We start from the raw sequence: 115,239 nt of genomic DNA on the forward strand, positions 1-115,239 counted from the left end.
TTAATAAAATGATAACATTTAGACGAAAGACAACTAGCATTAATTCACTTAAGTTTAAATAACTGTTTGATTTTATATAATATGTAATCAAATAATTATATAATAAAAACTGGTGATTTACAATAATTATTATTAGATACCTACCTATAGCTATTGACTTTTATCACTTCCTTTAATTTAATTAACTCACTGATTTTCTACCTCACAATAGTCGCATTATTCTATTTGAGTAGCTATTTATAATTATAGTCAATACGACAATACGTCTTCAGGTATTGGGTATAAATGTATAAATTATAATATAAATAAGGTATAAGTATATATTATTGCAATATAATATATAGGTAGATACTTACGCACAAACATCACTGTTTAATATTTTTCATTTTTCCTTGTTTTAAATTGTGTACATAAAAACATAAATAATTACTATAGTACTATTTAAGTTAGTTTTAAATGTGTATCATATAATATGTATATATATTAGTAAGTTTAGGTATTAAACTTAGTGTACATTATAACTACACTATACAGTCTGCACCCTTGAAAAAAAACTACAATTGTCCATCATTTTTTTGTATCGATCTAAAATAAACAAACTAGTTTTACAATTGTAACTACGATTGTCAAATTTATAAAATGTCATCTAGGAATGATAAAATCATATTTAGCTTTAATGTATAGACAATTTTATGTAAAAAAGAGCAAATTAACTGTGATTTTATTTTATATTGACTAATACATATGAGTATAATATGTTTATGTATTAGAGAAAAACAAATATTATAATACAAATTCTTGAACGTTATTGTGAAACGCTGAAACGTCGAATTGGATTTATGCTGAATGATGTGACCTTGAACGTAAAAATCTTGAACTGTTCATTCCTTGAACGTAAAAACTAAAATTACCTATTACAACAAAATGTATTTGAATGAAATAACCTTGAACCTTATAATTAATTATTACAGTAATTACACATTGTGTAAGTCTTAAAAAACTCTTAAAATAATTTGCAAGAAAAACGCGAAGTATATTATATATAGTGTAGCCGTGTAGATACCTCATTCTTTAATCTTTAGTAGGTCACTGTAATGGATCTGTTAGAACTTAAATTTGAATTCTTAAGGGCCATTGTAAGTGGATAGCTTTTATGCTCTTAATTTTTAGGTTTTGAGCGGAGTGAAAGAAAGTATTGCATTTTCAATAATGTGTTTTTTTTCTATCTGTCATCAATATTGGGGTACTACAAATACTCCGATTTTCGACATCAGCATCTATTTTGATATAAAATGGAATCTAGTTGGTTCTTTTGAGAGTTCAAAATAGAAAATTATAAGTAGTTTAAGAAAGCGTCATGAAAAACAAAAAAACTGGTAATTTTTACGCATAACCATCGACCATCTAACCGTAGACACTTGAAATTTTCACCAAATATTTGTATTAAAATTGTCCATATATGTGGTAACATTTTCGAAATATTTTTATTATTTTTGAGCTAGTTATAGCCTTGAGAATTGTTTTGAATTTTGTAATTTTATTTTAAATGATTTTCGATAAAAATATTTTTTATTGGTGAAAAAGCTTGAAAATGTAATGCAATGTTCCATATAAGTTATCAGTTATAAGTTTCATTAATGTTCAAATTTCAAAAATATTAAAGACACGATTAGGCACGATATTAGGTTTCGACTCATAATCATTTTTCTTACATGCAATGATTTATGAAATTCAATTGAATTCAAAATTCAAATATAACACATTAACTCATCCATTACAACGACATGCTCGTCGCTCGACTTCACCTTTTACACATAGTTTTTATTCATATACGAAAACGATTCTGAGCGAAGGAGACGGGTGGATCAGCATCTATTCTAAAGATATTTTATCTTATAAACTAAATATTTTCAATAATACATTCTAGAAAGAAAATATTAATATACTGCATAATGTATCATAATGTATTTTATTGTATTATAGTATTAATATACAATATAATGTCTAACAGTTTCAAGTCCCAACGATTAATAAAGATAAATCTATCTCCATTTAATTACCTACAACTAAATAACTAAAATTGATTGAGGATAAATGTATGTTTAAATATAAAATTATCAACTTCAAGTACTTATAAAATTGTTTATTAAATTATTTAAATTCTAAATATCTGTAAATATACTTCAAAACAAAGTGAATCTATTTTGAAAATTATACTATGTCTAATTTCAAGTAACCATTCTTCTTCAATCAAAATATTGATCAACAACCAAAAATAAAACACATTATTCTAAAATGTGCGTGTAAAATTTAAATATTCCATTTCCTTACCAACTATATTCTCTTCGGGATAAGAGAACACAAGTTCAAGCATGCATAAATGATGGGTGGGTTGTAGAGAGGCAGTGCCAGCTGCAAGTAGTAGGAATTCATGCGTGCACCCGACGTGTTTTTGTCAGCCACCTGGTGTTGTCTTATTCTGAATAGATTAGGTACCTACAGATCAAGGTATCAGAAACCACCATTGATATTGTAGACTAAAGCATATTTTCTGCTCCAAAACGCGATAAAGAATACAAAAATAAAAATACATTACTTGTTGAACCACTTAGAAACTAAATTTAAAAAAAAGGTGGGTAAGTGGATGTCGCTCAGCTGTACAGTAGGTTACAAGTGGGTCACTGTATAATGGATGGTATTCAATTCAATGATATAATATTTTAATATCATTGTATACGAAAAACGATTCTGAGCGGAGACGGTTTGTCAGTGTGGATATTTTATATATTATATTTATATTGCTACTATACTTATTATTAATACGATAGCCGGTAAGTTGAATTGATATTATAAAATAACAATAAAATAACTAAAATCGTTATTCTTGGTTATTTGATATGTAATTTCGTGCAAATTTGAACAAAAAATGACAATGAAAATGAGTGAGTGTTTTTGTATTTTTGGGATTTTTTGGTTACAGAATTACCTACTTACGTGGAACCTTGTTTTAAATTTTCAATCCTTAACTATAAAAGTTGAAAATTTTATAAATTGAATTACAAGAAAAATATACAATGATTTTCTAACTAGGTACACAAAAAACTAGGTATTTACCTAAATATTTTAACATAGATATGTTTTTGGGCTGGGTAAAGCTTTTTTATTCTAATCGATTTTTGAGAGGCTGATTTTCGTAAAGTTTTGTTTATTGCAAATCAACAATAAAAACAAAAATAAATAAATAAAATTCCTAACAAAATGTAATGACTAGATATTTTTCCACTGCACTATACGTCTATACCTAAAAACGACAAAAACATCTATATGATCCATCAATTTTTCTTGCAGAGGAAAAATATCTAGTAGCATGCTACTTATATAATATATACGGACGAAATGTTTAAATTTTAAAATACAACTACCACTTTTATATGCCATCCGGCAATCGTCAATACGTATTAAATCAATGTTAATTAATAGTTAATGCATTAATAAGAAGTTAATCCAGGCGTTAGGTGCATATAAACGCCCTTTTAATTATTATAAGTTTCTAACTTATTATAAGTTAGTAGTTAGTTACTAGTACTTACTAGTTACTAAGTATATTATATACTAGGTATCTGGTATATATATATACTATTTATATTTTATACAATATATTCTATATAAATATATTATAATATAGTACCTACCTATATATAAACACAATCGAATATACAGTAGGTATATTCAATATTGTTATATATATATATAGTAACAATTTATTATATTATATATTATATATTATTTATTTATAGTTAGTTTCTCTGTGTCAGTAGTCACTAGTAGTCACTTACCAGTAATAGTTGGCACTATACAGTATACGTAGGTACCTACGCATTATTTAGTATGTAGGACGTAGGTATAATTGTTTGTTTGTTTGTCAATCGATTAATACAAATGTATATAAAGTATACCAACAATAGTAAAATTATACTCTCAAGAATTTTGATTATTTGTATTACTTATAAAAGTATTTATTGGTTATATATACAATTTTCATTTTTGCGTGCATAAAAAAGTATTTTATTTTGAAATGCCTTATTTATTAATTATTAATTTACTTGTACTGTCGTCAGTCAAACAGATAGTTGTAGGTATTTTGTAATCTACCTATAACTTTTTTTGTGCTAACTTTTTTCGCACCTTCTCACTATTCAATAATTAATTATGTCAATTAAATATTTTTTACTCATACTATACAATAAAAGTATGCATCCAAAAATTAAATACACCGTCCTATATATGGCAACAAGTTTTTTCTGAGAAATTATGTTTATCAACAATATTTTGTCAAAATATCACAAAGCTCTAGTATTTAATATTCTAGTATACAGCATATGACTAAATATTAACTATATTCAATAACTCTTTAATTTGCAATGTGAAGATAAATTTGATATGATATGGAAAAAAGCTAATGCTATAAGAAAAGATAATTAAATATTTTCCCCTATACTAACTATGAATAAAAAAAAATCTTGAAGGAGGTTTAAAACAAAATAAAAATCTAAATGTTATAGATCATTATAAAATAAATATATTCTTTCAAGTTTTTGATACTAAAATAAATTCTACGAAAGAAAGATTTAAAAAAAAAGACATATATAATATTTTAAGCTGTCTGCAAGATATAATAGTAAATTAACCTATAAAGTTCACTTCAATGAACTCAAGTAGTCAAGTCTGAAACAAAAATATTCAACAGGATGTATACTTGAATACTGAAAATGAGGTCAGGCGATAATGTTGTTGGGTTTCCAACATTGGCAAAATTACATAAGACTTTTCTAACTATTCCATCAAATTCAGCATCATGTGAAAGAAGTTTTTCTTGTCTTCGACGTTTAAAACCTACTTGAGAAGTACTATGGGATAATCCAGATTAAATCAACTAGAAGTTTTACAAATATAACATGAAAGATCGTAAATATTAATAACGATGAAGTCATAAAACAATTTGACCCATCTACAATACCACGTGGTTTAAAGCCAACTATAACTTATAAACATTTAAAATGCAATAATTTTTAATAACATATACCTATATACATAAGAAGAATTATATAGATATTTTATAATGTATTTTATATTAATAGAATATAATAATATGATTATATTAAAACATTGCATGTTTTTATAATATTGGGGGTGTGAGAGCCCCCACGGGTTTATGATTCCTAAGTAGTTTTACATCCCCTGATATTTTGCCGAAATTAAGCCACTGTGGCAACTTCTATATAGAAATTATGTTCTACATATATATCATATATGTATATACTATGTACCTATACAGAGTTTTCAAAAACTTTGGACTTATTAGACTACATAATATATTAGACTAATTAGGACCAATAAACGATAATATGATAAATTAATGAGTTGATCAGAAATATTATACCTAATATAAATGTGTAGAAGTGTCAACTGTTTTATATATATACATATTGTGTATATAAATATGCAAACAGTATTTAGGAGTTTCCACATTTTTGAACACCTTGTATAAGAACTATGAATGTAATAGTATGTGGAAAACTGGACATGTTGTATAATTATAATAAATATGGGTACCTATACTAAACATATAGCAGCGCATAATGGTACCAAAACATTATTTTTCTAGAGTGGCAAAGTTCCAAATTTACATATTATACCATGTACCGACCACACCCATGGCCATTGGACGATATATGGGTAGAGATACATTATTTTCTTGTTATCGTTAGATTTGTGAAGATTTGTGCCTAACGATGCAGCCAACGCGTAATATAGGTAGGTACTCCTATTTCCTCTGGCGGGTGGTGTGTATACTGGATATATGATGCGTAAAAAATGTATACATATAATGGTCCACGGTTGCGTTTATCACAATTATTATTACCATGATGGCTAATTTTTAACCGCGGCCGCCGCGTAAATCACGGTCCATATTATTGTTTTATTCATATACGGTAGGTTTAGACTTTAGTAGGTATATAGGTACTCGCTAGCGAGTAACCGCGATGTCGCGCGGTAGTTCTAAGTCCTCGCCTTGGCCGCCGACCATTATTTTCTCTACATCCGTCGTGCTAATAATTCTCGATTAAACAATTTTCGCATCGCCGCCGCCGTCGTCCACGAGTACGTTTAATATAGGTAGTTTTATAGTGGAGTATTGTACCGGTGTACAGACTGCAGGGCAACGACATTCCAGCGAAACAAGTATTGTACATTTGTACATAGCCACATAGATAGGTATATATAGATATATTTGCGAGCCAGTCTGATTATTTCCAGTTAGACGAAACGCATCGCCCGTTCTTCAAGAGCGACGCGTCAACGTAGGATAAGAACGACATATACACATTAAGACGCACTTAATGGCACATCATGGTGGGCACTCATATTATATTCTTCGCGAGTTCCTTAAATGGTTTTGTAAAATCTAAGTAAAACCTTGTTCTATAATGGTCGCGGTCATATAGGCGCAAATAGCGTTTGGGATTTGGCGGGGACTAAAGCCTTACGTTGATAATATTGAATAATCCTTAAACAAAATGCAGGAAATGTTTGGGGGGCTTAGCCTCCATAGCCCCCCCCCCCTATTTGTGCCTATGGTCATGGTGTTTACTATCAGATTTATTCAGGAGCAGATTTTTAGTATAAACGTATAAATATGAATATAATATAATATGATATATACATATAGAGTCACTTTGTATTATTCTTATATACGATATATCTAGATGGCTAGATCCTAATATAAAAAATAGCACTTTAACAAAATTTGTAAACTGTAAACTACAGCAGTATCACGACATAAATGGGTAGTACGTGAATAAGGATTCGTCGGGGTGAAATATAAAAGACCTGCATAAAGAAATTCTTGTCAATATTTTTTCAAAGATATTTATCGTGTTTGCCCATTTACGGTATGTCGGTGTAGATGTGAAAAACTATACGTTTATGCCTAAATATCGTTTATACAGATTCAGTGACCAGAGGTTTAACTTATTTAAAGGTATATCTGCAGGAATACCGAACAAATTAAGTATATATTCTGATGAGTGAAATTATTGTACATGAATAGCTTGACGGAAGAAGCTTTTAGTATTTAGTGACACTATCTATTTGATTTTTTTATTCAGTTAATCTACCTATACAGTTAGGTCTTTGGTATAGGTACCTACATGATGTATTTACGTAGTTTGCGAATGGTTGTGTGTACGAATTTAACGTTTTCTCTTTGGCTTCGGATAAATCGTCTATGAGTTGTTTGTTCTCAATGTAGTGTGGTGTAATATTTATAATAATATGTATTTATAGACTTTTAGTTTTCTCAATAATCTATTAAATCATACAGTGTTGAAATATTTGATAGTCTAGTTTTAAAGTTTTAAATTTTTAAATATTAAATAAATTGTGAGCATAATAGTATATTGTGTGGCAACTGGCAAGGGCGGGAATGAACTATTACAGTCACGGGTGACGTCTGCGGCACGAGCTGCAGACGAGAGCCGCATTTCGCCCAAGACTGAAATTTCCTTCCCGCACGAGCCACACATACTATTTGTTGTCACGCCTAAGCATTCATCGATCAGCTAGTGTCTGGTTGTACAGGGGGTACGCCAAGCACTTTTGGTGATTTCAATTTTACCGCCTGGCAGTTTTTGGCATTTACATTTTACCGCCCGGCACTAGGAATCCAACTTTACCGCCGGACGAAAAAAAGATCGCTTTCCAACGCTTCAACCGTCATCGAAAACCAAACTTTCGGTGTAGGCGTTACAAAAAAATAATTGATTCTATATAGTTTATAAGTCACTGCCACCGCAACAGTATAGGTACCTAGAACTAACAACATCAATAACCGTATGTCAGTAGCATATGAGGAAGAAGTTATTTGCTGAACGAGATGACATGTTTTTTTTAATAATAATAAGTAATAACTAATATAGTATAATGTTTATAAAATATCATAGTAGGTAAGTCCTTTCTTTCCTTATGAGCTGCTAACATGGGAAGACCTAGGGAGAACTGCGTTAGAATTATGTCCAATGACCTAGTATACAATTTATATCTCGTGGTTTTAACTCAACAAACAGGGATACTAGAAAATCAGTTATGCGGATTCAAAATCAATTTGATGTCTGAAGCTCTGAACCATTCTAAAATCTAAATTCCAAAACATCAACAAAATATTGATAACTAAAACCAAAAGTAAACTTCACATGACAAGAGTTTTAAAAATAATGTGAATAAGTATGGTTTTCACGTGCGTGTCCATATAGACCGTAGGCGCAACTAAGGTCAACATTATATTGGGTGGAGCCGTGGAGGGATCCGGGAGGGCTATAATATATTAGTGCAAAACACCCGACAGTAACGAATGCAAGCAATGTAGAAATTGACAATTTAATGTACATTTATAATAGTAAAATTTCCCTTCAAAACTTTTAAAAGTCGAGGAAGGCATTACCTCCTATCCTACCCCTCCCCCCCACAAATTTCCCCAATTCGTGTGTTAGTTTATATACACGTATGTTATCGTACCGCGGCGCATTAAAATATTTTAATACGATATAATAATTTATACGGTCTGTGCGGCGGCGGCGTTATCGATGACCGGTGTCGCGCACGCCGAGTTCGCGTAAATAAAATAATAGGCGTTGTCGGGCGTTGTACGGGCTTGTAAAGTGTGTATAGGTAGAATTTTCGGTATACGCGACTACACGCCGCCGCGCATTTCCCTCTCGATCGGCCACGACGACGAGGCCTATTTAATATATTATTATTATTGTTATTACTATTATATTATGTACCACTCGCCGTCCCCTCGCCGCACCACCGTTGTCGGAATGCCATTCATTCGCAGATCCGGCAAAACGAACAGCGGCAAGCGCGGGCAGACGTCGTTGCAACTACCGCTCTCGGCACTCGGCGGCGGCGGCGGCGGCGGCGCGCGCGCGCGCATACGTCATAATAATATTATCTCGCGCACAAACACACACACGAGCGCGAGCACACGCACTCACACACACTTGTGCGCGCGCGCACGCGTGTTAACCGGCCTCTGCGAACGCGATCGCCGTCGCATTCCACAGCATCCGGCGGACGGCTGTCGACGCCGCCGCCGCCGCCGCCGCAACCGCAATCACCGCTCTTCCCAAAGTATAAACGCCGCCGCGCGTCCCGCGACTGTGTCGTCGTGTGCGTGCGTATATTGTATATAATAATAATATTATATACGTAGACGAGCGTGCGTACATATTATATACGCCATGCCATGCCGCCGTTGCGCGAATCGACCCGCGGAATACGCCCTACAGACGACTTCGTCTAGACGTCTTGTTATACGGATGCGACGACGACCTACACGAATAACGAAAATAGATTATTAAAAGGTGTCTCATCTCTCTATACATCGTTCTGTACGAATACGATGTCTTAAACCACCGAGGCTCGCACTCATAATAATAATATACACATTATTATTGAATACAATATGTTACAAGAATATATTACACCAGCTAATGATACGATCTTTAGCGAGTACAATATAATATATACCTATAGGTAAAAATGAGCGTTTATGATTTACTCGAGGAAGAGTACATTTTTCTAAAAAATTACAACGATTTTAGCAGTATTATAATATTATTCATTACCATCGTATAGTTTTATATTTCTGTCCCCTCGCCCCCTCCTCCTCCTCCTCCAAAAAAATCAGTTACTACTTTGATAGTTTATAAGTTATAAAATATTCATAATAGGTACCTACTTATGATACAGAGATACGTAATGTACGTAATGTATAATACGTATAGCAAGCGTGCGCGCGTCCAACACCTGCAGACAGCAGTTGCTGTACATGTTATTCACTTATATTATTCGCAATCCACCGACTATACCGTTATGTTATAGTATTATGTATATAAATATAATACAGCAGGTATATACTCTCGGTCTTAGATCATTTACTTATATCGTTTCACGTACGATATGGTTAATAATGGTATTATTATACTTATATTATACATTATATAGGTACTAGTTTATAATTAACTGTATAGATTATAGAGGATTCTATAGTTTCCCACGTTTTTATTTATTTGTTTGTACAGCACTTTGAGTAAAAATGTAACCGCGATGCAGGGGTATTACTATACGGACGTTCGGTGCGTGTGCCTACAACTGTGCAAACGAAACGAAACGAACACCGGACGGACGCTCGTTTCCGTTATTTTATTAACGGAGAGGCGGCGCCACAGAGATAAATGATAACATCGTAAACTATATAATATAATATAATATTATTATCGCGCACAGCATTCCGTTAAACGTTAAAATCGAGCCGCACACTAGCTAAAATGTCGCACCGCACCACATATTTAGTGTCGTGCACCATATATGTAGTGTACACGCTACAAACATGCATGCACGGTATATTTATTGTATAAATATAGATCTATACGAGTGTATAAACGCGCGCGCTCTCGATTACACATACCTATAGATACGTCATACGATCGTTATTTACCGCGGAGAAAGAGGTACCTATATATATATGACGTGCGCATACCTACAGAGTCTACGCACAGCGTACGCGTACAGTGTTAGAGTACATATTATACACGCACGACACGCTCGCCATGGCTGTAAAAGTGTGCAAAAAATAATAAATTGTGTCCGTCTGGTATTATATAGTCGTCCAAAGCCGATTTCCTCAGACAAGACGATAGTCTGCGCGAATGTAATATGTATATAGGTACACAATAAATCTACCTTTAAACGACCGAAATAAGTCTATAAATTAAATGAGCTCAACGTAGTAATTATTATAACAATGTTCCCTGTTATACATTTAGATACGTGATCGTCTTATACAATTATTTATCAGCTCAACGCGTAGACTATATTTAATTATTGTCATTGATATTATAAAAAAAAGTTCCAATATATTTTGTAAAATATACACCCGGGATAGAGTGACGTTATAATCGTGATGACGTTATTCTGTGTGGAAATATTTGCATAATATAATATATATATATACATCTGTATAATACAAATACCTATTGGCTATTATACATTTTTAAATGTAGGTACTTATACTTAATAATAATAAGCCACTTATTCATAGGTGTAATTTGGGGGGGGGGGTGCTTGGGGGTGCTTAGCACCCCCAAAATTCATACTATAACACCACCAAATTTTTGATACCATCATCGAATTTCTATTGACTATAAGATTATGCCATAGGTATTTGGATACTTGTATTTCTAAGACCTTATCATTTTCATAATAATAATAATACATAGAGGTACCTATCAGAATAATAATATAGATTTATGTAAGTTTTATATTAAGATTAATGCAAAGGTGTTTGAAATTATGTTGTATGAATGGAGGGGGTGTGTGGGGCAAAGCTTATCCCACTGATCACTTTAGTCGATATAATATAAATTTAGCACCCACACACATTTAACTCAAATTGCGCCTATGCACTTATTATATCCACATAGTAAGCTTGTATAATATTTTTGAACTTGAATTCCAAGACATTACTATATAGTATATTTACATATTTTATACAAGTATGGAGTATAATATAATAATTAATACGATAACACGTCATAGCTTATACGTTATAAGGTCTGGTTCATACAAATATTGTAAATTTATGAATAAATAATGGGTTGATGGTTGATACCACGCCGTAAAGTGATTAATGAAGCAAATATAAAGTAAAACTCTTTACACTAAATTTGAATGATAATTTATAGATACCGATGTAATTACTAGTTTGGCCAAGAAAACAAATTTTTTTATTAACAGCAAGTTCAAACTTAATACAGTACCTACGTATTTATCAACTTGATACCATTCGCATTAGAATTATAAGTGCAATTTTATTGAAATTGTGACAGTGGTAATTTCACACTGATACTAGGTATATGCATACTGCAGTTTATACAGTATACACTAAACATATATCTACGTTCACGCTCGAACTATACTACTATATCTAAAAGATCTATTTTTGGAATTAGGGGCATCACAATTATATTAGGGGCCCCGTAAATTTTAGCGCCGGCTCCGAGTGCCTCAGGTATGTATGACGGCATTTGATGTTAATAGTTCCTATTAACAGCACGTTTAATTATAAATATTCCTTTATGATTTTCCGTAAATCCCTATTTAAACTGTGATTTCCGAATATATTCAAGACTCTTGACTCTTGAGAATCATGATTAACTGAATCCTACTAGCAGTTATACTTTTCATCCATGAGTACATAACTGAGCTATGGATATACTTGACACTTGCATACCAGTATGGCAGTATACCACAATTCTCAAGGTATGATAATTAAATTCTATATTATTAGGACTACCTGTGCTCAGACTGCGGGTTCACCAAAGATGGTGTAGTAAATATTTTAGTATGCTAAGGATTATCATGTATTATTATTTATTTAAAATAATACAATGATTTTATTTAAAATTAACATTGTATATAGACACAAAATAAATTGAATACATAAATATAAATTAATTTAATTTGATTCGTAGTAAATGTAGCTTCTATATAGATAAGTATTAAGTGGGAATTTGTTTTATTATTTTACTTTATTACCTATTTGGCTATGTGGCTATGTGCAGGCTATGTCTATTCATTTAATTGCTATTAATATTAACAGGATATTAAAAGTATAACTCGTACTTCAGTACCTAATTAGTGGTCGGTGTATGTTTTTGACACAGATATAAAATATCTGTATAATAATTTTATATCTGTGGTTTTTGAAGTAATTTGTTATTACAAATAAGTAATAAGTTAATTCTGCATGATATTATAATAAATATTAAAATAGGTATCATACTCTTAATCTTAGCCCTTAGGAGTGACTTACTCTATGACGAGGTACACTCAACACATACAGTAAAGCAGTTTTTAAATTCTGGACGGAGCAAAACAAATACACGTATTTCTATTTATTTTTATTTTTTTTGTGTCTATATGTACACTATAAGAAGTCAAAATAATGCTTCGATTTTCAACATCAGTATCTTGTTCGATGGGAAAGTGAATCAAGTTAGTGCACTGGGGAGTTCAAAAGGAAAACCGGGAATGTTTACGCAAAATCGTTTTTCGTCAAAATCGATTTTCGTTTTTGGTGTAAAGTAAAGTATAACTCTGAAACAAACGACCGTTGGATACATGAAACTTTCGCTGTATGTTTATATTATAATGTTCTATATACCATAAAATTTTCAAAATATTTTGACTTGGTTTTTTTATTTTTTTTCTATAAATGTCAATAAAATTATTAGTTGGGTCAAAAAGCGTGAAAATTTAATACAAGCTCCTGATATATTGTTAGTATTTGTTATAATAGTAGTTGAAAAATATTGAAAATACATATGCACAAATTTTGTTTATATAAGTATTTAAAGTTAAATTTTCAAGTCAAATTTAAAATTTAAAAATGATTTTGTACCTAGTTAAAAATTTATAAAATGTTCAAATTTTATTAAGGATTGAAAATGTAAAACAAAGTTCCACGTAAGTAGTTTATTCTGTAACCAAAAAATCTCAAAAGTATAAAAACACAGTTTTTTTTTTATTGTTACTTTATGTTCAAATTTGGACGAAATTACATATTAAATAACCAAGAATAACGATTTTAGTTATTTTGTTGTAATTTTATAATATTATATTCAACTTACCGGCTACCGTAATAATAAGTAGTAACAATATAAATATATCATATAAAATATCCACATTGACAAACCGTCTCCGCTCAGAATCGTTTTTCGTATACAATGATAATATAATATTGAATTCAAATTTAATATCATCCATTATACGGTGACTCACTTGTAACCTACTGTACAGCTGAGCGACATCCACTTATCCACCTTTTTTAAGTTTTTAAGTGGTTCAACAAGTAATGTGTTTTTATTTTTGTATTCAGTTTTATATATAGTATACCAGTTTTGGTGCAGAAAATATGCTTCAGTCTACAATATCGAGGGTAATTTCTGATGCCAAATTTGATCTATAGGTACCCATATATTCTATTCAGAATAAGACAAAACCCGGTTTTTTAATTTGAATTGCCTCCGGAGTCCGATTGCTTTCGGAGGCAATAATTTATTTTAGTGTGCCCATCTAAATATTCTGAATAGTATATAATAGGTAGAGGTAGGGGAAGAATGGACACACTCTAATGGGTTTGATGATTTTTTTTACACTTTTAATCAAAAAAAAAAAAAACAGAAAAAGAATATTCAATATACAAATAGCAACTATACAACCTCTTAAATTTTATATGCTCCCTTTTTTTTTTTGATTATAATATGGGAATGTTCGGTATACAGTTAAACTAGAAAGTGGCCACTTTATCCACAGTGGTCGGGTAAAATATCCAGTCCCTATAAATATATTATTAGGCCTATACAGTCTGATTCAAATTACATATTACAATATTATAATACCCATTTGGTTTACCAAAAATGGTTTGATTATATTTAATTATGCACAGTGAAGAGAAAAATCTTTGTCGGACAAAGTGGCCACGTTGCTCAGAGCGACGTCAATAAAAAAACTATAGTCTAGGATCTAATTTACAAAACCAAACATCAGTGGCACCGAACTAAAATTAAATTATTTGGGGGAGCAAAAATTATTTCTCATTACCCATCATATTTTGCACCATACATGATGGTTACATACCTTTTATATTTATGTTGATAAATACCTAAGTATTTATTTTATAGGGTCGGGATGATACCTAGAGTTGGGTGGGTACGCACGGACTCTCCACACAGCGAAAAAGAGGGTGAACAATCGTCCCCCTCGGGTTATAGATTCGGCGCTACGGCCAAGCATATTCAAACAAAATACAAACAACGTTATAAAGTTTAAAAGGCTCAATCAATACTAGACCGAATAAATAAAATCCTAATAATTATTTATCTATAATCAACAGTATTCATAGTTTCATCGCTCAATCGCTGTGGCATCCCAAAAATCAACCATGCAAAAAATCGAAAAATAATAATAAAACGGGAACACGTGTAACTATAGCCAAAAATAATGTGACTGATAGAGTGATAACAGAGTGAAAACATCAGTTGCAATGATTGCTATGATAGTGCACAACCACGCCCGATTCCACATGATTTCACTGCATAAATATAATAATAATATAATTAAATATAATAAAATATTATATGGGTAGAGGTACATAATAATACATATAATAATATTATATCGGAGAAAATTCATATGTCCACTTTACCCACACCAGTACACCCCAGAACCATCAGACCTCAGAGGTTATAGCTATATGAGATAGGTACAGGATTTAGAATTTCCTGCATAAGTACTTACCGGCCTATCGCCGTAAATTTAAATATCACCTTTAAGGACAGTAAAAGTGCTTGGATTTTCTTCAACAGTATCTTTTCTGATAGGAATGTGTATCTAGTTGGTGCCTTGGGGGTTCCCAGTAGTTTTCAAAAGCGCCGTGAAAAACAAAAGAAAAATTTAGGAAAAACGGGAATTTTTACCCAAAATTTGTTTTCGAGAAAATCGATTTTGGTTTTTGGTGCAACTCTTAAACAAATGACCGTATAGGTACATGACATTTTGACTGAATGTTTATATTATCATTTTCTATATACCATAACATTTTCCAAATATTTTGAGCTGTTTACGGACATTTTCAGTTTCCATTTTTTTTATTTTTTTTTCTATTAATATCAATAACATTATACTTGTTGGTTAAAAAGCTTGAAAATTGAATAGAAGGCTCATAATATAGTAATATACTGTTTCAAAGGCAGATGAAAAAAGTTAAAAATCTATAGTCACATTTTTTTTATAAGCATTTAAAGTTTAAATATTGACAAAATACGTAAAAATGACGAAAATTTGTAAATTATTTTGAGTTAAAAATTCATCAAAAATTTTCTTTTTAAATCTAAGATTTGAAAATGTAATACAAAATTCCTCATAAGTTTGTCTACCTTAATCAAAAAAAAAGTTTCTAGAAGAGTCAAATTAAATTTTTATGAGCGTTTGAAGTTCATATTTTTATAATATTGGATATTCACTCGATTTCTAATTTAGCGGTTTTGTTATTTTATTGTTATTCATAAACGAATAATTGTAGTTACATGAAAATTTTACTGAATGTTTATATTTTCATTTTATATATACCATACAATTTTGAAACATTTTGACTCTTTTTGAGCTGTTTACGTACATTGTCGGTTTTCAATTTTTTAGTTTTTTTTCTATAAATATCAATAAAATTTTATTTGTTGGGTAAAAAAGCGTGACAATTTAATGCAAGGCTCCTGATATACTGTTTTTCAATAGCAGTTGAAAAATATTAAAAATGCATAGGCACAATTTTTTTTTATAAGCATTTAAAGTTAAATTTTGACAAAATTTAATAATTATTTTGTAGTTAAAAATTTATAAAATGTTCAGATTTTATAGCTAAGGATTGAAAATTTAAAACAAGGTTCCACGAAAATAGGTTATATATAAATTACGTTATTCACAATAAAATCATCATAGGCTGACTGACCGTTTTCGCTCAGAATCGTTTTTCTTATACTATGATATTTATCATTGAATTCAAATTTAACACCATCTATTACAGGGACCCACTTGTCCACTTGTAACCTACTGTACAGCAGAGCGACATCCACTTGCCCACCTTTTTATATGTAAGTTACTATTCACAAATCATAACATTTTGTTTTGTATGATTATCATTCAGAAATAAGTTGAAATATTATTAATGTAATAGCCAATTTAGCCAATAGGTGTAACCTATTGATTATTTATAGATGTTATTTTTGGCTTACGTAAGAATACAGGGTGTCCCACGAGGATTTATCCATTGCGATATCTCCTGAGATAATAAATATATCATAAATCTGTTTTTTATTAGACTCACAGAGACAAGGACTACACATATTTATTTTTTTATAAAAAAAAATTAGAGTTGAAAATGATCATTTTAGATAGTTTATTTTTGTGAAAATGTTGAAAAGTCAACATTTTATTTTCATTAATCTCATGTTTTTAATAATTTTTTTAGTTTGTAGGTAAAACGTCAAAAAACTGGTTTTTTTCCGCGTGGCAAGTCCCCCTCTACGGCTAATGGGGATATTCTCACGGAACACCCTGTATAACATATTTTATAGTTTTATTCGAAATATTATGAAAATTGTGTAACTTGTGAAGTTTAAAATAATTCCAGATTAGATGAGTACATTTTATCAACAATATATAGATTATAAACAGGTAACTTATCTATTTCCTGTTGATGTTTTTTATACTATAATTGAAGCTGATTATCTGCGTTTTCAGTATAGAATACAGGTTCATTTAATCATATACTTATATCATAATTCATTAGTACCATAATATTAAATAAAAGTTATTTTAGTTATTAATGTATCAAATAAATCACCATTTACTATTTAGTAGTAATATTCTAACAGTCAGCCAATCAGGTAATACTATCTATAATAATATACCATAACTACCTACTATAGGTAATACTTTAATATTATAAATAATTATTTTTAGCCCAATATCATAGTAAAAAACATAGTCCAAAAGGGGGGGGGGTTGGGTGGACGATCGCCCCTTTGTATTCGCCACTGCTATAATTTGTATCATACTACCTACTTTAATTATAGTTTAAAGCACACTGCTTACAGTTGCACACTTATACCACTGTTTATTCTGTGGTTGAATTTTGATTTATAGTTTTAAATTATATCCGAGATATTGGATATTGAACTATAATAAAAAATTAACCTAATTTTGTACTTTTGTGTAAGTAATAATATGTAACAATATTTTTATTGATTAACCATTAACATAATGACTCATAAATATAACTATATAATATTTAATATTTATTATATACAAAATAATATCTATTTTTTCTAGATAGGTACCCATTATAATATATCTGAATACACTACACGCTGCCACACTATTTTTATAGCATTTAGTTATTTATTTAATAACAAATTTTCATAATTTCTTTATTTTACTCATTGTGTAAGTATAGACTATAGAGTATAAATTGTAAGGTTCCATTTTCTTTCATTACATTTTTTTGGTATTTATCATTTTACCATAATAATTATGTATGTTCACCAATTTATAAAACTAAAAGTTAAAACACTTAAGAGATGACTTTATTTATGTGTGTGTTGTCATTTGTCTCTGTTTTATTAATGTAACATAACGTACCTACAGTGTTGGGTAGTAACGTAATAAAATTACTTTTGCAGTAACGCTGTAGTAATTTCATTATATTTTATTTAGATTAATGCAATTGTAACAAAATTACTTTTTACAAGTAATATCTATGGAGTAACGTGTTATTTTCCACGTTATTCAAATAAGTGAATGTAGAAATAAATGTAAAATGTATGACTAAAACTAGAGAGTAGGATATTTGAAAAAAATTAAAAATCAATACAAATTATTTACAATTCAGATAGTTTTTATAATAAATAATAATCAACAATATTATTAAAGTTCCCAGGAATTAATACTTATACTTTTTGTTCATGTATAACATTAGGTCATTAACAATGTATCTACTACTTGTTATGGGCTGATTTTGTAATTCATTTTTTAAAAAACTAATTTTATTTTAACGTTCTCCACTTTTTGAATGTAATATTAAAGTAACGTGATAAAAATAGTATTGGGTAACGCGAATGTAATTTAAATAAAAATATTGAATGTAACAAATAACGTAATTGTATTACTTTTTTAAAGTTATTTACCCAATACTGCATACCTACCAAATTGTACGTTCATAATAATCAATTTTACCCTGTAATTTTTAATATTTGAGTGACAACCTATTATAAAATTTAAAAGGGAGAATTTTATCTATAAGGCCCTATGTAGATTTTTTTTATATTTTTATTTTGAAACAAATAATTGAGTAATCAAAAAATTAAAAACTTTTGACATACTCTTAATTTATTAGTTTGTGTATGTTGTAGTGGTGGATTTATGGGGATAGGGGCAGAATTACAATGGAAAATATGATAAACAGCAAGATTTAAAAATAATAATTTTTGAATTAATTTGTAGATATTCGAAAGATTGCCCATCTAATTTTTACAGGGATATTTAAATTTTAAATGGATGGATTTTTATTATTTTCCGAACATGTGTCAATATTTACTAATGTTATAGACGTGTTACAAAATTATATATACTGAACTGGTACAGCATCCACAATTTAAAGAGTTAAATTTAGATGTGATTATAAGGAGGAGCCAATATTAAATCAGATTTATAAACCTTTCTTTGGTACACTAAAAACTATGTGTACTCATAATATATAAACTGTTTTACCCCAAATTATTTTTATTTTTAAATGCAAGTACAATATTATAACATTTAATTTAATTAAGTGGTTTGATGTATATGCTATATTGCTGTTTAACAATTATAATTTCTGATAAAAACACGTTCATATGGGTAGGAAATGTTAAGACAATGTTTATAATATAATACTGCAACTATTATAATATCACTAATATAAGTTACTAACACAAACACATATTCCACTATTTATAGCAGCTTATTTAATATATCCTTAATAATACTACTTTTTAGCCTTTAGGTACAAATATTATAACACATATTACTGTATTATTATTATTATTATTTTATTGTTATTACTTTATTTTATTATAATCCATAAACGCATAGATATATTATTATAGTTAATATTAATTAGATATCCACTTAAGTATCAGAATAATAATAACAATACTGATAAGTAAAATCCCAATTATGTTTCTATCATAAATATAATTAAATATTATGTGACTAGTAGCATTTTGATATAAGCATTAAGCATATATAATTCATTAATTTATAAGTACCTATGTTTCTAAATAAATATAAAAATGAATTATACGAATAACATAATATGGTTTATAAACATTGAATGTATCATTTAGTAAATAGTTTAAAATTAATCAAAATAAAGGACAACAAATAATAAAATTTTACTCTTGGTTGTTGAAAAATATTATATATATTACTATTTACCAATATGAATAATGAAATCAAATCAAATAATTATTTACAGGTAATAAGCAAAATAAAACAATAACAATAGATTTATGAAATTTTTTTTTTTCTATTATTAACTATTAATACTTCTTTGAATTTTGCTCGTAAAACTACTTGTATTAATAAATCAGTATGATATTATTTGCTGATATACCTAATTTTAGGGTTTTTCATACATATTCTTAAATGCAAACAGGATTTGAGCTGTTTTGTGATTTGATTGAAAGTGGGCAGACTAGAGTTACGAGCAGTAGTTAATTAGTGATGGGTGAATCTTAATAAGATCTAATCATAGGTGGCACTGATTTCACTTCTTTATCATCCAATGTGTGATCAATTACAGGTCTATAAGTTAATTTAATCTAAAAAAAAAAAAAAAATTTAATTTATATTTTAAAAGAAAATTCAAATTTTACTAACCTCTCCAGAGTCTGGATTGATACATGCAAGTGTATGCTTCCTCCAGTGATTTTCAATTGGTACTTGGGTTTGTCCTTCCAATGGTTTTTTGTAATCAAATTCATCAACGCGATCCTAAGAAAAAAATGGATTTGAAAAATAATAGAAAATATAATAATTATAATATCATACTTTGAAATCATCTCGTGCATGTGCCCCTCTGGATTCTTTTCGTTCAGCAGCAGATACAATTGTTTGCTGTGCAGTAGTCATTAAGTTTTGTAATTCTAATGATTCCACTAAATCTGAATTCCAAACCATTGATCGATCATTTATCTATGAAAATATAGGTTTTTTTTATTTTGATAATACAGTGAAACTCCCATATAACGAAGTCGAATAAGCAGCAAAAAAAATGAATTCGTTAAATAGAATTACGTATTTTTTTCAACTTTTTTTTTATTATTTTTTTATTATGTATATTGTATGTATGTAAAAACAACATCAAACATCATATTACAGTTTAATTTAATTTTTAACCTTAAATATAATTTAAAAGAAATAATCAGTAAGTTTTGTTTGCTTATTATTTTTGAAAATTGTCCTTCTTTCGTAAAAAGTTTCTATATCGTCAAGTTTTGGTGTCTTATCTTTATCGGGTACATTGTTCATGTACAATTTTAGAACTATGACATAAACTATCAATTTGATAGTGACAACATTTACAAAAACTGGTTTTTATCGAATAATTATTTTGTTATATAGAAACATCAGATTTGTTATTTGGAGATAAATTTACGTGTAATTAACAATGAAGGTCATAGTTCTTAAAAATATTTCGTTAAACAGAAAATGTCGTTAAATGGAAGTTTCACTGTAATATTAAAATTTGATAAACAATTTTCTTTAATTATTCTAAAAAATACAATTTTAATTATTTATGTGGGAAATTACAACATTGGTCACTAAATGTACTTGATAATTGTGTTATCTTTAATCATATAACTAACTGGAAAAATTGGGGTTTCAGCACCCATAGATTTTTAATTTGAATTGTTTTCCTGAGTGAACAATGCTATTTATGTCATTTTTGACCATAAATCTTTGAAATTAACATCAAACAATTGGCTGGTAAAAGACAATATTTCTAGCACAAAATAAGTCTTATAACACAAATTCCCTACATAATTAGCTAATTTTGGGTACTGAGGACATTTCTCATACAATTACATCCTTTTACATCATCATCTAAGGATATAAAATATTATAAAATATAAATAAAAGATGTATATTTATAGATTTTATGATACGGTTAAATTCTAATAACAAATATAGACAATATCTACATGTTTTAAACAAGCCATGGAGTAAGTAAAAAATGTACCAATGTTTTTTTACTTTAAAAAGAACTTTAAAATAAATGTTTTTTCATATGAGATTACTTATTAGATGCAACTTTATTTTAGTTGTTAAAATGTTCTTAAGATTGAGTTTATGGATAATTTTACATTCAATTTGGCTAATTGATAACATTTATAACAACTGTAAACATATGAATGCAATACAATAATTAACCATTTTTAATCTTATGTTATGGTTAGTAAAACAATTAAAAATAATATTCTTTTACCCTTTTAAAAAGAGTTGATATTTCAATATTAATTAAGTTATTTACTGAAAATTTAACAAGTATAATTACATAAACTTTCATAAAGCCATTCTGTCCGATTTCTGAACATGTAAAGATCTATATAAAATGTTGAAACAATTATTTATAGTATAAATGTCTTTCATATGAGATAAAACCATTTATAAATTATATATAAGTTATAGATAATTATCTTAGTAAGTATAATTTAAAGCTTTATTTTGTGTGGCAAAGTACATTACAATAGTAAAGTAGCTTCCTTATTATTGAAGTATATTAAAAAGAACAATAATAATGTTAATTATAATCAAAATGTATCTTTTTAGGATTAATCTAATATTATTAAATTTATTTAAATAATGAAATAACTAATCATACCTTAATATCCTTAAGCTTTGAATAAATGGCTTGCATTTTATTGCGGCCTTCATCAAGTGTAGATCCAGTTCTAAACACAGCGGCATAAAGTTGCATAGTTTTTTGCATGTCTAAACGTAAGTCTGCTGTAGGTATTGTTCCACTATTAAAACGTAATTTGTCAATGTTATTAATGGATTCTTCGCCAGCATTCTATAATACAAATGTGCCAATTATTTTCTTAGTTTAAATATATAGTAATATATCTTAAATTCAATATTTTCCAAGTATTTACATCACTAATTTGTGGTATTTTATCTCCAGGTTTGTTACATTTAGCAATGTCTAAAGCACAAGAACGTCCAAATACCACCAACTCGAGTAATGAATTAGCACCAAGACGATTAGCTCCATGAACAGAAGTACATGCAGCTTCACCACAAGCATACAATCCAGGTACTACTTTATCTTCTCCATTTTCAGGATTAATAACCTATATAAAATAATTAACAATAAGGTAAAAGTGAGTAATTGATATGACATAATCAAAGATTTAAATCATTACTAATTTACTAATCATCTTAATTATTATACAACATTGCATTATTACATAACAATTAACATAGTGTTTAAGGGTTCACAATAGCTATTTTAATATTGGAATTTGATATGTTTTGATAACCTTATTGAGTACTAATGACTTAAAATAAATAATTATATTAAGATAGCACTCAGTGCACTGTTTGTTTTTCTCGCTGACCCACAGACAACATACCAAATGTGCGTTCAGCAGATCCAATTAGAGGTTTTGATATTAGAGTGAATTGACCTGTCACTAAATTTAAAGGTAAGATATATTCTAACTTACTATTTAACAAAAATATAAAAAAATTATCAAATTTGGTTGATTTTACAGAACAATATCATTATTTCCGTAATGCGTATTTTTGTGTACACAATTACATTGGTATCAGGCGCCTTAAAGTTATCACGATTGATTTAATATTGTAATTCATTATTAATACATTATTTATTAACCTGTCCTCTATAGTTTGTTGGTATTCCACCCATGTTATAATGGACTGTTGGCAACACAGGTATAGGCTCTTTAGTAACATCAACCCCAGCAAATATCATGGCAGTTTCTGAAATACCCGGTAATCTGGCGTGAAGCTGTTCAGCCGGCAAATGATATAGTTGAAGATAAACATGATCTTTTTCTGGACCACATCCTCTAAAACAATATTCACTTGATTAGTTAACAGATAGGTTCAACATTTTTTCATTAATCTAAATAATATCGAAAATTATACAACCCTTGCCTTCCACCAACGAGTAATCAAGTAACACAATAATCATATATTTAATGTAAGACTTGAAATGTATTCTTTTTATATATTGATACATTTTACAAGGAATTAAGTTTTATGAAAATTTGAATTACATTATTTCTAGCGTATTTTAAATATTTGAGATTTTAAGACTATTAGAGGATATTTTCTTTAAATTTTCTTATTCAAGATCATTTTTTTTTTTTTTTTTGAAAGATGATATATTGATATCTATGTATGTTACCTTTACATTAACTTTTATTACCAAAGACATTGTCACTGTCTGTTGTTTTTATGTAAATAAAAAATACTACATACTACTTTTGATCATCTTTAAACATAGACCACTTTGAACTTTTGATTTTATCACATACAGTTATATAAATAACTGAGGATGTTTCTTGTTTTTATTTTATTCTATAACTGTATTTAGCTATTCATTTTTCATTCTAACAAAATATATTAAAAAAATTAATATCTACCTTCCTTCCATGATTTCAATAGTCATTGACCTAGATACAACATCTCTAGATGCAAGTTCTTTAGCATTAGGTGCATATTTCTCCATAAATCTTTCACCTAAACCATTGATTAAATATCCTCCTTCACCACGACAACCCTCTGTCATTAAACAGCCAGCGCCATATATACCAGTAGGATGGAATTGTACAAATTCCATATCTTGCATTGGAATACCAGCCCTTGATGCTAAAGCTTGGCCATCGCCTGTACAAGTATGAGCAGCTGTACATGAAAAGTAAGCTCTAGCATAACCACCAGTAGCTAAAACCTATAAAGAATAAAATTCATAATTATTAAATAAATAAATAAATAAATAAGTAAAATAAAATATTATTTGCAAGAAGAAAAAAAAATACTAACTGTATTCTTAGCTCTAAAGCGATGAATAGTACCATCTTCCAAGCATAAAGCAATAACTCCAACACATTGTCCTTTATCCATAATTAAATCCAAAGCAAAATATTCCACAAAGTAATTGCAATTAAATTTTAATGAATATCCATATAAAGTATGTAAGAGGGAGTGACCCGTTCTGTCAGCTACACAACAAGTACGATGAGCCTGACCACCTTTTCCATATTGTAAGCTCTGACCACCAAATGCACGTTGATATATTTTACCTTCATCAGTACGACTAAAAGGCATACCTATAAAATTGTATAAATTATCATGATTTATAATTTCAAAGAAACTTATAAGTAATAGTTATATATTTAGTAATAAATAAAATCATTCTATAAATAATAGTTGTTAATAATTTAATAGTGCATTATAATTTTTTTTCTCGTATATAAAATGTAATTAATTATTTTATTTAGTAGTGAGCTTCAAATAGCTTTACCATAATTTTCTAACTCAATGACAGCTGCAGGTGCCTCTCTAGTTAAATAATGTATAGCATCCTGATCCCCTAACCAATCTGAACCTTTAACAGTATCAAACCTAAAATATAAATAAAATAAATTTTAAACAACATATTTCATAAATACAATTTTTTTTTTAAATTAAAATCTTTTAAAGTCATCACTTATCATATATATATATATATAGGTAAGGTATAGTGAAACCTGTATATTATAATGGACAGTCAGGGCCCACTTTTCCCATCAAAAGTGTCTGTTATAGACAGGCACATTGGAATACCAATCTTTTTGCTGGAACATATCTATCATACTATCGTCCGGGAGAGGTGTCCGTTAAAACAGGTTTCACTGTACTCCAAATAAAATGTTTCAGCATGTTTTCATACATTAATATATTAACCTAGCTAAAATTTGCCTGTTATAACAACTTTATGCTTGTAGGTAAGACCACTATCAAATTTTGATTTTTATATTTCAAAATCTGATACTGAATATTCTGTTTTAAATATTTTGGCATAAAAACCCAACAAAATTTTAAACGAAAATTAAATAATAAAAATCAAATAAATTCAGTTAATAATTTTTTTATAGAAGAAAGAAGAAAGTATTGTCTTAATATCTATGAGAATTATAGAAAATGGTTAGTATGCTAAGTTTTGTCGCCAAAGAAATTCAGTCAGGTATGAATCTAGATGATGGGGAGCTGTTCCGCTCTGCTTTTTGTTTTGCCATTTTGCCGATCCCCAAAGGCGTTCAATTGTTTGGGTGTGTGCTCCCACGGTTGTGTTCAAAAAATGATAAGTATGATTTACTGTATAGTGATCAAAGCCTGATAATATTAATAATTCTGTGTTATAAGTACGTCAACGAATTGTGGTACTTTCCTGAATGTTTCTTGATCGCCATAAGAAGACTGTATATTTTTCTATCTGGAACTTTCATTAAAAATGCCTCTTTTATCTCACGACAAATTCCTCTAAATATCCAGTGTTCGGGAAGCACCCTCCCAACATGATTTATTTTTTTTCATAAATAAACTTTCATCAATCTGATGAAGATTGTGATAATTCGGATGATTAAACCAGTTAGGTTTGGAAATATTTGGGTAATCAAGATAACCCAGAAGAACAAAAAAAAAAAATTACAATTTACATACATATGCCATCGCCAATCATCATCTTCCATATTCCCTAATGCAGCATTAATTCCCCCTTGTGCAGCAACCGTATGAGATCTTGTTGGAAATAGTTTAGTAATAACTGCTGTTTTAAATCCTTCTTGTACTAGGCCAAAAGCGGCACGGAGACCAGCTCCTCCAGCACCAACTACGACAGCATCGTATTCATGATCAATTACTGAATATGCATTTGTTCCCTAGAAATAATTTTAAAGTAATTAAGTAAACTGTACAAAATAATATTTTTATAATTGATAAAAGAAAATAATACTTAGCAAAACAATACATATAAAACATTTAAATTAATTTATTAGAATTATTTAACATTAAATATAAAATATAAATTATTCTTATCATATAATTTTAACCCTTTCACACTATTATCTACTACAACCTGTATGAGCTATATAAAATCAAATTTTTTTTTCATTTTTTAAATGTTGGGATCCACATGATCTAATTATTTAAGTATAAAATAATGAGAGACAAGCTTTCATAAACTTGTACGGTTACCGGCATATGAGAATATTATAAAATATATGGACGTAATAGTATGTCTGGAGCAGTGAAAGGGTTAAGTAAAAATAAATTTAAGTGGTTTAATTTGTTCAATTTTGGATAAGCAATTAAAATAGTTTTTATTTTAATGCTTTGATTGTTTAAAAACCTTAAATCTGGTAGGGAATTGCTTTGAAGATATACTTACTGCTGTACTCTGTTTAGCTGAATAATATTGAGATTGATGTAAGTTTCTTGTGCAAATTAATGGACGGTTCCAATTATTCTAAAAAAAAATACGCATATAAATTTAGTTAACTAATGCTACTTGAATACAGTGAAGTTATTCTAGTTTGTAATAGGATGGGGCAAAAGTCTGACTAGCCCATATAACTGAACCAAAAAAAAAAAAACAAATTGCTTCGCTTGCTAGCTAATTTTCACTTACATTTTTATCTCGATACAATTCCCATCCTACTTAACTTTATATGTGTCTGAGCAAAACTATCTTCATTTTAAAGCTAAAAAGATATGAGGAGTTAAATAATTGTACCTATCCAGTTGCATCATTTTTCTTGAGGGGTCATACAAATTAAATTACAATATAAAACATCACTGCTAAAATATAATTAAAAAATCGAAAAATTTTAAATATGTCTTTTCAAAATCATCCTAGTATCAGCGTCTATATGTATATATGAACTAAAAAACTATAAATATTAATTATTATTATTGTAACAATAGTTTTCTAATGCTTACACAATATTAGATAAAATTATAGTTATTTTATTCCCCCCAACAACATGCCCAACAATTGGACTGCTTTTAATATCAGACAGGGGAAAATATCCACTTGCTCTTCCCCTTTAAATTATGGCATTGCTTGAATATAAACATAATATTATTTTATTAATAAAAAATAATTGTTTATATTATGTAGGTATTAAGATTTTTTTTCATATTTTTAAGTTAATTCTAAAATCTATATAGGTATTCAAAAAATGTTCAGTAATTAATTATGTAAAAATGTATAAAAAAAAAAACATGTAATTAAGAGGAAAAAGTAAATATCATTTCAAAAAAATAAATAAATGTTTTTTATTTCTTTAACACATTTAATTATTTGATTAATTTATAAAACAAATATTTACTAAATTGTTGCAACATATTACGTAATATTAGTAATAACTGAAACTAAGCTTGAGTAACAAAAATAGGTAATACAAATTATATAGTTCTTAGAAAACAATTTAATTTAATTTATTCGTAGGGTCGTAAGTTTAATAAATAACTATTATAATTTATTAGAAATAATATATAAAAATTATTTCATGAAAAAACAATTATTTTTACTCATGAATTTAATACCTATTATTATTTAACTATAGATAATAATATACCTAAGTTATATTGACATTATTTAAAATATAAATATTTTTTTAATTACATAATAATTAATTCTTAATGTTTTATTAAAACAGATAAATTTCATAGTAAGTGCCAAGAACTTTATATCCACCAATGCATTTCGTTCATAAGATTCAAGATTGTTATAAATTCTTCAACTTTAATTAAATCATCTTGCTTTTTTTTAATGTTATGGACAAAACTGTACCAAATAATCTTTTTCCTTGGATTAGTTTGCAATCATAAATTAATAGTAATTTATGGGAACCTAACTGGTTTACCAATTTATTTAAATTGAGAACAAATACTTACAATTTTTGAATAAGTACTTCGTGATATTGGATTGACAATTTTTAATAAGCCAATCATTTTCATAATATTGTAAAAGTATTTTAATTTCTCAGCAAAATATAACGAACCAATTTAGGATGAACGAAAATGTCAAATGTCATGAACTCGGGAAGACGAGAACTGGAAAGTGTACTCCGTAATAATATGTCTTATAATAAATAATTTTCTAATCAGCTGAAAAATAAGAATAGTAGAGATACTATTCAACAGTAAACATTGCTGTTAGTGATGGTAGTTCATGGTAAGTTATTAATTTTAGGTATATATGTATATACATTTATATGTAGATAAATTATTACAATAGATAAGCAGAATGAAAGGTTAAGCGGTATCTGGTACTGTCACCTTGGTTCATATCTTGGAAAAATCAATCAACAAAATAATCAATTCAACAGTCATGGATGATAAAAAACATGACCTTCCGGCGTCCCCACCCAATAGACTTACAACATAATTCGCAATCCGGGCCATCGGCAATCCTGTGACTGGGTTAGTTCCTATTCCTTAACCAATACGATTGTCTCGTTCTTTTCACATTCATTTCTGTGTTGACAGGTCGTGCGTTCCCGCCCTTCTGCTCATTCATAAATCGTAAGTACTTATTCCAATTTCCTGAATATATTTCGCGTTTACCGATGTTTTCTCAAAAAAACAAAATTGTTTTATTTTGCAATTAATTTTTTTATATGCCATTTACTTGTAACAATTCGATTTTTTTTTTTTTGAGGTTTTACTCTGAGTCACGTTTTTGATTTTTTAAATTTTTTCAGATATATTTAATTTTCAAATACCTAATTAACAAAAATGGGTGACGTAGAAAAAGGAGCCAAAGTAAGTATTTTCAGGTACATCTATTATTTAAACAAAATAAATATTAAATGTTAATGTAATTTCAAGGTATTCCAAACTAAATGCTCTCAATGCCACACTGTTGAAGCGGGAGGCAAACACAAAGTTGGACCCAACTTGCATGGTTTATTCGGACGTAAAACCGGCCAAGCTGCTGGTTATTCTTATACTGATGCCAATAAACAAAAGGGTAAATATGTTTTTATTATATACCTAACTAATTTATGTAACAGTTATTATTTGGAAATAATTTTGATTTTGGTTTTTGTTAACTGTAGATTTATATTTTATGCTTTCAGCTTATATCATTTTTACCAGTATTTTTTTAATTTCTGTTACCATTAATACATTATTTATAATTGTTTAAAGATCAAACTGATCAATATACTTACATTTTATAAAAATTGAACTTTATGAAAATCTAAAACCATTTGAATATTTAAGAGCCGATATTAAAACTCAGTTTTTGAAATGTTAATGATGAAATTATGTTTAGTTTAACTTTGTATAACCTTATATCATTTTTTCATTATTTATATTTGATTATAGGTATCACATGGAATGAAACAACATTATTCGAGTACTTAGAAAACCCCAAAAAATATATACCTGGCACTAAAATGGTGTTTGCTGGCATTAAGAAAGTAGATGAAAGAAACAACGTTATTGCTTATTTGAAAAAAGCTACCGCGTAATGTCAGTATTTGTGACAATACTTTAATAATAGATTAAATTATGAGTATAAAAACGTTGTTATTTTTTTGTTATTATTGTTCCCAGTGATTATACCTAGTAATTATTGTACACGTACACTTTTTAAATTAAGTTATTTCTTGTTTAAATTTATTTGTTGTACAGTGTTATAGAGTCAAATATTAAATGTTTTAGAATAAATGCCTTGTGCAATTTATGTTGAAGGTCAAGGTTTTTAACATTATTGATAAAGCTTTACAACTTGAATTTAAAATACTAATAGTTATAGATAAAATATGACATTGACCTTAAAAGTACTATAATTATTATTCATTGACAAATAGTACTTATTAAATTGAGTAATATTTGATAATGGTATTCAAAATAGAATTTGGCACTAAGTTTGAACTATATTTCAACATTATTTTAAGAACTAGGTCAAGTTATTGGCACCTTAATTTAAATATAAGATGTATTTAAAAGTGAACAGTTAATATTATAAAATCAAGTTTTATATTTACAATTTGAGGTTTATATTTCCATTTTAGTAATGGTGGTCAACAATATCAATAGTTCAATACAATATCCAGAAATAGTTTTTTTTTCTTATCTTCAATTAGCTAGGTAAAGCATATTTTAGAATTAAAAATTATTAATTCAATATCTATAAATAATATTTACTTATTTATTTATAATATTAATCCTAGTAAGGATAAGTAATTAGTAAAGTATACAGTGGCACCGAACCTATAACCTAAGAGGGGCCACCGCCCACCCTTTTTTTCGGGGTAGGGTCATGGGGGTCCGTGGGTACCCCAACAAACTATTTATGAATTATGTTCCTAACTCCTAAGCTATTAATGTAAACATATGCAGCAAAATTTTGTAAACAGGGGTGGTGGTCCGTATAACTTTTTACTTGCCCCCCTTTTAAAATATAGTTCGGCGCCACTGAAAGTATACAATCGTGATACAAAATCGGAAAAGTCCAAACGATATTGATTCACAAAATTATACCGTTGCCCGTCACTACATATTAGCATTTGGTAGCATATACAACAGCCATACAGGGTCACAGGCCATAGGCGGTCAAATTAAAGTTTTTGATGAGCTAATATAATTTTTAAATATATATACATCCGCCAGTAATAATTATCGTGTATAGAAAATATAAACATTCGGTGAAAATGTCATGTACATAATATTATAGTCATTCGTTTTAGAGTTACACCGGAAACAAAAATCGATTTTGCGTAAATTTCCAGTCTTCTTTAGTACGTGCAGCTCTCTCTATAGCAGTAATCTGTTGATATTAAAATTTAAAACTACCAACTATGGACATTTTTAAAGTAAGATGCATTTGACATTTCAATATGGTTGGCAGCACTGTACTACCATTTATCCACAGCACGATGTAGGTAAAATCACGTCCTACATCGTGATCCACGGAATATATCTATATAGAATTATAAGATACCGATTCCCGCCATGAATTGAAACTTCAAGGTCGGTTGGCAATTGTATGGTATTTTATATAGCAAATAAGATTAATTGTGATTTATTTTGTATTGTATTAAAACAAATAAAGCCCTAATTAGTCTGATAAATCAGGGCTTAATATATAATTGAGTCTTGAGGACTCAATAAGAATATAATATACCAATATCAGTGTCTGCCTATTGTCATACATAACAATGTTTGGATGCTGGCCTTTTATATAAGATGTTAGCTATTTTAAAATGACAAAGATTGGAAAACTTATTAGTTGGTGGCTAACGTCAATGCTCTGGAGGAGAACAGACCCTATACTACCATATCACATAAGCTTTTAAAATCAAGAATTATTATAAATAATCCGTTATTTCTAGAGAAATAAAATGGAATAGGAAAGGAAAATCTACAGATACCCTATACCGTGTGTCCGCGGAAACAGGGTACACTTTACCACTCATTACCCTGTACATATTTTTCAATTCTGTTTGCGGGACATTAAACTAGACTAATGTATCGTAAATTTCTATGATTTACAATGTTTTTAACTCGTGTATCTTGCGCATGCGCAATAAAACTTACATTTTTTTAAATGGCAACCTGTAATTTAAATACCATATTCGGGTTCACCGATTTTTTTCAAGCCATTTTGATGTATCAACTTGTGTCCTAATCCCAAGATTGACTAAACTAGAGCTAAGTAGAATTAAAAAAATTTAAAAATTTAATTTAATTAATTTTTTTTTCTAACTGTATGTACTTATTTTTTTATTCTAAACACCATGAAACAAACAATCAAAATTATTATTATTAAACTAATTAACTATTTGCTATTGACACATGACTCTGATAATGAGTTCCATAATACCTAATATAAAAATAGCTAATGACATTTTAATAGTTATAGGTAGATAACAAAACTAGAAACACCAATGCTCTTTATTATTTTAATAGATGGGTACTTAATTATAATTCTGATGGAAACAAAAATACACTTCTTCTCTTTTGGTTTCAGCCAATTAAGACCATAATATGCAGTTTCATAATGTGTAATAATAAAATAAGATAAATAGTAAATAGTTAATTAGTTTAATAATAATAATTTTGATTGTTTGTTTCATGGTGTTTAGAATAAAAAAATAAGTACATACAGTTAGAAAAAAAAATTAATTAAATTAAATTTTTTAATTTTTTAATTCTACTTAGCTCTAGAGTTTAGTCAATTTTGGGTTTAAGACACAAGTTGATACATCAAAATGGCTTGAAAAAAATCGATGAACCCGAATATGGTATTTAAATTACAGGTTGCCATTTAAAAAAATGTAAGTTTTATTGCGCATGCGCAAGATACATGAGTTAAAAACATTGTAAGTCATAGAAATATACGATCCATTAGTCTAGTTTAATGTCCCGAAAACAGAATTGAAAAATATGTACAGGGTAATGAGTGGTAAAGTGTACCCTGTTTCCGCGGACACACGGTATATATATAGTAGATCAAAAACAAGTATAATATCAGATAGTTTCAGTTTTTATTTATTAAAATTGTCTTATGATATATTGAATTATAATTAAAAATAAAAAAATTAATTTTAATTTTAATAATTATTAAAATTTTTTTTATAATATTTATACTTCAATATTTAACTGTAATTTAATATTGATTGCAGCAAGTTCAGAACATAAATATCGAAATACATTAGGTATTCCAATTTCTTGTACTTGAGTAGAGTCACAAGTTCTGCATTTAGCAATTTTACTTGAATAACTGTCTTCTTTGAAGTGAATTAATGAAGTTAGTATTGTATGGCATTTCAAACACAACAGAGCCTAAAAATAAACAATAGTGTAGTTATAAATTAAGAATTTAGTACAATATATTTTTAAAGATAACAGTTATAAGCCAAATACTTAAGTTTTAAAAGTTAAATGTTTATTAAGAGGATGCCTCTGGTGAATGTGATCTTACAAACATACAACATAGCAAATAGTACATTTAAAATAATCTCTTTTATTCTGTTCTTTTTAAACTTATTGAGGTCCCCACAAACTACAGCGGTAAAATGCAGCCACAAAATTTACCACAACTGCTAATAGGATTTTACCACCACCGCTGCAGTTATACAATTTAAAGGTAAGATTATTATCCAGGGCATCGTTGAGGCTTGATATTTTAATTACAAAGCAAGTTATGAGCATTTTAAAATTGTAAATACTAACTGTTGATTTATCTGAACAATCCATAAATCGATCTTGCATTAAAAATGGAGTACCGTGTGATATTAATGCATCTCTTTCCATTTCACCAACACGACCACCACCACCTCTTTTACGGCCTTTCACAGGTTGTTTTGTAACAGCATCAACTGGGCCAGTACTTCGTACCTAGCATACAATTAGACATTAGTCAACTATTTTGTTTTTAGTAACACTGTTTTATGATATAATTACCTGCCACTTATCCGAAACCATATGCCTCAATCGCTGATAATGAACAACACCAAAAAAAATAGATGCCTTCATTGCTCGGCCATCTACACCACTATACATTTGTTCAGTTCCAAAATAATTGTATCCACCTAAGTATTTATAATAATAAATTTCATTAAATTTATACAATTTTACATTTTGGAAATAACCAAATATATCAGTGACTTGTTAAAAAACATACTTTTAAGAGACTAAATACATAATTTTTTCAACAAAATATAGATGTCTTACCTGCTTCTAAGAGTTTTCCAAAGAAATCAATTGCAGTATCTTCTTCACTATACTTAAAAGGTGTAGCATCGTGTACTACACCATGTACTGCTGCAGATTTACCTGCCATACACTCTATCATCATAGCTAAAGATAAACATTTAAATTAGTTTATAGAAAAGTTTAAAATTATTAATGTAGAAAAATATTCACCGATAGTCATTCTTGAAGGAAAACCATGAGGATTGAAAACAATATCTGGAACCATTCCACTTTCTGTAAATGGCAAGTCCTCTGCAGGCCAGCCTTTACTAAATATCCCCTTCTGTCCAGCACGACTAGCAAATTTATCTCCAACTGTTGGGTTTCTCTAATAATAAAAATAAAATGTAACAAAAACAATACAATTTTTGAATTTAATATATTTTAATCAAATGCACATACTTGAACTCTCACGGTAATTGTAGCTTTATTTGGTATTTTTCGGCCAGTTGTAAAATCCCCACATTGACGAACTGAATCAACGATAACTTCTTCGTTGCTTAAATACTTAGCTATTATGAATCCTTGTATTTGTTCATCAAAATAACTTAAATAAATTATATTTTAATATCATAGAATGACTTTTAAAGTAAAAATATTTATTAGTTATAGTTACCTATAGTATGGTGTTCCCCTAGACAGTTTTAAGCCGATATGTGGAAGACCATCTACACCCAAAGAATCTGAAAGATTTTCTTTAAATGGGTCACGCATAAAATAAGTATGTGGCTAAATAAAACAGTTAAGTTAGTTTAGGTTTAATAATTAACATTTAAAATTACTAATATACTTTTGTTTCAATTAGTTCAGTTTTGAATATAGAACCATGAGCAAATCCTCGATCTAATGCCATTTTATTAATAATCATAGCATCTTCCATATCGTAACCCTAAAAACAATTTATTCATTGTTAACTTTTCTATAGTATATTAACTGATATTTTATTTTATTTTACTGTGTATGATATGACAGCTATAACAGCATTTGTACCCATTGGAAAATCATCCATTGATAATGCATCATAATGAACAGGTCTGAACAACGGTGTTGCGGGTGATTGTATCCTATACAATTTTGTTTCCGACTGTAAATGCCAATTATGACAAGCAGTTCCCATTGTTTGTTTCCCCATCTATTATTAGATAAAAACAAATAAATATAGATATTGATATAAAGATTATTTATTATAATTTATTTTAAAATGTATATATATATAGTTACTTGGCACTGATACATATTACGAGGACTTTGGTTGTAGTCTGGCAAAGGGATTAAACATGCTAAATGACTAAGAAAATCTGTTTTTGTAATTTCTCTATATGAAGTTATCTAAATTATGAGAACAATACATATTATATTTAAATAGTTTTAAATTTTTAAATTTTAGTGTTTACATACATTAGGTCTAATTTCATCTTCTGAAATACTTATATCTAAGTAAACTTGTTCAAAAGTTCCAATTAGCTCTATTTGTTCTAAATCTAAATTAAAAACTGGTCTCATCATTCTTGCATTTCCAGTAAACAAAAAAAGACCGGGAAATTGACCCAAAATATTTTCTTCTTTCTTTTGAAGCCATACAATTTCAGTAGTCTCTGGTATCTAAAGAATTCAGTTATAATTTTTAAATTAAGTAATATTATTTATTGGGAATTTTATTCAAGATTATAGAATTTGGCTGAGAAACTTAATAAAACTATTTTATTAGGAACACTGGTATGTGTTTGTATGTAAATAGTAATTTACTTGTTTTCCTTTCACTTTCAGGGTACGAAGCTTTTTAATAAATAATGCTGTCAATGTTTCTGGTACATATCCAATTATACGACCATCAAGAATTACATTATACACAAATCCAATATTGATATCTTGAGGTTTGTATGATGCTTCACACATACCCAGGGATACTAATACCTTTGGAATTTCACGTAATATTTTTCTACTGATTGATTTAGTGACCTAAATAAATATGTATTTAATATTATCAATAAAAGTTTTAATTAATTAATTTTAATTTTAGAGTTGTTACTCACTATACAAGATTTGGTTAAATGGTTAAGAAGTCCACAAGGAGTTCCATCAGGAGTATGAACAGGACATATAAAACCCCAAGCATCTGGCAACAACCTTCGGGGTTCAGTGGTTCTCATAGACTCGAAAATAGCACCACGGTGAACTGCACGGAAATGAGCCATATATCGCATTCGACTTATGTTTTCAACCAAAATTGTAAGTCCTTTTGTTAAAGAAATTTAAAAAGATGACATTTTATAAATTTGAATTCAATAGGGCACACATGTTGTAAGCTTCTACCATCGATTTATCGGTGTCATATGCTATATACATTTAACACTCAATAATAAAACCTACTTTCTCTGCCACAACCATATATCAAAATTATTTTGAATCTTAATGAAAAAATTAAAAGGATTTGGACTGTACTTTCAACTTGTATGGGTGTATGTGTTCAGCACTAATTGAACAATTTTAACGATTTTTCATCATGATTGATTGGTTGAATGAAGAAACTTTAAAAAATAGTTGTCTTTAAAACAAAATATTTGTGATACCATACATGTCAACCAACACATTGTTTATATCCTATCATTACTTGCATGGACAAAAATAAGAAAATTAATGGTGGATTAAGCTTATGTAAAATATTTGAACTTGTTTGCTACTGGGTTTGAGAATTAGTATAAAATATCTCCAACTGAAAAAATTACTGGTAAAACATGAAAAAAATGGCTAAAAGGATCTATTGTTCAGATTGATGAGTCCTTTTTCATTGGAAAAAGAAAGTATAAAATATAATAAAAGAAGACAATGTCTCAGAACTTGTTAAGTTGTTGGTGATGAAGATGACACAAACAATTCACATAGAAAATCAAAATTATTTAATTTGAGTTTAAGGACTGTCTGAGATGTTAATTATTTGATAGATAATATTAAAGGAGATCAAGAAAAGTTTTAGTAATAATAATTCAAGAAATAAAACCAGAAATAAATATTTACTTAGATGACTGGAGAGTCTAAAATACGCTAAAAAGTCAAGGTTTTCTTCACCAAACTGTTAATCATAGCAAGTACTTCTACTAGGACCCACATACAAATGCTCTAACTCAAACAGTTGGTCGTTTATGGAAAAACATTTAACTAAAATATGGAATAAGGTAACGTGGAGCTACCAACCTAAGCAAAAGACAGTTACAGGAATACTGGAGCGATCATTCAATCTGACCAATGTATTTAAAAGTTGTTTAATAGAATGCCACACGGACATTTGTTGTCTCCGTTTTACAAGAGCGTGACATAGAAAATGTATGTTCAGCAGATCACGTTTAGTTTATTTAGATTAAAAATTAGGGTGAATCGACCTATTATGATACCAAACCTATAATAACATTGATATGTGTTTGATGACAAGAACTGTTTATATGTGTTTTTTTTTTACGATAATTCAGTTTTTAAGTGAGTTGTGAGCATATTATTACGCCATATCATAGCGTAAACTTACTAAAAATTGAACTATCGCAACAAAAAAAAAACCCACATACAAACACAGATAATGTTCTAACTATAAAGTTTCATAACAGATCGTTTTACTCTAAATTTTAAGCAAAATTAAACGTGATCTGCTGAACGTAAATTTGCTATGTTACGCACTTATAAGACGGAGACAACAATTAAATATATATTAAAAAATATTTTTACACTACGATTATATTTTAGTCACATACTTTAATGAAATAATGACAATTTTTTAAACTACAGACTTAAATTAAATAAAAGTGAATATATGTATAAATGTTTTTTTGTAGATAGCATATTATGGAGTGCTGTGTCCTTAGGCTGGATTGCATAAATAACAGTATACATTTGTTACCGGCTTTGTAATTTACCGGCCCTGTAAGGTTTTAATGATTGTGTAAAGTATGCTAGTGTTGCATAAAGAAATATTAAATTATTGATACCATGGTTACCAAATAAATTAAACAGTGTTAAAATGTGTTTTTCTTATCTAATAATATTATATTATTTTAACCGATCTGTAGTTTACAGGTCCGGTAGCCGATAATTTACAGAGCCGGTAACTTTACCGAGCGTTCAAGCAACACCTAATTTTATTTACAAAGCCGTTAACGCACTTACAGATCTGTAAGTCGTTACAGAACGTTTATGCAACCCGGCCTTAATGATAATGATATAAATCATGAATTAATTATAGAATAATTTAAAAATAAAGTACCTTTATCTTGCTGCATTCCTAGACCAGATTGACTATTGAGATTACCAGTAGCAAAAAAATTTGTCATTGAGTGTTCAATTAAATCACATCTTCTCAATGCAGTCATCATATCACCAATAGATGGTTGACCACCTTGGTCAACTTTAAGTAGGTTGATTTTAACTAAATTTAACCATGTTTGTAACTTTTCTTTGAGGATCTGAAAAATATTAATTTTTTAATTCTATTGTTTAGATAACTGTAAATTATTTACAGTGTTGGGTAAGTTACTTTTGAAAAGTAATTAAGTTACTTTACTCATTACTAAAAGATAAATGTAATTAAGTTACTTTCCACGTCACTAAAATAAAATTGTAACAAAATTACTTTACATTTCAAATAGAAAAGTAACTCATTACTTTCTCGTTACAAAAAAAAAAAATTTTAATTTCTTGGCAATTATCTTCTGCAGTTAAATTGAACCAAATTCTTTATAAAACCTGAATAGTTAATAGGATCGTATAAAACTTAGTCTTCCACACAAGCTATTCATAGAAAACCTACTTGAAGGAATCAAATTAAATAATAAATTTAATAAACTGTTTCGGGATTTAGATGCAATTCGACATGTCAAATGTCAAAACCATCAAAAACTGAAATGTGACGAGTTAAAATTAGATGTATATAAATATCAGATTGGTAAACATAATATAGTAGGTACTTAATAATTTGAAACTTTAAACGCGTTATTCTATAGAAATTACTTTTCAAAATTAATTTACATTACATTTGTTACTTGGAAATAATTCTAATACGTAACGCGTTACTTTCGTTACGTTACTACCCAACACTGATTATTTATCTCTATTACTTTCAGATAAAGATGACCACCAAGCATTAATTCCTGCATCATAATTCCATCAGCACCTTCAATTAAACATTTATTTTGAGCCACTGAAAACAACTTTTGCAACATAAAAACTAAAAGTTTTAGTTTATCGAAATCAGTGTTTAAATGTATTAAAACATAACTCCTAGAACAAATTGAAAATTATAGTATTTAACTACAGCATTTATGACAATTAAATCTCAAACCTGAGCATATAATCGCAAACTTCTTTATTAGTTTTCCATTCAGGCAATTCATAAAATCTAGGTCTGAACAGAATGCCAACATATTCCTTAGCATCTTCTTGACAATGTATATTACTTTCATGCAAGGAACGCATCATTTCCATTACAGAACTTCAAAAAAATGTTTTAATGTTTTTGTTTTTGAGAAAAAGAATGTTTAACAATTAAGTATGTAATGTATTATAAACTTATAAATTATTGATATTGACCAACTTACCTAATGAAATATAAATCATCTTCATGTCCTTTAATAATGTGTCTAAATATAAATTCATCTGAACTGTTAGTTAGACACTTCATTATTAAAAATATGGGTGCATAAAATACCCTCTTCTTAATTGGGATCATTAATTTGGCCGTACCATTTGTTAAATAATGTAAATTATTTGTCTAAAAACCAATTATTTAAAAAAAATAAAAATAGTTTTTTAAATAAACATTTAAAATTTATAATATAAAACTTACAACAGTTGTTAAATCATCTTTAACACATCTAATCAAAATACCAATATCTGAAAAATATTGATCTTTATTTTTCCAAGTATTTCTTTGGACAGCAGTTGGAAAATTCCTTCTCGTTCCTAACAACAGCCGTACTAAACGTTCCTTTCCTTTAACTATAAAATATCCACCCCATTCATCTTGATGTTCTCCTAGCTTAACTAATTGTTTTGGAGACATTTTTTCCAAATGACACAATTTAGACTAAAAAAAAAATTAATTAGTACGAAAAAATATAATTCACATTTGTAATTACACTTTTTGTATTAGCTTACTATTCATCATTAAAAAAAAATATGTCTCTTAAATAATATATCATAAAACAATAGTAGTAATAATAATAATGAAAAAATACCTTTAACATTATTGGCACTTGGCCGATATCTCTGTCAATTATCATTTGTTCAACATCATTAATTCGCCAACTGAGTTTTATTTCAAGTCTTCCAGAATAAGTACCATGACGTTGTCGACATTCTAATGGATATATACTATGTGATTTAACACCAAGTGATCCTGTAGGTACTCGAGGTTGATGAATGGTTGCTTCCTAAAAATATACATAGATTTTATCAACAAAATTAAATAAAGTATCTTATTAGTCATTTATAATATAGCAGTTAAAAAATTGATAAATATATTAAATGTAATTTATAATTCCAATAAAGTTACATAATTTAATACTTATACATACAAATGTTAACAAATTATAAAAGTATATTAATTACCAGTAAGGTGAGTTTCACACGATATTTTCCTTTTGTATCAAATTCAACTGGTAACAAATCAGAGATCGCTAAATTCAATCCTTCTTCAATCATATAGTTAAAGGAGTCTATGTGCGGAGTACCCAATTCTTGAAGAATCTAAGAAGTAATTTTCCAATTTTAAATATTAACAATTAATGTTCATAAATAATGAAAATCCTTTTAATAACTTACTTGATTTTGGCTATCGGGAGGTTTACCATAATCGACATTTGTTAAATTTTTAAGTGTTGGCTCATACATTTTTATTTTATTTTAAATGTATAGAATATAAATTAGTAATAACTATTGACTAATTAAGACCATACTCTATAATAAGTAAAGGGTAAACTGTTGTTAAATACTTAAATAATAATAGGTATCTATATAAAAATGAAACTATAGGTATAGTTGTAAGTCTAGAGTTTAAAAAACACGTGTATAATTCAAATTGTATATTTTCAATATTGTTTAATATAAGATAACAGTTTAAACGTTATCACTTATCACATGAAACACGGACTCTGTGGTATTGATAATATTGTGATAAGTGACAACATTTCAAGTTTCAAAGTCATAGTCCATAGATATTAGATAATAATACTTATTACTTACATACTGTCGATATGGCAATATTATTGCCAATGTCTTATGCCAACACTCTTATGCAGTTATAAATTATATTATAATCTGGGTTATGCCATGAATATGCCAATATGCCATTATTATTTTATAAATTATACTAAATATTGTACGTTTAATAATTAGTTTGCTCAATAAATTTCTATTTTAACCTTCAATATAAAATACAATTTAGAATTTCGTTAACTTGAAGAAATTCATACTTTGACTTATTGCTCAATTATATTGTTTTGATGTTCATAATTGTTATGTTATGTTTAAAGATTAATTATAATAATAATAATAGGCAGGTAGTACAAATAGTAAGTTATCCTTTCTTAAGTGCAAATTATTGAATGTATGACTGCATACATTCAATAATTTATCTATATATTATGTATGTTAATACCAAACATGTGGAATGAGGATACAACTATACTATAACAATTTCTTTAAAAATGTATCGTATTTTTTACTTTATTAAAATTAAATAAAAAAAGAAACATCTTTACACCAAAGTAATTAACTTATTTTACAAATATTATAATGCAGTCTCTACGATTGATAAGTTTTTCAAAACTTTCAAGATTATTATCAAATACTTCATCCAGATATGTACATTTTAATTCTCATGATATATTTTCCAAAGACAACTCTTTAAAATCTGTGAAATGTTTTAAGTCATTATGTCCTGAACTGAATACTGATGGTAAACGTCAAGCTGCTGTTCTTATTCCATTATGTATTGTTAAAGACGAAATATCATTATTGTATACATTAAGGACAAATAATTTAAAAAGAAATAGTGGTCAAGTATCGTTTCCTGGTGGAATGCGTGAAACAGATGAACAACTACAGGATACAGCACTGAGAGAATCTTGCGAAGAACTTGGAATAAGCAAAACTGGTATTGATATTTGGGGAAGTGGTAGATTTATTGTTTCTAAAGATATAGCAATTATGCCATTTTTAGGAAATATTGGTGTTATAGAACCAGAGAATTTAAATATTTCCAGTGAAGAAGTACAATATGCATTTGCTGTTCCCATTAGGCATTTTTGCGAACCGGCTAATTGCAAACATACATATTTTAGACAACAGTCAAACAGATTAATGATGATACCAGTATACACAAATGACTATAAAAGAATATGGGGCATGACTGCTTATATGACTTGGTTGGTATTAAAATCCATTATACCAGAGAAGTTTAATCAAAAACTTTCTTCCTCATTATATGGAAGAAATTAAAATGCATGATAATTGTATTGTCTATTATAGTTACCATTTTAAGTCTTTTATTAACCTAGTACCTAATAAGTAATGAGTGAAAATAATGTATTAAAATATATATGACAGGGGCTGACTGGGAATGAGAATTAGCCCCCCCAAAACAGACAATTTAGCCAATATTTGGGCTGATAAAAAAATATTTATAAGTTGCCAGTCTGCCCCTGGTATATAATATACCATTATCATTATATTCACTATTTTTAGTATGTGAAATAAATACTTGATGTTTGTAGTTATAATTATAATTCAATCTTTAAGTAATTAAATTGTGATACAACATTTTAAAATGTACCATAGCACTATTCAATATATTTGTTATACATTTATACTACATAAATTAAATGAATTATATTTTGTTTCTAATTATTATAAATGTAATAGTAATAATAATACACAATTTATACGTCTGTAATTATCATTTTATTTTATTATTGTTATAAATCTAAAATGTACCTATTATGTATTACCTTCTTAATAAGCGTTAATCGTTATTTAAATATTAAAAAATGTATTCTGTGTCAATACAATTTTTAATTGTGAAAAACAACTATAGACTAATTACTCCATGATACTATAAATTTCATCTATTCTGTGATTTAAACATGTTAATGCCTTAATGGGTTAAATCACAATGTAGATAATAAAGAAAACACACATTTTGAAAAAAAATTTTTAAAATTAATTTGGTGACTAAACTGTAGCTATGCCAAATTTAAATCTGTATTTTTGGATGTAAATTCCGATATTTTTGTGTACCTATTTAGAAATGTTATTAGATCTATAAACTGCAATAAAGATTATTTAATTAACATATTTATTGCAATAATTGTTTATCAATGTGCTATACTGCCGTCTGCCATTACTAACTTATTTGTTATACTCATACCCTGAACAAATTGACATGGACACATATGGTCATAGTACATTGACTAACAATTATTGTAATTAATATGATTCATAAATCACCTTAATTACAGTTTATAGATCTGGCATTTCTGAGTAGGTATCAATATATCATCATTAAATCATGAAAATAATTTCATATAATCTGTGCCTATTCTATATAGTATAATACCAATGCTGCATAAAATTATTTAAATAATCGGCCTTTTAGCGCTCGTGGCGGATAATTTCCGCTTTAAATGCCGTCAAAATACGACCGAAAAATTTCGACTCAAACATAGGACGTGACCACGGATGGGATCGTGTCTTAGTCCGTGGATGTGACTACACTGTGGGTTAAGCATAGCACTTTAGGGTTTAGCATTTCTATTATGTATATGGAATTAAGTCACGAATTAAGATTTATTTGTTTACATTTTGGTTTATCATAAAATATTTTAACGTCTCATTTGTGGCCACACTGGTTATGTGAAGAAAGTTCTCGATTTTACTAGGCTTTTACAATTTACTTTTATTATTAGTAGGTTTATTAAACATCAATTAGTAAATACTAATAGTAACTGGTACCGAGTACTGATATTATATTTTGTTGGAAAAACCAGAAATCACAATAATTGTCAATCTGTATTCGCTGGACGCTAAACTGTGTTTGTTCCTTTACTAGGTAATCAATAATCATCATATGATTCTGTAATTTCAATTTCTAATACACGTTTTATCTTGTGAATGCAGTATTGTGCGATCGTAATAATTTCCAGCTGTCGTGTGCGTAGAAATTAGAATATCAACAATTGTGTTATTTATCGCGTTTCGTCGTACACCCAAAATCGGAATACCTAGTGCACCACTTTGAATTTCTACAGTAAACTTCTCAATACTTGCCGAAGTCGATTTTTACTAGAACGCATCTATAAAAAAAAAAATCATATAACATGTTTCCCAATGCATTGACGACCACCGACATGTTTGGAAACGATAATCCATACAGGTATGTGTAATGCATGACATTTATTATCATGTGTGCTGTGAATTATATCTGTTAGGCAACAAATGTATGATATTTTTTTTAAATTGGAGATATATTTAGGAGATAGGCCTTGCTTTCCATCTATAGGGTTTTTTTATTCTACATTTGTCTATTTACAATTTGTATAAGGGTACAATACAAGTAAAAGTTATGTTAGAGTTAGTATAATTAATATGTGTTTGTTTGAGATGGTGTAAACCTAATGAGTGTTCAGTCCATCGTCTTTTGGTAAGTCCCTATCCATCGAGATCTAGGTATATTATTTTGTGACTCAAAATTAACTAACAGTTCATTTTTAAAAATATACAGGCTGATTCATTTAGCGTAAAACACTCATTACCTTAATAAGTATAAATGTTGATGAAAATAATTTTTTACACGGTTAAAAAACAAAGTTTTTTGTTAAAAAATCATATTTTTTTAAGTTTTTTACTTTTTTTGAAAGACAACATAGTTTTAATTTAATTTTCCAAAGTAGAATATTTTTCTAAATATTTTGATGCATATAAATCGAATTTAGGACGAATAGTTTATGTAAGTTAATAAGTATTTAAAGTTTAGACAAGCGGAGTAGTGGCCAAATATTTGGGGGGTAACCCCATACCACTCCATTCCGCCCATCTAAACTTTAAATACTAATAACTCATAAACTACTCGCCCTAAATTCGATTTTTATGAAATAAAATAAGTTATTAGAAAAATATTCTGCTTTGGAAAATTAAATTAAAACTATCCTGTCATTCAAATAAGTAAATTACTTAAAAAATTATAAAGATAAAAAATATTTGAAATTATAATTTTTTAATATAGGTAAACATCTTTTTAACAACTTGAAACTATGTAAAAAAATATTTTCAAAAACATTTATACTTTTTTAAGATTATAAGTGTTTTACGCTTAATGAATCACATTTCTCAGTTCTCAGTTTTTCACACAGTGGCATATTCAGATTCTTCTTTTTGTAGATAGTCCCAAAAAAAAATAAAAGGTTATGTGTATTCAAAGTAGGTTTCTACATGGTTACATATATTTATAATGAATACCTTATATGAATTATTTTGTATACAATATGTTTTAATGTATACATTAAGTTCGATATTATGTAGTATGGCATAATTTCTTTGTCCAAAAATGAAGGAAAACCTAAAGTTTGAATGCATTGCTGATACTGATTGGATACAATTATAAAACACTTAATATGTATACTTATACAAAGATATTTTTGTATTTTACTGTTGAAAAATGGGGGATTAGGACATGGGGCTAATTTGAGAGTAAAAGTGGTAATCTATTTTAAATTTACTCAAATCCGTCATTTTCTAAATCAGTCTTCCATATTAAAACTCTGACACTATACAAAGTGTATCGCTCTGTACTTAAAATGTATTATTATCATTATATAGCTCATACATTTGTTCTTTAATTTCATGTTATGTTATAAAATGTATTTATCTCATATTTATGATAGCATAAAGGTTATATGACTTATGTTCGGTTGCACAAACAATCACTAAAAAGGTGGATAAGTAGATGTCGCTCTGCTGTACAGTATATTTGATGATATTATTGTGAATAATGTAATTTATATATAACCTATTTACGTGAAGCCTTGTTTTCAATTTTCAATCCTTAGCTATAGAAGTTGAACATCTTATACATTTTTAACTACAAAATAATTAATAAATTATAAATTTGATAAATGTTGTCAAAATTTGAACTTTAAATGCTTATAAAAAAAAATTGTGCCCATGTATTTTTGATATTTTTCAACTGCTATTAGAACAATATATCAGGAGCCTTATATTAAATTTTCACGCTTTTTAACCCAACAAATTACATTTTATTGATATTTATAGAAAAAAAAACTAAAAAAATTTAAAACTGACAATGTCCGTAAACAGCTCAAAAAGAGTCAAAATATTTTCAAAATGTTATGGTGTATAGAAAATGCTAATATCAACATTCAGTGAAATTTTCAAGTATCTACAGTCATTCGTTTTTTAATTATAATAAAATAAGAAAATTGTTACATGAGAAATCGAGTGAATATCAAATGTTGTAAAAATATAAATTTCAGACGCTTATAAAAATTTAGTTTAAGTTTCTTGTAGTCATTTTTTTTTTGATAAAGGTAGACAAACTTATGAGTAATCTTATATTACATTTTCAAATCTTAGATTTAAAAAAAAAAATTTTATAAATTCTCAACTCAATATAATTTGCTAATTTTCGTGATTTTTCCGTATTTTGTCAAAATTTGAACTTTAAATGCTTATAAATAAAAACTGTGACTAAGGATTTTTAATTTTTTTCATCTGCCTTTGAAACAATCCCCTAGGAGCCTTCTATTAAATTTTCAAGCTATTTTATTCAACAGATAAAATTTCATTGATATTTATAGAAAAAAAGACTAAAAAAAATGGAAATTGACAATGTCCGTAAACAGCTCAAAATAAGTCAAAATATTTGGAAAATGTTATGGTGTATAGGAAATGCAATTATAAACATTCAGTCAAAATTTCATGTCCCTACGGTCATTTGTTTTAGAGTTACACCAAAAACCAAAATCGATTTTCTCAAAAACAGATTTTGCGTAAAAATTCCTGTTTTTCCTTAATTTTTCTTTTGTTTTTCACATCGCTTTTGAAAACTACTGGGAAATTTTTACTTTTAACCCCACAAAGTACAAACTAGATTCACTTTCCTATCAGAAAAGTTACTGTTGAAGAAATTCCAAGCACTTTTACTGTCCTAAAAGGTGATGACAGACACAAAAAGAAAAAAAAAACATATTGTAAAATTAATACATTCATCGCTTCGCTCAGAATCTAAAATTTAATGAATCTAGAGTAAACTAATGGTAAGAACCAAACATGAATATTAGTAGCACATGACTGGTCCATTCAATTTTAGACTTAAGTGAACTTTTTTAATTTATTCATTTTAATGCAATAAATCATAAAGCATGGAAACTATAGTTAAAAAAAAAAAAAATTATCAAATAAAATAAATAATTGGTTTTTGTGCGAAGTTTCTATAACAATATTATGATGTTAAATATCAACACTATGATCATATTACATTATACTCCATGGTACAATTCAAAAATAATTAAATATTGACATACATTTTAATAAATAATTTTAATTAACTATTTTAATTGACTATTTTATTTTATTCAGAAATTCAATGCGCCAAATGGACCAAATGATGAATTCATTTTTTGGTGGGTTTCCTGATCCAATGGCTGGCATGATGATGCCATTTGGCGGTGGAATGTTTGGAAATTTTGGTTCCATGATGGGTATGAATAATATGAATAATCCTATGAATATGATGATCAGTGGTAATCATCCAGGCCAATCATTCAGCAGCAGCAGCAGTACATTTATGTCATATTCTTCAAATGGACCAAATGGACAACCACAAGTACTTCATTATTATAAATTATGTTAAAGGTATTTTATTAATTTGTTTTTGTATAAAATATTTCTTAGGTATATAAAGCTTCCACTTCTACACGTACCGGTCCAGGAGGAGTAAAAGAGACCAAAAAAGCAGTTAGTGATTCAAGGACAGGTGTTAAGAAGTTGGCTATTGGGCATCATATCGGAGACCGTGCACACATTGTTGAACGTCAACAAAATTTATATTCTGGAGACCAAGAAGAAAACCAAGAATATATTAATTTGGATGATGGTTAGTATAGTTTAAAACAAAATAAAAGATAATCAACTAAGTATAACTGATAATATTACCCATCTACACAGGCGCAATAGCTCAAATTATTTTGGGAGAGAAACTAAAGCTGCTCCCACCCAATAATTTTTTTTTATAAATTATGCATGCTTAATACTAAATACTAACTTTTGAATTGGGGGTCATATTATGTTGATTACATTCAACATTGTATAATTACAAAACAATTTCAATTTGATTTAAATTAAAGTATTAATTAGATTTTTGTTTATCCATTTTAATGACTACCAATTATTTTGTGTTATAGCAGTTGTTAATACAACTAACACATTGTCTCTTAATAACATTTATGAGGTTGCTCTCACCTATCTATTGGTTTTACAAAAGATTTGGAAAAAACATTGGATTCCTCATTAACTAGTTACTTAAACTGTAAATAAAGAAAGAAGAAAAATATATAAACATTTTTAACCTAATTGTTTAGAATTTATTGTCACAATTTATTATTCAAAATTCTGTTGAATTATTTCTATAAAATACCTTTACTTTTCTTGAATATTGAAATTCCACTGAACATCATTGTCTCCCTTTATTATTATTTTATTGAATTATTAGGCAGTACTCCTTGTAATTCTTACTTTATTAAAGCTAATTTTTGCCCTGATCTATAGTTTAAAATGTTTAAGTGTTGTTATTTGATGTATTAAAATGAAAACGCAATCAAAAAGGTATAGAAAACTGAAAAAAAAAACTATAGTTAATGCTGTACCTATAAATTATTTATTTCAGACGTCTGCATTTGTGATCTATATTATTTACTTTTCATAATAACTAATGCTATTATTTTACATAAATATCATGTTTTTAAAATGAATGACGACTTAACAATTTTAATTTTTAGATGAAGCTGAAGAGTTCAACAACGAATGGCGCAAAAAAGCTCAAAACATTAATTCACATCGTAGTCGTTACTTGCCCTACACTCATAGGTATATATAATATTTTTTTATTTTTTATTATCTATTAAATAAATATTTTAGGTTAGTGGATATTATTAGTTTTAAATGGATTTGGTAAAAAAAAAAGCTCATGATTAGATAATATAGTTTTAATACACACAGTAAAATCCACATAACATTTACACTAGTAAGTATTTTAGTTATATTAGATAAATAAATAATAAATGGACAAACGTCTGAATGAACTAAATTCACTATCACAAATTTTCATTTTTAATTGATTAATATTCAAGTATAAAATAGCTCACAAAACCATAATTTAATATTTTTAAAAAGTGTTTTAAAGTTAATTTGCATTATGCACCTTAGTATTTCTAATAACTAAGAAATCTTCTATTTAAATAAAACTACAGCCTCATATCTCAAAATATTTCCAAAAATGTATTTATAATACATTTTAGATTCTAGATGGAGTGAAATTAATTAAATAAAATTATTTATGGACATTTAAAGATAATATTTTCTAGATAAGATATAAGGTAATCAATATAATACTGACATTTTGTGCTATTTGTGTATATATTTGACTTTTTAAACTTTTTTATTTTTCTCAATTTATTTTGATAAAATGATTATTGTTGATAAATGATTACATTTTTGCTTGTGAATAACAAAGCTTGTAAATTAATTGCAAGGTTCCTAATATTATGTTCTTCTTCCGTAGTTAAAAAATATTAAAAATTCATATTCACAATTTTTTTTATAATTGTTTGAATTTCAATTGTTTTACTACATTTTTCATAATCATTAAAATAAGTTTTATTTTCATTACATTTTTAATCTTCACACTTATACCTATTAACCTAGTAATCTGGTATATTATGAAATTTTCAAATTGTTAAGAGGATGCCACACCCGTATGTGTGGTCTCCATCTTACAAGTGCTTAACATGAAAAATTTATGCTCAGCAGATCATGTTTAGCTCTGTTAGTTAACACATTAAATTGAATCGACCTGTTATGAAACTTGATGTAAAGAATATTATTTGTGTTTGTATGTTGGTTATTTACGATTATTCAGTTTTTAAGTGAGTTATGATCATTTTCAATTTACGCTATATTATATGCACATAACTTGCTAATAAAATTAACTATCATAAAAAACTAACATACGAACACAGGTAATATTCCTTACCGTCAAGTTTCGTAATAGGTCGATTCATTCTAATTTTTAAACTAACGGAGCTAAACGTGATCTGCTGAGCATAAATTTGCTATGTTACGCATTTTAACACAGTGACAACACATGTGTGGCATCATCTTATGATTAATTTAAAGCTATTGATATCATAAACCTATTTTTAACGGTATATACACCGATATATAGTATGTCATTAACTTATAATCTAATAACATTTAGTAATATTATATGAAATAATATAAAAATAATGTCAAAACATTATCATAATATATTGTCTTGTTTTTGGGAACTATTAGTTCATCCCACCAGTGGTGGCGCCAGGAATTTTATCTTGGGGGACCCATTGGTAGCCTTTGAAAATTTGGGAGGGCCAAAAAAGTCCCAATCCGTGGTCTTTTTTCCATTCATAGGCTCAATATAGGGTAGGGGCTTACACACTATCTACTGTAAAGACTGTGTTGCATATACTAAGTTTTCACATAATTATTGGTTTTCATTTTAATTGATAATAAATATCGTATAGGTATATTATTTAATATTTACATACTTAAACATTAGATATCATTTTCAACAAACTTACATAAACAATGAGTACTTTATAATAATATAGGTAATATACAAATTACATTTGTTTTTGAGTTAAAACATTTATAGTAAAATAAAAAAATCTCTTCTTGCTTTTTTGTGACAAAATTGAATGAGAATCATTAGCTTGTTTTTTATTTATTACTGATACAAAAAAGTAATTTATTTTTTGTTTGGTCATTATTAAGTTAAAAAATTATAAAACGTTTAAGATGATATCCATTACGAGTATGTAAGTATAATGATGATCTTCGTTGTTTAACTACGCGTCTTTTAAATTGTATTATTATTGGGTTTTTTTCGTTTTTCATATTCAACATGGTATAGATAACATTAAACCAATTAAACAATATTATGCACTGTAAAATTTAAACGTAAAACGTAGACAAACAGAATAATACACATTGTCAATAAAATATTAAATTGTTGACATTATGTCACAGATAGGCACGGCTCACGGATACATATAGCCGTGCAGACGGGCATCGTACGGTCTTATAATAATTATAATTTATAACCACAATTATTCGATATTTTGATTTAATAACATAATTTTGTGAATTGTGAGGATCATGATCATAATTATTCATAATTCAAAAAAATGTTGCCATATAGTCTTAGGACTTAGAGAAGTATAGAATTTCAATTTTATAATCTGTTCTTTTAAAGAATTTTTTTTTTCTCTTGTGGTTAGGCGGTCAAGGGGGGCTAAGGGGTGGCCAAGACAAATTTAGAGGGGGCCGTGGCCCGCCCTGGTGCCGCCACTGCATCCCACCATATTACTAATCGGTAAATAAATTATCTATGCTATAATAAATAATAAATAAAGTAAAGACTGGCAAACTCATCTCCACTAAAAATTGATTTTCTTTCTATTTATCATTCAATTTAAATTTAACACTGCACAACTTGATAATGAGGTACACTGTATACTCAACACCTAATATACAGCACAGGGACTTCCCTTTTTTTAAAATTTGATTTACAAATTTAAGCATGTTTAGAAGCTTTATTTTAATGTGTAATTGATCATTGAGAGACATTTTTTTTAATGTAAATTAAGTTTGATCTATGTTTATGTTAAAATTATATCACTGCACTATTATTTAATTTTGCTTATTATATATTTAGATGTTTAGACCTCTATATACTTTTACACTTCATAATATTTTCAGTTGATTTTATGTTTGTACACACTGGTATTATTTTTTTTTGATTTTATGTTTTATTAGAGTTCAAAATACTTCAGTTCCTTTAAAAAGGAATCTCAAGGCATTAGCTCCTCCTCCTCCTTCAACAGCACGTATCAGGTATGTGTAGTAATTATAAACTAATCATTAATTATTATTATTTTTTATAAAATGTTTAGGGGATGAATGTGTTTTTTACTATGAATTGTGTTAGTTGGCTTTTAATACATCAATGATTACATATTATAATGTTATTAATATTAAATATATAGTTTGCTTAGTTTAAACTTTTATATTTCTTCTTAAAAAGTTATTGCTGTATATTATATAATAAAAATTAAATTATAGTATTCAGCGGTGTGCTGAAGAATGTTTTTTCGAGGCAATGATCTCGAGTTTAACATAGGTTTTGCGTTTGATTCATTTAAATATTAAAAAATACAAAATTATATAATTATATAATATAATATGACAATATTTTTTTGTTATAAAGAATATTTTTGATAAGTGCATACTTTAGTGTTTGTATTGCTTCAAGTTTAATAATTGTTCAGTATGTCTCTGGTAGTATTAGAAATCATAGGACAGTTTTGTCTGGTGATTTAAAATTTAAAGCATGCTAAACACGTTTAAATATTGTATTTTTAACCTATGCCCATAGGTTATAAATTATTCTTTATTTATTTGAAAAATTCAATTAAATATTGATGTGATCAATTTGTGTCACATTAATAAGGGACAACAGCTGCATAAATTAAGGTATAAAGTAAATTGGTTTGAATATAATAAATGTATGTATTATCATTGATTATAAATGGTATAGATTGCTCACTGGCCAGTTTTTCTATTGCATAAAATAATTACTCCTGGTAGATGGCGAGGTGACGTGACTTCTAGTGACTACAACATTACTCGACATTACTAATCCGGGCGGCCATGTTATTGGATGCTGGCTTGTGGTTATTAATGTCTGGTAACGTTGTAATCACTATTAGTCACGTCACCTCGTCTGGTTTCAATATTTCGTGCCACCGATTAACCGGCCAGTGAGCAAGCAATCTATAGTATTTATAACCATTGGTATTATGAACAGTATACGCAAAGAAATATTAGATATTATGTTAAAATATAAAAATATTCAATTACTGATGTCAATGTCAGGAATGCTCTTTAGTATCGTATAATAATGTAAACTATACAAATGTAAAATGTATAACTATTCTAAACTTAAAGAATATGACACTCGCTTGGTCACAATAAGAATGTATCATTAAATTTGGACAAATGATAAAATTATTTGATTATAATCAATTCTAAGTACCTACTAGGCTCAGTATTGGTATTTAAAAGATCATGAAATTTCTTCATATAAGAAAAATATATTAATAGAAAAATTGTAAAACTCGGTATTCGGAACTAATGAACTCGTTCACATTGAGTCCTTAAAAAAGGAACGTGTTCACGTTCGTGTTTTTTTTTCAAACAAACGCGTTCACGTTCTCTTAAAAAATGAACGCGTTAATTTAATTTTTTATGAATCGTTAGCCTGCAGTCAATATAAATATTAAAAACCCATAAACATATACAACCCAACCAAAAAATAAAAATACAATTTAGACTTTAGAGCATATACAATTTATAAAGTATCTGAATTAATTTTTAATATCTGATACGTTATTTGAGTTACATTTTGATAAAGATGTTCTAGTGATAAAATTAAGCAAATATTAGGGTATTTATTAGAAATTCGTGGAAATCATAATAATGTTGTTGTATGTCTAGCCGGGGACACTGGAATTTCACGTATTTAATTTATATATTTTACAATCAAACAAATATTATAGGAATTATAATGGGAAAAATGAAAATATTATTATTATTATATAATTAATTAATATATTTTATACATATAATATTTATTAAATGGTAAATAAATTGAACGTCTTAAAAATCAATCAAATTCATTAAAAATATAAACGTCGTTCACATTCTATTTGCAAAAAACGAGTGACGTTCACTATATATTAACGTGAACGACGTTCTTTCCAAACACTGGTAAAACTATATGCCCAGAATCATTTATGGTAAGGATAAAAATTAAAGCCTTGGATAAATATATGTATATATAACTAAATTTTATAAATCATTAATTAATATAATTGTTTTCAGCTAAAATATTTAAATTGACAATATTAAAGTATATTATAATATTAAATCACTTTATAAAAAAATATGAACTTGCTATGTGTCTTTCAGCCATAAATGTGCGCAGTCCATTTTAACAGTGGGTCAAGCCATTGATACTTGAAAAACAATTAATTTACAATTTATATCGATATAATAATCTACTTTAATTTACCCACCGGTCATCACTTACTACTTAAGACATAAAAACAAATACTTTTTGCTGAGCTATAATGGGAGTAACAATTTATTACAGGGGTAAATCTTTGGGTTTAAATCTATAGTAAAAAGACCAGCTCCACAATTATAGGTAATATTATCTATAATATATATATATGTAACTATTTAATTTTTCTAGATATTTCATCAGGTAGTTATAAATAAAAATTATAAAATTATATTTCATGATATAAAAAAAATGAAAATCACAGAATAATACGACCTATACTCTGTTCATCGAGAGACCACGCCGCGCACCGACAAAAACTGGTTCCCTCACGCAACACCCTGCCATTGGGAAACCAGTTTTGATAGCATGGTGATGCTCAAAATCGACATGCTTTCGCTGAATAGAGTATACTATGTATATGATTTAAGTAGCAATCTTTAAGAAATATGGTACAGCTTGCATGGTGGTGAGCCATGGCCCATATCTATTGGTATAGCATATATTTTGTATCTCTTAAACTATTTTTAATCCAAATGGATTATAAACCAATTATGCAATATTTAATTGCTTACATTTATTACTATATATGTTATAGTTTGCTATACAATATTAAAAATGGTAATTTTCTGATTGTATAACATGTTCTGTTTGGGTCACATTCTTTAAAAATAGTCTTGAATTTGTATATGAATACTTTTCATGTTTCCTCAACATTTTCAATTTATATCAATACATTTTAAAAGTGTTCAAGTTGTAGATCAATAACTGCCATGAATATTGTGTATACTTAGCAAGTTGTGACAATATCTTGTCATGTTATTATGTTAATTTTTATATAAATTAAGATGGTCAATTTTTTTTATATTATTAAGTATTCAAATTTATTTAATACTTAAACATAAATATATTTGGTTTTTGCAGTGAGGTGTTGGCTGTAGAAGGTCATCAAGATCAAGGAAGAAAACGTGCAGCTAAGCAGCGGACCCCTAAAAAGATCGAACAATATCCTGTAAATGATGCCTAAGTTAAGCTAGCAAGTTAATTTTTTTTTATTCTCCATTAATTATATAATATAGAATTTTACACTTTCATTGTATTCACAAATTATATTTCAAACTGTGTTCCATAAAATAATGTTAAGGAAAGGGTGTGAAAGAGTATGACATTAAAATAGGATATGTTTAATATTGTAATATTAATTATTTTATAAGAATTTTGATTTGAAAAGGATTAGATCATTCTTAATGTTCGGTAATTATTTTTATTTTGTATACGTAATATGTGAGTGATTAATTGATTTTATAGAATTCAATTTGCAATTCTTGCTGGTAAAGCTTAGCTTATAGTTAATACTTATAATTATAATAAACATATAAATTAAAAAACAAATGATTTGTTCAAACAAAAAAAAATATTTATTTTCACATCAAATTTTTATCCATGTCCGTAAGTACAACTAAAATGTCTAGTTCTTAAATAATAATATAATGAAAAAAAAAATTACTGTATAATATTTAACTAGAAAATATTCTATCTAATAACACTTATGAAAATTATAATTTAGTAAAATATTTAAAAGAAAAAAATTTTTTTATATAATTGTGAATGCTAAATTAACCGGATAAATTATAATTATTAGCGCCTTCATTATTGTTATTTTCATCAACTCCCAGTTTGTATATATCATCGTTAATTTTGCACATTTGATCGAGAAAATCTTTGTCTTCTAATATTTTTGCTAGTGCAGATAATACATTACAAAACTGAACCTTAGTCATCTTAAGATGTTTACTACATGTATCTAATATCTTCTCGACATCGTTGTCAACTTCCTAAAAAAATATTAAAATTTAAATAAAAATAATACAATTTAACAACAAATTTAGTTTTCTTTACATTTAAAGTAATAAATTTAGCAGATGGAACTTTAATTCGGTGTTTAATTGTTGAATCCTGGTCATCATCGCAAAACAATGTGAATGTGGACTGTAGTGCTGCTTTAAAATAGACACCAGCCAACAAGTGACCTTTTCTATCGGTGGCCAATAAGCTTCTAAAGTTGTAAACTAAATTTCGACGTTCGGTGACAGACACCGGTGAATGATAAGACGCCCCTATATATACCAGGTTGGTTTCTGGTTTTGGTGATCCATTCCATACAGACCATTGCACATACTTTTCACCAACCATTGTTTGATAACAGTACTCTTTTTGCGGACAAGATGACGGCACAAAACGACCTAATAAATAAAACATGATATAAGTTAAAATAAATAATAGATATTATTTATGAAAATATTTACCAGTATGAGGATATTGTTGATCAATCATTACAGTTATGACTCTACCAATTTGATAACCTGGATCCAGCAATATCACACCACCACGACCGTTGATTTCAATTTGCATAGCAACCATAACATGTTCTTTATCACTTACCCATGGGTCTGGGTAGTCATTACTTATGTATCCCTCATGACTCTAAAAATTAGAAAAAAAAAATGTAAGTTTTTTAGAAGAAATGTATATATTTACAATTAGCACCAAGTGAAACTAACCTCTATAGATTCCTCACAAGATACTAAATAAAGACTATTTTTAACACCAGGAAATTTGTTTTCCAACAATGCTAATTTCCCAATCAATAATAAACCAAGTCCAACACAGGTATTTGCATTTTTAGTTAATGGTGGTTTATATTCCCTAAAGAAGTTCTCCAAGGAATCACATTTTCCATTTTTGTATTCATTATAAAATCTAAAATATAAGTATAATTAAAGTTCTGATATTGTAAGTACATTATGTTTATATTTTATTTACTTGATGAAGTTTGTTGTTGAATCATAATTATATGCCTGAAGTAAAATCTGTACTTCATTTTCAAATTGTCTGGTCAGCTCTTCATATTCCTCAATCGAGCTGACCGTAAGAGGTGGCCTTGAACTACCCCATTTCGGCAAGGGCACGGGCTGACCAATTGGCCAGTCGGCCGCCTTCTGGCCATAGTTCAGCCAAAATGTATACTCGTCGTCATTGTTGTGGTTGTCAGGAGAAGGCCGGGTTTCGAGTCAACTCGGCCATTCGTTTCCCCATCTACCGACTGTTGGTATGTAGCTGGATTCATCCCTGTAGCAGCTGTCTTCTGCAGCGCCAACAGGCCCTTCTACTTCTAGTAATTTTTTCTCACGCTCTTTAAACATAAATAAAATAAATGTTAAGATGCACACAGAATTTAAGTTACTAACCTAATTAAATTATCAATATAATTTATATGAATGTATTTTTAGAAATTAATAGTGAAACAAACTAACGCCTGAACTATTCTAACCTGTCTATATATCATAGGAATAAAAGAATAATAATAATGCTCAAAATTTGGATTAAAAAATAGTATAAAAGTGAACAACAATAGTAGTATAGATATTTTTGTATTCATAAAACTGTCTTACATTGTTTGTTACCTACATAACACTCAATAATACTTCCAATAATTAAATTATTTTGACTTCGTAAATATTAAATGTTTAATAAAAACATTTATAAAAAATAATACGTATTATGTAATTAATTATATAAATTATTATTGCATCTATATTTTATAATTTTTATATAATACCTACAATAAATTAAATTCAAATAATAAATTGAATATAGAAAATCAATAAATTGTTTTTCACATTTAACAGTGTTGCCTATAGTACGATGCATATTATTATACATTTTAGTTAAAAAAAATGCTTTGTAAACAGAATATAATGAAACGAGGAGTACAATGTAATGACGTAATGCTAAATCAGCAGAACAAAAAAATGAATTTCAGAAACATAATTTGTTCACGTCTGAACCAGATACGTAATAACGTAATTATAATGAATAAATTATAGTTAACAATTAACAAATAATCGAGATTAACTGAAAATGTATGGGAACCACTCATAAATCTATTAATAACGTGTGATTCATTAAAATATTAAACAAAGTTATATACATAATATACCTATTATTGTTCACTTATAAATGATTATGTATTAAAAACTGAAATTTTTGTTAATATTTCTTTCGTACAAAATAAAGACGGCAATAACCTCTGTTATGGCGATATCTCTATAAAAAAAATTCAAGACGAAACGCGATTAAATTCCAACTACAACTCAAGACGATAACAAATCTCCATAGACTAATGAAATTTAATACTCTGACCGATATTTCTTTTTATGATAATTTATTCATAATACACCAATGATGCGTAATATCATTGATAAGTATACTTGAATCGAGTTAAATCAACGGTGATGACTACACGAAGCGTATAATACACGATTGATAGTAAATAATTAGTAATAGAAAATCGTAAACGTAATAAATTGTTTCTTTTATCACATAATCGTTTTGACACACCACAGTTTCGAAACCAGCAGCTCGGGATAAGTTGGTAATTACCAACTGGAAATTGCAGCAATGATCCTATAATACCGTCGGTGGTGTGGGCACTGGTCGAATTCAATGAAATAAAATCGATAAACTCGGCGATTTGACACGACGATGCGTCATTATTATAATATAAATTAATAAAATCGAAAGGCGTGCACACAAGAATCGATCGGGACGGTGTAGTTGTAGTGGACACCGGGGACGGCACTGGAAAGTACGAGATCGCGATTTAAGAATAATATCGTGGCCAAAGATTGAAACATATTATATTATAATAACTGGGCCAAGGAATTTCGAACTCACTCTTCCACAGTCCCATCGTCGTTCCGCGGATGAAATACGGGTGGGAACATTCACACAGCCCAGTATGTACGTCCGTGACCGCGATACGTTAATGCATAATATTCATTGTACCTACAATATGTCTATCGTAATAGTTGTTGGGTATAATATTATCACGAATATTAATATTTTTACACACGGTCACTGGAATAGGTCGGTACCGAAACGGGACGGACGAGCTGGTATCGGTGCGAGTAGTAGGACGTGGTAAAAACGTACGGAAATAATAAAACCACTTGGCGCCTACGCGATTCAATGCGAGTGTGTGACTCTATAGTCTAGTGTCTGTACACACGCAGGTCGGTAATGAGGTATGTCATTACACGTATTTATATAGTCATCACGGTGGTCAACGTCGTACAGTACCAAATGTTATCATAATATTATTTCGGTATGCCGAGCACGGCGAAACCATAACAATTATAATTTTACAAACGACGCGTCGCACCGTCACGTCTTGAGCGTATTATTAGCCGTAGACGTATAACGTAATACGTCTATGGTGGTATTGGGCTACAAATATTGTACAACATAATATATGATATACCTAATTAATTATTATTATTATTAAAGTGGTAGACACTCACCCATACAACGAAAACACACAACTTGAAGAATACCTTTACACTCGTTGTCGTTTGCGACTATGAACAACCGTCGACTGACACTGGTGCCCGTTCGCCGACGAGCGGAAATATTTATACGGTTTTACGCGACCGAACGCGGTGTGGACGGGGGGGCTGTGCGTGCGATTCGGGCGGACTGGTTGCGCGTAGTTCCCCACTGCCTACGACTTACGTGGGACTGCGAACAATAAATACGAAATAAACAAAACAAACGAACGGCACGGCGGAAGGGAAAACGAACGCGTTACGCGTGAACACTTAATTAATAGCGATTATTAGAGGCTGTTATTTATTGCGCACTGCGGCAATCGTCGATTACGCGAACCCGGGCGGCCGCCGCGTGTCGGTGTTGTTAACAACAATAACAACAATCACCAATTAAACACGCGTTTGAAACGGGACGACACGACGTCCGAAGTCCAACAGTAACAATTGTACTGCAGTATGACGATCGCTACACGTTTATCGTGTAGGGATATCGTCATCGTTGTCGTTAATCGGGCGAGAAATGAAACAACACGCTCGGGAATTAATGGTATTTCAATAAAAAATACCGTGGCCGATAAACTGAGACAACTGCGGAGTGGTAAAAAACTTGGATCGGCCCCGACGAGTGACGTACTCGGCACTGACGTCCTTTTATTAATTAAAATTAGGTACCTATTGTTAATTCGATCGCTTTCCGTGCCACCGATTGATGATAAGCGTGATAAGAAGGGCGAAAAATGACGTAAGCCTGGAACGGCGACAGTGTAGGCAGCCGAAAATAAAATATTCCGCCAAACGTTGGGTCAAAAAAAATCCGCGACGGCGGGATTAGGTTTTATCATTGTTCTATGGTTTTATTTACCGACTTTATTCCTCTATAATAAACTTTCATAAAGTTTCATGTAATATGTTAATATATTATTTACATATCAGTATATTACTCACTTACCAGTCACAATTAACTAAAAAATTACAGAAAAAAACCAACGTATTTAGTTTCAGTCGTGGTTGTACACCATTATGAGGAACGACGAGACTTTAGTAGCAACGTCTAGGTACGGGACACGTCATTTAAAATCAAGTAAATTATAATAATTAATATATTTAAATATTTAATAATAATAAATATTATACGGCACACATCAAAGGTCAGACGCTTGTCAATGCCGCAGTGGATTCGATTCAAAACGTATTTCCGTTTACCTGTTACAATTAATGTATTAAATTGACGATAATTTAAAAATATTTAGATACCTACCACAAATATATACATTAGGTCATTATTAAATTAATAATTTACCCTACTGTTACCGTATTTCCTATGCTTGGTCAATAATATTAACCATGGCATTAAATACGACCGTACGTAGTACCTTTTAACTGTTATAATTATAATATGTATATTAAATATCATATGTTCGTCTAACCAAGTGTCCTTACAATATGTATATACAGTGGCGGCTTGAACTTTTTTTTTCTCGACTCACATTTAATATTTTTACACCAACCACCCTAAAAAATTTTTCACTGCTCTCCAAAAGGTGAATTCGTAGTTTTTTAGCGGATAAGTTATGCCTGCCAGTTATAGGTATTTAATTGGTATACACAGTAAATATTATATAACCCTGTATCACCCCTGAACCATATAATAATTGTACTTGTATTACATATCAATATATTAATTATATTCCATTCCTTACACATCCGGGTACCGGGATTAACCGCTTAACCTAATGTTGGCTGTTACTGTAAGACTTACGCTGATACACGTGTAGTCCATATAGAGCTGAACATTATATTTCTAATTGAATTACCAACTTTTAAAACGTCTTCAAACTAACTTTCCCAACCACAGGACACCCACCCACCCACCCATCAATATTTCTATGAATCACATGATTCAAATATACCTCCTTCGAGCCGCCACTGTGTGTATATGTATATATTTAAGTATTATAGCCTTTAGGCGTATAAAATACAAATATTATTCTGGATGATATGTCGTGAAAATTATTTCAATATAATTCGTTTGTATGTTTATATTATGATGTATTATGCATTTATGCCGATTTTCAAATCACAATATGATACAAATGTTTATTGGGATTCTTCAAATAATAATGAAAATAATGAGCCCGTAGATATAATGAGATAGATAAATCAAAAACTATACACGGTAATTCGATTTTGTGCGAGTCGGTACATATATATTTAGTGCCTACCCATACTCATTAGTCTTTTTATATCGATAAACAATATCATTTGCATTCCAGGATATTTCCATTACATTTTAATGAGCAGTTATATTTATCAAATAATTACGAAACATTATCGCGTTTGAATTATGGTATAATACAAATCACAATCGGGATTTCTATCATAAATTAATTCTAATTACCTTTATTCGATAAAAATTATTACGAATAAGTTGATGATTCATGCGTGTATCCCATTGCTGCCGTAATACAAAGTTATATATGATATGTAATTATTAGTATTACCAGCTATTATTTATTACAGTCTGCAGCGAACTATATTTTATGAATATTATTATAAATGTACAATAGTTATTATATAGTTGATTTACTTGAAACTTAATAGGTAATGGTTTAATACTACCTACCACTCTACTATAGCTTATGTATATATTCAGTACTATTAATATTTAGGGTAATATTTACTCATACAGTACCAATGAATAAGAAATTATAAGAATTAAAAACGATAAATTAAAATTTCACTAATTTTAAAATGTAAAAAGCCTTTAGACGTAAAAAAAATTTAATTTCCACTACAGTATAATGTTCGGTTACACTATCAATAGATTATAATCTATATATAAACCATATTTTCATGTTGATATTATTTTAAACTTAGGTACTGCAGTCTTGAACTTTTATTGTAAAGTTTATAAAACTTAATTTAATGGATTTTAAATCCCTTCTGATCGGCCCCACGCCTCTACGGTAAACCACTAAACCTACCTAAATCATTTGGTGAGTTTAAAGTTTTTCTAATTAAATATTCTGTACATTTTCAAGAATTGAGTTTTTGCAATTAGCTGTGAATTAACTTTTAAGAGTTTTTAATACTTTACACAAGTCTATTGGTATATAATACAATGGTATCTGGTATGTGATAAACCTATAACTTAAAATTTTTCTATAACTATGAGATACATAAGATATATTAATTTGTTTAATCAATTATTCAAAATAAAATGTTCTTGACAATACTACATTACTACATCTTTGATAAATATATTGCAGTATTGTCTATCTAAAATTAATCTGCACGTAAATGACCCATTCAAACATATCATACTACATAAATTATTTTGTAATTGTAAAATACATTAATGATAAAAAAAAGACGGGTAAATCATCAAACTATTTGATATTCTGCAGTTGTATAGAAACAATTCATGTTCATCGACTGTATTTACCGTAATGTTTGCAAAAGCTAAAGAAATTCCTATAGAACTTGCGTATAATATCTAGATCCAGGCATATCTTTGTTACAAAAGATCGTTTTACTAAAACTCACAATCAATCTCTAATGGATCTCACAGTGGCGTATTTATGGGGCGATATGAGGGGTCATACGCCCCACCCCTCGGACTCTGGAGACCAAATTTTGTACTCAGTACAACATGTATACAATATGTATGAATATTTGTGTATACCTATACATACGGCTATACGGCTATAGTGAATATGTCTATTAAAATCTTTATATCCCCCCCTCTTGAAAAAATCCTCGATACGGTACTGGATCTTCATCACTATATTATATGCTACGAAAAACTTGAGTTAAGAACAGTTATTTGCTATTTGCATACCAAATGAAATATTGTAAAATTAGATGGAAACATTTTGTCATAAAATTTTGTAACTGAAGTTACATATTGATATTATGGTATGAAATGTTGAAAAACGATATAAAACCATTATAGATTTTATTGAATACTTTGATTTGAGCGGACTCTCAAAAGATTTTTGTACAACTGTGGCCGACGCAATCAAGGTCAGAGCAACTGACCTAACAACAACCAGGAGTATTGAACCTTCATTTAGTACCTACTTTAAGGCGAGTGACGAGTTAAGAAACAGAAACAGAGCAAGTATAGGAGATGACTGATGACCGACTGTACGGATAATGTATGATGAGTGTATTAAGAAGAGGATACTAAAATCATTAAAAATGTGCAATCAAGGATTTGGAAAAAAACCTATACGCGTCAGTTATTATTTAAAAAATAAGTACCTATAGTTCGCGTTGATTATTATGTAAAATAAAATATTTCCAATATCACTAATTTTTTTAAAAATTGTTTTATTCTTTTGAAAAACCAGGGGGTGCAAGTGCACCCTCTTGCACCCCGCTCTTTGCGCTTACTTTAAGTGAGTATTACTCTGCTGTACATTACCAGGTATCGTCATGATCACTGTAATGGGTATCTGTTAAATTTGAATTCAATGATATTATATCACGAAAAATGATTCTGGACGAAGACTGTCGTCTATATCACTAAATACGATATTTTATGATATATTTGTAATGCTATTTATTCGGTTTTGCGTAAGCATTTCCTGTTTTTCTTTAATTAATTTTAGTTTTTCCTGATTATTTTGAAAAATACTGGGAATTTTCACCTCTTAAAAGGGCCAATATTAGAACCGCAATTTGCTATCAGAAACCACCCTGAAAGTTGAAGATTAAGTATTTTTTCAACTTATTTTCATTTTTTGTGAATAGACACAAAAATAAACCAATACAAAAATCAATACATTAATTTGATTCTCTGTTCGGTTAGGTTAGGTTTCGTATAAAAATGGAATAACTGATATTTTTACATAAAATTCATTATTCGATAAAATAAAGTTTGTGTTAATTGAATAACTAATAAATGAAAAATTCAAGCATCGTCTGATATTTATTTTTGAGTTATACCAAAAAACCAAAATCGATATTGTCACAAACTGGTTTATTGGTTTAGTGTTAATAAATGTTCTTCTGTATATTGTGTAAACAGAAACACAAAAAAATAACAAACACATCCATGTAAAATCAATACATTCATCGCTTCGCTCAGATTATAAAATAATGTCTGTTATTTCAAAAGGAAATAGTATAGATTATAACTTGTTATACCTATATTAATTACATATTATCTATTGCGCATTTCCATAGTTTCAATTATTAGTACTTGAATGATAAAACTATTGTGATGGATGTAACAAACGTTCTTTGTGATGTTTATGTTTATTATTCTATCCTTTTATTAAACTAGAAATTATGTATTATGTATATAATTTAAAAAGGAATTGCACCATTTCATGGCATGCCATGTGCATGATATTCTGTTAACACAGGCGTGCGCATAATTTAATATTAAGTGCAGTATAGTATGATCAGTACAATCTAATAACTAGGCCTTGACCTACCATCATTAGGTTTTTTCATTTCTATAATGAAATATTTATTCTGCAAAGTAGATATTAACAATTTTCGATAACATATAGGGTTTCGTATTTTCTATAGTAATATTGATTTTTTATGCAAAAGTTATAAACAAATAGGTATAACCTAACCTATAGGTACGAGGTATATTTTTTTAAATTTTTTTTTTGTGTCTGACATCACTTTTTAAGACAGTAAAAGTGCTTGGATTTTCTTCAACAGTAACTTTTATGATAGGAAAGTGAATCTAGTTGGTACTTTGGTTTCCTAGTAGTTTTCAAAAGCGACGTGAAAAACAAAAGAAAAATTAAGGAAAAACGGGAATTTTTACGCAAAATCTGTTTTCGAGAAAATAGATTTTGGTTTTTGGTGTAACTCTAAAATAAATTATTGTAGGGACATGAAATTTTGACTGAATGTTTATAATTGCATTTCCTATACATCATAACATTTTCCAAACATTTTGACTTATTTTGAGCTGTTTACGAACATTGTCAATATCCATTTTTTTAAATTTTTTTTTCTATAAATATCAATAAAATTTTATCTGTTGAGTAAAAAAGCTTGAAAATTTAATGGAAGGTTCCTAGGTTATTGTTTCAGAGGCAGATGAAAAAAATTAAAAATCCTTAGTCACAGTTTTTATTTATAAGCATTTAAAGTTCAAATTTTGACAAAATACGGAAAAATCACGAAAAATAGCAAATTATTTTGAGTTGAGAATTCATAAAAATTTTTCTTTTTAAATCTAAGATTTGAAAATGTAATATAAGATTACTCATAAGTTTGTCTACCTTTATCAAAAAAAAAATGTCTAGAAGAAACTTAAATTAAATTTTTATGAGCGTCTGAAATTTATATTTTTACAACATTTGATATTTACTCGATTTCTCATGTAACAATTTTCTTATTTTATTGTAATTAAAAAACGAATGACTGTAGATACTTGAAAATTTCACTGAATGTTGATATTAGCATTTTCTATACACCACAAAATTTTGAAAATAATTTGACTCTTTTTGAGCTGTTTACGGACATTGTCATTTCTCAATTTTTTTAGTTTTTTTTTCTATAAATATCAATAAAATTTTATTTGTTGGGTAGAAAAGCGTGAAAATTTAATGCAAGGCTCCTGATATATTTTTACAATAGCAGTTGAAGAATATCAAAAATACATAGGCACAATATTTTTTTATAAGCATTTAAAGTTCAAATTTTGACAACATTTATAAAGTTTCAAATTTAATAATTATTTTGTAGTTAAAAATGTATAAAATGTTCAACTTTTATAGCTAAGGATTAAAAATTGAAAACAAGGCTCCACGTAAATAGGTTATATATATAAATTACTTTATTTACAATAATATCATCAAATATACTTGGTAATATCATAGGCTGACTGACCGTTTTCGCTCAGAATCGTTTTTCTTATACAATGATATTATAGCATTGAATTCAAATTTAACCTGATCTATTATAGTGACCCTTTTGTAACCTAATATACAACAGAGCGACACTCATTTGACCATCTTTTAGATTCTGAGCGGAGCGAGGAATGTAATGGTTTTACAATGATGTTTATTTCTTTTTTATTCTGTAAACACTTTTTCTCCCTCAAAACTTGCTCAAAAGTATCAAGTATAGCATCTTTTCTGAAAGGTAATGTTCTTGACCTGGTACTTTAAAGAGGTCATTTTTCGATTTTCGAAACGCTACTCGAAATAAAAGCAGTTAAAGGAGAAAAAAACGTACTATTTCACGATGTTTTAATATTAAATAATTACGGACGACGTTTTCTACCAGAAATATTGCTTCAAATTAAAAATGACAAGAGATATTTTTTGTTTTATTTTGAATTTTCTTCCTTACGGTTTAAAGTTCTGAAAATTTTAGCCATTTCTGAGCTATTTTTAGACATTTTAATTTTGGGATTTTTTTTATTGTAATTTGGTTAAAAACATTCGTAGAAACTTGAAATTTGGGTTGTTTACCTATATTAGCCTTACCTAGACATGGTAAAATTTTCAAAATATTTGAGCGACTTATGAGCTTTTTCTTTTCTTTTATATATTTTTTTTTTAATTTTTATGATATTTCCTAATTATAAATTATAATTATAATTATATAAACTACCTATTTATATAAATCGTTCTTAAACTGTTCTTAAAACGCTTTGTTTATCACCATAGAAACGAATAAAATTAAATAAAAAAGATTCCCTCGTCCGCTCAGAATCGTTTTTTATCGAATGCAATCATTTCATTCAAATCGAATACAGTAAAATAAAATTACACTATCCTGTCCGAGGCCTGAAATGCGCTGACCTACTTTTTATATTCAATTTTAATAATATTTTGACAAAATTAGTAAAAAATTAAAATAACAGAAATTTGCAAATTATTTTTCATTTATAAATTTATATAAGAAAATGTATTTTTTCATCTAATTTTTCGAGATTTAATACAAGTTTTCCTCATATATTTTTTGTCTTTAACAAAAAATAAGTTTACCGGAAAAAAAAAATTTATGAGCGTTTGAAGAAATTTTTATGACGTTGCGGATATAATAATATATTATATTATACAATCGTAAATTAACGATTTTCTGATTGTATTGTAACTGTTGATAAGTACCTACCTACCTACTTAAAATGTTTCTCCAAATGTTTATTTTATCATTTTCTGTACATTGTTAAATTTTCAAAATATTTTAACGAATTATATAGTATTTTAATAGTAATATTAAATTAGTATTATTGGTTACTCGGGCAGTTGAGGTAAAAGCGTGCATCAAATTGTCTCTTTATGGCCCTGATTAAATAAATGATATCTTAAAACAAAGTATATGAAAGTTGAATGTATGTATGTTTGGAGCTGATATTCTCAAAAACTACTTGAACAATTTTGTGAAAATTATAAATTGTTCTTAATGATATCAGGAAATTTTAGAGAGTAGTTTGGATCATTTTCGATTTATACAATCTCTATATCCAATCTGCCACAGCCCAAATGCGAATATCGTTCATCTTAGTCGAACTATAGTTCACAAAGCGAGGTACACCGATGCTTACTTAACCGTGAACCGAAGTACACTAAAATAAAAATACACCAATATGATAATGTAGTATATTTTATATATTTTCATTTTTTCATTGGCAAAGTCTGGTGACTAGTTAAACGCAGCTAAAAATGGATTTTGAAGTTAAAACTACTGGACCCCTCTCAATAAAAATTATAGTAATAGATTACCTTAGACTCTGAGGGTATTTTTTTCAACCCCTATGCGTAGTAGCTAAATAGTAGCTCATACTTGTCACACATATAAAGTTGTTTTCAGCTCACAATAAAAGAATATTTTTTTGTTAATTTAAATAGTTGCCATTGGTTACATATTATAATATATTAGTATATTACTATTATTACATTAGTGTAAACATGTGACATAATAAGATATATACATTTTTTACAAATATACGTATAATCTTCATGCCTAACGAAACAGCTATAGTAGGCAGGCTTATGTGATCCACGAATAAATTATCATCCAATCTTTATCATATTAAAATATAAAACCGATAACAGAACATCAATAACGTTTCTCATATGTTTATTTATCGCTCTCCTACTGAGGTACACTAAAAAAAGTAATGTTAAGTTGATAACCTCGTTAGTTGTTACAATATGTATATTTTGTTTTTCTATATAATGTAAACTTTATCAACGCACTACGCAGTAAACTATAAACATCAAGGTGGCTTAATTTCTTTTAATGATTATAATCCATTATTAATGAAGTATACTAATATCTAATTCAGTATTTCTGTTTAATTATTAATTGGCATGCGTTAACTCATTTTTGTACCACGAGTCCATGTATCATGTGGTAATAACTATTATGAATATTTTGCACGTGATTATTATTTACGCATAACACCTGTCATTTATTTAACAACGCATTTGAAAGTAAATAGCCACGGGTCCATGTAATGTTTACAAATACGAGATTGTAAAATCATAATATTTACCTATCAGCTATCACGTGCTTACGCATCAAAGGTACTTTCAAGTTGAAGTTTAAACTGTTAAATTTGCAATTTAAAAAATCACGCAAAAAACAAAATTATAGATTATATCAGTAGATAATATAGTAGAAACATAATAGGTACCAAAAACATTAAAACTGATAGGTAATCTAAATATTGAACAAAAATTATAAACAAAATTACATTTTCAACAAACTATAAAGCTACGCATTTATATTTTAACAGCAATATAGTCAGTGATAATTATACAGTTAATATACGGAAACGGATACATTCATCGCTCCGCTCAGAATTTAAAACGAATCTATTGAAATCTATCTATTTTTGTAATAAGTTATGTGATTGATGCACAATAATTATTATCAATTAATAAATTTAATATTTTTTTTTAAAAAAAGCACCAATTACTATTTAAATGGGTACCTGATATAATTGTAAATTTATAATTATTTTAATCAGTTATTTTGGTCAAAATGAATTAAATACAAATTGTTTAAATGTTTAAAAAAACCAATAAGTAATTATAGTACAATTACAATATATATGTCAAATAGGGTATATAATATATAGGTATTAACTGTTAAGTATTATACTTTTATTTATATTCTTTCCTATTATATTTTGACATATTTACTCAGTTAAGTAGTCTACTAGTATATTACTCTATGCTTTAAGTATATGTGCTATTTTATATTGTAATACTAAATAAAAATAATATATTAAAGAAAATATACTATATTAAAGGTTATACCTACTATTAAAATATCATTGTAGGGGCATAAAATGTAGTCATCGTCGTCGTCACTCATCATAAATATTTATTATACTTGCATGGGCATATAACAATATCGTTATTTACGCTCAACTAAATATTAAGTATTGAGATCACGGTGCATTGCATTATTTTAATAAAATTAATAAAGGCAACACAATATAACAAATAACAATAGACCGTGTATATTGGCAAGAGGGGAATTAATAACTTCAAGCGTGATGCTGCCATATTATATCTATTCTGTGATACTGCTGTATAGAAATCATTTAGCTATGGTAACAAACAAGTGAACGGCTAACATTATTTATATGCATAAATATTAAAATATTAATATTAATACTGGAATATGTAGTTTTGATTCGATTTTGTTTTAGAATTTAAAACGTTTACGGGATCACCCAGAAGTTAGGTACCTAAATGAAATATGTTTAACATACAATATAAACAAAATAATACTCGTACGTATCTAAGTTATATTATATAGGTATCTAATTATATAGGTACGACTTTATATTATGACTTTTAATTTGTATCATTAATATTCTAAAATATTTTGAAACTCAATGAGAATTAGTAGTCCTGCAGTTTCAATCATTTTTATGTGTATAATATTATCCATTATTCCATAAAAAACATATGAGGGGGATACTGTACACTTGATCTAGAAACATTGTATGAAAAGGATACAGCAGATGCTACTGGAGTCAACTAAGGGTGTAATGCTAATCGTATATCATAACACGCGGTTAAACGGAGGGCGACAGTGTTATTGAACAAATCAAAATATGTAGGGAGGCTTAGCGCGAATACCCTCATTTAGCAAAATATTTATTAAATTTGACATGCGTTTCGACACACGACTGATGCCGTAACAAATTAAATAATTTTCTAGCGCTTAATATATTATTATTTCATACATAAATATATATATATATATGTATATAATATATATATATTATATTTCTATATATACAGAGTTCAAAGAAGGATTTGTATATTATATAACTCATATACGTCATAAATCATCCTAATATCTACTGCTGTCGTAATAAATGAAATTACATTTTTTGCCAAAATATATCGATAAGTTTCATTGTTTTTGTAGTCCAGAAATGTTCAACGTCTATACCTTAATAATTCATTGTTCATTATGTAGGTATGTCCAAAATATTCAGATGTATACAAATCATATAACTTTCAAAAAACTTATAGAATCTAACGTGCTTATAGGTAGGTACAAATGTACAATGTTTCACAGCACTTTTTTTTGTAAACTTTTTAATTATTAGGCTCAGCTCCGAGTCTGTGAATCATATTATTTATTATAGGTACCTATATAGGTAATCCACTAATATATATATATATATATATATATATATATAATGTATACGGTATGTAGGTATAACTACAAAGTATATAATTATAACAGCGTAAAGCATCAATATATCAAAGTTTTAAATTCTTGTTAATGTTTTAGGAATTATGTAAAAACATTTTTGTTATATAGTCTCTGAATTCGTTATAAAATAACAGTTTAAAAAAAATTATATTTTTACCATTTTTTTATTGTTATAATTTTTAAGTGTTTTTACTTCTTTCAATAACTCTCACCTCTCCCCTCTTGTTCTTCGTATTAAATCTCTTGTTTTCAACCTCAATCAATCAAACTACATTATTCACTTCCTTTGGATTCCCAGTCACAGTGGTATACGTTGTAACGAGATTGCCGATAATTTGGCTTAATCCATCTCCCGTCAAATTCGTCCCTCTCTTACACATCTACCACAATCTGACTTTATTCCATTTTTAAAACGCTACCTATTTAGTCTATGGTCTTCCTATTGGCATAACTTACCGGCTGAGTTCGCTTCGAGATATAGACATACAACACCTGATATCAAAAAAAAACCTGGTTTAACAACCTAAATTTACAAATATCACATATAGTTCAATTTAATCGTTTACGTATAGGACATTCCTTATTACCTAGTCACTCTTTCAAACATGGACTAAACGACTCGCCGTTTTGTACACTTCATACAAATAAGTGTATCTGTGACCTTCCTCATATTTTATTTAACTATCCTGCCCTCCGGCTTAAAAGACTAATTCTATTTAACAATCTTATATCTCTAAATATTCCTCTCAATCTTTACTCCATCTTAAACACCAAATCTGAAATAGCTATTGAAAAGATAATCGCTTTTATACTGGAGGCTGGCTTCATTATATAGTATATAAGAATTTAATATGATGTTAACCCTAATTTTGTATTGTTTTGTTTTTATTATGTAATTGTCAAGATATCATAGTTTATACTAGAGGCTTTAAATAAAAATAAAAAAAAGTGTTTTTACTTTTTTGAATGACGAACATTTTTATTTTTGTATGCAATATTGATTTAACCTACCATTCATTTTTATAAAATATAAATTTCTTATATCGTGTAATAATTAATATTTTAGTTTTTTTCTTAGTGTTGGAAAAAAGCATGACAATTTAAAACAAGATTCCTTACAAGTTTTAACTATAAATTATTGGATTATATCAAATATACGAAAGCACATCATTTTTTATAAGCGTTTTTGAAGTTCAAATATTGACAAAATTCGTTAAAATCACCAAAATTCCATTAAGTATTTTACCGTATAAAATGTATTTAATTTTCAATTTTAATAGTTAGGTAGGGCTTGACAATTTAATACATGGTTCTTCAAAAGTATTGGTCTTGTACCATAAAAATAAAATTCTTGCATAATTCTTTTGTAGATGTAGACACTTGAAGTTCTGATAATTGTTTTTTAAACACAATGGTATTTTCAAAATATTTAGACTAATTTTAATGTTATGCAATGACTTATCGTAGCAGCATTCAAATGTATAATACATCCATTACAGTGACCTACTCAATGACAATATATACACTCGAAATCTACTATACAGCAGAGTGAATTCTCGTGTTTTTAATATTAATTAAATGTATACATTTAATTAATAGTATACATTTAATTAATATGATTAATTTATAAAGGTAATTTAAGTATGTTTAAATATTTATAGATATATATACAGTAAAATCATATAGAAACTGTCGATACCTATACCAAATGTTTTTTTTTTAATTTTAAATATATTTCCATTGAAGCTGCGGACGGTGGTAAAAAATTACGATTTTTCCAATGGATCTTTATTATTTTATCTTTATAAATATCAAACAAAAGATATGTGTAGGTAATGTATAGGTATTATAAAAATATATTTTTCAAAATTGCAAAAGACTTCCGTATTTATATTTTATAGGTACAGTATACCTAGGTACCGCTACTAAAATACACTAAAAACGTAACATAGTTCTTATTTTTTTTTTATTTTTGATTATCAACAGTTCAAGTAATGAATTTAGTTGGATATTTTTATGATTTTTACAGAACTACAAAATAATATTTCAAGACAGCAGGAGGGTTGAAACGGACCAACACCTGCTTGCATCACCATTGGCTGATATGATGGACCAATATCAAGCTTTTACAAAAAGGGAAATACGCCCCCGGTAAACTCGCTGTACTTGCTCTCACATTCTGAAGCACTGCACAACGATGAGCAACGGATTCGCAACTACGGGTCATACACCCACTTGGGATTCGAGTTTGACGAATACAGTAAGTAGACAGTTTTTAACAAATATCTAGAATAATTAATAGTTGTTAATGTGAAAAAAATATTTTTATAACTTTTCCAGTTAAATTGCTTTGTATACAATTTTAACAAGGACCGCTGCTAGTTATGAGATTTCATCATATATGCTGACTTAAGGCAAGCACCTCGAATTCAGCTCTTCTCATATTATATTATATTAACAACTTATCCTTTTTTTAATCTCAATAAGTTTTGAAAACTTTTTTAAATGATACCTGTTACCTATGTTCTTATATTTGTGCTTATTTTCGCACTTTTTAATCCTTATTGGATAAGCATTAAGTCCTAAATTGCATAATGTCTATAAGTAATAATATAGTAATAACAATTACCCGGCTTATAAAATACGTAGGTGTTGTAATACTATATAGCTCAAAAGCTGGTCTAGCTGCATTAGTTATACATTTATATTTTATAATATTATAATTTATTAAACAATTCATTATTAGAATAATACTAAATACATTACACGTTAACAGGATAGTCAAAGTTACGATGAATGTTGGCCGGATGCTCACCTCTATCATCACCATCACCACTTACACCATCACCATATTCACCAACACTCGACTACAGTATCTCAAATGTGGCCAAACCCGCATAACCACGCTCAGCAACAGAGTATAAATCAAAATGCTGTTCCCAGGTAATATTTATATTATTTATTATTCTATATACTTAACTATAATATACAATTTTCGGATATCGTATAATGTACCTACCTATATTATATCGTGTTTCCGTGTTAGACTGTTAGCTGTATGATGAAATATAGTGATCTACTATTCTACTGCAAGTATGTCCTTACAGGTAATGCATAAGTATATGATTGGTATAATTATTCAATACAGATTGAAAAAAACTAGAGAACCTACCCATGACCCTATCTGAAATACGTCCTATATATCATTGCATGGAAAACTTATAGAACTGCTGTACTGAGTACCTACTTATATTTTTTCTATAGTTTTTTTCTACACATTTGTTAGTAAACTATTAGGCACCCAGGTACGTATTTAGAAGAGGGATGAGAGGGTACCATATCCGCGGATGACAATTCTTTTAGGGATTTAGGGGCGGCGAGGTACTGCCCATAACTGGCTACAACCTATACAACCATTGTTCATCAATCAAGATTCAAGACTCAAGAGACATAATCATATTATCATAATATCATTATTTTTGTATATATTTCATAAATTTTATTTCATGCTCGGTAAAATATTATAGACTGCATGGTAACAATTGATCGATTATAAAATTATATTATTTTCATATATACAGGGTCAGGCAGTGGCGTAGATAAGGGACGACGTGGGGGTCAGATCCCCCCATTGGCTTTTTATTACCTTAGTAAAAAGTTTTGAGAAGGTGTGGGATTTTCTAATTTTCCCCTCCCATTTAGCTATGTCGTTTTTTTTTTTGAGGTTTTAACAGAAATATCTGATAAAAACATTGATACTATATATAGTTAAACGTATGACAAAAATTATGAACATTATATTGATAGTATATAATTGTAGAAATATACTAATATCAGGAAATTCCAAAAAAGAATATTTTAAAAGAGTTATTACATTTCAATATAGTTTAATCCAAAAAATTTTGATTTTTAAAAAATTGTAAAAAATAAGCTACTTGACTTAAATAAACGTTTTTACCACAAAAATGTGTCTAAAAATTAGATTTAAAAATAAGTTACTTTTAATTTCTCCACAAAAATGTAATATAATTTTTTAATTTTAATTTTCAGTATAAAAAAAATGGTTTACAGTAGGTATTTGTAACATAAGCGTCTATAAATTATTAAAAAAAAAATAAATGTTTAAATATTGATTATAACAAAAGTTATTTGATTTGTCAGGTATTTCTGTTACAGCCTGTAAAGTGAAACTTCCATATTAAGAAATCGTAAGGACAAAAAAAATATAGTAATTTAGAGAAATCCTTTAAATATAAATTTATATAATACAATCAATTTGGTTCTAATTTGTTTTGGTTCTCAAAAATGTTTCATAAAAATGTTTTTAAACGGAAGTTAATTGTATGGAATTTTTACTGTAATACGTATAATATGTGATTACAAAAGCTCAAAAATCGAAATTATAGACTAGATACGATTGAGCATAATAATATAAACAATATATATAGCTGGTATACTCAATGTTATAGGTACTACTTGGTTATTTTAGATTTTGATCATATACTTTTTTCATAGCAGTTTGTTTTAACATTGTTTTGGACTAAGGTTGATACAACATTATATTTTTTTAATATTATAAAAGCAGTAGCTACGAGCTACGAGGTACCTTATATTAAAATAACTAGCAAAATAATAAAACAAAGCGGGACAGATTTTAGAAAATTAGACATTAGAAAAAATGTAAACATGTAGGTACTTGTTATTATTTATTTCTTATTTTAATGAGACAATTTTTAAAGAGAGGTTGATGAGTGCAGCTAAAACTAAATCAAACTTATAAATGTGTGTTTTATATACTTGTTTATTAAATATTTACAATCTTACTACCTAATAATACATCATGACATCATGTAAAACTGTAAAAGTATGTGAGAAAGTTGTATCTATATTTGGGTTATGTCTTATGTCTTGGTTTACATGCGTTTGAAGATACATCCATTGGGCATTGACACCACTTCATGGTCCAAAGTTTTGAATTCATTTTTATTAAATTGTTAAATTTGTTTTTATCAGTAATTGTTTTTTTTAATATTTTAACTATGAATCATACTTAATATTTGGAATTAACGAATTATTATGAATTAAACAAATTAAACAATAGAAAAACCCGAGTATCTATATGATTATATAATATAAGATATGACCATACTTATGAGTTATGACTATATGAGTAAATACAACATAAGTGAGATAAGAATAGAACCGTATACGTTCAAAAGAGGTAGTATATAATACATTGTACCTACTTGTATAATCTATAAATCTATAATATATATATTATAGTTATTACTTATTACTACCTATATTATAAATTATGATATATAATAGTAATATACTAATATAGTATGCAAATATGCAATCATTTGATATTTCTATACAATTATAATACAAATTTAAAAAGTTAAAATATATAGGTAAGCAGCAAAGGCAGGTATTTAAGTACCTAATTGAATAGGTTAGGTACTTGATGAAAAAATGCACGTACTACGTGCATATACCATAATATCTCAATATCTGTACAATTTCTATAGACTGTATAAAGTACGTAAATTTCTACACTAGCTAGTTCGTACCTATTACGCTATTACTGAGAACATGTTATTACAGACCTATATTATGCTTCAGCACCTGTATATGCTATAATACTAATTACCAGTACCTATACATACTAATAATATTCAATAAACAATAATACCCTATACTATGTGTAACGTATATTGCTGTATGTTTTATATATTGTATTTGTATAAAATTGTTTTACGCGTATACTATTGATGTATAATAATCAACCACTGTGAATACTAAAATACCTATAACATAAATAAATTGTACTCTGATCTTTGAATTTCGGCATAAGCTTTTAGCTTTTGTAAAAGACGCTATAACATTTTTTATTATATTGATTGGTTAATGGTTATACGGCACTCAATAAAATAATAAATCATTATTATTATTTCCTTTTTATCAATCATATGCTTCGACGGTTATAGGGGTAGAAAGCTTTTCTATTATTATTATAGTAACGATTAATAACGCCTTAATAATGAAATAATTTAATATTGAGAATTAAGATACCTATACCAAATTGAGATTTATAGAAAAAAAAACGGAAAATTGAATATGTCTATAAATAGCTTAAAACGAGCTTAAGTATTATGAAAATGTTCATGTCTAAAAAATGATAAAACAACCATTTAGTGAACATTTTAAGTACCTATGGTGAATAGTTTTTGAATTACAACAAAATAAGAAAATAGTTCTAAGAGGATTTGTTAATTTACAGGTAAAATATCCAATGTGTTAAAGCTCAATTTATTTGACTGTCTAGTTACTTTTTTTTGTTAAATGTAGGATTAGTTAAATAGAACAACTAACTTTTGTATTACATTTTCAAATCTTTGATATACCTAAATAGATAATTTTTATACATTTCTAACTCAAAATAATTTTTTGATCGGTCAAAAAACTTTAAAATGTAATACAACGTTTCTCCTAAGATTTTGTTGGATGAAACTAAAAAAAAAAGTTGAGCGTAAATTCACAATATTTTTTAATGAGCGTCTGAACTCTTAAGTTAAAATGTTGACAAACTTCAAAATTACAAAAATAGTCAAATTATTTCTATTTAAAAATTTATAAACAATTTTTTATTTCAGATTATTCCTAAAATTTAAAACTTTTATACAACATTTCCTTTAATTTTCTTACATTCAAAAAAAAAACAAAAGTTTACTGGAAAGTCAAATAAATTTTTTACGAGCGTAAGAAGTTGGATATTCACCTGTAAATTAACAAATTTTCATACAACGATTTTCTTATTTTGATGTTATTCAAAAACTAATAATCGTATAGGTAGGTACTTAAAATTGTCATCAAATGTTCATTTGATCATTTTCTATACATGATAACATTTTCAAAATATTTTGTCTCGTTTTGAATTAATTATAAGTATTTTTAGTTCAAATTAAAAAAAAATTACATATTAAATCAAGAATAATGATTTTAATTATTTTGTTATAACTAAAAAATATTTTCGTGGGTACTTGAGATTTTTAAAGTACATTATTAAATTGTATACTGTACACACAATGACATTTTTAAATTACATTTTTCGGCAAAAATTAATTTAATGCCTATAATGGTAAAATAAATTACTTTAATCACAATAATATCATAAAATGTATTCATAATATTATAGGCTGACAGACTGTCTCACTCAAAATCGTTTTTCGTATACATACGGTGATTATTGAATTTAAATTTAACACATACATTACAGTGACTCTCTAGACACCTAATGAGCGTTACTCACTTACTTACTTAGTTTTAGTTTAAATGTTTTTGAAAAGTATCCTTATTTAATTTAACTGTATAAGATGATTCATTTCATATTTCTATAGTTTTATTAACCACTATATCAATGGTTAGATTATTAAATGTAGAATTCCAATTATTAACACTATAACGTTAATGAGTTATTTTTTTATTGTTAAGAAATTACTAATTAGTATTATTATTATTATTTCATTTTGGATTTTGATAACAATTTATCGTAACTACTTTATTAAATAAACAAGTTGTTTACTGAATAAATCGTATTAGAATTAAATTTTTTAATAAAACTATAATACTGTAAGAACTTAGAGGAATAGAATACGCCACTACGGTCCAATAGAAAAAAGCACCGTGTTCATCACATATTCTGTGATTTGCTTATTGTACATATATATTTCGCTATATATGAAAATAGTCTATAGATTGTACATTTTTCTATTTTAATAATAAAAAGAAAAATCAAGAAACCAACTACCTACAATAATATTATTTTTTATATTTGTATACAGCACTCAGATTCAACACTCACTAATTATAAGTTATCATTGACATTGCCTATTGTTCTTAGTTGTCTATCGATCGTTTTTCATGCATAATACATCTGGTCATTGTGATTGCATGTTAATTTTAAATTATTTTATAATAACTATATCAATATATTTTTTTGAACTTTTTTAAATGCTTAAAAAATCTGTCTTTATTCTCTACTGATGTACAGTAAATAAATTAGTAATAGTGATTATTTCTTAAAATATATAATGTCCCTTTAATAATTGACATTTGACTTTCATCACAGTCAGTATTGATTCAAAAATCAATTCATGTTAATTTTTATGTAAAATGCATATATTTTTATGTTGTAACAACTTGAATATGATTTATAGCCTTTAGGATTAGGAATACAACATATTAAAATTAAATTCGACACGTGTATAATGCTCAAACTAGCATAATTATAACATTTATAACTTGTGTATAAAAGGCATAATACCATAAAAATAACAACATCAACAATGAATAACTAATGAGTAATAGCTATGAAGTATTGAGTAATAATTTTACTCTATACTGCATAGTTAATAAGTTGTGCAGAGGCGCGCAGCATACTATAATATAGGTACCTACCTAATAGTGTCTAATAAGTAATAAGTAATAGGTACTCTAACACAGTAACACGACTATCTGCAGTATAACCTGGTATGGAACCTATCTTTAGGCATTGATTAAATACCTACTTAAGTACTGTTATATAATTTAATTAAATATGTATATTTGAAAGGAGTTGTCCTGACTAACTAATGTCGAGTGATGTCAATTTTAATTGTGTAATTAGAGTTACTATATTCTTCGACAAAGTGAAAAACATATCGATAGAAGAGATTAACGTCAGTGAGACCAAAAATGTTATACCTATCAGTATTCAATAGAGATAGTAGCTGCCTTTTTCGATCGCTTAATTTTCTATTATTCAGATACTTACCTAAGAAAGATGTCAGGAGTTCTAAGAAAAAATTATTAAGTATGTGGCTGAAAATTGTAGTGACTCTTCTGAGATGTCTTAAGAGCGTTTAGCGTTTTGTGTTTTGTGTTTGTTATATGATACATCGCTTTTAACGCAAATGAATCAAAATAGTTTGTGATACCTTGTGATTAATCGCTCTTGAAAAACCTACCATTATGTCGATTAATCCAAAAAAATTAGCTGCAGCAGTTTTTTTAAAAGAACCAATTGGAACCCTCGCCATGTTAGTCATAGAAATAAGACTATTATTTAACAGTGTTGGTCTGGTTTAAGCAAAGAGATGATTATAAATGGCAAGTAGGTAGGTACAATAATTATATTATATATTATACAAATAAATACAAAATATAAATCATCAGAGTTCACTTTATTTTAATATTGGCATATAGATTTATGTATTAAACACTTAAAAGTAGGTATATAGGTTATAAACTTATAAAGAATAAATAATTAAATAATATTATTTATAACTTTATAAGCAATATTGAAAAGAATAGGTACATCAGTCATTAGGTATTGCCATATTGGTAGGTATTATAATTTATCATTCTGATACCATATACATTTGATTGAATGATAAATCATAATGATTAAAAATTAATTATTAATCAATAAATGGTATATATTGTATATAGTTTGTATAAACTTACCAAAATTCATAAATTTTAGGTACCTACTATAATCAATTGATTGTAATTACACTTAAGAGGAAAGAATGGGTCGATACGATATTGTATAGATAGGGAAATTATAATTGAATGGAATACACACGTCACACTTGTATATAGTAATATACCTATTAAAATAAATTTACCATTTACCATTGTTATTTTATATAATAATTCTATTTTTAATAATAAAATCAAGTTTATAGGAGCAGTTACTTTATTTTTGGTTTTAAAATAGTAGGTAGGTACCTAATACGAATTGATTGAAATTTAAAATTGACGAAAAATTAGTTGCAGTATATTTAAGTATAAGTAAATAAGTTTAATAACGAAATAAAGTAAAAATACGGCCCAAATATAATAATAACTTACTATAGGTACCAATCTAAAGGTAACAACTTTTTAACTTCTAAAAGGGGTACTTACGTCAAATGACTGGTTATTGAAAATTGGTTGCTGCAAGTAAAATGTTTTCATTTTTATTTGAAGTTAATGATTATAATAGTCTGCGTAAAATTTGGTACAAATACGTTAGGTACCATTTAAAATGTCGCGTCTAAATTGGTCATTTTAACTTGTAGGTATTTGCCTGTAATTTCGATGTCAATATTTTACAAAATTATGATTTAAATACTTCTTTTATAAATAAAAAAAAAGCGTCGTTCAAGGTACACTACTGCAGACAGAACAAGAAAAAACCAAATTAAACAAGATATTAAAAAATATGCATAAGAAGAATAAAGAATGCTTAGGTAGAGGCCACAACATGATAAATCCAATAACATTCAGATTAATAGTTGTTTTTGGGTTTACATGAAAAATATGTCCAGAATCAAGGAGTTGCAAATTGTAAAAGTTATCATTGTGATTGTGTTTATAAGTACATTCTTTTATGATTTCATTTTTTTAAAGATATTTAGTTTTCTTCATTAGTGCTTGGTAGTTAGTAATGTGGAGCCAACTGCACGATATAGCTGACCTTTGATTCTGGGTGTAGTTAAGGTGTCCATGTATTATCTTCGTTGCATCAAGCCATCAAATGTCGTCATTTGAATAGTATAAATATATAAATTACATTTCCGTATATTGTAAAGAAAAACTGAAAGGTTATGATTAGGGTCCGGATTTAAATGCACTTAAAACCATATAAATATGCTCTAAAAAATAGCCAAAAATGCCCTTAAAAAATACATTTTACCACAAAAATGACCTTAAAAATGCCATATATTATTTTTTATAGACATTTTAATTTATAAATGAGATATAATTGTTATTTATTAATTTATTATTTTATTAAAAAAATTGAACATTTGAAATATTGACTGCTATGATGCTGACACGCATATGTTTTGGCCGTTTTTGGGGAAATATTATTCATGCTAAACATACCAAAATATATATTAAAATGTATGTAAAATTAACATTCTAAGTAAGCCTATATTGTACTGACTAAATTTTGAGTAATGCATTGAAAAAAAATACTGAATCGAAAAAAATTTGACAATGTGTATGGAAAAACCCGATAAACCTTCTTAAATATCAAGAAAATAATTTATCTTTAGATAATATTTTGAATAGGCCAAATTTTATATCTATATTGAACAAATATGCATTAAAAACCAACAAATTAACCCAATAATGCTAAAAATGCTCTAAAAATGAAAAAACTTCGAAATATGCAAAAAAATGCAAAAAAATGCAAAATAAAATTTGTATCTTTCAAACCCTCGTTACATGAAACGAATTATGTACTTAGAAAGCATTGTGTATGATCAACCAAAAAAATATGCACTTTACATTGAAATCCGGGCCCTCGTTATGATTAATACCGCCGAGGACTTTTTAATGGTTTTGGAGACTTAGCGATTTCGTCCAAAACAACTTTTCCTCCAGCACAGCAATGCCGAGTGCTTTATGGGACAATTTTATTACCTGGCAATAGGTACTGACAAATCTTACTTATATTATAAATTGAAACATCGTTTGCAATGTTACTTAATCAATTGAAGCGTCGTAGGTTCTTAAATATGGGCATTTATTTACGCTGCCAAGAAGAGTGTGGTAAATTAAGGTTTTTTGTTGTGTTATACTATTTTTGGGGTTGGGCAAGTTACTCAATTTATTGTAACTGGTTAGAAGTTCCAAGTTACTTGATACTTTTATGTTGAGTAACTAAATACAAGTTACAGTTATGTATAACTAAGGTCTAAGTTACATTTAAAGTTAAAAGTAACATTGGTCAAGAACTATTGAACGGTCAAGGGCTAGGTAATTATAACGTTATGGTCGTTATGTTAGGATAAAAAAGATGAATCAATCATAATCGAATAACCATTGAATATCCACTGGCCAGATTAATTGTGAAAACCAAAATGAACGAATTAAACGTTTTAGATTTTGAACGGAACTATGACACTATGCCCTACGTGAACACGGCCAACGCGGAGAGTGCAGGCGAATTATATTCTGACCATGCTGTTCCAAACGCGGCAAAAATCAAGCTGTTTGTTGTTTGCCGTTTTCACTTAGGACATAGCGTTAATGTATTGATTTTAAATTCAGTATTTTTATTTCTGTTGGAGCAATAAAAATGCTTCGATATTCAACGTCAACATCTTTTTTGGTAGGAAAGTGAAATTTATTTCGTTCTTTTTTTTTTGGTGGGGGGGGGGGTTGGGGGAGGAGGTCAATAGTAAAAATTCATATTACAATGTTTCTTTTTGATTATTTGAAAAAATAAATTATTACTTTTATATATTAAGATTTATACAGTTATACGGTATACAGCTAAATAAGGGTAGATACAAACATTGTCTTTATGTAGATTGAAGAATAATATTACATTTCTGCACGGCAGCGGCCATTTTGTTGTTGTTTAATCGAGTCGGGTATATTATATTATATTATTATTGTTTCAGGAGCGGCGGCAGTAGTTCGCAAAAGTCGTCATCAATGGCGTCGTCGAAGAAAATCCGGCGGCGCGTGGCCACGCTGGCGCAACGGCGTGCGGCCAACATACGCGAGCGCAGGCGCATGTACAACCTGAACGAGGCGTTCGACAAGCTCCGGCGCAAAGTGCCCACGTTCGCGTACGAAAAGCGGCTGTCCCGGATCGAAACGCTCAGGCTGGCCATCACGTACATCGGGTTCATGACCGAACTGCTGCAGTCGACCCCGTCTCCCGGCGGAGGCGCCGACGCTGCCCAGTCGCCCGCGTCCGCGCCCTACGCTCTGCCGCCCCAACACCACGACATTCCCTACGCGCCCTACTCGTTGATACCACCCGTGTAGAGGCGTGCAGGTGTGGGTGGCCGCCACCCCTCCTCGAAATCTGCCGTGCGACCATATGTGTATACATAGTGTAAGGTGTCGACCGCCCGTAAGAAATCTGCCGTTATTTGTTGCATTAAATCTGCAGCGGGCGTGCAATCGATCTAAACCTATTTATTATTTTGTTGACATTTTTTGCTCTCCAAACTGCAAACCTCTCCCGCTAATTGTTATAATACGAGATTACCGCGGAAATGACATCGACGTATTAATAATAATTGTAGTGACGGCAATATTTTTATTGTGTTATATACGTTTTTCAGTATACTTGGAAACAATCATCACAAAACATTTTAACTATTTTACGATTACGAAATCTGAAAAAAAAAGTCACGCACTACCCTCCTCGCCGGTGTATCGTGTATATGTAGGATAATATTATGTTATACCTACTATGCCTACTGTAATTATTAAAAATATTCGTGCTTATACGCGGACGAACTTTGTACTTGTATATACATTATTGTAAAATATTATTTTTATTTATCATTGTTATCATTATAAAGGTACCTACGCATAATATTATGATTTGTGATATAACAAAGTTTAAAGTTATTATCTGAAAGTTGTATAAGGTTGATCTATTGAATGTATATATACCTATAAGACGGTTTTACAATGACGTATGAGTATTTTTTTTGTAAGTCAAACCCTTATGGAGCAGTAGCAAAAATGATTCAAGCTCCAATACTTATTGCAGAAAAAGGAAAGTGAAAATTCAACAATACTTTTTTTAAATATTCGGGATGAACTAAATAAAAATTGCGAGAAACCGGGAATATATTCTACGCAATATCAGTTTTTGACGAAGTGTAATATGGTTTTTTTTGTATATTTAAAAAATAAATAATCAGAGTGTCAGACATTAGACATTTTTGATTTACGATGATAAAATTTGTTTATTAAGAAGCTTGGTAATTTAATTAAAGGTTTTCAGCTGTTGTTCTTACAGGATTCTAAAAATAAAGAAAATATTTTACAGACACGACTTTTTTTTATAGACATTTCACATTTTAAGTTGTAATTTTTTCAAACTCCTACTCAATCAGTAACTGACTCAATGAAACCTACGCTATACAGCAGCGTCTTCCGCGGTTTTTAATATTACCGTCGGCCATTGCCAATTTGTATTTATTTTTTTCCAGAGTTTCGAGTTATTTCTTATTATAGTTGTTTTACATGGTAGCTACTAAAATGGGATTGTGCAAAAATCCAACATGTGACATAATTATGTCACATAATTGTCAAATTTCAGTCAGTTTCAAATTAATCTCAATGTAATATAATAATTAATATTGTTTGTCGACGAATTGTACCTATTTTATACTACTAGCAAGTAACTACTAGGACATTATAGCCTACATAGGTACACTATGTATATGAACCAATTATAAGTAAATATTTGACATTTATGAGGCTAATTAATATTTGTGTAAATAATTATTCAATTATATTGTATAACTATATACGTGAAAAACCTTTAAAAAGTAAAAATGTTAAAAATTATCATTTGGATATATTATTTATTTGCGTGTTTTAATAAAAATTAAAAACACCATTCAAATCGGTAATGTTTTATTTATTTATTTTAATTACGAGGTCCAATTTAACATGGTGCAATAATTAATGGTGACAGTATTTGTAAAATATATACAACATTATGAAAGTTTAACAAAATATACATAAATGTAAGTACCAAGGTACATATAAATAATTAGGAGAATATCGTGTTCGGAAGGGTTGCGTTGCGTTGGTGCATTTCGATCATATGCGATCATTTCGATCATTAGCGAGTATAAAATGGAACAGAATTACGCGTTGGACGAGGAGGTACCTTAAAGGTTATTTTAGAGAGTAAATCGGGAATCTATAATATGTCTAGTTACAAGTTTTGGTAGAAAATTCAAGTTAGCAGTATGTCTTCGATCAGCCAACGATTCCATACAAGGTTGCTTAAGAACTTACTAAAGATTACTAATGTGGTGGACAATCAATTTTTAAAGTTCGACTAGTAAAGTATAAAAATGTCCGTTGTACTTGCTCAAGCAGGGTCGAGTTACTTGCGATATGAGGATCCCAAATGACTGAACCATACTCAAGATTTGCCCGATGAATGCACACTGCGCAGTATAGTGCCTTTATAAAGGAGCAGGCGAGCAGCTAACTCAAGTTCAGCTAAAACGCCTTTGATAAATCCTAAGGTTCTAAGTACCTACCTGGAAACAGGTACCTACTTTGGATATGGATATTTGGACTAAATGTAGGTTTTAATTTAATGTAAAAACTGAGAAAACTGTAAAAAAACTTGGTTTAATTTATACTTAACCCACCACCACCATTTCATAATCCTGGCTATGCTACTGTCCACGTTTATATTATTTTAATATGGAAATCAATTTACACAGAAAACTAAATTGTCTAAATGTTTAAATATAACATTTATATTATAATACCTACTTAATTTTGATTTTTAAATGGACAGAAGAAATGTTTTTTGAGATCAAGGATAAATTTAAGAGCTTATAGTGATCGTTTTGTTTTTAGAATTTTTTTAGTGGCTGCGTCTATATTATATTTGAACTAAAAACTATAGATATTAATAATTAATATCTTGACAACAGTTTTCTAGTGCTTAGTTCTTACACAATTATATTTCCTCAAAATTAAAATAAAAATATAGCCATGTTATTTCACCAGCCATTGGACTCTTATTCAATCAGACAGTGTCAATGCCCACCTTCCCCCCACTCAAATTATGCCACTGATTGTATGTAACATGTAAATACAGTTTTCAATTGATAGGTACCTAAGTAATTAGCTTTATAATAAGGAAATGATTCCTACTTTGTTAAATGTGCTAAGATTGTAATAATAATGACAACACCGTTGGCGGGTCGTTTGCTAGAAATTTTGGGCCTATAGACCTCTAAATAGCCTCTAAAAAAAAAAACCTAATAAGCCTCTAGAATATCAGTATAAAATATAAGTAAATCTCATTAGGAACCAAAAATATAAATATATTGTAACAGAATTTGTTTCTGAGAAAATAATTGGGTATTGTAAAATATTAAAATTAAAATAATAGGCTGCATACGTAACCCAATTACTTAGCTTTTAACTAAATTACAAGATCCAATTAACTTTAAACGTGGTAACCTTTACTTTTACTTATAATTAATTCTCCTGAACAATGACTACCTATAATATTTTGTTGTTATGGTTTTACTCGTATTGATTTTTGAACCTTTATGTTAGATATTATATTAAATTGAAGTGGCCAATTCTTCCTTATCTTTTTAATTAAAATCCATTTAAAATTACAATAAATTGGGATGAAGTTCCATGACTGATAAATGAACTAATAATTTTTATTTTATCAAATGGCCAGGTCCGGCGGTTATTGATGAACCCAAACCCGTACGCAAAATTAATCGTAGAGTTGCTGCCTTCGAATCATGGCAATTTTACCCCTCATTTATTACACCAATACACCAGAGTGCTGCCCTAACTATTCTTATAACTTATAAGTTATACTTCTTATACTTATAAGTTATAACCAACTACTTTTTAATACGTTGTGTCTTCCCAATAGGGATCAGGTCTTTTAAAATATAATCCTAAATGATACTGTAATACGATAGCTATAATTGTATTATTTTTATTTGCAATTGTTTTATTATTATAATTGATGCATCCTTTTTGTATTGGGTATAACCCATTTAAAAAATAATAAAATGGATATTCAATAAGTTTGTTGAGTAAGAAAGAAAAATTATAGTGATAATAATTTAAAAAACAATTGGCAACGATATAATTAATAGTTCAAATTATACAATGGAATTTCATAATTATCCACACTTATTTGTAAATAACAAAAATAACTTTCAGTAAATTCTTCAAGTATATTTTAATGAAAAAAAAAAATTGTTTTTGTAAGAAAACTCAGACCCGGCTCGGGGGGTAGGCGACATATGTCCACCCCTAGGATGGCACTTTAGTAAAAGGGCACATTTTTAAAACATTGATAATATTATTATTTTAGAAGCGGCAAAATTTGATTTTGCCTGGTGCCCTATTTTTGCTTGAGCCAGACCTGAGAAAACTTAGAATATTAAAAAATTATTATTTGTATAATAAAAAATAAAAATAAAAAATGCATCAGTAAATACGTAAGTGTTAAACAAATATTTGAAAAAAAAATTGTTTTAACATAAAATTTACAAAATATAATTAAAAAATATCAAAATTAGATTTACTTATTAATAGAGCATAAGCCATGGAAAAATAAAATATCCCCATATATTTGCAAATAAATTATGTTTTTACCAGTTACTAAATAAATAAATATTCTAAATATATCAGTTATTCCAAAGCTCCAGTTAGCAGCACACCGTCTTCAGGTTTAGGTTGTCTCTTAAATTCTGGTTTTGTTACCATGAACACTATTAATCCACCGTAAAAAACACATAGTAAGCCCAAAAAATTGCCAAACAATCCTTCTTTTGGATAAGTTTTATATTTGTCTTCCCTATTTAACAAAAGATTAATAATTAATAATATATCATTTACATATTTATCATTTGAATACATACAAAACAAAAAATAATTTTTCACTGAATCCAAGGACTGAAGTAGCAATTGCCAATATAAAATTGAAAACTCCAAAGAAAATGTGATAAGGCATTACAGCTTCCTTATATTGGGCAGCTATTCCAGGAAACAAGAAGGACACAAATCCACTTACAAACTAAAATATTAATATAAAATAAACAGATAATAAATAAACATATTTAAACATTTGAATATTAAGCAAATTTATAATAATATATAAAATGATTAAAATTTAACTAACCTGAGAGAGGAACATTGAAATGGTAACAACACCCAACCAACTGTGTAAACTATACAAATCTGGAATAGGAGGATTACTATACATATGAGAAGCAAAAGAAGCCCAACCAGCGAGTAATACAAGAACAATTATACAACCATGAATAATTGCATGATGATTTTTCAAATCTCGTTTTTTTAAACTGCGGAATGTTCTATAATGAAGAATAGCTAAAAAAAAAAATGTGTAAATAAATAATTTATTTTAAATTATTCACATATATACAGACAACTGACAAAAAGATCTGTTTAATTTTTATTTTAGAATTTATAGGTACTAAACCAAAAAATAAAGGAATAATTAATATTTATCGATGTTATGACTTTTGTTAATAGATTCATATGATAGACCAAGGGTGGCTAAACAGTCGATCACGGACAATTTCAAACTCGATCATGTTAGAATTTTGAATGACAACCACAATATACATCATACATTGTTCATTTTTAACGGTAAAATTGTTTTCAAAGATTTCTGATTAATTAAAATTGAATTGTTAATAATTAGTTGATTTTATATGTGTTTAAAGTTTGGATGAACAAATTAATTTGTGAAATTTGGTAAAAGAACCATTCTATATTATTAGTATAAAAAAAAAAAAATGAAAAATTTTAATTTAATTTTTATTACAATAAATATTTCAAGAACAATGTTTAATAAATTATATTATTTATTTTGCATCATATTATATGGATGTATTTGGGAAAAGACAATAAATAATAATAATACCTTATTGGCTTATTCTTAACAAATGATAACAAGTAATTATTTATAATAATATGTTTATGTATAATTAATTATATTTACTAACTATAATTTTATATTATTTATAAGTGGGCATAATACCCAATATCCATATGTGTTGTCTCTATTTCATAACCACACAAAAGCAAACTTGCATTGAGTAAAATAATGTTGCGTTATTAGCTAATAAGGCGGTTAAGAGGCAAATGTATGCAATTTCTTATTTGTTTGCTTTATTATTGTTGCACAGCAATACAGTGGCGCTACCAGATTTTTTTTCAAGGTAAGACTTAAGAACATTTTAACAAAAGAAAAAATCTATTTAATGTAGCCCATTATAGGTATGGCTTAAGGGGGAGGAGGACCCCCTGGTTTTGGCGCTGCAACAGTCAATAAGCTGGCAAAAAATAAATATACTTCTAGTAATCCTATTTTAATTTTGAAAAATAAATTTAATTCAATAGCATTTTCTTTTTTTTGTAGCAAATAGAATTTTAACATTTTGGATAGTTTAGTTAGTATAGTTCCAAAATTAATTTAATTTCTCACAATAAACATGCACTTTAAAGTGTCAACAAAACAAAAAAATTAAAAAGTTTTTCCTACAAAACAGAGCTAAAGAACACAAATTATTTTTTAAATCGTAGTATTAGAAATATGTTTATTTTTTGTCTGATAATTTGTTTGAACACATGAGAAATCCAACTCTAAAACACCCTTAATATTATTAGAGTGGATTAACTTATTGAAAAACTAAAAGGTAAGAGCATTATCTGCATTTGGACACTATTTTAGTTTTTAGACGAACGTCAATATAGGGTGTACAAAAGGATAAAAGGTAAAACCTATACTTACTCATAGCTAATCTAAAAATTGAAATATTGTAAAAAAAAACCAATGCACAGATAAAGTTCTTACCTTTAAGTTCTATAAATGTCGATTCACTCTAATATTAAAGCCATAAAATAAATTGATGCTTCTGAACACTAATTTTCTATGTTATATGTTTGTAAGAGATACACATGTATTTTTATGTATTTGTACAGACATTTGGGTAGGTGTAATGTCTTCTTAAGAGGATGTTTGACCTACATGTGTTGTCACTATCTTGCACATTACGTGGCAAATATTAAATTAAGAAGAATTGGTTTTACTCTGTTATTTGTAATATTAGAGTGAATTAACCAATTATCAAACTTATAGGTAAAAATATTATCTAGGGTACCGGGATACATTTTTGTTTATATTTTAATTTTGTAGCAGGTTCTGAAAATTTTAAAAGGTACAAAAAAAATAACCAATTTGAAAATTCTCACTATTTGCTTTAAAATTAATATATAAACAAAAATGTATCAAGATACCCCAGATAATATTTTTATTTCTTACTTTTAAGTTTGATAATATATTCATTCTATGGATTCTTATAATATTAAAAACAACAGAGTAAAATGAATTCTTAACATAAAATTGTCGTTATGCATTAGTAAGACATAGACAACACATGTGAGTGAAACATCATTATATTAAGAATAAAGTTCATTGTAGAAAACTATTACAGCATTTAGTTTGTTTTTACTAACTAAAACTAACTAACATTTTACAGAAATAACAGATATTGTTTAACTAATATTTTCAATTGTATCACTGTTATAATTTTTATTTTGTAATTTATAATTTTTGACACGGCCCTTAGAACCAAGTAACCCTGCTTGACAGTAGTACCTACTATAGTTTTTTGAAAAATTAAATACACTAAGTGACGTTCTTACAATGGTCAGTTAAGTGTTCGGTAACTTATACCAGCAGTTAGTCTAATATTTAACTGACTGTCAGATTACCGATAGAATTCTGTTGGTAATAAAATCTTACTGTTAACATTCACTTAATGGAGACTGATCACTTCACTGGGGTTGGTAAGAACTGACTGCCGATTATATATTATACCAGCCGCGAGTTATCGTTAACATACACTTAACCGGGAAAATAAGTTTTTCTTATTTTAAGTTAATTAAAACTTACAATTTGCAAATAAATAAATAAAACCAATTGTCATAAACAGTGGGTGCCAGTTGAATATGATTTTGGCTTCAGTAAATCCAAATCCTCCTCGGAAATTGATAATCCAATAAAATACAGAAAATATAAGTAGTAATCCAACTATCTAAAACAAAAATATAATAATAGTAAAAACAAAAGGTTTAATTATTAATAAATGTTTTTTTTTTTAAAGTAACTACCTGACTTATTGTATACAACGACGAGTATGCACCAATATGGCTGACATTTTGTGACTGAGTGTTACGATTTTGTTCCGTCATATTATTTAATGTTATCGCTTCCTCAATTCTATTGTTCTCCAACTCTGGTGTAACTGAAATAATAGTAACACCTTTTTTATTTATATAAATGTAAAACATTTATCAATATGACAATATTCGATGTGTACATTTTCATGTCTTAAAAATATACAGATAGTAATCAGCACAAAATAATTTAAAAAGTAAAGACCGATTCATTTTTAAAACGACATACCTAGATAGTTCTTAAAAAACCGAGAAAAACGGACGCCCGACAGAAATATTTAGAGCAAATGCCAATGGAATTTAGCAACAGGCAACATAAGTCCGTTGCCAAGGAGACATTGCCAAATGCCAATAAAGATCGAACGCCGAGCGGCGCTATGGACAAAAATTATGTTATGATAAGAATATAAGATATTATCCGTGTATACAGGACGATCCATTCGACGGCAATCGGCAAACATTTCTTGACGTTTTAATCAAATTTGTGTTGATTTCGTAACTATTTTGTATTTTTGTGTATAAAATTACATACAGTTTCACAAGTCTAACAATGTTTGATCCCGCCCCGTAGGTACCTAGCTATGTATATAGCTACGTCCTAATACGAAGTTGAAATGTTAACTTTTGATTTTTGAAAGCCGAAAGCCGAGAGAGGGGTACCTAATAAACAATAATCATAATATAAAGATTACTGTACACTATAGATTAAAGAAGAAACTGTATCATTGTTAAAGAGTAATAAAGATTAAAGACAATAAAGTGATAATTATGTGTACAAACAACAAATAGAAATTCGAGTCTTCGAGGTACAATTCAATGTTTTTGATTTAAAATACATATTCCATAGTATTATATTTTGTTAATTGTTTACATGTTTAGAGCACGTTTATTGTACGCCCGTGGTTTAGAATATTCGCCGATTAACGTTTAAAATAATCACTCTGTAGATACCATTAATATCTTAACAATATCTTGTAATATATTTTATATTAGTACCACTGCTATAATAATAATAGATATAAAAATATAGATAAATCATAATAACGGGATCCAGCCATAAGGAACTCGGGGAATAAACTATATATAACCATTATTCAACAAATTTATATTTATTTACTAATATTATTATCATTATCATTATGTGACAATTGTCAAGTACGCTAATATACTTACTTTTTAATCGTTTCCTAGTCATTTTTTTTTTTACGGTTTTTATACTTGAATACTGATATAATTTTGTTTTGGTTTTTTTAGAAAAATCTTTATTAACCTAAAAACGTACGGTGCCGATAAGTTTTTGCGATAAAATATACCGGAATGCCAAAGCGAACTTGTTTGAACTACGAGTAGTGCTTAATTTGTTTACATTTCCTAATACATTTACGTACCTACACGTAATTAATGGTTTATCAGTTTCAATGAAATCTATACATTATAACTATGCATTTCAAACGGTGATAGTATTATATGGTTATTATAGGTACGTGTTTACGTAGGTACTTATTTCATATTATACGCCTGTGGACTGTGATTGTAGGACGTTTTGTGTACCTATAACACGGCACACGTATCAAAGTAACAGAGTAGGCACTACAGTTACTCTTAAGTCGTAGTTCGTTTTAATTTTTAAGCTTTGAACGACAATCGAAAAACGTACCGAATCATTTCAACAACAATTTATTATTATTTATCCGATAAATAAATAAGATACGAGAGGTTTAACTTTCGAAACGCGACTGGCGAGTGATGACTGACGGCGGACGCGACGCGTAAACAAAATTACATTAGATAGAGAATACTGAATATTACAGTGAATAGCGGCCACTTGACGTCTTGACCAATCCAAATTGTAAGCGATAACTATAGTCATATACAAAATAAATATTATAATATACTGCCGGAAACGATATTACATAATATTGTTCGATAATGATTTGACTTTGCTACACAAATATTTAACTATTATAACACTCGGCGGGGACATAGTTTGGTACCTAATACAATATAGTTAGATTATGTTGTTTGCAAATTATTATTAATATTTATTGTACAAATATAATATTCATACCTGTCGTACCCATGTTGAATAATAGTACTTAAATGCCTTGAAATAGATAAATTCAATATTATAATAACCGCGAATTGATCAACTGTTGCATTCTGTTCTTTTCTATACCGTCAATCGTGATTTGTGTGTTGTGTCCAAACACGATTTCATACAGATAAAAAAAAATATAATTATTATTACTAACCACAACTATTATTTGCTAACTTCAAATACTAAATCGGAGATACCTATTATAGTAAGTCTATAATACTGATTAGTGAAATCTGAGGCTCTGAGCAGTGACTATAGTGAGTGATAAATAATGTTTCTATTGAACATCGATCAGTTAGGTTAGACCAGGGGTGGCCAACCCATGTACACCATAATATATAGGGACAAGTTTTGAGCATTTTGAGAAACGTCTGTAACAACAGCTAACGAGTGTAATTATGTAGTGGTAGGTAAAGGTAAAGAATGTTGATAATTTTGTAATTAAATTTCATTCAAACAGGTTGTCTTGAGTACCGATTTATTATAATAATATAATATTCAACAGTAGGGACCGTTGTATGAATTGTATAGTTAAAAAACTAAAACGCGTTTTCTATTTGGACTTTTCACTCCAACCGGCACGCAGGCGGCCAGACCATAGAAGAGATTAAGTCGTGGATACAAAGAAGGGAGGGGCACGGGACTATGGGAGCAATGGCATCACTCAAATCCTCCCCCCCCAAAAAAAAAATAAAAAACTTAAGTTTAATATACTTACATTCATGTCAACAACGATTTCAATTACATACGTAAAGTCGGCCAACCTATATTGGCGTGTCGACTTAAAATTGTAATCAATATTTTGCGAGTAAACTAGGTTAAACTAGGAATTTGGTAGTTGGCGTTTTCGAGTCAAAGTCAACAGACAATATGTATGGCAAGCCCAACGCCCTGACTTAACTTAGTTAACTTAACACAAGTTGTCCTAAAATTTAGAAATTGATACAATCGTCGGAGTAATTTTTTGCTATAATATGCGAGTATTAAAAAAAAATGCTGGTTATTATTATAGATATTCTCAATTTGTAAGTCTTAACACACAAACCGGAGGTATGCCGTTCCCTCAAATCATATATAGTTTCTTCTGATTATACCTTTGTTGTAATTATATCATTCTATTGATATTAATTATGAGTGATAATCAATTATAACCTAACCTAACCTTTTTTTTTTTATAATGCTGGTATTAATAGACTGATAATAGGTCAATTCACTCTAATATAAAAAATAACAGCACCCTATTGAAACTAGTGAACGGCAATTTGCTATGTCGTACACGCTTGTAAGACGGAGAAATTAAACGCATGGGTAGCGTCCTCTTAAGATAGTATCTTAAATCGTAGGCGTTGGGTATACCTGGCAAATGGAGTATCATAATATGAAACGTAACATTTCATATTATTTATCAGTACATCTAATATAAATTTTAAATTATAATACCATCTCCTACTATAGTTGCATACTTGTATCACCACAGTACCAAACCATAAATATATAATTCAAATTTCACGGTGTCATCATATTATAATATAGATGAATAATAAATTTCGTCTTCTGTGGTGTCATTTTTCTGCACTCGTCTAGAATAATAGGTTAGCCTCAGATTAAGTTATCAACATTCGACATACAAATACCTACACATTATTATTTACATTCAATATCTATTATGCAAACTGAGGTGGCAAAGTTATTTGTAGTAAAAATTACTCGGTCATATTATTGACTTACCAAATTTTCTATTGCAAAAACAACATTTTTTACTATCTGTAATCTGCATTAATGTGCATTACTTGTATATCAAAATTATTTCCAGATGACCTGATTTCTGTTGTTTTACTTTCGGTACTTACCTAAACATATCATTCGGACGAAATATAGTTCTGATGTATTATTTTTGGGATTAATTACGGCTCGGACAAAATATTTTTCTCATGATAATATATTGTTAAAATATGGTTCTGATGAAATATTTTCGGATATATTTCGCACCATCTGGCACCTATTTTGGCCAATCCACTGAACATTAGAGAATGTCCACGGCACCATCATATTATTATGAAAATTGCGTAATCTTCTGCACTGGTAATACTAATTAGTAATTGTTATCATTAAAACCGGTGGCACCACGACCAAGGATTTGATAGTTGCGTGAAGGTCTATTATAGTTGTAGCGGTATTCGGAAAAAAAAGTCCCGGAGAAAAATTATCGTTAATTAGATAAATTTTATTTTATTAATATACTAATATGTGTTTTTGGTGTACCGCACCAACTCTAATACAAATAACAGTAAATACATGAAATGTTCAATGAATGTTTATATTGGCATTTAGCATTTTCTATACACGACAAAATATTTCAAGTTGTTTTGAGCAGTTTACGGACATTTTCAATTTCCAATATTTTTAGTTTTTTTTCCTATAAATGTCAATAAAATATTATTCGTTGCCCGTTGGGTTAAAAAGCTTGAAAAATTAATACAAAGCTCCTAATATACTGTTATAATAACCGTTAAAAAATATTAAAAATACCTAGTCACAATTTTTTTTAAAAGCATTAAAGTTCAAATTTTGACAAAATACGTTAAAATCTAGAAAATGTGCAAATTATTTTGAGTTAGAAAATCCTAAACATTTTTGAAAAGTTTCGAGTACCCACGAATAGTATTTTTAAATTAGGTACCTACAACACAAAACTAAAATCGATATTCTCCATTTAAATATCTAATTTAGACCAAATTAAAACTTAAACTAACTATTAAAAAAAACTATTTATATATTTTTTTGAATTTTTGGTCACAGAATTAACTACGTACGTGGAACCTCGTATTAAATTTTGTTAAATGTAAAAATAAATTATAAATAATATCAATAATTAGGGCATAATCATTGAATATTTGAATGTTTAGTGTTTGTTGGTAAGGCGCTTTTTTTCCTGGGATTTTAATTCGGAGCTTTTTTTTCCTTAATTAAGTTGTAACACAGAGTAGAATAGTAGATAAATAGTAGATAAATCTATTATAATTTATAGACGATATAGAAAACTCAACTCTAGTTAACACTATCAAAAAAAAGTTACCCAACTTCTTTCGGTAACGCCGAGTTGTTATACTCCGGGTTAACTCTTTGACCCCGAAAAAAATATAGGTAGGTTGTTTTAACTCCACTGATAATAATGCTTATCTACGAAGATAACAAAATCAACTCTACTCTACAACTCTACTCTAACTCTAACTTACTCTAACTAAACGTACTCTACTCCTCTTAACTATTCATATTCGAACACCCCTGTGGTTGTAGCCTGCAGGAAAAACGACGTCAGATGTTCAATGTTCTTATCAAAATGGAGTATTGGACAAAAAAAAAATGAAAAATCTGTTCACTGCTATCACTTCCGCCTACCAGCGGAACCTGTGATATACACATGCTATCAAATATACTTTAGATTTGATTGACTATCAAAGGGCATCAGGAAAATATCAGGCATATTATTATGCCATAATATTATGTGATCATATTTAAATATATTATTTTGTTTTATTGCAATCAGCAAGATGTTCTGCCGGAAGCTCTAGCAATCATCGGCTGCAGCTGCTAGCTTTTGCACAGATTACAGAATAACTTATTCTGTGGTTTTTGTATAATTTTATATTTGATAAGAACATATTTTGACGCCGCTTTAATAAGGATCGTAACATTCGTAACGCAACTATACATAGGTACTATATTATACTATAATATAATAATTTTATATTTATGATTTATCACAGAAGACAAAAGAGATGATTTCATCAAATTTACATTTTAGAAGAAAATACTAGAGTATAGGCACCTATCTATATGTATATATATATAGCATTTGATTTTAAAATTTTTGGTAATTTAATATTTGTGATACATTCATGATAAATATCAATAGAATGATAGAATTACAACCAAAGTATAACTATAAGCAGAGGACACTATATAAGACTTAAGGGAACGGCATACCTCCAGTTTGTGTGTTAAGACTTACAAATTGAGAATATCTATAGTGATTGCTCGTTTAAGATAATTTTTGATTTAATGCGATATATAAACGTGAGTGAGTTGGTGCATACAGAATATTATATTATAACTTATAGATCTAGACTGCTTACACTATTAAAATCCTTGAACGAGGCCCATTTGTATTATTTAGCCTGACTCGCTTTCTTCATAAACTAAAGATAACACATAAGTAGGTAGGTAAGATTAGAAAATGTAATACAAATAATTACCTAACTAGTAAGATTCATGCTAATACGCTATGTATCATAGATATATAAAAATTAAACAGTCATACAGTTTTTTTCAAGTTTAAATAGATTTAAGTTAATTTTGTGTTGTTATTTATTAGTCACCACAAAAAAATTCTTATTTAATGTATAATATAAACTAAATTATGATAAGCGATGTTATTGTGTATTTTTTGGTAACTTAAGTGTGAAAAAAATCAGAATTTTGTTTGCTGGGCTTCTTTTCTTTATTCATTTTTGATTGTTGGTTTTTATACATAACTATGTTACAGTAGGTAAGTCTTTACCAATTTTAACATAAATTATTGAATATCGACAGTTAATAAAAACAATAATATAAAAATATAATACAATAAATATTATAATAATGAAGAGAAAACTTTTAAAGCTCATTTAGTTAAGTTTTTAAACTTGTTGGAAGTATAAAATCAAGGATGGTTTTTGTTAAGAAGATATTTTTGTAAGAAAGAGGATTAATGAAGGAAAATTTGAGATATTGAGAGGAAAAAGGGTAATTTAAAAAGTAACTATCATGTGAAATAGAGGGATAATTAATGAGTAGACATTGAAGGTCATAATATGTGTCCCCTACACTGTTTGGTAGGGTACAGTATGGACTGTTACTGAACCCCAATTCCTAGGAATTTGACTATGACAGCGGGACTGATCTTTAGAGATATAAATCACAGCTGAGGAGGGATGATTGTGGATATTACTTTAGACCTAAAGGCAAAAAGTTCTGGAATTTGGAGCATCTAATTTCAATTTTAAATTCATTAATATTTATAAAAATGTCTTATTTACATTAAATATACTTAAACATTTACCTACGATGAAATATGTACAAAAATTGATCTACTAGTTTCTTGTACAATTTATAACTATATAAAATATCTCAATATAGTTGTCTTTTTAAATTATTAGTTTAAATATGTTGTCTGGCTAAATGTAAAATATACACTTTATTTTGTAATAATATTTTATACATATTATTTTATTTTACCGTTCATTATTATATTAATAATTTCACACAACTTGTATTATTTAGATTCAAAACTAGCACACTTCAATACATCATAAAATGGCAGAAAATTTAAATCCATGTATATCACTTCCAATTAGTTTGAGTAAAAATGATTTTCAAGATCTCATACAGAAGGTTAAAGATTGGACCATCATGCACGGTTATTATAATTTTTACAAATTTGTACAAACATGTTAATTAATTTATATGCATTGTTTTAGGAGGTGGTATGAGGTCGAAAACACAATTTTCCAATGATTCCTTAACTGTGGTACCGTTTACACTATTACCATCGGTTTTTCCACGATCTGAATTCCAAAAAGCAGTTGCAATACAACCAGCGCTGAATGAGCTTACACATCGAGTATCTAATGATCATGAATTTTTATACTCTTGTTTAGAAAAGTATTAACATTTTTAATCGGTCATTATACAGTTTGAAGAAAATTCATTTTTATTTTTAGAACAATAGAAGTTGATGAATTTACGCGTAATTTATTTAAATTATATGAAACTATGCGGAATGAAGGTTTCACGCAGGTAAGTTTCTGATTTTTATAAAGCATGTCTCACATTTTTCACTTTTTATTAAACAGATGTACCTATAATTTTACACATATTTTTACATTCAACAAGCATTTTGAATTGTATGCAAGACAATGTCCAAATCTAATAAGATTGTTCCATAAACATGCACTTGGGTGGGGCAGGATCACGTGCACATTACATGTCTACGTGCAGCTACTGCTAGAAGTTTTATACTTTTGTCAATATCGTAGATAATGACACATTTTATGAATGGAAAGACTTCCTCCCCAGGGTGAAGGGGGTTCACAAATGGTAAGACATCTCTTGCAAATAATTACTGAAAACCCCTATGGAGGACTGATCTAGGATTTTATTAAAACATTTTAATAAATAAGTTTTAAATTATAATGATATATTAAATAACAGCCTAATAATCTAGATGTTACATTATTCATATGTAAATACATTTTACTATACGCTTTTGACACTAATAGCTTCAGTTAAAGGTCTTATAAAAAGATTACTAATACAGTAATATAAATAATAATAATAATAATATGAAAAAAACCATTATTCAAGTAGCGATAATAATCACATCATTATAAAAAGCTAAAATTCATTATAATTATTAGCTCTTCTTATGGAAATGATAAAAATTATTACATTTCATCTCATTGGGGATATACATATATGCTTATCACGTATGATTTTTCAAGCGCTTGAGCCTGGGAATATTGCGCTCAGACTTCATGCAGGAAAAGGAATCAAGCGATGATCGCATCAAACAAGTTGAAATGAACACAATTGCTAGCGGATTTGGTTGGCTTGGTGTCATTTCCGGGGACATTCACAGGTCAGGATTAAACACACCTAACTTTCTATATATCTGGACCCAAATCTTTTTTTGTTGTGTATATATATCAGACCTTTGTCTTTATCGAGTATCAGATACTGATTAGTTTGTGTTCCTTCTAATTTAAATAGTTTTTTATGTGTTCTGACAATATAACGATAAACATAAATTATTTAAAATATGTATTCATCGTACTAAATCAATTATTATACAATCAGCTATATCTGTATATATTTTTATAATATTATAATGGGGTGTAACCTGTTTGTGTATATTTTTACAATTTCACTTGTAAATTGATAGAATATTTGCGCACAATTATCGAAAAACTAACAACCCATTTGCGTACATTCTTACAGTCTGTTTGCATCAACTTTTTTCTTTATTAACTTCTCTAATTATTATATTTTATGTAAAAACTAATGAGTAAAAAAATACCTTTTGGTATGATTATAGATTTCAGCATTATATTAATTATTAAAATTTAGGTAAAATAAAAATGTATAAAAAACATATATCAATGTATAGTATATAATATGTTATAAATACTTTTAATAATTAAAAATTTAGAAGTTAATCTTATCTACTTTAAAAGCTCTTATATTGAGTGAAGTCCATTGGTATTAAATTCTATTTTTTACAAATTTAGATTTGTTGTTGCTTTAAAACAAATTTATTAGTGATCGGTTGAACTGTTCAAATCTTGAAAACAACCCGAACCCTTGATGTTTATTTCGGTTCAAAATTCCAACTAGGTATGAAAAAATGTCAAACCTCATTATCAACCATCTTTTACTGTTTGAAAATCGAATTTCAAAAATTTGCCGAACCAGAGTTTCTGGTCCCAAAAGTCTGAAAACCAAATATTTGTACTATTTTTCAAAAGTTATTTTAAAAATGTATAGTGACTATTTACTATTTAGAAATGATTAGACTATTAGAGTTCGCATACATTAATTGCTATTTTTGTTTTTATCATATTTATTGTAACGGGAAAAATCTATTTTGGATAAACCCAATATTCAGATACTGCGGCTGTGTTGTTGATAAAAACATGTTTACACTTTACATTCTATGTTTCTAATTTCTAAAATACAAGAATTAAAAATATGATTATTGTAATTATGAGTTATGCAACCGTTTAATTTACACATGATAAAAAATGTTGAGTTCGACTTACAATGATTCTAGGTTCGGTTCGGGTTTGCTATAATAATTTAAGTTTGGTTCAATTTTAAAAATCAATGTTTGACCCATTCCTAAAATGTATGAAATATTTTATTTTTCGTGGAATTGTAGCCAGGAATTTTTGAAAGCAGTAGAGAGATCCAGTTCACAATAATAACTTTGTTTTAAATTTTGTGAAGTATTGTTTACTTTATAAGTCATAACTAGAGTTCCAATTTGTACGCATTTGGATATTTATTCTGATTGATCGTATGATATGTTTCATGACATAACCATTTAAATTATGAAATTTTTATGGTGTTTTTTTGATTGTTGTGCATAATTGATATTTGCTCATTTTTAGATTCTGAGCGGAGCGAGGATCTAATGGTTTTACAATGGTGTTTAAATTTAAATTTTTCTTTTTATCCGGTTTACAAAATTTTTACCAGAAGAAGTGCTTCGATTTCAACATATAGTATCTTATTTTTTAGCAAATTGGATCAAAATGGTACTTTATAGAGGTCATTTTTCGATTTTCACAATAGTTATTTAATGCCATGGGAAAAACCACCGACAAATTACAAAAAATCGGATTTTAATTTCTAATAGTTTGTTTATCACCATAGAAACGAATAAAAAAAAAAAAATAACGATTTTAGTTATTTTGCTATAGTTTATAATATTAATTCTCCTTACAGGCTATAATAAAATATAATAACAATATAGAATATCCAGACTGACAAATCGTCTCCGCTCAGAGTCGTTTTTCGTATTCAATGATATCATATCATTGAATTCAAATTTAATACAATCCATTGTTAAGTGACCCACTTGTAACCTACTGCACAGCAGAGCGACATCCGCTTCCTCGCTTTATTTTATTTTAAGGGCTTAATTTACGATTTTAGTTGTATATTTCATGTTTTAGTGCATGTTTTGGTGTTTGTTTTTAGACTTTTGAAATAATTACTATTTTAATACAGCAAAAAAAAAAATAAGTATTATATTTTAAAAGTTTGATTAATATTGAAATTAATTACTTGGTAGGTAAACCCATAAGTAAACCTGTTTTTCTAAAAATATATTTTTCTTATTGATTAAACAAACAACTTAAAAAACACGAATATTTTATAGAAAATTATTTTTGGTAGTGTTCCATAATTTTAAATTTACTATTTTAATTCAAAAAAATATATGTGTTATGATAATTTTTTAATACATATTTTATTTTTGTTGCATATTTGAACATTTTAGTGCATATATTTATGCATATTTAAGATTTTTTTTATTGCATGAATCTGCTCTCTGGGGACAGAGTGGCCAAGCGAACTAAGGCGTCGGCTGTGACGCAGTCGACCCGAGTTCAATTCCTAGGCCATGGGCAGCATTTTTCTTCGGACAAGTCACGGTGTCCGGAGAACAAGTGTCGCCATCCCCCACCCGGGCATGGCAGATACCTACGGGTGCCCAATCAAAAATTCTGCCAAACTAAACACATACGTGTTCCTCCCCCTACCGACTTAATAACCTACAGTAAAAAACCAAAAAAACCTAATGGCCTCAGCTGCCAGGCTCAAGATCAATAAAAAAAAAAAAAATCTGCTCTCTAGTCATAACTTACAGATTACATGCACAAATGTAATAGCAATATTATAAGCTAAATATTTAGTAGGTAATATTTGAATTTAGAGTTGTAAAAATAATGTCTTATTAAATTATTAAGTACTTATTTACTCAATTATTAATTATTAAAACATATATAACAATACACTGATCAGTGGCGGATCCAGGGCTTAGTTTTTTTTTGGGCATGGTAGGGGGCAAAAGTACAAAAAGTTCCGAAATTTGCTATACAGTGATTGAGGGGGAGGCAAATGCCCCCTTTGCCCTCCCCTTGGATCCGCCACTGACACTGATGTTTGTTAATGTATTAGTGTAATGATATATTAATCAATTTAAAGGTAAGAATATTATCTTAGGCCAAATGTCCTTATGTTTTATTATTATAATTTTAAAGCAAGTTGTGAGTATTTTAAAATTGTAAACTTCTTTTAAAGTATAATATATATTTATAATTTGTTTATTTGACTAAATTTTAGTATCATGATAAAAATATTTTAATGAAGGTAGGTAGATCTGGACTGTAGACTCTCCCCAATCCTATCCTTGGGTATGTCTCTAGTATACTAAACCAATAAACCATACAATATTCTTAATGATTATTGTTTTTACTTATATTGTTGTATACCTAGGTATATTATCTTATTTAAAAAAAATTGATTTAGTAATTTGTACTATAAAAGTTGTTCACAAACAAGTTGTAAGATTATGCGCAAACTTGTTATGACCCTTTTTTAAATTTGTGCGCAAATGGGTCATGTATTGGTCATGTATGTATGCAAACAGGATGCACCCCAACAAAGTCTTATTTTATTGTATTTTATAATCTTAAATCTGCAAACGCATCATTTTACTCATATGCCTGGCTTTATATTACTGTTTAGCTTCTATATAGCTTAATCTAATAATTTGTACCTGCAATGAATTTAATAAAATTAAATCTTGATTCTTACTATTTTGTATTTTTTAAATTTTTAACTGACTGTTAATATCTTATACTCTTATATTAGGTATTTACTTTTTTTTTATATATACATTTGATTTGCTATATTACAATTACTATTAGTGTGAAATGTCATTCAAATTTCTAAGTTTTCTATAAGAACAAATGATTTTTATTTTTTATTATAGATTTAAGTATTAAACTATTTTAAGAACACTGCAAATTTCATCTTTTCTGTAAATATTAAAGTCCTAAAAGGTATATTTTTAGTAGACGGTATAGGTAGTATATATATAAATTTTACCATTGATTGTTGCCGAACGTACTAAACATTAACAAACCTTTGTCGTTGAGTGAAGGATGTGCGGGATTGGAAGAATTTTGGTCAGGACACAGTAGCGGTCTCTCGTGGGCCGGAGTATAGTGTAATAACTTGATAATAGTTAAAATGTGCTATTATTTAATAATTTATTATTACAAGAGTTGGCTGTTTATAATGTATATTTCATAATTTATTTATTGTTTTTGTTGCAGAGGAGCATGTGGATAAAACTGCTTAAACTAAAACATAAGGGCTGTATTTATAGTTGATGCTTAAGAATAAGTATTGATTAAACTATACTTATGACTCAAATGAGATTCATAAATGAGACTTTAGCTTAAGATAAGAAAAAGTATTACTTAAATTAAGGTTGGTAGATACCTAACTTAAGCATAATTTTTAGTTATTATCGGATTTTTATTTTTTAAATCATCAAAATTATCTTAAGCAATACTTATTCTTAAACATCGACTATGAATAACTAACAGCATTTAGTGTTAGTAATTACTATTATAGAATATTGTACTATTGCATTAATTTTCTCTAGAATTTTTTTTGCAACTTTTCAATTTATTTCAATCACAACACTGTCAACATTACAATTTTACAATAATAACATATACCTATATTATTATAGGTCCTATAATAATACAAATAAATAAATAATAGCACTTTATAGTTTATATATTATATAATATAATTAAATAATAGTAATTTGGAATAGAAATCAATTCCAACTAGGCTATACTTTATTGTATGCAATTTACTTAAAATGGCAGTCCTTAAAAATGTTATATATATAAATAGTTTATACATTATCATAAACCACTCATTATTTCAAAAAGTATTAATGTTTACAAAAAACAAATGTACATGGTTTCTAGTCAAAAAAAACATTTTTAAAAAATAAACCTATATATTTTTAAAAATTTTTATCTTTATCATTAATAAGTTTTTCACTTGTTTGAGAGACAGCTTACAGTTTTAATTTCATATACCAAGGCAGAACATTTTTCTAAGTATTTCGATATATAACCGCGTTCCATTCCACTCCACTCATCGATACTTTAATACTTGTAACTCATAAACTATTTCATTCTAAATTTGATTTTTATGTATCGAAATATTCAGATAAATATTCGGCTTTTGAAGATATGAAAACTGTATGTTATCATTCAAAAAAGTAAAAACTTAAAAATTCTAATTTCTAATAATAAAAAATATTTATATTTTAAATACTGTTTAAAAAAAAAAATTTACTCACATAGTCACGTACGCTAATAACCATTGCCGTTGAAACGGTTTGTTCAATAAAAAAATATTTAAAAATATAATTTTTTATAAGACACTGTTTAGTAGTAACTTGAAACAATATAAAAAATGTTTTTATCAAAAACATTAATATTTTTTGAAATAATTTTAAATTAATAAACTAATAATATAATAGATGAAATAATCAACTTGTACATATGGTATTAATATCAACATTTTCTGTCTTAGCAAAGACTCTTACTAACAATTTTTATGTACATATTAACGATTGATATTTATTATAATTAACCACTACAAATATTGAAATATAATAAAAAAATTCTGTATTTGAAAGTGTATTATAATCAGCTGTATTAATTGTGAATATTTAAAAACAATGAAAAAAAAAAAATCTGAATAGTAGGTGTTGCATGTGGCTTCGTCATTGAATATATCACTAAAATATATATATTAAATTTGGATTCAATTAATGACATGATAACTCATTATATAAGAAAAACGAACTTGAAGGGAAGAAAATCTGTCAGCATATATTTTTAAAGAATGATGTTCTATATATATTTATATCGCTATTAGTAATTACTTATTTTATTAGTAATACAGAAGATTGAACTAACTTACCAAAACAAATCGCACATATTACCTATATAATTATAATAATTATGTTATTTAATATAAATTACTTACTGTTATTAACTTTTACGTCAATGCCGACATTCTGTAGAATGGTGTGAATAGGTTCAATGTTCATGGTATAATAAGCTTAAAATTAATCTCAAAATGTTGAAAGTTTGACTGTGTATAATAACAACAATAATATATGTTGTGGTAAAAATTTTCAAATATCTAGAATACTATTTTTTGAATTGCAACATAATACTCACATTGATGCGTTGCCTGTTCAACTGAGGAGGACACTCACACAAGAAAACAAGATGTCGGTTTTTATTTAATCAATAATTATACACATAAAATAACTTAAATTTTTAATTGCTTAAAATATTTTATACATGAAACGCATACTTAATTTCTATTAAGTAAGAATTTTACTACTTTCATTATCAATGGTTTATTTTTATCTACTAAGTACTACCTCACTATTTTTTACTATTGGCGTAGTATTAACTATAATATTATTAACATCTATATAATAATATACAAACCTTATTTTCTATGCCTATTATTAATATTCCTATAATCTCTGTAGTATCAACATTAATGGTGTAAATATAAAAATTCAGTGTTGATGCAAAAAAACCAAAAGTGCCCTATTATAAAAAATACTAAATATTTTGGAAGATTTGTTTGGTATTTTAAACAGACTAAAAGGCCCCAGTTCATTAGAGCCCCAATGCGTCATTGTTCAATATATTACAAACCTTGTTTTCTGCTGTATTGTTAGTAGAAGAAATTAAAATGGATTTGCAGAGAAGTAACAAATGTTGATACCATTATGGATACCAACTATCATATTATAAGTTAAACATATGATTAAAATCAGAATTACCTATAGTTTACAGACTTTAATAATGATATGTTATTTTCCTTACTTTGGTCAAGTACTCAAGTGTCATTTAACATTGCATAACTTGCATCTACATTCTTAATTGAACTTACGTTTTGTAAGTTTATGATTGCTCCTGACACCTTTATAACAGCTGATCTTCGCTTGAACTGAAAGTTTCTTCGGTTTTTTCTATGCTTCCTATGGTTGGTCTTTTAATTGTATTTACTGTTTCCTCTTCCATTCACAACCTATATAATAAGTCTTTACATACTTGGTGGTAATTTCACACTTTCTGGTAATGATTTAAAAATATTTCACTGTTGGATCTTTGAAAATTTGATCTAATCGGTTTAAGACCCGTAGTAATCTTATCTTTAAGTATTGGTACGACATAATAATTGTTTTTTTTATTTTACATATTCTCAGATTTTGTTCATTGATCACTTCAACGTCTCGCCAATATTGGTTAACTTTCAAATTCCTATCGATCATGATTAAAGAGTAATTTAAAAAATGTATTATTGTAGTGTACACTATTTTGCTGCAACATTAAAAGTTGTGGTGACTAAATGTTGTCACTTCTTACCTGTAGTTAGGTACCATCAGTTCTGCTAGTATCATATTTGTATTTTTGGTGTTTATATTATAAAAATTCCGTTCTTTTCCAAAACTGAAATGTTGTATATAATTATATTATATACATTTATAATAGAATTATTTATCGATATCGATACTGTTTTTCTTTTTCATCCTTTCTCTAATCTAATACCATTGTCTATCATTTACATACACTCGTACATAGTTTTTACATACTTATGCATAGTTATAGTTACTTCTTTAAAACCTTTAAAGGGATCTTTAAAAAAAAAAAAATGCTTGTTGGATGGATGTTGGTAAAAAACATAAAACATAATTTGTGTGAATCTTTGCTCGGGGTTTAGACGACTCTTCTGTAGAAAGATACACGTTGTGTATTTGTGTTGATGTGTGGTGCTTTACAGTCGCGGTGTCTGGGATTATTGAGATCCGACTACTTGTTGGACGTTTGCAATTCCACATCCGTGAAACAAGTGGAAATGAACACGATCGCTTCGAGCTTTGCCGGTTTGACATCTTCAGCCCCAACTCACAGGTACATAACAATCACCAGCAACTGCAGCTGCAAAAAATATCGTTGGTTCTATACTCTATACTGATGTAAAACGGCCCTGTAACAATATAATAAATTATATAGAATATTATTCTGCATCCAACCAGCCTTATGTATATTATATGTTTTCATTCCTTTATGTTATAAGTGTAGATAATAATTTTAATTAATAAAATACTATGTGTACTTATAATTTAGCGCCTTTACACCTATTTATAATAATATTATTATTATATGTAAGTACGCACCTCTATTTGAGATAGATAACTACCCAAATAATATATTATATTATATATTATCGCCGCTTAGATACTTTTTTCTTTTTTTCTTCTAACCCTCAAAATTGGAAACTTGATCGAAGACAGAGGTCTAATGTAGTTATGTTGGATCGATAAATTATCTATATCGCGAAGAACAATATCGTATTTAATACATAATATATACCCAAAATACCACCTCGCACATTACACGATTATACCGTCGACAATGTGAAAATCATTTTTTTCTTTTTCAGATTTGTATTTCAACAGTTGGGTTTGTTGGACAAACTGAGTGTGGTAAGTTTTATTTTATAATACTTTTTCAGATGCAGGGGTGGATCCAGGAATTCTCCTAGGGGGGAGAGGACACACTTTTTGTGGATAAAATATTGGTCTTAATTCTGTCAAATTTTCCATTTAAGTTGAAATTTTATTTGTGTAAAATGAAAAGTATTTTTCCAAATATGTTGAACTGTTAAGGTTTAATTTATTTACAGAAATATAATAACTAATAACAATATAGGTAAGCATGTATATACAAATAATGTATCAAGATAACTATGTATGCTGAAATAAATACTTTACTTAAGTAATAATTAGTTTAAGGATTAATATACTTTATACTACTATAATACTAAATACTACTTACTTACTTTAAATTAAAAAAAAATTTGTTACCAATTTATCATTTTTCATAAGTTAATCTTTACTACATTTCTACTTTTTAAGAAGTTGCTTAATGTTTTGTACTAACTTACAATTAAATAAATAAAATTAATGAAAGTTTAAAATAACAATATTTAAGATTTGTATATAGATACCAACTACTAGTTATTAAACTATTTCAATGTATAGATATTTAATTTCATGGAATTTATAAACATTTAAATGACCACATGCCATGCATACTTCTCCCACGGGCCGCTGGCAATTTGAGATTTTATAAAAATAGCGTCTTATGCTCTCACACAATTATATTATGGGAAAATTTTTTTTTAATCAGATTCAAAGAGGTGCGAGCCTCCTACGCCTGTCCCTGGAGCCGCTACTGTGCAGATATATTTAATTCTGTTCGTCTTCTTCGGAATACACTAATACCTTTGCACTGCGTCACTCCTATCTGTTACTCGTTTTTTAATCTATTTTTGATTTTTAGTTACCTGAGAATAATGCATTACAAGGTCTGAGTTCAGCGATCATTAAAGCTTGGGAATTGTTCAATGAAAAAGAGTATGTAAATTGTTATATATAATTTTATTTATCTAAAAGTTAAAATATATTTTGGTCCCAAACTGAAACCGGTTAGAATTTTTTTATACCTATACACTATTTGGGCAAGGCAGGTGGAATATGACAATAATAATATAGTTATTATACGGTTTTAAATTGTTTTAGTTCAGTTATCTTGGTGATTATTGAAAATCAATCAATGAATATCTGCGACCAACGTTTTCACCAATTCGAAATCGCTCGTCAAAGACCAGAAGTCAAAGTCATTGTCAAGACGCTGACACAGATGTCCAATGAAGCAAAGTTATCAGATTCCAAAGGCCTATTAGTGTAAATAGATAAAAAATAATACATGCCCATAACTATGTCCACTGGTTAACATAATAATATAATATAAATTTAATTTTTAGACAAGGGAAAAAGGTTGCTGTTGTGTACTATAGGGCCGGTTATTCGCCTGATCATTATTTTGGCGAGGCTGAATGGTCTGCACGCTTAATGATTGAACGTTCGACAGCTATTAAATGTCCGAATATTCAATATCATTTGGCAGGAACTAAAAAAGTATGTTAATAAAGTGTGAATTCCGGGGTTTGAAACACGTTATTGTCGCCGGGTCTAGAATTATAAGATGATTTAAATTACAAACATGTGCAAATATGAAAGTTGGCTTTTATTCGTCGTGTGAATATAATATTAATAGAATTATAGCTCGAAACGCTACCATAAGTTGTAGCATATATTATGATGTCGCTACTTATGTCATTTTAATTTCAGGTACAACAAGCTTTGGCGACTCCAGGAACACTAGAACGTTTTGTTAAAGACCCCAAAAAAGCGGCAGAAATCCGAAAAGTGTTCACGGGATTGTACGCCCTAGACTTGGTGAGCGATGATTGCCGTCTGTACAGTTAAGTGGATGGATTAATTTATACCATATTTTTAGGACGAAAATGGTGACAAAGCTGTCAAAATGGCCTTAGATGCTCCGGATCGGTTTGTGTTGAAACCTCAAAGAGAAGGCGGAGGAAATAATTTGTACGGAGAGGACATAAGAAAAGTAATGTTTATGATTGATAAATACTTAAATTCTTGTGTTATTTTTATGTTTTGTGTATATTTTATAGAAACTTATGAGCTGCATGGAAAATAAAGAACGATCAGCTTGGATTCTGATGGACAAAATAAATCCGCCTGTCCAACAAAATTACTTAATTAGACCGAATCAGGATCTTGAGAAAAACTCTGCTTTATGCGAAGTTGTTTCTGAGATGGGCATCTTTGGTACCATATTATGGTGTGTACATTTTTATGTTATACATTATAATATTATATATAACTTACTTATAGTATAGAAAAAGGGGACATTAGCGATAAGCTAGTTTAAAATTGTTAGCAAAACAAATTATAACATAAACGTATTATCTACTAAATACACTTACACAGTATGTAGCCATGTAAGGAGTAACTACTAGGTACACACAATAAAACAAGTCATATGTTAATAACTACCATTCCTGTCAATTTAATTTTGAAATTAAAAGTGATGAACATTAAAAAGATACTAATATAGGTACTATAAATTAATCTTACAATTATTGTAAAGAAATAATGTTTGAATCTATCGTGTTTATTTAAAGTTAAAACGGACACTATTTAATTCGTTATGACCAGACCAAATAATAATAAAAACTATTAAACATTTTAAATAAGATTTCAGAAAAGAATACGATTTCAAAAGAACCTATATTAATTACACAAATATAAATTATTAGGCGTAACAAAATTAATTATATATTATTAATACAGTTAATACTAAAAAAAAAAAAAATTACCACTAAGAGAAATCTAATTATCGTGTTGAATAGTAATAAATAATATTAATTATACTAATTCCGTATCGTCATCGATTCAATATGAAATGTACCAATTATAAATAAATATGCCATAAGTCAAAACAAAACAATGTGTAAACAACAGTCAACAATATTATTTGTATAGTTGATTCACATAAATGTCATAAATCATAATACAATAATTTGGGATGTACTTGTTGTGATTGAGTTTTTGTTACTATATTTGCATAAAATAATGATATAAAAATGTACCATCATCACAAATCATTTTTTCGGGGAGAGCTAACATGCAATTGTTATAGCTCACATGCAATACTCTGATTCTAGTAGTACTTTTGCTGTTGTTATTTATTTGCTAACAAATGTTTCAGTAACGGTGATGAAATATTGATCAACGAACAAGTGGGACATATGATGCGCACTAAACTGACATCGTGCAATGAGGGCGGTGTGCACGCTGGTGACGGTGTGTTGGACAGCCCATTCCTCATTGATGACTAGTGACTATCCGAAAAAAATTAATAAATACAGCGTTGGGAACACATACAAAAATATTTTATTACTGTTACATATTTATTATTATATACATATTCTGTGCAAATGTTACCAATACATATTAATTTCTTTATGAAATAAAATAATATACACAAATTTAAATTTATTTATTTTGCCACAAACTAAATATATTATTTATACTTTATAGTGTGTGTTAAAATACACAATCGTATTCACCAAACCAAGGCACGGATATCAATATTTTACATTTATGGTTATTTAGAATAAAAAAGTGAAGTACATTTATAAAATTATTTTTATTATTATTATTTTAGATTTATTTTGTGTATGTCAACGCAATATTTTTTTTCTCTTTCCGACTCCCACGCAAAACATCGAAAATTTGCATTCAGCAGAACCAACCTTGTAGTTTGTACCATTAGCTTTAGTGTTAGAATTAACTGATCATCATCAGACTTATAGTTTAGAACATTATTTATGTTTGTACATTAGCCTTTTTAAGATATTTAAGTTTCTATGCAAAATATTACATTTTAAAAATGCTCTAATCATGCTTTAAAATTGAAATATTGCAAAAAGACCAACATACAAACATAGGTAATGTTCTCAACTTAAATGTGAAAATATATAGATTCCCTCTAATCACAGACCTACAAACAAACTTGTTTGAGAGAAAACAAATAGTGCGGGGACATTGTCCCCACAAGTGTTGTTTTCGTCTTACTCTAATGCATAACATTCCAAAATATACGTCCAGTAGTTCAAATTTTATGATTACTGGTTAGCTTTAGAATTACAGTGAATTGACCTATTATCAAACTTGGGGTTTAAACATTATCTGTGTTCTCTCGTTGGATTTTTACGATATTTTAATATTTTAATTTAATTTAGAATAGTTACATAATATAATATTAAAGGGTATGATAGAAAGACAGAGAACTGCAGGATGTCCATGTAACTCTTATATAGGACAAATTTAATGCGATGCAAGAGTCAAAACCTTTAAGGAACTTGAAGGAAAAGCGAGCAATTGGTCAGAATGGAGAATTTGAGTGGTAAACCAACCTACGAGTCGAAAAAAAAAATAATTTTAATTATGAAAGATGAAATATAAGCATTTAAACGATAAAAAATTAATGTGGGGTTTCAGATTATCGATACCTAAAGTATTAAGATCAGAGTTATTAAAAGTAACATGTCATTAAACATTTTAACATTGAACCCAATGTCTAAAATTAAGATCCATTCCTATCCGATTAGAATATTAATTACTGTTTCATATTATGCAATTATTTTTCATTGAATTCATATTTAATACATATATTATTTATTAGGTGATTAATAATTGATTATCAAGTATTAACCAACATTTCTGATTTTAATTTAGTTTCATTAATTTTATATTTATTTAAGCCTAAAAGCATAAGAAAACATAATTTGATATAATAATAATAACGACGTTGACCAGAATACGAACCATTATACTTATGAAGATCAAAGGACGATGATAAATTATATTTTAACAAAATCTAATTCCGTTTTTAGCAAAAGACCTCTAGAGCGACTGTCGACCGGTCACTCGTTACATCAGTCGTAAATAATCTTATACATAAATGTTTCAAAAATTCAATCCTGAGTAAATTATTCTGGGTGAGGACTATTTTAGTTTTTACGTTATTGACAATTTCCGTGTAGTATGTAGTAGGTAGTAAAAACTACACATTTTTTTAAATAAAAAAATAAAATTTGTAAATTTAGCTAATGGGAGTATAGGAAATATGACAGGAAAAATAAGTTAAAAATTAGCGCTC

General features: G+C 28.2%; 9 protein-coding genes across 16 annotated transcripts; 5 read left to right on the forward strand and 4 right to left on the reverse strand.

Moving 5' to 3' along the window:
* Positions 1–20,121: 20,121 nt before the first annotated feature.
* On the reverse strand, positions 20,122–28,934 carry LOC132940344 (succinate dehydrogenase [ubiquinone] flavoprotein subunit, mitochondrial). The gene is made up of 12 exons (XM_061007882.1): positions 28,693–28,934; positions 27,182–27,259; positions 26,455–26,672; positions 25,277–25,377; positions 24,796–25,082; positions 24,396–24,703; positions 23,621–23,816; positions 22,878–23,075; positions 22,604–22,795; positions 20,770–20,913; positions 20,599–20,712; positions 20,122–20,540 (listed from the first exon to the last, which is right to left on the reverse strand). Exons 1-12 carry the CDS (start codon positions 28,753–28,755, stop codon positions 20,454–20,456), a joined length of 1,986 nt encoding a protein of 661 aa, XP_060863865.1. The 5' UTR covers positions 28,756–28,934; the 3' UTR covers positions 20,122–20,453.
* A 270-nt stretch (positions 28,935–29,204) lies between these two features.
* LOC132940345 (cytochrome c-like) lies at positions 29,205–30,497 on the forward strand. Its single transcript, XM_061007883.1, has 4 exons — positions 29,205–29,322; positions 29,502–29,562; positions 29,629–29,770; positions 30,130–30,497. Exons 2-4 carry the CDS (start codon positions 29,536–29,538, stop codon positions 30,273–30,275), a joined length of 315 nt encoding a protein of 104 aa, XP_060863866.1. The 5' UTR covers positions 29,205–29,322; positions 29,502–29,535; the 3' UTR covers positions 30,276–30,497.
* Positions 30,498–33,284: 2,787 nt separating this feature from the next.
* On the reverse strand, positions 33,285–41,570 carry LOC132941628 (DNA-directed RNA polymerase I subunit RPA2). Its single transcript, XM_061009769.1, has 21 exons — positions 41,311–41,570; positions 41,098–41,235; positions 40,725–40,919; positions 40,334–40,573; positions 40,086–40,258; positions 39,830–39,979; positions 39,606–39,768; positions 38,756–38,954; positions 36,540–36,742; positions 36,253–36,465; positions 35,905–36,108; positions 35,728–35,835; positions 35,462–35,638; positions 35,297–35,395; positions 35,123–35,235; positions 34,909–35,053; positions 34,678–34,834; positions 34,486–34,611; positions 34,216–34,343; positions 33,985–34,149; positions 33,285–33,594 (listed from the first exon to the last, which is right to left on the reverse strand). Exons 1-21 carry the CDS (start codon positions 41,377–41,379, stop codon positions 33,394–33,396), a joined length of 3,366 nt encoding a protein of 1,121 aa, XP_060865752.1. The 5' UTR covers positions 41,380–41,570; the 3' UTR covers positions 33,285–33,393.
* Positions 41,571–41,741: 171 nt separating this feature from the next.
* LOC132940879 (mitochondrial coenzyme A diphosphatase NUDT8) lies at positions 41,742–44,028 on the forward strand. Its single transcript, XM_061008678.1, has 2 exons — positions 41,742–42,643; positions 42,710–44,028. Exons 1-2 carry the CDS (start codon positions 42,283–42,285, stop codon positions 42,985–42,987), a joined length of 639 nt encoding a protein of 212 aa, XP_060864661.1. The 5' UTR covers positions 41,742–42,282; the 3' UTR covers positions 42,988–44,028.
* A 369-nt stretch (positions 44,029–44,397) lies between these two features.
* LOC132940209 (myeloid leukemia factor) lies at positions 44,398–56,335 on the forward strand. Of its 2 annotated transcripts, XM_061007682.1 has the most exons (7): positions 44,400–44,596; positions 44,665–44,920; positions 48,142–48,388; positions 48,457–48,658; positions 49,560–49,647; positions 52,636–52,713; positions 55,868–56,335. In XM_061007682.1, exons 2-7 carry the CDS (start codon positions 44,865–44,867, stop codon positions 55,968–55,970), a joined length of 774 nt encoding a protein of 257 aa, XP_060863665.1. In that variant the 5' UTR covers positions 44,400–44,596; positions 44,665–44,864; the 3' UTR covers positions 55,971–56,335. The 2 variants fall into 2 exon arrangements, with proteins under 2 accessions (XP_060863666.1, XP_060863665.1); XM_061007683.1 differs by lacking the exon at positions 52,636–52,713 and having other exon boundaries at positions 44,398–44,920.
* A 3-nt stretch (positions 56,336–56,338) lies between these two features.
* On the reverse strand, positions 56,339–58,146 carry LOC132942138 (uncharacterized). The gene is made up of 6 exons (XM_061010447.1): positions 58,048–58,146; positions 57,767–58,005; positions 57,505–57,703; positions 57,250–57,427; positions 56,843–57,186; positions 56,339–56,778 (listed from the first exon to the last, which is right to left on the reverse strand). The coding sequence occupies exons 1-6, from the start codon at positions 58,144–58,146 to the stop codon at positions 56,560–56,562; spliced, it is 1,278 nt and encodes a 425-aa protein (XP_060866430.1). The 3' UTR covers positions 56,339–56,559.
* Positions 58,147–61,286: 3,140 nt separating this feature from the next.
* On the forward strand, positions 61,287–86,427 carry LOC132940210 (protein Fer3-like). Its single transcript, XM_061007684.1, has 4 exons — positions 61,287–61,414; positions 74,042–74,272; positions 74,789–74,955; positions 84,456–86,427. The coding sequence occupies exons 2-4, from the start codon at positions 74,210–74,212 to the stop codon at positions 84,826–84,828; spliced, it is 603 nt and encodes a 200-aa protein (XP_060863667.1). The 5' UTR covers positions 61,287–61,414; positions 74,042–74,209; the 3' UTR covers positions 84,829–86,427.
* Positions 86,428–88,654: 2,227 nt separating this feature from the next.
* LOC132940208 (transmembrane ascorbate-dependent reductase CYB561) lies at positions 88,655–95,155 on the reverse strand. Of its 4 annotated transcripts, XM_061007680.1 has the most exons (7): positions 95,101–95,119; positions 94,874–94,975; positions 92,740–92,873; positions 92,522–92,663; positions 89,720–89,928; positions 89,460–89,614; positions 88,655–89,395 (listed from the first exon to the last, which is right to left on the reverse strand). In XM_061007680.1, exons 2-7 carry the CDS (start codon positions 94,884–94,886, stop codon positions 89,230–89,232), a joined length of 819 nt encoding a protein of 272 aa, XP_060863663.1. In that variant the 5' UTR covers positions 94,887–94,975; positions 95,101–95,119; the 3' UTR covers positions 88,655–89,229. The 4 variants fall into 4 exon arrangements, with proteins under 4 accessions (XP_060863663.1, XP_060863662.1, XP_060863661.1 ...); XM_061007679.1 differs by having other exon boundaries at positions 94,874–95,155; XM_061007678.1 differs by lacking the exons at positions 94,874–94,975; positions 95,101–95,119 and adding an exon at positions 93,979–94,399.
* LOC132940207 (glutathione synthetase-like) lies at positions 94,423–113,563 on the forward strand. 4 transcript variants are annotated; one of them, XM_061007674.1, is made up of 13 exons: positions 94,423–94,654; positions 100,226–100,361; positions 100,423–100,606; positions 100,666–100,741; positions 101,446–101,582; positions 110,081–110,123; positions 110,983–111,056; positions 111,222–111,386; positions 111,467–111,620; positions 111,834–111,941; positions 112,003–112,116; positions 112,184–112,353; positions 113,284–113,563. In XM_061007674.1, exons 2-13 carry the CDS (start codon positions 100,259–100,261, stop codon positions 113,411–113,413), a joined length of 1,458 nt encoding a protein of 485 aa, XP_060863657.1. In that variant the 5' UTR covers positions 94,423–94,654; positions 100,226–100,258; the 3' UTR covers positions 113,414–113,563. The 4 variants fall into 4 exon arrangements, with proteins under 4 accessions (XP_060863657.1, XP_060863660.1, XP_060863658.1 ...); XM_061007677.1 differs by lacking the exon at positions 101,446–101,582 and adding an exon at positions 109,418–109,548; XM_061007675.1 differs by lacking the exon at positions 94,423–94,654 and adding an exon at positions 98,348–98,619.
* Positions 113,564–115,239: the final 1,676 nt, after the last annotated feature.

The sequence above is a fragment of the Metopolophium dirhodum genome, chromosome 3 (genome assembly GCF_019925205.1).
Source record: "Metopolophium dirhodum isolate CAU chromosome 3, ASM1992520v1, whole genome shotgun sequence".
Classification (NCBI taxonomy): Eukaryota; Metazoa; Arthropoda; class Insecta; order Hemiptera; family Aphididae; genus Metopolophium; species Metopolophium dirhodum.

Coding starts and splice junctions, on each gene's coding strand:
- LOC132940344 (XM_061007882.1), bottom strand. CDS start 28,755: ATGAAAATGATTGGCTTATTAAAAATTGTCAATCCAATATCACGAAGT. Junction 23,817..24,395: donor ATTGAAATCATGGAAGGAAG/GTAGATATTAAT, acceptor ATATTGTTTTAG/AGGATGTGGTCCAGAAAAAG. Junction 20,541..20,598: donor TCAATCCAGACTCTGGAGAG/GTTAGTAAAATT, acceptor TTTTTTTTTTAG/ATTAAATTAACTTATAGACC.
- LOC132940345 (XM_061007883.1), top strand. CDS start 29,536: ATGGGTGACGTAGAAAAAGGAGCCAAA. Junction 29,563..29,628: donor ACGTAGAAAAAGGAGCCAAA/GTAAGTATTTTC, acceptor TGTAATTTCAAG/GTATTCCAAACTAAATGCTC. Junction 29,771..30,129: donor TGATGCCAATAAACAAAAGG/GTAAATATGTTT, acceptor ATTTGATTATAG/GTATCACATGGAATGAAACA.
- LOC132941628 (XM_061009769.1), bottom strand. CDS start 41,379: ATGTATGAGCCAACACTTAAAAATTTAACAAATGTCGATTATGGTAAA. Junction 34,835..34,908: donor CAATTACCGTGAGAGTTCAA/GTATGTGCATTT, acceptor TTTTATTATTAG/AGAAACCCAACAGTTGGAGA. Junction 34,612..34,677: donor TCCTTCAAGAATGACTATCG/GTGAATATTTTT, acceptor GTTTATCTTTAG/CTATGATGATAGAGTGTATG.
- LOC132940879 (XM_061008678.1), top strand. CDS start 42,283: ATGCAGTCTCTACGATTGATAAGTTTTTCAAAACTTTCAAGATTATTA. Junction 42,644..42,709: donor ACTTGGAATAAGCAAAACTG/GTATTGATATTT, acceptor TGCCATTTTTAG/GAAATATTGGTGTTATAGAA.
- LOC132940209 (XM_061007682.1), top strand. CDS start 44,865: ATGTTTCCCAATGCATTGACGACCACCGACATGTTTGGAAACGATAAT. Junction 44,921..48,141: donor GGAAACGATAATCCATACAG/GTATGTGTAATG, acceptor TATTTTATTCAG/AAATTCAATGCGCCAAATGG. Junction 52,714..55,867: donor CCTTCAACAGCACGTATCAG/GTATGTGTAGTA, acceptor TGGTTTTTGCAG/TGAGGTGTTGGCTGTAGAAG.
- LOC132942138 (XM_061010447.1), bottom strand. CDS start 58,146: ATGTTTAAAGAGCGTGAGAAAAAATTACTAGAAGTAGAAGGGCCTGTT. Junction 57,428..57,504: donor CTTGTGAGGAATCTATAGAG/GTTAGTTTCACT, acceptor TCTAATTTTTAG/AGTCATGAGGGATACATAAG. Junction 56,779..56,842: donor CTAAATTTATTACTTTAAAT/GTAAAGAAAACT, acceptor ATATTTTTTTAG/GAAGTTGACAACGATGTCGA.
- LOC132940210 (XM_061007684.1), top strand. CDS start 74,210: ATGAGCAACGGATTCGCAACTACGGGTCATACACCCACTTGGGATTCG. Junction 74,273..74,788: donor ATTCGAGTTTGACGAATACA/GTAAGTAGACAG, acceptor ACACGTTAACAG/GATAGTCAAAGTTACGATGA. Junction 74,956..84,455: donor AATCAAAATGCTGTTCCCAG/GTAATATTTATA, acceptor TTATTGTTTCAG/GAGCGGCGGCAGTAGTTCGC.
- LOC132940208 (XM_061007678.1), bottom strand. CDS start 94,000: ATGACTAGGAAACGATTAAAAA. Junction 92,874..93,978: donor GACTAGGAAACGATTAAAAA/GTAAGTATATTA, acceptor CTATTATTTCAG/TTACACCAGAGTTGGAGAAC. Junction 92,664..92,739: donor CGTTGTATACAATAAGTCAG/GTAGTTACTTTA, acceptor TTTTTGTTTTAG/ATAGTTGGATTACTACTTAT.
- LOC132940207 (XM_061007674.1), top strand. CDS start 100,259: ATGGCAGAAAATTTAAATCCATGTATATCACTTCCAATTAGTTTGAGT. Junction 101,583..110,080: donor ATTTCCGGGGACATTCACAG/GTCAGGATTAAA, acceptor TTTCTTTTTCAG/ATTTGTATTTCAACAGTTGG. Junction 111,057..111,221: donor GAATTGTTCAATGAAAAAGA/GTATGTAAATTG, acceptor AAATTGTTTTAG/TTCAGTTATCTTGGTGATTA.